This window comes from Dipodomys spectabilis, unplaced genomic scaffold, assembly GCF_019054845.1.
Source record: "Dipodomys spectabilis isolate Male_0828 unplaced genomic scaffold, ASM1905484v1 ptg000179l, whole genome shotgun sequence".
Lineage (NCBI taxonomy): Eukaryota > Metazoa > Chordata > Mammalia > Rodentia > Heteromyidae > Dipodomys > Dipodomys spectabilis.
In genome coordinates, this window is record NW_024870856.1 from 9,787,197 (window position 1) to 9,931,375 (window position 144,179).

At 47.7% G+C, this 144,179-nt stretch overlaps 1 protein-coding gene across 1 annotated transcript; it reads right to left on the reverse strand.

Moving 5' to 3' along the window:
- Positions 1-12,447: 12,447 nt before the first annotated feature.
- Adamts16 (ADAM metallopeptidase with thrombospondin type 1 motif 16) lies at positions 12,448-112,393 on the reverse strand. The gene is made up of 23 exons (XM_042695198.1): positions 112,310-112,393; positions 112,088-112,187; positions 106,208-106,533; positions 85,599-85,875; positions 82,423-82,622; positions 80,857-80,940; positions 78,644-78,803; positions 76,664-76,769; positions 70,415-70,552; positions 63,385-63,538; positions 60,277-60,372; positions 57,380-57,528; positions 56,124-56,296; positions 53,793-53,923; positions 52,107-52,230; positions 51,368-51,612; positions 49,590-49,728; positions 43,889-44,015; positions 19,894-20,095; positions 19,543-19,737; positions 17,741-17,953; positions 14,510-14,657; positions 12,448-13,443 (listed from the first exon to the last, which is right to left on the reverse strand). Exons 1-23 carry the CDS (start codon positions 112,391-112,393, stop codon positions 13,328-13,330), a joined length of 3,687 nt encoding a protein of 1,228 aa, XP_042551132.1. The 3' UTR covers positions 12,448-13,327.
- Between the last annotated feature and the right edge of the window lie 31,786 nt (positions 112,394-144,179).

Below are 144,179 nucleotides of genomic sequence, written 5' to 3' on the forward strand. Positions count from 1 at the left end.
ACGTGTCATTTCTTTAGATTATCTTTTGATGTATAAAACTCGATACTTCTGGTGATGTCTAGTGTCTGTTTTGTCATAGCTTGTGTTTTCAATGTCCTGTCCAAGATGGCTGCCAAACCCAAGCCAACAGAGAGATCCACATCGCAACAGTTTGATGTGTTTGCACTTAGAGTCATAGCCTTATTACATTCTGAGTTGATTTTGAATATTCGGTGAGACACTACTTCCTCTAAGTTGGGATATCTGTTGTGGTGGTCAAATGGCTGAGAAAATGAACTTAAAGGAAGAAAGTCTTATTTTAGGAGGCTCTACTTCTTGTTGATTGGCCCATTGCTTTGGCCAGTAGTGAGGCAGAAGATCATGGAAGAAGCACATAGTAGAGCAAACTGCTCACCTCACAATGGTCCAAAAGCAAAGAGAAAGTGAGAGGGTCCAGCATCGCAGTATCTCCTTCAATATCTCCTACTTATGCCCTGTGACCTAACCTCCTTCCACTAGGTTTCATCTTTTAGTGGGTCACCATCTTCAATCATACCACCGGCTGGAGGCCAAGTCTATAGTGCATGAGGCTCCAGATACTGAATACAGCAGGCTTCTCCTGCAGGTTCATTCTTCTGCATGTGGATATCCACTTATCCAAACCTTCCTTCCCATTTAATTGCCTAATGAAATCTGTTGCCTGGCTTTTTATTCTAATTCATAATTTATTTAGGTTCACTTCATAATTTATTTAGGTTTCTACTGGGCAGTCTCAATATGTTTGTTGATTTGAACTACCCTGTTCAAATGATGTTGACATGGACACAAATGGACAGATGTGGAAAACGTTGAAGTGCAGGCGGTGCAGGCTACCATGTTTTATGACAGCCCCAGGCCTTTGGACAGGCTTCACTGTCCCTGATGTGCTCTGCGCTCCCTTGACCCTGTAAGACTCAACCCCCATCTCGCTTCCTCTGGCCAAGTCTTCCCAAGCTTCTTGCAATGCATATTGGTCCTCTGGGCTTGGTACATTTGTTTTCATTGAATTCACATTATTTCTCTGAGCCTAGTCCCTCTTTTTTCCTTCGAGCAAATAAACATCAGGAACTCAGGCAGAAGAAGAACACTAAGAACTTGGGCCAACACATGCTAGCAATGGGCCTCTCGCTCCGGAAGGAAATCTTATTAACTTTAAGAAAAAAAAAAAAGCTCCAAATTTCATTATATAACTCTTGAGAAGTTATCAGTCATGTCACCAATGTTATCAGTTCATGACCATTAAGATTCCAGAAGAAAAAGACTCAGGTTTATGTTTGGTGTTGTATCATACTCTGTTCCTACTGAGTGAACTGCCCCTCCCATTTCCCTGTCAAGAATTCTTTTCCATTCTATCTCCTGCTTTGTCACCCTGACTCAAGTTCTCAGGCATAAGTTGGTGGCCCATTATCCTATGTCTTATGTGTTCTTTGTTGATGATTTGCTCCTTGTTTCTCCTTCTACAAGTCCATTCTCCTTCTACATGTCCATTCCTTCTTCAGTCCCTGACCACAGCATGGAAGATGGACTTTGTTATATACTGTGTCCAACGGTGGTGCCAGTTTCCTGAGTGGTCCAGTCCTTCCTCCCCTCCAGTCTCTCATGACCAGACTGGCTCTAGCCCCACTACCCAGGCTTGAGTGAGAAGTCAGCCTTTCCAGCCAGCCCTCCCAATCCTCCCTTCCAACACCTGGCATGGATCACACAGTCTGCACGTGCTCCTTTTGCTGCTGTGGTGTTTGCTGCTGTCTCTGTAGAGGCAGCATGTCTCACCACGTATGAGAAGGAGCTGTTCTGCCTTCACGTGTCACCCACAGCTTGCTCTTACTTCACCTCATCCCTTCGCTTTGTCTTCTGTTAGCCAATCCTCAATCCACATAGCAAAATTCATTTCCATGGTAACTGGGCACAGCTCAGGACAGGGACTTCCCTTCGCTGCGCTCACAGCGTTCATAGCAGGTACAGTGGAGGACAAGAAGCTGGCCTTTTGGTTAGAGGCCTTTGGCCATTCTTCCAGGTGCCAATTACTGGAGGACAGAAGTGATGTCTTAAACTGGGTGGCAGTAATGTTTGTGCTCAGTCACTTCAGGTCAACACAGGTGGCACTCTTGTCTCCCAAGTGACTTCCAGTTTATACATCTTCAGTGCCTTCAGGACAGGCCACAGAATCAGAAAACAAGACTTGTCGTTTTCTACATCTTGGACTTACTTGGCTCTAGAACAAGTGAAGTACTGATAGCTCAGCTTCTGAAGCCCCATGTTGAAGTAAGGAGGTTGGGTCTGGCCGGTGCCATATTGGCCACATGGTTGGATGGTAGGGCTGGCATCTTCATGATGGAGAAGGGAAACGGCCCCTGCTCATCACTTGCCTCCCAGGCAATGGGCGTGCCCAGACCCCTGGAGGCAGGAGCAGGCACTTGGCTGATAGGTTACTGAATCTGTCAGTCCAATGCCTGGACTGGGAATTTCCTGAGGATCTGTTCCCCCTCCCCTCCCCCCCTCCCCCCCACCCCTACCCCCGGCCTCGTGCAGACTCATTTAGGCCTGGACAGACCCAGATGCCAGGACTCCATGCCACATGTGTCTCCGTGATCGTGTCCTGTGTCCTGTCTCCTGGCTCATCTCCAGTCATCATGGTGTCCCAATTCAACTCTCCATTGGAGGTGAATTGGTTTGTTGGTATTTTATTCTTTCTTTCTTCTTTAGTATGTTTCCTGGCTGTGTTATGTGTATTTGTGTGCTGCAGGCCTTTGTATCAACGGGCTGCCTGCAGCCTGTTAATAAAGCCTGTATAATAAAGACTCCAAAATTCTATATTTTAAAATGTGGCTTCTGGGATGATTGACCTTACAGCAGTGTCACCATGGTGAGAATGTGAAGAGCAGGTTGGAAAGGCTTTGAGGGTACACCAAAGACCCTTCTACCCTCAGAAGAGACCCCATCTTCCACAAAGCCCCCAAATTGAACCACTGTAGAGATGTCTGCCTTGTGCCGCCTAGAGAATGGAGGTTGAGAGGCCATTGCACCACTGTGCTCAGCCTAACACATATGGTGGCACTGTCCCCAAGTAGCTGCTTCCCCCAACACCCCATGTGCATCTCAACCCTGACCAGTACCAAAACTTCCCCCCAGAGTTTAGAGAGTAGCGAACGTCCAGGAAAGACCGATGTGCAAAATGTGATCTGAAATGGGAGCGTGGAAGGACACCCCTGTGTTCTTGGGTGACAGGAAAGTGGTCAGTGTTAAGGTTAACTGGCCTCACGTGAGAATTCTTTCTATTGTTGGGACTCCAGCTAAGGAAGGAACAGCATGAAGATGTTCCCATACGTTCATGCTCTATGGGTTCATGTTCTCAATCTTGAAAAAACAGCACTGATCACAGGCTATTTTCATTCTTAGTCGAATATTAAAAGGAAACTACTGTGTGTTTGCTTTCAAATTATTATTATTATTATTAATAGTAGTAGTATTAGCAGTCGTGTTTTTGGTGCTGATACTAAGGCTTGAACTTCTTTAGCCTTTTTGTTCAAGGCTGATATTCTTCCATTTGAGTCACAGCTCTACCTTTTTCATTCTGGTAGTTAATCAGAGATATGAGTTTCTTGGACTTTCCCACTCAGGCTGGCTTTGAACCACAATCCTCAGATCTTAGCCTCTTGAGTAGCTAAAATTACAGGTGTGACCCACCAGCATCTAGTTTGCTTACAAATTATTACTTCAGGTTGCTGTATTTGTGTGAAACTTCCAAAAGTGAATGGTTGTGATGAAAACCTTAAGCCTGTTTACATGGAAATCTCTAAACACTGCTGCACAAGCTACTTTTAATTTAAATGTGTCTTCATTTAAAATGTATAAGAGCTGATGGAGGCACTGTTGAACATACAGAATTCATTTTCAAACAAAATGAGAAAAAAGAGTAAGACCATTCTTCCTTGAAAGGAGAGACCCGGTATCTTCCCACCCTGGGAGAGGTGAGCCGCAGGTCCAGGGTCCAGGGCGCTGTTCCCAGGTGAGTGCTGTTTTCTTATCTTTAAGACACTGATCTCTTGCTGGGTCCTTGCAGCTTTTCCTCTCCCTTCAAGGAGCTGTCTGCCTGTTGGATTCAGGCCTCACCTCATGGCCTTGCTCAACCTTGATGACCTCCTTTAAAGTCCTATCTTCAAACACTGCCGTGTAGGTGGTTAGGGTTTCAGAGTATGAATTTTGGAAGACACAATTCAATCTATAACACAGAGCACCAGGAATGCCAAGGGTCTAGAAGTAAAATGAATGGGTACGGAAGTGTGACAAAGTGCAGAACATTCCAAAACGATTGCGCTCACTCCAAAGTGAGGGGGAGAGTTAAAGCTGAGCAGTTGATCCATTTCCTTTCAGGCACTGATTCCCAGAGTGAGGAGGGAGGTTGAGGTGTGCCCTGGCTACTGAAGACAAACAGACCCACGTGACCCCATCTGCACTGAGAGGCACCCCCTCACCCAGAGAGGCCAGCTTGTGACCCTCAAGTGACCTTCAAATGCTTCTCCCCCCATTGCTTTCAACTTGAATGGAAACTGGGAGCTCACAGCAGAGTCACATGGTGAAATGAAGCTGAGAGGAAAGGCTCTTCGAAGGTGCGCCTCCTGTTTATCCTGCTGGCTTTGAGCTTGGCTTTCCTGGGCGATCAGTTTGCCTCCCTCGGCCTTGACCCGATGTGCCAGCCCAGCAGACAGACCCTGCCCACCCCTGCAGACAGCTCTGTCTGGTGGGAGTCTACAGGACACGATTCTTGCTAGATTCTTCGACCACAGACACATGGGTGTTTCTGGCTCTCTTTCCAACCTTCAGATTAGTTCTTATGATTTGCAAACCCACCACAAATCCTTTGTGGTTTTCAGTCTCCAGCTGGGGAGTCAGCTGCCTGGGCAAGTCATCAAAAACAGCAAGATTAGAGGAAGAAGTTTCCAGCCCTGTGAGACATGCCCTCGGTCCTGGCATTGGGTCAGAGCCCTGGGGAGCCACGGAGGGAGCCGATCTGTCAGGTGCGGCTGACAGTTGTACAGAGAGGGGGAAAGCTCTTTTTGAGTGGCTGGCAGGAGGATCTCAAAGCCGCCTCTGGTATCTCCTTATTCTATCTCCTTAGCCTGAACTCTTTGATCTATCCACTTGGTCTCTCTGGGTATTTAAGGTGCTCTATACTCTGTTCTTGACCTGGATTCCAAATGTGGATTCAGAATGCAGGACTATGATTTCAACAGATATCACCCAAATGGTTGTTTTCCCAAACACTGTGTAGCTATCTTCTCAAGCAGACCAGTGCCTCTTCTTTATTAACTATCCCACGAGAGTGGGCCTGCTGTCAAGGTCAGTATATGTCTTGAAAGAATTAATGTAATAGCAGTAAGCAAAGTGGAAAGGCTGGTTTCTTAGAAGTTTTGAGGAGCCAGTGGGATCTTTTGTTTTATAGATTAAAAAAACAAATCCAACAGATAGGAAGTTGGCTGGACTTGCCTGGGTAAGGTAGTTAATGGGACGTAACTGCTACACTCTGTATCTGACGGGAAGAGCCTGGATGATTTTGTTTGGAATCCGCGCATAGTCTATGTACTAGTAGCATTGCTGTTCTGAGTTGTTAACTCCCTTTTGGTCTCTACCATGATATTGACTGTGAAAGGTCTCCCTGCAGGAGTTCACTGCCCAGCCTGTGAGCATTATCCCTTGCTGTGGCCAGCTGGGTGCACATCTGAGCACAGTATGCCCATACTGGACAGACACATGAGACAGCGGGCATTTCCAGTGACTTCTCACATTCCTCTGGGCCAGTGGAGTCCTTTGACCTGATTGGACTTTATTCTTTTGCTCCAATTTGGAACTGGGGGAAACAAACTCATAGACAATGTACAGCCAACATGCAATGTGATAAGAGATCAACCTTTACTGTCATGTGACATGAAGACCTGGAGGTTGTACTTCAACAATCAGGAATGGTATTCAGTGCCTGCAAGTGGAATCAGTAGCAGAGCATCCGGGGATGGATCTCGTCTTCTTTTGGTGCCCTCTAAATACTGTGGTATTCATCTGCACTGAAATGGTGGGGGGCTGAATGAGGACTCTGGACCTGAACGGGAAACAGGCGATGAGCAGCATTCTTGAGAATGCAGCTGAGGAGGTGCAGGCCGTGCAGGCTGGTGCAGCTGTGTAGAAGGTTAGCCTGGCACTACTGTGCAGATAAGCAGCTCAGCCCTCAGCCACCACCCCTGGGAATGTGCGGACGCATGCTGGGGATGATGCATGGAGAGGTTATCTTATCTGATGCACTCTGAAGGCTGCTGCAGCCACTGTGATGTGTCACCTGCTTACTGTCCTGAACGAGCTCACATGGTCGGCCTGTAGATGGCCCAGACCTGAATGTAACCATAGTTAATCCAGAAATGCTGAAATGGACCTAGCTGAAAAAAGTAAGCAAAAAGCCTTTTATAACCTTATGGATAATCAAATGAACTAGTATAATAATTGATTTGAATATACCTCTATAATTTAAATACTGAATTTATACATGTAAATGTATGTGTAGATATAAAGCAGGATTATGGATTCATGGACTTGTGTTTTCAGTCTCTCCTCTTGATACCCATTTGCGGCGAACGCCTTCTCGGCCAGCGAGGAAGAACGACCACCACACCAGGAGTCTTCTCAGATCACACTTTACTGGAGAGCCTTTTAGTTGAAGGGAAAGCTTGAGCGCAAGAGAGCGAGCAAGGAAATACAGCCGCTTATATAGGGTTTGGAACACGGGTCGCTTCAGGATTGGCTGTCCGCCTTCTACCGTCACCAGGTGCCACGGGATTGGCTCAGGATTTACAATGATGGCGCATGCGCAAAGCTAGGGACCTGCAGCCCCGCCAAGCACTTGCCTAATATGGAGTCGTTTACCTCTAAGCTGAAAGGAAGTGGGCGCCATCTTGTAATGGCGTTTGTCCCGGCTCCCTGCAGTTCCCCCTTTTTGTTTTGGTAACAGGTAAGAGTAGAGGTCGGGCCTCTGCCTCAAAAATAGGACCTTGCACTGGCCTTCGCCTGGGGGGCGCCTTCCCCAGTGACGACCAGGCCCGTCCGATGCCTTTTTTGCAGAGGTGGGATCTTGGGCATCAACCCACTTGCAGCCCAACGTGCTCTTCTTGGGCTTACGCCAGGAAGTGATTCCCATGTGCAGTGCGTTTGCCCAAGTGCAGTGCGTTTGCCTTACACCCTGTTCCAAATTATCAGTCACATACCCGTCCCGGTGCAATGGGATCCCCAGATCCCTCGGGGTGCTAGGGCTATGTGAAATGATAAGGCTTAATGACCTCTCAGGGCCGACAGCCAAATTTGGGGTGAGGATCCACTCTCCAAGGCGGCTAATGCTTGCGAAATAACAACTTTGTCCCTACTGGTTTGAGCTCGAAGGCGACAGACCAACCATAGGCAGACCACGCATCCGCCCAAGCAGCAGGCTAAAAACATTCCAACTCCCACCCACTCCTTAAACCAGGAAACAGCGGAGGAAATCCAGGACTGGAGCCCCTCCACAAATCCGGGATCCATTCGCGTTGAATTAACAATCACAATGGCAATCCGCAGCTGCTCCAGCATCTCATCAAACTCGCCAGTCCAATTACCTAAAAGATAACTTGACAATTGTTTAGACAAATTTGCAGCTCGGGTAAAATTATCATATTGAATGCTTGTTGTCTGTATTGAGCTTGAGCCTTGTCATGAACAATAGATCGAAAATCAAGAAATTGCCCGTGGTTAAGGCAGGTGCGGGCCACCTCGAACCAGTCCGTAGGCGTCATAGCATTAACAGTCAGCCTTCGGAGTAAGGCTATGGTATAATTAGCCGTCACTCCATAAGTCCGGACTGCCTCAACTAAATCCTTAAGCTGGGAGTAGGAAACCGGCTCAAAATTTCTTTCATTAGTAATTGGATTTTCAAAAACTGGAAAGGCGGCCGCCAGCCGCGACCAGGTGCTCCCTTTTATAAAGTGACTCCGCCCCGCCGGCGGGTACGGCGGGGGAGGGGGGGGGCCGACGGGTGAGGGCCAGCTCCTTTCCTCCTTTCTGGCTGCTGCGGTACTCTTATCGTTTGGGGACGCTGCCCCCCATATCTGTCTGCCTCATACTCAGCCGCAGCCTCTTCTAAGTCTTCATTATCAGCTGGATCGAGCTGCTCTCCCTCCTCCTCTAACATTTCTTCCTCTGAGTCACTCACAGGATCACTGCGTTTTTGGTCCTGCCCTTCCACATGTAGGGCTGAGAACCGGTTTGAAAATTCCTTCAAAGAAGGGTACAGGGGTCTCCTTGAGACCCCCTCTTTGTGGTCATCCCCACAACACAGACAGGCACAGAGAACCACCAGAAAGACAAACCACAAAGGAAGCAGCAATGCAAACAACCAATAGTCCATAGTAAAAAACAGCATACCTAGGGATACTTACCGACGTCTCCTCTCCGTGTGTTGAGTTCTGGCTCCTGTTCGACCTCTTGCGCAGGTCCCGGGTTTCGGCACCACTTGCGGCGAACGCCTTCTCGGCCAGCGAGGAAGAACGACCACCACACCAGGAGTCTTCTCAGATCACACTTTACTGGAGAGCCTTTTAGTTGAAGGGAAAGCTTGAGCGCAAGAGAGCGAGCAAGGAAATACAGCCGCTTATATAGGGTTTGGAACACGGGTCGCTTCAGGATTGGCTGTCCGCCTTCTACCGTCACCAGGTGCCACGGGATTGGCTCAGGATTTACAATGATGGCGCATGCGCAAAGCTAGGGACCTGCAGCCCCGCCAAGCACTTGCCTAATATGGAGTCGTTTACCTCTAAGCTGAAAGGAAGTGGGCGCCATCTTGTAATGGCGTTTGTCCCGGCTCCCTGCACCCATTCTCTATTTCTATGTGATCATGTAAAAGTAAACTTGGCTCTAAGAGCAATGGGAATTCTCATATGACCTCTGCTCTGTCCTGTGACTGCTTATCTGAGAGACACTCCATAGTGGCTGGGTTAGCACAGATTTTCCCTACTAAACCACAGGCTCCTTTAAGTAGCTGCCATGATATGAGGGCAGGGTGGATCACTGAGCCACAGAGAAAAAGCAGCACTCCCAGGATGACCGAAGACACGTGCACAAGTCACAAACCTCTGGAGGAAGAGAGCCATGGGATAGATGGATGGATGGATGAATAGGCAGATAGATAGATAGATAGATAGATAGATAGATAGATAGATAGATAGATAGATAGATAGATAGATAGATAGATAGATAGACTAGATGATATTGATAAGTAAAATAGAGATAGGTTATAGATAGATGATAGAGATATAGATAGATCAGTGGCAGTTATACAGAAACATAGATGATAAGAACAGGATGGATACCTAGGTAAGTGATGGAAAATGGCAGATGATAGATGGATAGAAAATGATAGAAGATAATAGATAGCTAATAAATTAGACCAATAGATAGAAGGTAGACAATCAACGTGGCATTTCCTGTGGGAATGGAATGAAGCGGTTGCTAGCCTGGGAAGCCCTGTGCAATCCTGCGAGCTGGAGAAGCAGGAAAGCTTTTGGGGTAATTTAGTTGAAGGCTGAGGATGCAGAGCTCGGATGCTATTAGTGAAGGTCTCTGAAGGCCTGAGACCCCGAGGCGCTCTGGCATCTGAGCGGAAAGCAGCGTGTTCCAGCTGAAGAGGAGAGACATAATTTGGCTTTTCCTCTGCCTTCTTCCCCCATGCAGGTCTTCAATAGCTTGGGGGAAGCCCACCCATCAGGTAAGGACAGGTCTTTACTAAGTTTCCTGATTTCCTTTGCCAGCCTCTTCCAGATACAGTCTAACACACATACCCACAAGTGGTATTTTACCAGCTATCTGGGCATCAGTAGCCCAGTCAAGTTGACACATATGATTAACCACCACAAGAAGTGACTGATGTATGTTAGATGCTGGCCGTGTTTGAGAAGGAGATGGTTTAAAGGATGAGGTGAATTTCCCAGAGGAGCTGGAAATAAATCTGGTGGTGGGGATTCACCCCTCTCTGGGGTGAAGTTTCTGGTGAAGTCTGTTACATCGCGTGGGTAGGTAGGCAGGGCCTGCAGCCCAGCAGGAAGTCAGCGCCTGCCACGACAGAGGACTGAGCCATCTGGCAGGTCTTTCAGGTGGAAGCCAAGCCAAGGAAGAAGAGCTTCATGCAAAGGACAGTGTCCAGGGCGGCGTCTGCTCAGCACAGGCCATGTGAGAAGTGATAAACAGGGGCTCGTGGTGTGGCAACCAGGAGGCTGTGAATGGCTTTAGCTCTTCCTTCAGCACCAGGACAGAGGCGAGAGATGAAGGGGTGGTCCTTCACAGCAATGGGACGTGAAGACCCAGAGCCAACAGTGGCGGTATGTGCTGTGCTCAGTGCTCTCTCCAGACAGTGTGGAGACAGGACCAAGTAGCTTTCACCCTCCCACCCTCCGAGAAGTTCTGCACCCCGAGGCCACGGGGCTGGGCTGGACAGCACATCTGGCGTTCTGTGCCCCACGTAGCCCTTGTGGGGTGTGTGGGAACATTCTGCCCGCTCCCTCTGGGGCAGAAGGGACAGCCCTCCTGGACGGGCTCCTTGTCACGTCTCCCACACCATGGTTCCGTGGCCTCTGCCTATGGCACCCGCAGACTCTGCCGGTGACCAGCTTCGCGGAGGGTAAGGGATCGGCCTCTTCTTTCATTCCATTTGCAGAAGAGGAACATTGAAGGAGGAAGAGGAGATGCTCCCTAACACTTCTGCCTGTGGACGTGTAGTTCTTTCTTGGGGAGGAGGTAAAGCAAAGCTCAGGAAGCCTGGTCACCGCCACGGGCCGCGGGCCACGGGTACCCCACTGGAGTGAGGCCATGACCTGGGGGGCTGAGATACCCCGAGAAAACAGAAAGGACCGTGATGGAGGCCAGTGAGCATGCCTGCTGGAGGAGGGGAACAAGAAACTGAGAAGAGGTGCGGGCTTGAAGGCGGGGCGGGGGGGGGGGGGAGCCCCAGCAGCCAGCCGGCCTCCCTGTCCCTGTCCCAGGGGGCTCCGGCCTGTGGGGAAGATTGAGCCTGGCGAGAAAAACCCTGGCACTGGGACAAGGGATGCCAGCCTGTCATGGGGAAGGCATAGCGTTCTGGGCTTGGGAGAGTCGACCCCCCCTCCCCCCCCCGCGCCCCGTGCCCCCCGACTTTGAAGCCTCCTGTGGGGGCGGCTTCTCCTGGCTGGAAGCAGACAGGGGGAGGGCAGCGGCTGCAGGGAGCGTTTGTCTGGCTGGTGTGGGTTCCTCCTTCTTCTCACCGCAGCAGCTTTGTTTTGTCTGACTCCCTAGGGCAGCCTGGAATTCCCAGGGGCTCAGCTGAGTCCAGACACTTGTGGTGAGGTGCACGGCAGGGGGTGGGGGCTGCTCGCCTGGCCCCCTGGGTTTCACAGAGCCGCACAGGGCAGGATTCCTGGGAGGCCAGGCCTGTGAAACAGGACCAACAAAGGCTGGCAGCCAGCGGGCCACACCCCACCTCCAACCTCCACAGCCCCAAAGCCCAGGAGCATGCAGGAGCCAGCACAAGCATCAGCCGGCATGCACGTGTGTGCCCCCATTTCCTGCCAGCCAGCCGATCCAGACCTCAGAACTGCCAGGCTCCTTAGCACAAAAGCCCAGCCTGCTCTCTCCATGTCTGCAGCTCTGCTTTGGGGGCGCGGGGTGGGGGGAAGCTCTGACTCCTACAAGCAGGCAGTTAATGGTCCTGAGAGCCTCTTCTGAGCACGGGCACCATCACCAGCCCCAGCCACGGACCCTGCGGTGCCCGCTGCCCCGGCTGGAGCCCTCTCAGCTCCAGAGCTTTCTCCCATATTCCAGAGTCGCCCTTCTTCCTGTCTCTGGGACTCTTTCCCCAGGGTGTGTGGCTGGCCTTCCTCCCACTGAAGGCAGGACTCGCACACAGCTCAGGAGCACGCAGTACAATGTAAGATTTATTACAAACTTCAGCAAATATAAATATCCACGTGCCTTTTAAGAACAGAGCCACACCTTAGGTGGTGTGGACCAGAAATAAGCACCAATGGTGATTGATGATGGAAGAAGAGGAGGAGGAGGGGGAGGAGGAGGAGGGGGAGGAGGAGGAGGAGGAGGAGGAGGAGGAGGAGGCCGAGGCACTGGTTAGGGGTGGAATCTGCTCCGCAGCCACCAGTGTAAAGGTACTTGACCTTTGTTCTCAACTGTGTTATAGAAACCATCTCATTTATCGAAAACATTTTTATTTATTTATTTATTTTTGTTGGTCGCGGGGCTTGAACTCTGGGCTTGGGCGCTGTCCCTGCACTCTTCAACTCAAGGTGAGCACTCTACTGTTTGAGCTACAGCGCCACTTCAGGTTTTCTGGTGGTTTGTTGGAGATAAAGAGTCTCACGGACTTTCCTGCCCGGGCTGGCGTTGAACCGCGATCCTCAGATCTCAGCCTCCTGAGTAGCTAGGATGACAGGCGTGAGTCACAGTCGCGCGGCTTATCTAATACATTTAAAACCCCACAATGTACAAAAACAAAGCCTGGGCTTAAGGCTCCTGCCCCTCCGGGCTCACAGCGGACGTCTGTTCTGGTTGGACCCCGTTCTTCTGAGGATGGCTAGGTTTGGGTGTGACTGGTGCTTCTGATCCACGTGAGCACAGGAAAGCTTGAGGTGTGGGTTTAAGTAGGAGCACTCACTGGAAATAACTGAGCAAGATGAGAGGTAAGTACAGAGCACCTTGGCAGGGGTTTCCTTTTCATCGTTACCCTACTCAGAGTCCAAATCAGATGGCAGAGCCCCTGCAGGCTCGCCCCAGGCAAGACCTGGGCTCCTGTGGCTACTGAAGGGGAGCCGGGCAGGGTCTGGGGGCTTCCAGCACCTGCCCTGCACCCAGACCGCGGGGTCTTCCCTGTGGTTGCAGGGTCTTTTGGATGGTTGAGAGAGATAGTTCCTGTATTTCATGGCCTTTTATTGTTTTCCCCCAACACATCGGGAACGTTCTGCTCTGCCCTTCTGCCTTTTGGATCTGACTTAGCTGAAATCACAATGGTGAGCTCTGTTTCTCCAGCTCTTTAGCACCGGCCCCCACTCTGTCTGACTGTTGAGGGTCAGCCCCCATCACCCCACGCTGCCACCCAGGAGAGCATATACTTGCTTAGACACCCAACACACGCATGTCAAAGAGCCCCACACGGTCCTGGCTCCCGAGGCTGCTCTGGGCCCTTCCCGCACGCATGCTGACGGGTTCTGCGCGGCCCGCTGGGCGGCACCGTGGCGTCCTGGCTGCCGCGGGGCCTGCGCTGCTCTTACAGGTTGGACTCTGCGCAGGTCTTGCAGCACTGCTTGCTGTAGAACCCATGGCTGCACACCCCGTGCTGGGGCGCCAGGGAGCACCAGTGGAAGTAGTCTCTGCAGAAGGTGTCTGAAAGCAAGCGCAACCCGGTCAGGGTCAGGGAGAGCTGCAGGGAAGGCCCAGCTACCCAGCCCCAGCCGCAGACACCCCCACCGCGTATCCGCGTGCCTTAGGGAGGTTGCTCTCACTCAAGCCACCGAGGAAGGGAAGGGCGTCTCTGTAAGTCTAACAGGTGCGCACAGAAGTCACCTGCTGACAACTTTACTTCTGTAGACACTTCACTTCTTATGCTAAGTGCACTGGAGCGCCTCTACCTCGGAAAGAGCCCTCGCTCTGTCTCTCTCTGCTCTTCTCCCTGCACTAAATGTTGAATGCTCAGTTCATTAGCTACAGCAAGCAGCTCCTTGCTGTTTGCAGATGCATTTACTGTAGGAGAAGCCACCAGGGAGGTGGCCACCTCTGTACCCTCGGGGGCACTTAGCACACGCGCACGCGCACACCCACACACACCCACACCCACACACACACACATACACACACAGTGTTTAGGGGTTACCTAATGAATTAGGGGGGCTTTGCATCCTATAGAGGAAATACTGCTATCATTAAAATTGTGTTCCCTAAATATCAAAATAGCATTATCGAAAAGATCAACATAATAATGTCCTCCCCCTCCCAGTACCGAGGTTCAGATTCCTGGACTCGTGCCCGCCTGCTGGCCAGGCAGACGCTCTGTCCACTAGCCTCTGCTCCTGGCCCTTTTCCTCGTATTTATTCTTTCCAGGTAGGGCTTGTCTAGAGATTTTGCCTGAGGCCCGCCTCAGACCTTGGTCCTCTTAGCTAACTCTCCCACACAGTGTGGATCAAAGGCCCAGCGTCCTTTATTTTGATTTGTGTCCCCAGTGCCTCTGCTTTTTCTGAGGTGGCCCGAAGATGAGTAGCCTCTGTCTGTGACCATTTGGTTGTAAAACTGGAGGAGAAGGGAAGAGAGAGAGAGAAGGATAGAGCAGACACAAGGCCTCCACACTGGACTCTTAGGGCACACCTGCTTCCTCAGGTCTTCTAAGGAACGGCTCCAAAATCCTGACGGCCCCCGCCTCAGAGGCCAGGGCCGGCGAGGGGCTGGGGTGCGTACCTTGCTGCTCCACCACGGGGCAGAAGTGGGTGTTACAGGCCAGTGAGGCCTCAGGCCTGTGTTCCGGGGAGCAGCTGGAGGCTGGCCGGCCCCCTGACAGACAGTGCACGGTCCTTCTCTTCACACCACCTCCACAGCTGGCTGTGCACTGCGGGAGGAAAACCACAGGTCTCCAGGTCAGGATCTCAGCAAGAGCCTCGCCGTCTGCCAGCCAGCCCCTCACCACAGAGCTGCAGACCAAGACGGGACCCTCCACACTGCCCGGCCGCACCACAGCCCGCTCCCCTCTCCCCAGAAATCTCCTCTTCTCCTCTTCTGTCCTCTCTTAGTTCCTAGACTTCATATGAGAATGTGGGATACTTGTTTTCTGAGTTTCACTTATCTAACACAATAATTTCTAGTTTCAGCTTGCAAACAATGCGATTTCATTATTAATGGCTGAATAGTACTCCACCAGGTATATATGCCGAATTTTCTTCATCTTTTCGTCTACTGATGGGCTTCTACCCTGACTCTAATTTGGCTACTCTGCGAATGCTACAGTGATCGTGGCTTCCTCCTTGTGACTTGTTGGTTGGTCTGTGTGGAGCACAGCGGTTGCTAGTCTAGGTGGTGACAGCTGCACTGATTGTCCTATTCCACCATGATCACAGGGGCTCCCTGCATGCCCCTGATATGTTGCGGGCATCAGAGAACAGTCCGTACATAGGCACAGGCTTGTTCTTGGAGGCCAAGGCCTCACACTTTTATTTTCTGCGGCTAAGCCTTGATTGGGAGTCTTCATTAAGTTCCTTTACTTTACCATTGTCCTGCTGGCCTTAGTTTATGCTAAATCTGGACCTTCTACTCATTGTAATTCTTCCCACTCTCCCAGAGACCCAATGCCAGCACAATTCAGAGATGGAGTTGCACAAACTTCAATGGCCTTAAACCTGAGTGGGGCTGTGAGCTGATGGAACGCCCACTGGTTATTGGATCTCCTGCATGCAGAAGGTGAGCATGGCAGCCTCATCTGTCAGTGCCGAGGGCAGGCGCGCTCATTACCGGCGGGTGACGGCAGGGAAGGGTCCAGGGTCGTACCGGGCCTGCATCTGTCAATCACCTATGCATTGCAGGTGCATGTGTGCACCGGGCTCAGGACTGCAGTCTTAAGGGCCAGGGTGGGAAATCACATGTGTCGTCTGTAACATGGGAACTTGTCCTTCATACCCTCGGGTCTCCAGGTCCATCTGCCCACCGTCCTACTAAGAAGCTGGAGGGTGAGACAGGCAGGTGCACCTCTGCCGTGTGGACAGGCACAGGTTGCAGCACGTGGCCATCCTAAGCTGTTCCCAGACCAGAGCGTAGGAGCCACCTGCTGCTCAGCTAGGAGATAGCTGTGATCTGAGCCAGTTCTCCATGGTGACATGTGGTGCACTCACATCAACAGAGATCCTGCAGCGCCAACCCCAGGAATGACAACCTGTAACTGCTGTAGAGTAAACCCGTCTGCTGGCCGAGGTCAGCAGACACTGACCATCCATTGCTGCTGACCACCTCCCACATGGGGAGGGCCTAGCTTGGGCTATGAAGCACTCACACCAAATAAAACCCTGTGGCTTTTTCACCCTGTTTAAAAAAGCTGTGGCCTCAGAATCTGATGAGCCACAGTCTCTGATAAAAATTATGTATCACCCAGACTGCGTATTTCAGTGGCACAAGCTACTGAAAACAGGTAGATTTTTTAAGCTGGCATTAAAATTAAATATTGCTACATCTTGTTTTCCTCATTCTAAATGTGACTGAAGTTTTTGCATTTGAACAGTCAGGTGAGTGCTAGTTCGGTAGCTAGATGCTGGGACGAGAATCACTTTAGAAGCCTCAGATTCTCCTCCTTGTGTCTGACTTACATTTCTCATGGGAGAGAAGAAGTTGCCTTTGCTCCTCAGAAAGCTCTTAGCTCATGTGGCTGGAAGACAGTGTAGTAAGAAGAAAAGAAAGGGAGGTCTCCTAGAAAAGATGTGTGGGTCGGGGCTGGGAAGATGGCTCAGTGGTAGAGCACTTGCCTTGCATGCCTGAGGCCCTGGGTTCGATTCCCCAGCACCAAGTAAAAAGTAAAAAGCCGGAAGTGGCACTGTGGCTCAAGTGGTAGAGCGCTAGCCTTGAGCTGAAGAGCTGAGGGACAGCGCCCAGGCCCAGAGTTCAGACCCCACCACCAGACCCCCCCCCAAAAAAAAGAAGTGTGGGGTTGGCGCTTTTCTGTCCATTGACAAAAGGAAATATTTGCAAGGGGCATGTGTTAGATACCTCCTGCTCCAATAATTTAAATAATTTCTGTCTTAAATACCTTTGGGAGAATGTGTTATCATGTTCTTTCACTCTGACAACACACCTGAGAAAATGACTTTAAAAAGAAGTAGGGTTTACTTGGGTTCGTGTTCGCTGAGGTTCCCTGAGGCCCCCTGTCCAGGGGTGGCTGGCTTCTACCTCAGTGACAGGTGGAACAGCGCTGGAGAGGCGAAGGTGCTCGCCTCATGGTGAGAAAGGGGAAAAGAGAATGGAGCTGGAAGACGGCTTCAGGGGCGTGTCCTCAGCACCCCGCTTCTACCAACCCAGCCCCGACTCCTCAGGCTTCCATTGACTCTCAATCTGCCAAGCTGTGAACGCACCTGTGAGTTCGTGCACTGCTGAGGTCAGAACCCTCAGCTCTGAGCACTGCTGCACTGGGACGGGTCTGTAGCTCAGGTGGTAGAGCACTTGCTTACTGGAAGGTCCCCAATTCAATCCCTCGAATTTCCAAACAAACACGAACACATACATACATGCATACACAAATAACTAAGTCTACTCCATCTCAGTTTCCCAACTGGGCTGGGGTTTAAATCAATAGCACTGATCATTACTTTGGGTCCATGGTAGGTGGGGTGTGTGCAGAGTTGAAGTTCCCCAGGGAATGGGGAGGGCCAGAGGAAAGAGCTGTGCTCAGCCTACAGACAGCCGTAGATTTATTCTAGATCCTCTACTTTTAGGAGAATTTGCCCAGATTTTGTCAAGAACACGTCATCTCCTTCCACGGAGGCTTCAGCGGACGTGGGCTCCGTCCGTGCTGGGCGTGTGGTGCCCACAGCAGGCGTGGGGCCTGGTGGGCTTTGGGGACCACACCCCTGCTGGGACCCCACACACACACCAGCTCTTGGCTTCCAGGCAGCAAGCAGTGCCCACCCCGGTCCTCAAATATCCACAGCCTCTTACCTGGGACCAGGGCGAGGCAAACCAGCTGCCCCGTGCCGCATGGGGGTGGGGCTGGCTGCAGGGCCGTAGGGCGCAGGTGCGCTCCAGCTCCAGGCCGGGCTGCGGCAGAAGGGAGCACTTCTTCCAGGGAAGCTCCCGGTACTTGCCAGAAATGTACTTTTCGGCACACTTTAGGAATCTTTTCTGGGTTCCTCTTTCACATGTCACAGAGCACTGAAGATAAAGGACAAAGAGATTCTTAGATTTTTTTTTTTGTTTTTGCAAAACCAGTGATCAAAATCTCCCCTGATGATATCAGATGAACATGTAATACACACATCACTGATGATATTAGATGAACAGGTAATACACACATTGCTGATGATACCAGATGAACAGGTAATACACACATTGCTGATGATATCAGATGAACAGGTAATACACACATCGCTGATGGTATCAGATGAACACGTAATACACACATTGCTGATGATATCAGATGAACACGTAATACACACATTGCTGATGATATCAGATGAACACGTAATACACACATCGCCATTTGAGGAAAAGGTGTCACCACATCTTTTTTTTTTTTTTAAAGAAAAGGAAGATTAAGCCAGGTGCTGGTGGCTCACACCTGTCATCCTAGCTACTCAGGAGGCTGAGAGATCTGAGGATCGAAGTTCAAAGCCGGCCCGGGCAGGAAAGTCCATGAGACTCTTATCTCCAATAAACCATTAGAAAACTAGAAATGGCGCTGTGGCTTAAGTAGTAGAGCGCTTGCCTTGAGCTGAAAAGCTGAGGGACAGCGGTCAGGACCAGAGTTCAAGCCCCACGACCAACAAAAGAAAGAAAAGAAAGCTTGTAGGCCAGGCCTGGCAGCACACAATTATAAGGCTAGACTTAAGAAGCCAAGACTGGAGAATCTGGAGTTCAAGGCCAGCCCGGGCTACATAGAACTCTCCTATCTGAGGAAGCAAGCAGAAGAGAAGGAAGGGATGATTCTGAGGTTCAAGTGGGATGCACACGTGGCCGGGCCCCACGGTCACTGTGGTGCCCTTTGGGCTCACTTGCTGAAGCGGGGCAGGGAGCGCTCAGGGCTCCAAACCCTCCCGCTGTTGTCTGGCCACGTGAGGCTGCCGCCCTGGGTGGAGCAGATGGAAAGCCTTGTCCTTCGTCAGGAGGATGGGCAGCGCATGCTCACAGGGGAGGCAGATGCAGAGGCCGGTGTGGAAACTCCCGCAGCACACGCACCCGACTCTGCACCATCGCCCAGCGCTGCTCTGGGCATCACGGAAGTAACTACAACCATCCTAGAGACAGTTGAGTCCTCTGGACCCCTTGTGCCCACCCTCTACCCCTCCGCTGGACAGGACTGACAGGGCAGCACAGACAGTGGTGGGGAGGTGCTCGGAGGTCGGGATTCGGAGGCCAGCGTCCAAGAGGGAACGCCAGACACTCGGACCACGTGAGGAGACCCAGATGAGAAGAGGAGACTGAGCCTGGACAGTGGAGAAGGACGAAATATGGGGGGGTGCTCACTCTGAAGCCCAGCCCTGACCTGGGACCAGGGAGACACGATACAGCCCAGCCCTGACCTGGGACCAGGGAGACACGATACAGCCCAGCCCTGACCTGGGACCAGGGAGACACGATACAGCCCAGCCCTGACCTGGGACCAGGGAGACACGATACAGCTCAGCCCTGACCTGGGACCAGGCGGACACGATACAGTCCAGCCCTGACCTGAGACCAGGCGGACACGATACAGTCCAGCCCTGACCTGAGACCAGGCGGACACGATACAGCCCAGCCCTGACCTGGGACCAGGCGGACACGAGCCACTGCAGCTTCCGGGGCTTGTGGCAGCGCCTGGGCAGACAGGCCTCCTGCGTCTTGGGCTTGAGCTCCGGGTCACAGGCGGTGCTGGGCAGCAGCTGTGCTCTGGCAGCAGGGTTGGTGCTCTTGCACACCACAGTCCTCTTCCTCCACCCCTTCCCGCAGGTCCGAGAGCACTGCCAGAGGAAACAAGGTCAACTGGAGACGGCTTCCACAGTCCATGGTGGGGGGTGGAGGAGGCAGACCCCACCAGCGTCCACACAGTCCAGTCACCTTCGTGGCCAGTGCCTACCTACACCCTGACCCCACCCCTGTCAACCCTGCCTGCTTACCTCCGCCCAGGGCCCCGTGCTCCACGCGGGTGGGCAGCTCTGAGAGTTGCAGGCCTGGTGGCTGGAGGGCGCAGGCTGGGGACACCGGCTGGCGGGGACGGGCTCCACGTGGTAGCGCGCTCGCTGTGTGCACCGCACGGGCCGGCTCTGTGTGCCACCGCCGCACGTCCGGCTGCAGGCGCTCCAGTTCCCCACAGACCAGCTGGAAGGGGACAGAGGAACCCACGTGAGGAGAAGCTGGGTGTGCTGGCTGCCGTCTGTGGAGGGAGGGCTGAGGTTCCAGCCATTGCTTCCCATTCCGCCCAGAAGTCTCTCCCAGGCCCTGATGGCTTCCACGTCCTTGATGAATCTGCCATATTCTTCCTCCTGCCAGCTTCTAGGCTCACCTCTCCTGGGAAATAACCCAACTGAGAGCAGTAGGTTTGTTCCCTCTCAAACTCTTGAAGAATAGAAACTTCAAACACAGACAGAATAAATACACCCAGCATCAACAACCATCCTCTGTTGATTAGTAACTCTAACCAAGGAGCACGATCAACTGACATTTTAAAGTCAAGTCTGGATATAAACATCTCAATATACACCTACAAAAGATAAAACTGGTTTTTCTTAAGCAAAACATAACCGTAATACCATTATGACACCAGAATATAAGAATAATTTTTAAAATACCATTAAACATTCGGTTTCAGGGGGCTATAGAGCCAATGGGAGCTGTAAGTGGGTGTGGGAAGTACGACTGGATGATGTGCATTGAGAAAACTTGATGCCAGTGCAAAACTGCTGGTGTGTGTTTGCCTGTTTTGGAGCAGAGACAGCAAAGCCACAGGATCCTGAGTGTGTGACATTACACACACATCCTGTCTCTAGACAGGATGAGGCTCTGTTCTTTTGTGTGACTAATCTCAACCCCATCCTGCGATCTGGCTATCCACCTCCTGGAATGCACCCTTTGATGTGTCGATGGAAACCTCCTCAGCTAACACGACACTTTCCCAACTGAAAGCTGAGGACCAAGGACGCTCAGGAGCTCACTCAGCCTGTCCCCAGCTCACTCTCTCTCTCTGGACCATCTGGATAGCTAGAACAATCCTTTTCTCACTATTGAAGGGAAATGTTGATTGACTGATAGAAGCAGCGCTTGGTGTGTGAATGACCAATGATGTTTGTAAGTGCCTCAACTGATCTCCTTGCTAAGCCAGAATCCAAGTGAAGCCCATGCTTCACGCATGTCCACGGAGCCCTGTCTTTCATTGACAGATTCTTCCTTCTAAGGCTGAATTGTCTGTTCGATTCACTTGTGGTAGAAGCTAGCTCGTGATCGCATGGAGTTTCCCTAAGAAGCTTTCCAACGCTCTTCTGTCCATCTCTGTGGTGTCCTTCCATACCTCCCTCTGTTCTCTACCAATCCTACTAAGTAGTAGATGGATTCAACTTAGGTTCAATGTGATTTTGTGTGACCACTGATAAAGGTATTATAATGTATTCTCTCCCAAAAAGAGTCACCTTCCTTTTTGGATTTTTAAAAATTAATTAATTAATTTACTTATTTATTGCTGGGCCTGTGGCTTGAACTCTCGGCCTGGATGCTATTCCTGAACTTCTTTTGCTCAAGGCTAGTGCTCTACCACTTGAGCCACAGAGCCACTTCTGGCTTCTTCTGAGTACTGAAAATAAGAATCTCATGGACTTTCTTGCCTGAGCTGGCTTTAACTCACGATCCTCAGATCTCAGCCTCCTGAATAGCCAGGATTAGAGGATTACACCAGCACCAGGCTTCTGATCATCTTTCCTTCCTTCTTTTTTCTTTGGGGGGGGTCTGGTCGTGGGGCTTGAACTCTGGGCCTGGGCGCTGTCCCTCAGCTCATCAGCTCAAGCGAGCACTCTACCACTTGAGCCACAGTGCCACTTCCAGTTTTCTGGTGGTTTATTGGAGATAAAAGTCTCACAGACATTCCTGTCCGGGCTGGCTTTGAACCATGATCCTCAGATCTCAGCCTCCTGAGTAGCCAGGATGACAGGTGTGAGCCACCAGCACCCAGCTTTCCTTCCATGCTTTAGAAGTTGTTGATGCTTGATAAGTGTTTTCTCTGACAGACACGTTTTGGTTTTCTTTTGTGAGTATGAAAACGTCTCTGTGCACAGTGACACTGGCAGGGGGTAGATGGTGGGAAGGAAGGGCAGCCAAGTCCAGAGAAGTTCAATCATGTCTGCATCTGCTGCTTTGCAGCAGCCCATCCATAGGAAGGTTTTGTGCGGGAGGGAGGGTCTCCGCCTGGGAGATCTACATGACCAAATAAATAGAACACAGCTGGCTGGAGGTCTTGGGTTCCAGGTAGTGTCAGTCATGGGTGCTCTGAGAGGACCTGATTTTCAGTCTCCACTTACTTCTCTTCTAGTTCTCTCCTAGTTCAGTTATGTTGGAATGGATACAGTTCATTATCTCCAGACTAGAACTCTTCAAAACTTCTGGGCTTCCTCACACCTTGTGGGAACCCAGCATGGAATCAGGCAGGATGCATAGATGTCCTACAGGCCACATTTCCAGTGCAGGTGTGGTGGGGAGAAAAAGGGGCTGGCTGGGAGCCTCTGATTTTCATCAACTGTGGTGGTGTGGTGTCCTCTGTCCCACGGCATTTCAGAGTAAGAGTCAAGGCAAAAATGGGCTCGTCTATGTTCTGAAGTTAAACCGAGGTCTGGAAGAGGCTCTGGGTTTGTCCTTCGGCTTCATGATCTCCCAGGCAATGTGACTCTGATGGTCACATTGGGGTTGCGAAGCAAAAAGAACAGAGAAGAGAATACAGCATGAAGGTCCTGAGGTCTCAGAGAAGCTCCTATGAGGCTTGGAGACGTGTGTGAGGCTGAAGCAGGGAGTCCCAGCTTGCACAGACTTCGAGTCAAGAAGGAAACAGACGTACAGTTTCTACCTATGATAAACAATGGCCATCTACATCACAGCACGCTGTGAAAACCTTTAAGTTGTACTTGTACAGCATATTGAAGAGCTGCAAAGGCAGTATGTCTAAAGACATCCTTCACCTGAGTTCGCACTTGAGGGTTTCACTGTCACGACTCCAGTGAGTGTGCGACATTTCTTGATCACCATCATCCTCTTCCATTCTCCTTCCTCTTCCTCTCCAGCTCCAAACCACCTCATCAAGTTGCTTAGTGCAAATGTAAGAATGACTGAGGGCAGATAGCATAGGCAGTTTTTTCTTCGCATTAAGATTTAGTATCTAAATCAAGCACAGAGCCTGTGTAAACACTTTTTCAGTGTCTCTTACCATTTACAAGATGGACCAAAGTATAAGAAAATAAGTATCTAAAGGCAAAAAGAAGGTGACCCTGCTTGGGAGGTCCTAGGCACCCTAAGTTGTCCCAGGGCGGCCTGTGTCCTGTCTGGTAGGATTTCTGAGCCCAAATATTCACTGTCTTCCCAAGGGATCCCACAGGGCCATTAACATCAGCAACGTTAGAGCCAACTTTTAACTCCCCAGTTGTGAATCTGGACAGAGGGGGACACAGAGGTCATCTCAATAGAAGTCATCTCCCCCCAGACTGCCGGCAGGGCCTCCTTAGCCCTGTGACCTCAAGCTCACCTGCACCACAATAGTTGTACTTAGGTTTGTCTGGAGAAGCCTTGAGCTGCTTTATACCAAGTATATTTCCCGAAAAGATACTATGGTGCTATGAAGAAAAAAAATTGTGAAAATATTGTAAAGCAAATTTTATACCCATAAAAAGCAATATAAAGGTGACAGGACTCAGCCCACATCAACTGGAAACACGGTTCTGGTTTTCCGTGTGGACACAATGAGTGTTCTTTATTGCCCGTCACAGGACACAGCCTCACTGGGGAGCGTGGCTGGAACGGCTCTGGCCCACGGAGCCTCTGGGCTGCGCTCCTGCCACCTCTCTGGGCCTTTGGGTCTGGTGTACATCTCCTCCCACACCTTACATTTACAGACTTATAAATTACACTCAGGGTGTCCACACATCTGGCTGCTCTCCACCTTTCCACGGTGCCTCCCTGAGTCGTCTATTTTAGGCTGCTCCTACCGGGCTGGTCCATTCTCTAGCCTCTCCCAACTCTGGGACATTAAGAAAACCTCTAGAACAAAGACCAGATCATTCTGTCTGAGGAAGGGCCTCGTATCTGTCCTACTCTGAAGGAAACATCTACATTCTGGCTCAGGCCAAGTCCAAGCTCAGGCCAGCTTCCGTGATGATGTCTGAGGGTCCTGTGCCTCACTGTGCTCAACACCTAACCAGGAGCCCCAGCGGTAACTGCTTCAACTTTGTCTTCCCATTTCTACCAGTTAGAACCAAACAAGAGGCTAGTATTCCCCAAGTAAGTCTGGTTCCAAGACAACTCAGAGGACTCAGTCTCCTGCTGGTGGTGGCTGCCCTTGAACTTGGAGGAGCACAGCCCTGTCCGTCACAACGCACACCTGTAAGCAGCCGCCATACCTCAGCACTCAGCCCTGATCGAGCTCCAGAGAGGGGACGCAGGGAGCAGGAGAGAGGTGAACAGCCAGCCAGCTCTCCCGTTTACTCCCGGGTGCCTCTTGAGCAACCCCATGAGGCGTGTGTGCCCTTGGCTCTCAGACATTGGTGCCTCTGCCCCGGTTCTCTGAGAAGCTGCTCCTCGTCAATCAAGCCGTCCTTGTGACCCTTCCAGTGAGCTCCACTGACCCCCTGAGACAGTCCCCCAGACGCTCTCCCACTCACCCAGGGATCGGAGGCCTGTCACTCTGCCGCACCCTGACTGGAAGGGTTCTGGCAGACAGCACCTTCACACGTGTGAGTCCTCTGGGACACCCCACACTTGTAAATGAAAAGTTTCCAACCTAACGGTTCACGTTTCACCATAGACACGTGCATCTGTCAGTGTACGTTAACACGTTAATTTAAGAGGGTGAACCAGGCCAGAGGCCGAAAGCCCCACAGCCAGGCTCAGCAGAACTCGTGGGAAGGGGACAGAGAGGGGAGGATTTCCTACACTCACGCACCAGGTGGTCCACAGCTTGAGACTCCCCTTTCCCAGGGGCGGCCTGGGGATGTGCTACCGGTCTGTGTCACTCCCCTTCCCCAGGGGCGGCCTGGGGGATGTGCTACCGGCCTGTGTCAATAGGTATTTAGTCAGTCTCCTATGGTCCCAGCAAGTTCAGTGTTAGAAATGAAGCTGGGGGAGCGGGGACCTCAGGCACCACACGAGCTGCAGACAGCCAGGGGTGGCAGATGGGGTTTGGCCTACGTATCCTAACTGCAGGTGCAATGCCTGCCGAGACCCCAAACCTTCCAACCAAAGCAGCACCACAGAGATGACATCACGACAGCCGTGTTCTCCCAGCGCCCCTACCTCCTTCTCCAGCGGGCTCACAGATCAGCACCTCGGCCCTCTCTCCTGGGAGAAAGGCTCATGTGCCCTCCAGCCCTGGGCTCCCCATCAGAACAGAAAGCTCACGGCTGACAACCGGCGGGAGAGGAGCCGAGGCCCACAGACCAGGCCTCCGTGTACAACCCGACTCTTCATTTTCTTGAACCTCGGAACGTTACACCGCTTTCTTTGCCTTGTGAAAGTGAGGGAGCACTTTACAATGAACCAGAGGCAGAATTGTTTTCCTCTCTAAATGCAAGATTTCTTCACAGAAGAAAGCAAAGCCAAACGGCAAGGTCTCAAAGGCTGCCTCCAAACAAGCCGCCGTGAGTGTCCGTTTTATGACCTGTGAGAGGCAAAGCCTATGCAGAGGCTACTTCTATCAGCAACTGTCCGTCTCACTGCCCCGTGGTCGATCCTATCCTGATGAAAGATCCACAGAGCTTCATACACAGGCAGACAGGGAAGACGGAGGTGTGGGAGAGACACAGCCCTATTTCAACAGAAACCCTTCATCTGAAGCTTTCTTTCTCTAGAACAGAGGTGTTGTCGTCTGTTCACTTAAACAAGAAACTCCGCCTTGTAAATTTAGGGAAACCACAAGGTCCCAAATGAAGCTGCAGCTACCGTGGGGGTTCTCTGTAAGGCCATGCAGTTTCCATGGAAGACTGGTGAGCGATGCTGAGGGTTGAACTGGGCGGAACAAGCAGCCGTGATAAACCTGGCACCGTGGAGGGAGTCTGCCCTTAGTCACTACTTGGTTTCTTGCTCAGTACTCCGTGTTAGTTGCCTTTTGGCTCAGATGGCATTGTCTCCACCCAGGCCTGGAGATCTCTCCAGCCTTGCCAGCCATGGGCACTCACTCTGCCTGAAGCCGTGGCTCCCCGTGCTCCTCCCTGCCTCTGGAGAGCACTCAGTGGTGATGCCTACCACATACAGACATGGGAGGACGCGAGGCTCAGGCTCCTCGTCCCTGGATACCAACTGCCTTTTGCTTACACCAGCAACTTTCAGGCTCCCTCATACCCTGCTGAGTCTGCTTTCAAATCTGTTTATGCCAACTGAACGTGTCATTGGAATTATGTAATATAATTAGATTTGGTGTAGCTCTGTGAAACATGAGCATGCAAACAGAGAAGCTTGTTTCTAAGAAAATGAAGTTGTGTCTTGGGACTGACTCAGAGGAGAGCAGTCATTAGGCCGAGTGCGGTTGAATTAGGTGTGGCCGAGACAGAAGTTTAATATGGTGGAAAAAATAAAAACTTGCAGTGAGTTTTCCCTGGGACAAACGGCGTAAGTTTCACTCTTCTTTAAAGAAACACACATTGAAAATCATGTGCTTTGAATAGATTCAAAAGAAGTTATGATTAAGCGATTCAAAAAACCAAAACCAGCCAAACAAAAAACCCAAAAGTGAAAAACAAAAAAAAGTGAAAAACAAAACAATCCAGGCTGCTAATTGAAAAGAATTAGTAAACGGAGGCACACTGATGTTTTAAGCAGAAATGAATGTTCAGGCTCTGGCTACATTCTGTAAATGGCTTTCTCTGTCTGCTTTTTCTGCAGTGAGTGGAGAGCAGCTGGCCTCCCACACCTGGCAGCCACTGCTCAGAGCCTGGAGCCATCGGACTCACCGCCAGCCCCCCCCCCCCCCCCACCGCCTGCACCTGTCCCAGAAGCAGGCTACCATTTCTGTCCCAGAAGATCGTACGGCTGTTTCCCCATTGCCCAGCAAAGGTGCTCTCTCCTTTTGCATGCACACGCACGTGCACGCGCGCGTGCACACACACACTCACACACAGTCACAGACACAAAGGTGTTCTTTGGTAAAATATCAAATCCCTAATATTTTCTTTTTTGATTCACCAAGTGTCAACAGAGCTACACTCAAATCAGGGGTTTTTGCTGTTGTTGTTATTGTTGTTTTTAAGTCAACTCTGGCCTGTGACCCTGGCTGCAAGGCTTCCCACAGATGACTTTCTGGGGTCTGACAAAGGGAAAATTCCCAGTTGTATGGAATGGGAGGAGAATGGCTGATATGGTGAATGAGGCTCAAGTGCTACAACCAGGGTCAGGGAAAGCATGCTGCATCTTAGAGACAGGACAGGAATGAAAAGAAAGCCACAGCAAGTGAATACCTCTGCAGCACATAGAAAATGCCAGAGAGAGCTCTAAACAACTTTAACCCACCCAACACCCTGGGGGTGGGGCCACTGAGTTCCTAATGAATGAAGGATCAGATGCAGAGATGCTGAGATCCCTGGCTGGACACCCGGGCCTCGGTGGTCTGGTGCACACAGCCGGAAGTGTCCCAGAGAAGAGACCCAGTCGGCTGATGTCCTCACTCAGCTGCATTTATTCCTGCCACAAAAACATGACTTCTGAAGGCTGGGCGGTGGGCTGGAGAGCATCTAAATGAGGATGAGACAGAAATTTACCTTGCTTAGCGAAAAGTGCACACGGGCAGACATTCTGTGGACGTACATATCTTAATTGGACAGTTGCATGTTTTGTCAGGCTTGCGTGTATATCATGCACAGAGAAGCTCAGCATCCACTATTCTAGGTAAAAGTTATGTGGCTTTCAATTATGGCTCGTTAGTCACATGGAGCAATGCTTTGAAAATTTATTGATGATTCCATCATCAAGTCAGTGAGAAAACATTGTGCCATACTTTTTACAAGTGATTCCCCCCTAGCCATCACAAGGTCTGGACTTTTTCTAACCTGTGAGATTTCTTCCTGCCTCTCAGGGGGCCTGTTAGGTGTCATTCTTCGTTGTTTGAAATGTATAAACGTCCCACAAGAGACAACTTAATTCATCTCTCAAGTCACTATAAACCTGGGAGGATTTGCCAACAAATAATTCCCATATCCCTTCTTCAGACCTTCTTTTCTTTGGGAAGGAATTGTTTCCCATTCTGTGGTAGAAGCTGAGCTCCCAGTGTGGTTCTTCCTTTAATGACAAAAATTTAAACATGATGATGGCCTTACTCTTCCCGTTTCAGGCTGACCTTCCTGCACCAGGTTCTTAGGCATGTCTCCTGAGTTTGCTTTTCTGGGGTCTGTGCCCTGAGGTACAACCAGCTGGTTCCTTAGGACTGTGAACTCCTCCAGGGTGAGCACGTTAGGGGATCTGTCACTGAAAGCCAAGCACAAGTTTTATGCAACTGACTGTGGTGGCAAGCAAGCAAGGAATGGGCCTGATTCCGTAGATCTGAGGAGAGAATCAAAGAGCAGACTGGATCCATGTCTTCACAGACCCCAATGCAAGCAGGCAGTGTGCACAATCGCTGTATCCTGCCCTGCGTCTCGGGTATGTTGTCCAGTCAGGTGATAACAGCGAGGAGGAGGCTCAGCACCGAGTCAGAGCTGTGGCCCATGAACTCTGAGCGTCACTTTATGCCAGTTAGCTTGCTGACATTATAGCTGAGGAGTTCACTGCCTTTTTATTTAAAAAATTATAAAAGCGATTGATGATGACTGAATGTTGGTATACACTATACGGACCGCCACAGATGGGTATGGGTGAAGAACTCAAAAGGGGAAGGCAGGGAAGCAAACAGACCCAGGAACACTTAGCGTGCTTCCTACAACATGCCAACGAGACTTGGGATTTTGTAATTATTTTTGAGAACCTGTAGTCTTATCTTCAAAGCTTTCAAAGAGCTGCTAAGCTGAGGTCCAGGTGTGAAGACACCGCCTGCTGTGGACAGATTTTCTGGCCAATAGAAGCTGTCAGGCCAGACCTCTTGCCAAGAATATATAGTTAATGTTTGATGTCACAGTTCTCTCTCTCGCCATAAGGCTGGAACAATTCCGCTCTCTGCAGGAAGGAATTCTCACTGCGGTTCTTTGAGGAGATTAATGGCCTCCAGGCAAGGAACTGACAGAGTTTGTAGGACGATATTTATGTGACCTCAGGGCTTCCATCCCTGCGAAAGTATCTTTTCAGATGCTTCACACTGCTTCAAGACACCTGGAGATTACTTTTTTGCTGTGTGTTGAAGTTTTGCCCATCAAGCATGTCTTATATGTTTCAGATATTGAAGGGTTACAAAAACTTATACTTTAGGTGTTCACTTAGATAAATAATGAATTGCAGTTTCCGTTTCATTCTTTGGAGTCAAAAATTTTTCTATGGAAAGCTCCAGGCATTAAATCATAAATGCTATTGAATGGATTGTGCTGTGGATGTCACAATTATCTACTGCTCTTAAAGAACCAGGTGCAGGAATGGGAAGTGACAGGTATCTCATTAATGCCATTAACTGAGTTAGAATTGAGAGAGTTTAGTAGTGCAAAGAGTCTGATGATTCAATGGTATTTATATATAGGACACCAAAAAATGAGCTGTTTTGTGTTTAATTTATTCCACAGATGCTTGTCATTCTACCAATGAGTAGGCTAGTGAAGCCCCATGTTTAAAGATGTCATTATCAGGTTCAGCTGGTTTCAGTGACTCAAAACGGGACAGCAGCCAACCAGTATAGTGGCGATGATAATTCATTCCGAAGAATCATCTGCAGAATATAGAAACAGCATCCGGATGGCCCAGACAGCACTGTGATGTCTCTCTTTAGCTGCCAGCATGACATAAGGTCTGCACATGCACAAGTGGCCCTCAGGGACTACATTAGTAGTCACAGACAGGGGACGTAACCTGGGAAACCTGCAGTAACTAAAAGATTCTGCAGTAACTAAAAGATTCTCCTGAACAAGAAGAGGAAGGAGGCCATGGGAATGCTAGGCCTGGTTCGGGGATGGCTACAAGTATGCACTGTGACTCTTCACACACTATCATCTACCAGACAGTAAATGACATCCAACAGGATGCAAAGACCTAATTGTCCTCAAGAAATAAATGTATTTTAAGTAGAAAACCAATACATTAAGACTCTGAACAAACTGTCAACAGTCTGTGTTGTTCCATCCAACACCCTAATCTCTCTAGGTTATTGAGCTCCAATGATGCCTGTAATGTTACCTGATGTACAAGGCTCACAACAAAATTATTGTATCCACTGTAGAGATAATGGAACTGAGGTTCAAAGATGCTTCCTAATGTGCCCAAAAGTATAGAGAAGCAGGTGACAGAGTCTGGCTCCTGTCCATAGCCTGAGGCCAGAGGCCAGCACCTGTTCTCTGGACCATCATGAGACCCACAACCAGAGGAACAAATGGGGTCACAGTCTGTAACCCCTGGGGGAATGCAGTTAGCTGTTAGTTCTCGAGAACCCTTCCCTAGCATGCTTCACCCCAGGAAGAAAGGCAGTATCATCTTCACAGATGATAATGCTCCTGGAATTCCAAGTGCATGTCTTGGTAACTATAACACTGCATGATTTGATGAATGTACACCATGCTGATGACTAACATCTGTCTAAAAATTTTCTCCTCCTTTCTTCTTCCTCCTCCTCTTCTCCTTTCTTTTCTTTTTCCTTCTTCTCTACTTCCTCTTCCTTCTCCTCTTCCCTTTCCTTCTCCCTCTTCCCCTCCTTCTCCTTTGTCTTAAAGCTTTTCATCTTCTCCTTCTTCTTCTTGGCGATTTTTGGGAAAGTAGTGCCAGAGAAGCAGTACAGATTCCTTTCCTCAAAAAGCCAGACGAGTAGTTGAACAGATCTGAATAATACAAATGAAATTTTTACTCATGTTGCAGACCATCATGTATGGTCCATAGTGCCGTTGGAGAGGCACAGCCAAGGATAGAACCAGCACTGGGAGTCTACCCTACATGTCTTGTCTACATGATTTGGACAGACATCTCTATACTTTCTACAAAATACCATACAAAAATATATGCAACACTCAGAAACTGAGGGGAGACTGATTTCAGCAAACATGATTCACAAAATAGACTGTTAAGAAATGTAAGTGAAATGGACACTTCTGTGAGCATATCACTAAGAAAGACAGAATATGACAGGGCAAACGTGACATCAGGTGGGTGAAGGAGTAGAACATCTCGTGTATACCTAGGAAACCAATCATCCTTTAAGAAACAAAACCCAACCTCAGCCAAACCAAAAGAAGCAACAACAAAAACTCCCTGAGATGCATATCCTCCAGCTGGGAGAAGCTTTGTCTTTCAAACTGAGGAATGAGAAAGCCTCAGTGTCAGAAGTTTGGCTCAGCCTCTTGAATCATTTGAACAGACCACCAAACCTACACAGCCATAGTCAAGATTATGAAACAAATTCACAAGTTATAATTATGGAAGAACACAGTTATACAAAAGAAAATAATATTGAAACTGAACTGAACTGAAAAGCTCGTGAACAGCTGTCAGAAAGGCTGGGATCTTCACTGAGGTGAAGAGAGCAGAGCAGGACGGAGACAGACAGGAGCTCCTTGCTTCAAGTGGCCTCACGTGCTCTCTATGGACTTAGTTTCATTTGTGAAGATAGAAAATATATGCTGATGTCTAATTTTAAATTGTAGAGATAAGTATAGCAATGTTAGCAATATATATTTTCTAAATAACCAGAGGAGAAAGGAGAAAAAAGACAAAAGCACGAAAAGAAAGTAACGTTGGAAAAACATGAAGTACTTAAAAACAAAATACTTAAATAGGAATACAGGTTGACCCACTATAATAATGAGATATATGAGACACTATATTGAAAACGAACTTTACAATTTTGGCGGAGGAGCGGCGGGAGTTGTGGTGGGAGGGAAGGGATGGTAGGGGAAAAAGGAAGGAAGAGGCAACAATGCTCAATAGGAAATGTACTCATTAACTTGCTCATGCAACAGTCATCCTTCTGTGCAGTATTTTCACAATAAAAAATGTACGAAAAAAAGTCAGGAAGAAGCTAGATGAAAGAATTAATGTAAGACATATTGAAAAACAGCACACAAATGATTCACACTCTAATCTTATTAAACATACGCCAAACTATAATGGAAGTACCATCACATTAAAGCTACCTGTACATTAAAGAATACACAACAATCCACTAGGATTGCTAGGATTGCTCACAGGAATGCAAAGATGGTTTGATGCATTACAGACCACATACAATTTGGCTCAGAATGAGGATATGCTTTACTTGAATTCACAAATTTAAATCATGGAGCTTACTCTTTTGAGCAGTGGCTATGCAGAGAGGTGCCTCCTTCAGTGACTTGCACTGACATAGGTTCACACAAACACACAGGGATTCAGTAGACAGCAATTTTCTTTCAATCTTTGGCTCTAGTGAGATCTCATCCTTTGCCTCCAGAGCCCAGGTCTCTGGTGATGGAGGAGGCTGATCAAGGACAACTCACAGAGGCTCTTCAGCCCCAGAGCCTGAGGCTACAATGTCCTGGGGTTCCTGGAGTAGGTGTGGGGTTTCTCTACTCTGTACCCAATGTAGAACATCATAATCTCTTGAAATATTCCAAATTCACAATAAAAGTAATTAGTTAAATGAAGGCATTTTTGAGGAGGTAGAAATAAGCAGATGTTTGCCTATTATGAAAAACAAATACAAATGCAGTGGGCAACACTATTAAATGAATGGCCACACTTCATAAAATGTAGACAACATTCTAATTCTGCTAAGGGACAAAAAGAGATGTATTTTCCTGTTTCTGTCGAAAAACTTTCCATTGCAGTTGAATATGATTCAGGGGTAGGAGAAAGGGATAGACTCTAGAGGAGACCAAAATGATCATTAATAGAATATAAAATTAAAAACAGAGCGTACTGATAGAAAATAATATTTTAGTGCTTGAAGCTCATGTTTTATATTTCAAAAGATAAAACTAAAATATTGTGATACAAAATTTTTGTTCATGTTACTAAAATAAAAATATTCAGAAAAATATGTACATACTCATATTCATTTAGGTGAGTAAGTCTATGAACAATAGCCAATCAAGAACCAAATAGAGTATTAAAGAAAAAAATGGGTTCTGATAGATTCTAGGCTTTCAAGATTCAATTTTGCCTAAATCAATCTAAATGCAATAAGATTTTCATTGCTGAATTTTAGCAAACTTTTGGAGAATGTCAATTACAAGATTATAAAGTCTATACATGAGAAACTCACGCCCAACCTACTGGTGAAAAGCTGAAAGCATTTCTTCTAAAATCAGGAGCAAGGCAAGAGTGTCTCCTCTTCCCATTCTCATGAATATAACATTCATCTGGAAAAACACATTCAAGAAGAGGATCTGGGAAATTCTGGGACAACATTGGTGGAAGGTGAACTTTCCCTGCCAGGGAACAAACATGCCAAAATGCTGCTGAATAGCATTGCTGATGAATAGCAAGTGTGAACAGAGTGAGTCAGTGAACAAGAGAGGAGCCCAGAGCAGGCAGCCAGGCCTTCCCACAGATGTATTTAAACTGTGGTAAAGCTGGCTTCCCATGTCAAGGCAGAGAAATTTTAGGAAATGGTGTTGGGACAGACTGTTAGGCATTATTAGAAAAATTGAAGAAACCTACATAGGATTCTTTAAATTATTTCCTAATCCCACCATACCAATTCAGTAAAATTAGGAGTGTGAAACACACTTCCTTATGGATTCATTCCAAAGGTACATGGCCATCTGATGTGGTTCTTAGGTACTTTTCTCCTTATACACTTTCAGTGCCCACCTGCCTCAGTTTCCTCATCTGTATTACATGTATAATAGTAGCATCTACTTAATGAGACTATTGTAATGACTAAAAGAGTTACCCTCTCATTTGTATATGAAGTAGATTAATATGAGACTATATTTTTGTATAATTTTTCACCTTTATTTGAATAGGTTCAGGTTTTGTGGGCTTAGAGACTGTATAATTGATGATTAATTCCTGTGATAATACCCCTATCACTATTAGGCCCTCTGGAGCCCAAAGGATGCCCTTAATGTTAATTTATGTACACTGACATATGTATATGTCACTGACATATGTATATATACATATATATGTATATATATAGTATACACATACACACACACACACACACACACACACACACACCCTGGACTATTTCTTTTCTCAAAGATTCACCATTCTTTAGGATCTGAAATGATTATCACTGACTATAAGAGAAACAGCCAGATGGGCACTTTCTACTATAATTGGTATCTCTCAATGTCAGTCATGGACAAGGAGGACTCCCGGTCCACTTGAGACTGAGGTCTCTCTCCAGTTTTTTTTTTTTTTTTGGTCTGTCATGGGGCTTGAACTCTGGCCTGGGCGCTGTCCCTCAGCTGTTCAGCTCAAGGCTAGTGCTCTACCACTTGAGCCACAGCGCCACTTCCGGCTTTTCCTGCATATTGGTGCTGAGGAATTGAACCCAAGCCTCATGCATGCTAGGCAAGCACTCTACCACTAAGCCACCGCCCACTCCCTCTCTCCAGTTTTATAAGTCTTCCAGTTTTAAAACCAGAGATGCTCCAGACAGTCTGGGATGATGTAGTCGCTGCAGGATAGTTAATGCATTTAATCACTAACGTTCTGAAGATTCCAGTCTTTGTCTCTCCTGTTTCCATCGCCCCAGCTCTCATCACCACTAGTTATTCCCCTGGGTGCTCCATGATGCTCACCTTCTCTGGCCCTCCTGACCCTTGTCTGGCTGCTGTAAGTGACGATACCAGACAGAAGTGTTATGCTTACACCTGGAAGACTTGATACGTTCCCTCCATTTCTTTCTCAAATTCCAATGCATGCTGGCAGAGCGTGACCTCCGTGGGATGTGCGTGACAGGTGTTGGGGTGAGCAGTACGAGACCTGAGGGCTTCCTCTCTTCTCTCCAGAGGTCCGGGTGCACCCTGGCCACCCAAACGCCCACATCGCCAATGCATCATCTCAATTCTATCTCATTATATCCTCAAGGACAGAGCAGAAACTAAAGCTGCCTCCTGCCCAACCTTATTCTTATTCTGGTCCCAGGGACAGCTTACTTTAGCAGGGGACAACCAACATCTCAGAGATTCAGTGTAACAAATCTGTAGGCTAATGATTAAGAGATGTCTGAATTAAGGCATAAGAGACAGTGCAGTGCAACCTACCATCCAACCACTAGACACCTTTGACAGGAAGGGAATCTACAAGTAGGGAAAGAAGGAGGAAGGAAGGAAGGAAGGTAGGAAGGAAGGAGGGAGGGAGGGAGGGAGGGAGGAGAGAGACTATAATAACTAACTACAGTGTCTTTAAAAAAGAAGAGAATGGTTGGGAGGTATGCAAGTGTATACAAATGTATTAACTGAAATATGGTAGATTCAAGGGAGAACTTAAATAGTGTAATTCCTTAGAAAGACAAAGTCAAGGTGCAACAAAAGTAAACGACAAGGAGCAGATACTCAAAATAGGCCAGGTGGCAACAAGAGGAAAGAAGCAGACAAATAAAGAGAATAGAGGGAGAATGTAGTCGATAATCCAAAGTACGTTCTATAAAATTAAGAAGAGTGAGGGAATGGGTGGTTGAGAGGGGTGGATGAGAATGCTAAAAGGGGTAGCATTGGTCAACATGTGCCATATCTATAAACTGCTTTGTTAAATGCCAACTGTTTAAAGATAATAAAAAGAAGAGTGTGGTCTTAAAAGAGAAGAAATAAATGTAAAAATGAGCATTTGAAAAGATATAGAAGAACAGTCAGCTATAAAACAAACAGGTAGCTAACCACAAAACAAACAAACAAACACAACAGGAAATCTAGAAGACAAAATCAAATCTGGAACAAAAAGACAAGGAGATAAACACCTAAAAGAAAAGTAAGCCAGATACAGAATGCAAATTGCAAATTCCACATAATGGTCCTCATTTGTCAGTCTCATAGGAGCGGGGGAGGGAGAGTGGTCAGCAGAGGCTGGACAGGCAGGCGCAAGGGTAGAGAAATCACCTCTTCAGCAGTCAGGTAACTAGTGAATAAAATGACCCATGATGCACTTCAAGCATTAGAAATTTCCAACACATCCAATGATTCGTGCTTGAAGAAACAAATACTTTCTTGTTCTGATTTGATCATTATACATTATATATGCACCAAGTAACCATAATGTACACAACAATACACAAATAATATTATCTCAATAATAAAGAAAATAGAGGAACACTAAAGCATGTCCTATGGACGTACTGAAATAGGAATTTTTTTCACCTTCAAAGGAACCGCTGTAGACTGAGCAAAAGAATGTAAAATCCATTCAAGGATACTAAAGTACATGCAGAACATGAAGATAAATGAAAGGTCACCAAGCTTCCAGAAGCAGGGAGAGATGCACAAGGAGCAGTCCCAGGAAAGGACCCGGCATCAGAAGAGTTGAGCATTCTTCAGTCCTAGTGGGGACGGCAGGCAAGGCTGTCATGTCCACAGAAGGCCCAGGGACAGTGGATCCTCCCCCAGAGTTCTGTCAACCACAAGGCCTCTGAAAATCACTTTTCCTAAAACTGTCCCAGGCAGCTGTGCTGTCTACATCATGCTGTAGAAAGGACAGCTACTGGCCCGGCATTGAAGAAGAGGATGTTAGATCAAATGGAGACAGAAGGTCAATGTCAGGATGACAAATCCTGATTAGAGCAAGAGATGGTGGTGCCTGGAGTGAGCAGTCCAGGGGAAGAGGGAGGAGGCGAGTCTCTGACGTGCTTGAGGATTGCCCAGAGCAGGGGCCACACCCAGCGTTCTCCCCCAAGCCCTCCTCCTGCCCAGGTTGCTTTGGAGCTGCACACCTCAAACTCACCTTCCACACCGCTCTACTCTGCTTGCCTGCCATTGGTTGAACTTTTTACCCACAGCATCTACCACCTTCTAAGACATCCTAACGTTTAAAAATACATTTATAAACAAAATATTCGAAAATACAATTAAGTGGTATGTTTGTTGGCGGTCTTAACGTGGGGAGGGGAGGTTGGGTCACTGCTTGTGCCCATGAGTTGGCGCAGACAGGGCAGATGTTTAGTTTATATTCATTGAACTAGTCAATGAACGCAGCAGGTCTTCTGACATTCTTATAAAGAAGATAAGGAAAAGAAGTCAGCCAACTCTTAACTCTTAGACCACTTTAGATACGAAAGGAGAGAGAAACAGGATGTTCCATTGAGATGAAATGGTGAGTGATAGGAAAGCAGTGTGGACTAATAAGATGCCATCAGCAGATGGGGAAAGGCTGCTGAGAGCAGGAGAGCTGAGCAAGGCCCAGTGTCCACACCCATCGGTAACAACAGGATACGTTTTGAAACCAGTGAGTAGGGCAATGGCAGGCACACTTCTTTAGATACATTGGGATGGTTAGCAGAGGCGGGGCTGCAGGGGGTCTGCGGGATGAGAGAGGGAACTGATTTGTCACTGCGAGCTTTAAAACACGGCATTCAAAACCACGTGGGTGTGCGATCACCAGGTAATACAGAAGGTTAACAGTAATAGATGCAAGACGCAAATCCTACATTCACTTTGCATATGGGATGCTAGATTATTGACATGAGTTCCTCTCCCCCATCCTCTTTGTAAGCTGGAGAAGTACATACTAAACGCATGAGAAAGAGCAACCAAGATGTCCTGATGGTTGGGCTTTCATTGGTGTTACAGTCAGACCCCGAGACACTGTGGGAAGCGGGTGAAGAGAGGGCGTTCCTGTGTGGATTCCCGCCCTGCACGGGATCCAGACAAATCCAAACAGTCTAGGAGACTGCGGTCGCCCTTTGTGAACAGACCACAGTCAGAAGCATATCAACAATCGGTTTTCTGTTTCAAGACTCTTTGCCCTGAGCTGAGAGGAGACCTGCATGGAAACAATTCAAGTTTGCTGTCATGTGGCTCCCATTTTTATTATAATTTCTTTAGGGTGAGGAGAACATTGTAACCCATTAAACACTGACAAAAGAAGTGAGGGGTGGGGTAAAAAGTCCATCACATACATGTATGGCTCTATCACTATCAACCATCTGTACAACTAATATAGATGAATTAAAAATACATTTAAAAATTTTATAAAGTACAGAATTGATGTATTTTCCTTATCAAATCACAACGCTCTTTAAAAATACCACACTAGTCAAAGCTACTTGTTCATTCCTGATAAATGCCAAAAGTAATTTACAGATAAGCTAAACTATAAACACACATAAAGTAACACATCCTAATAAAATCAACTCTTTCAACTGGCGACCAGATTCATGAAGGACCTTAAAGAACCAATACGGGACTGACAAAATGATGCAAAATGTTTGCATGATACTCAGTTCACTTCCTCGACTGCTTCGGTCCTGGGATATTCTTGGTTTGAGACTGCTGACCGGTTTTATGGGTAATACCTCCTCCTTGGTCCTATTTATAAAATCCTTACTTCTAAAATCGTGCTCCTTAGCGTGTGTTGGGTTTAATGCTGACAAAGAGCACTTCCTCTAACACCTGAGCAAATATAATTTCTCCAGGTGGTGACAAGCAGTGAAGGCCCAGCACACTCTTGCTTCTAGGTGCTTCCAATTGGAGTGGGGAGCAGTGACCTAAGTGGCTGATAAGGAAGGGCGCATGTGTCTGCACACCGCACTGCAGGACCGTGTGGCTGCTTCTGTCTCGGAACCACAAATCGTGCACCCTTTTGGGCCCCATAGTTCTACATTTGCAAGAAATCGACCTTTATCTTTCTATTTATTTATTGCCAGTCCTGGGCCTTGAACTCAGGCCCTTGGTGCTGTCCCTGAGCTTCTTTTGCTGAAGGCTAGCCCTCTACTACTTGAGCCACAGTGCCACTTCTGGCTTTTTTTTGTGTATATGGTACTGAGGAATTGAAGTCAGGGCTTCATGCGTGCTAGGTAAGCACTCAACCACTAAGCCACCTTCCCAACTCCTAATTTTTCTTTTTATTATCAAGGTGATGTTCAGAGGGGTTACAGTTACATAAGTAAGGTAATAAGTACATTTCTTGTCAAATTTGTTACCCCTTCCCTCATTTTTCTCCTACTTTCTCTCCCCCACATCCACAAGTTGCACAGATCATTTCCAACATATTTAATAAAGGACTACAAAGAAGCTCAGTTGGAAGAGAGGGGCAGCCCAACCCTGCTGGGGAGCGGGTAGAAGATCGTCTTTCTCTTCCCAAGCTGAGCTGACTTTCCTTTGCTTTCTCAGGAACGGGGCACAGGCCCCGCAGGACGCACACCACACCCGTGTGTGAGTGGGATGTGTGGGCGGCCGCCGCCCGGGAGAACTGCAGGCTGACACCCGCACGCACACCATTTTATTGGCCAGACGCTGACATGAGATGCATTGTAGATAACATGATTAGCTTTTTAAAAATCTGAATTCTAAGTCAAATCCACCCACGACTTTCTCTGGTAGGGAGGCTGGGTACAGGATCTTCAGGTCAACTGGGCCCCAAGGGCTGTTGACTAGAGCTCACAGCTCTGCGCTGGGGTGGGGGCCTGCCCCACCCCAAGTGATGCGACTCCCCCTCAAAGCACCGACTTCTCATCTTCCGTCTCTCTCGAGGAGCGACTGCTTCATTTATAGAAAGGGAAATCAGTGACAAACACCCTCGATTGCCCGTCACTGCCTCTCCTGGCCCTCACTGCTTCCCTCCTGCTTTCACTGGTGTCCACCCACTGTCTGCACTGCCTCCAACAGCGCAAGTCCGTATGCATCTCGCCACCACCTTTATGCATGAAGTACTTGCTCCTAAGAGTCTTGGTACAGTTATGTATGAGTAGTCCTGGATATGTTAAAAGTGGTGTATATTACATATTTACATGTGTGTGGGGGAGGGTGTGTATTGTTGTAGTGGTAGTAGTAGTAACAGTAGTGTTGAAGAAAGAAAGTAGTGTGACTTCTGGCAGTCTCGGGAATTCAAGAGAATAAAGGGATATCTCTAAATGCATCAAGCAGAAAGGGCAGGAAAGCTAGGAAGGCATGGAAAAAGGAGATGACATAAGGAATTGGCAGAACTAAAACCAAACATAAGCATTATCTATGTAAGCATAGTTCACACAAATAGATTACATCGACGCATACAAATCCAGTAGGATGTTGTATACTCAAGAGCACAGAAAAACCTAATAACATATGTATTTAAAGATAAACAAATAGCAGACTGCAAACCAGAAGAAAAAAGTAAATGGGTGGTATGCTTTGTCAATTTCAGACAAAATAAACTGTAGGTTGGAAAATGACATTACAGACAAAGATGATCATTACTTAGGAATAACATAAAATTGATTCAGAAACTATAACTACATCTAACAACATAAAGGATAGTGGCCAATTAGAAAGTGAAATTAACAGGATATACTAAAAAGTTGCCAGTCATAGGGTAAGTTTTCAAGACAGTTTGCTGAGGTACAAAAATCAGAACTTAGCACACTTGTGTTTAATGGCAAAACTCTACTCTCCAAGTGATCCTAAGGTCAGCTCATCTCCTGAATCCCTAAGTAAAAAGCCAGCCACAGAAGAGAGAAAGTGTCCTCCCTGATCCACACCCACCACAGCTGTGTCCTCAGAGAGTTAGAACCTGAGGCTCTGTGGAACAGCTTCCAGACTAGAGAGCAAGGGACACACAACGGAAACAGGAGAAACTCTAGGATGATTCCCAAGAGCCTCCTGCAAACGGTAGAGATAGAAGCAATCAGGGCAGGACCAGCTATGTTCTTTATGGACCCAGGAAAATGTATGAGTCGCCCAGAATCAATTGTGAGAGCTCTCTGCACACAGCCCCAGGGTGCACAGGGCCCCAGGGTGCACAAGGCCCCAGGGTGAAGGAGCAACCAGAGTCTTGAAAAGTTCTTCCCTGCAGGTGGCGCATTCACCAGCTGCTCAGATGACTGAGTGAACCAAGTTGCTGGCTTTGTTGGCATGGCTTTGGTTACACTACAGGGGGTTCTTGTTTGCAGGACTCATATGTAAAAGTGACAATAGATAAAAAGGAAATCACATCCTGCCTTTGCTATTTCTGAGGGTTGCTGTAAGCTTACATTACAGATAACGTTTTTCCGTAGAATCTTATCTCTGATTGCCCTAGGGTGATACCAAGCAGTCAGTTTCTGACCTACAGATCTTCTTGAAAAGGAATGATTCTCTAATGGGTTTGTAACACGTCACAAAGGCACAAGACAAATAATGGGATCGATTATTGGTCAGGTGAAGATTTGACCCCCTTTTTAACACATTCCTCAGGGAAGACTAAAACTCACCCAGCAACAGTATCTATCCATGCTCTCTCTTTTATTTTTTGGGGTGTGTGCCATCTCTCACATCCCTCCCTCTGGCCCCTTGGGCTCGTCTAGAGCTATCATCCTCTCTGTGTCCAAACTCTAACTCTGCATTCCTAGAAGCAAGCGGAGGAGAGATGCACACATTCACGACCATCTGGAAAGCGTTCCACCACGCCCTTTCCTCCCATTGTCAGGCTGTCTTCTGAAAGGTGTGTTTTTAGTGCTCGTGCTTAGAAAGTTAGAGAGTGAAGATAAATGATGGGAGATGAGATGTGCTTAGAAAGTTAAGAGTTCCAATAAATGATGGCAGACAGGCAAAAAGAAAATACATAGCTGTGTGATTTATAATTGCTGTTTCTAAAGCAAGGAATAAAAATGCCTGCTTCACATCCTATCAGAGGCTGGCGCGGGGGAGGCTGGCGGGAGGGGCAGGGCTGGCGCGGGGGAGGCTGGCGAGAGTGAGCAGGCCAGGGTCTGGGCTGGTCCTCCGCACCAGGGAGGAGCCGCCGCTGGAATTGCTGACACATGCAGACCATCCTTCCCGGCAAGGAGTCCCCGGAACCCCCAACACTCCGCCGCCCTCCCGCAGAAATGGATCATTTCGGGGATCCCCTCTGGCTAAGGGCCTGGGGCTTGACAGTCATCCAAGTGTGAGCACAGACGGTGTGGGCTGTCTGTCTGGATGCTGAGCTTTATCACCTAAGTTGCCCAGGAGAAGGCTGTGGATGAAGACGTCCTCCTTCCAGTTGAACCTGACCCAGCGGATCTCACCGCTGCGCTGCCTGTCAGGGTCGGACACCTGGGGCCGAACGTGTCTCCCTGGGGGGGGGCGTGGCTGGGGGGGGTGAACGTGTCTCCCTGTGCGGGGAGGGAGGGGCAAATGTGTGTCCCTGTGCAGGGAGGGGAGAGGGAGGAGCCAGTGTCCACAAGCCCAACAGACAGATCCACGTGGCCTTTCCACGTACTTGCCTTGCGACTTTCTAGTGTTTTCCCTCCCTGTCCCTCCCCCCTTCTCCTCCCCCCGCCCCCCCCGCCTCTGTACTGACCGTACTCTGTTCCTACTGCGCTCGTCCTCACAGAGGATGATGGTTAAAACTTGTCCTGGTCACTGGAGCTGGTGTCCAGCTTTGTGGATGGCTGGGACACGCGGACCCCCTCTGTGGGCTGGAGTGGTCTATTTTCTCCTGCCTTGGCCTGCAGCAGGGTTCTTTCTCTACATACTCTGGGCCTAGAACAAGCCCGCAGTGAGCTTTCAAATGGAGTCTGGCCCTCTGGGGAGCTGGGGCTGGAGGCAGGGCCTAGCATGGCTGTGAAGGTTCGCATGTTCCCGCAGACAGCGTGGGACAACAGGAGGCATCCCGGGCCTCCGTGGCTAAGCGCTAAAATCCTCGTTAACTTCTGACCAGCACCTCTCCTGCGGCATCTGCCTGCAGGCTGAGGCGGCACTGCTGATTCAACGCGGTAGAGGGTCCTGGCCGGCCTGGGGCAGCCGTGCTGACAGGCCCGGGCCTTCCAGCAGAGACCCGCTTACACAGACGGAGACAATGTCCAACACCTCAAATGCTGAGACATGGCCTCTGTGTCCCCACCGAGAGCTCTAAAGAGAAGGGGGGCCGTGCTGGGTATTTCCCTGCCTTGGATGGTCTCAAGGAAGGATTCAGCTTTGTGCTCCTGGTGTATGTTTCTGAAAGTTCTTTAACATCGAGGCGTGCTACATGGTCATGGAGTAAGTGTCTAAGGGCCCGGGCCGTCTGAAAGGTCTTGCTGAAGTTAGAATTTCAACCAAAAGTTGTTGACTGCGGTGACTTTTCCCCACTGTCTGTGGCCTGGGCTCATTCACGGCCGGTCTCCGTGCGCATACAAAGCCAGCGGTGCTGAGAGCTGAAGGCCGGGCACAGCTGTGGCAAGGGGCAGAACAGGGGCGTGCAGGTGCACACTGCCTGCGGGGTCTCCTGACCCACACCCGAGCTTCCACACAGACGTGTGCAGAGGGTGGATGGGGCTGACAGCCCTAGTGCGCACTCTTGCGCTCTCTCTCTGTCACACATTCATGTGTGCAGGGACCAGAATAAACCCCAGTCCCTTCCAACCCTGGCAGACCCCGGAAATGGCTCATCTGGTCTGTCTCATGCACCGAGAATGAAAGGAGCAGATAATAATGGCAACATGTTCTCTCTTGGCTGCTGAAACAGCGCGTGTCACTACTGCCGTAGTGTGCACCAGCCCGGGACTGAGGAGAGGTGGGATAAAGTGAACCGGATGCCGTTGCGGGAGCGTCCACTCGGGGATGGAAGACTTCCCAGGCTGTTTCTTACCCAAACACTGGTGTCAGCTCTGCTGCCCGGGCAGCGCATGTCCGCGGCCTCCTCGCCGCTGTGAGCTACCCGTGCTAGCAGGCGAGTCTCACTCCGAGGCCGGGAGCCGCCGTGACTCCCTGCACACATCCGCCAAGGGTGCCCAGACAGGATGGGCAGCAAGGTGGCTCCTACCTGGGAGGACAAGCCGACACCTTGCAGGACACCAGCCCTGTGACGGGACGCGTCTCGGGGTCGCAGAAGGACGTGTTCACCGGCACCCTCAGGTCTCGGAAGCAGCCTTCCTTCGTGGTCATCTGCCCTGTGGAGAAGCAGAGGCATGCAGTAAAGACTCAGAACCATGCCCTGGGGTCACGCAGACAGAGAGCTGTCAAGGTCTCTTCCCCAAAGCTGAGCTGCACTTGGGGTGGATATCCAAGGTGTCCACTGTTGCGATTCTGCTTTTCTGAACTGCCGTGATGTTTCATGCATGTTTTGTCAATTTCATGACCACCCAGGTTTTCGTGTCTTTAAGTTCAATGTGGTTTCCAATCATAACTCAGAAGGTGTGGAAATGAGATCAATGGAACTGAAGGCTGGTTTGCTTTTCACCATCCCTTAATGCATTCAATAGTTCAGTTCATTCAACTGATCGCCAAGGAAGTGTTCCTGGAGATCTGTGGAATGGCAGCTGCCGGGGTTCAGGCAGGGAGAGTGAGGGGTTACTGCTCATGAGTACGGAGGCGATGTCAGGCAGAAGCTGTGGGAGGAGGACAGGGCTGGCTGTCCAGCCCCAGGAATGTGCACAATGCCCTTCGACTGTACACACCACAACGGTGAACACGGCCGATGGCTTGTTTTCAATGTTTTGCTATGCTATAAAAATGGACTACAACCACACATACATTATGAAGGATGACCGTCAGAAGTCTGTTTAATAGAGAAGAAAAAAAGAAGGAATCAGAACCACACGACTGCTGGTTTAAGATGACTACGACGACATGCATGAAGGTAGAGAAGTGGTTTTTATGGGGGCCGGGCCATTGGTGTGAGTCACCGCTTCCCCCTCTCACCCTTGCAGCCTGACCCTGGCAAGGCCCAGCCTGCCGTCTGCCACGCACCACCCACTGGACAGACCACCGTCACTCCCAGGTCCTCAGAGCTGGGTCAGGAGAGAACTGACCAAAGAGAGAGTTCTGGAGAAGCAAGGGTGCACAGCAATTCCTGACACTATTCCCCGGAAAGTTAAGCCCTTGGTAAAGAAAACTGTCTCTAGAACACACTGTGGAAACAAGTCTAACATGCTGTCATTACTGCGTGTAAAGAACTGAGCCCCTTGAGTGAGGAATAATGCACTCCAGAGACTCAAACTTCGGAGGGGGCAGAGATCAGCGATTCAAAGTCAGGAGCCCTGGGTTTGAGTCCCAAACCACCCATTTATTGGCACTGTTGAAGTGGACTTGTGGCACCTATATTCTTGTAATTTTTTGGAGTTATTCAGCTCTCTGATGGCTAAATAAAACAGTATATAAACTCACTGTCAGAACTGAATTCAATGACTGGGCTCTCAGCTGGTGCCCAGGGTAGAGAACTGCTCGTCAGTACGGAAATCCCTGCACATTTGTTGATGAGAATAGAAGCAGTTGACATCAGGCTAGCTCAGGCTTAAGCTCACTTGTCCTGGAAAAGTGGCAGTAGTGTCATCTTTCCTTCCCAACTGGGAAAACGTGTTACATGGTGGTTCTTATTATAACGTGCATGTGTCATCTGTTGGATTGCATTTCTGGAGGGTGGAGAACAGATGCTACTCATTTCTATAATTTCAGTAGCTTGCAAGGATTAATTTGTTCTCTCATTCATAAGTACTTGGTGAAACAATGGCCAATATATTCTTACATTAGTAAATTCCCACATTCACACAAGTTAGTAAGAATGAATAGCCAGCTAAAACTCATCAAAGTAGAGATATATTCCACCAGTTCACCCATATATCCCTAATGAGGCATAGTGTGAATAGATATTTTTTTCTTGCTTTATATATATGAGACTATTAAATCAGAAAAAGAAACGAATGTCCACTTAAAGGCATTCTTCAGAGAATCATGCCAACTTTTGAGATTAAATAATTGCAATGATCCAAATTAAATGAAGAATGCCTTGAGTAATTTTATAATTTCCTAGAGATAGTTAGAGGTCTTCCTGATACAGACTGAAGGAAAATTGACCTCTTTTTCTCCACTTGTATTTTGAGTTTAAAGTTTAGCTGCTTTTATTTTCTAACTCCCCCCTATATTGCTTTAGGAAGTATGATATTATAAATAATGGCTTCAGTTTGGTTTCCTGTTTTGAAATTAAAAACATGTGAAATTCAAATCTGTTCAAATCTCAACAAAGAATATTTAAATTGCTAGAGCATAAAATGGTTTCCACCATTGAAAGAAATAAATTTTGCACATTTTAGCACCCAAAAGAAAGCTACAGCTCAATAATTCTTAAGAATGTTAATGTGGAAAATACTAAGTATGTCCAGAGAGAGTAGTATCAAGTAGCTCATTATAAAAATACATCATCAGAGGGCAATTCATACTAAGAAAGCAAGAATGACTGAAAAGTAGGAAAATCTGTTAGTGTATTTCACAACTTTAAGAATGAAAGAACAAACATGAATTTCACCATGAATATAATAAAAGTCGTTATGATAAATTCTGCCTCTATTCTTATAAAAAAGTTAATGAGACATGGAATAGATGGGAATTTCCTTATGTCAACATGCTTTAAATTTATATCTAAGTATCTTTGTATCAATGTATTTATCTATCTAAATAAATATTTGTTCATTTATTTAAGCCTAGAATCTACTATTATGGGAAAACTACAAATAATTTCCTTAAGTTCATTGCTTTATAGAATTAGATAAAATAAGTGACATGAAAATTACATAAGAGGAAAATAGATATGATTGACAAGATATGATTACACATCTAGGAAATGGAAGGATAAAAATCTAGGGCTGGGAAGGTGGCTCAGTGGTAGAGTGCTTGCTTTGTATGTATGAAGCTCTGGGTTCGATTCCTCAGCACCACCTAATAGAAAAAGCCAGAAGTGGTGCTGTGGCTCAAGCGCTAGAGCACTAGCCCTGAGCTGAAGCACTGAGGGACAGCGCCCAAGCCCAGAGTTCAGGCCCTATGACTGGCAAAATAACTAACTAACTAAATAAATAAATAAAAATACAAAATAATAAAAAAAATCTATTACGGTGAACCAACCAGCTAACTGACATTTGGAAGAGTGGGGAGCAAAAAGCTAGAGTCAGAGAGAGCTATGCAAATTATACTTTCTTTTTTGAAAGATAATTGTCTTCTTTTCTTGGGTCACTGCTCACAGCATTTCAAAGACTTATTTACTCAACATTTTGGTTTGATTTCTACCTCGATAGTGAGTACTAGCCTTAACCTTGCCATCCAAGCTCCAGAACTGACACGATGCGATGTCATCTCTGACTTCCAACTAAACCTGAATCGTGCCTCAGTTTACCTGGTCCTTGGATTTGTGAACAGCAGATTATGGACTTCAGGATCTCTAGCCCATGTGAGCTAATCTTTCATAATAAACACCACGTAGCCATATAAATTTGTAAGATGTACACGATGACTCATACGTACATGTATTTGTATCTCCTTCTGGGTCAGCTCTGACTAATATGCCTATAAACAAAGTGATATAAAGTTACTAAATTTAAAGGTTCCCTTTTCTGAATGCTTGCAAAGTTCTCAGTTCTTTCAGAAGACTGAACGCCTATGTGGACAGCCCCGTCTGGCGGAGTTTGGTTTTCTGGTCTGGTTTTGCAGCAGGCAGGGGACGGCCCTGCGGTCAGGAGAGGGCCGCGTGACGGAGCGACTGGCTTGCTCTCTGCGGGACTCAGCTTTGCTTCCTCTGACTAAGGGTGCATCCATGCAGTCATTGCTCACCGAGACTTACAGTCATTTCACTTTGTCAGGAAGAAAAATGACACTGTGCACGGGAAGGCCAGCATCACACTGGCCTGCTTTCTAAAGTGATCTACATCAATAGATAAGAGAGGAGAAAGGCATAAAATTCAAAGGCTTAAGTGAAAAAATGCAAAGAAAACCAAGCTTCCACTGTGGACAGAGCACTCCTGGCCATGGGCGGCAGGGAGTTTAAGAGCACTGTGCCTGGGAGCGGTATCTGGTTACAGAAACCAGCTCTGGGCACTCACTTGCATGCACTTAAACATCTTCATATTTTGCCAAACTATCTGGAAGGGGAGTGTTCATTCTTCAGGATGATGTGTTTTTGTTGTTGTTGTTGTTTTTAAATCAAAGAATCTCCAAGCTCTCATGAATTCCAACTAACAGAATGAATTCCAGCTGGAACCAACAACTTTGTCCTTCTTCCATAAAGAAAAAGAAGGACGTCGGACCGATTCCGTTAGCAAAACTACACCGATGCGGGTGGATACTGCATCATACCCAGAGTGCAGTCCTCCCCCATCACCTCCAGAGTGAGGGCTGGACCCCTGGTGTGAGGAGAGTGGACTGAGCCCATGAACTTTCCAGAACCTCAGAATCAGACGAGGAAGACAAAGGAACCCGGAGCGGGGGCCTTCTGAACAATTCCCCGGTATTTGAGGGCAACTCTGAGGGCTTGGAGGGATCAGTCTGAACACGGTGGAAGCCTGTGACATCCCAGGATGCCGACGGCGGTGACGGCAGTGACAGCGCACACCTGTGCACGGTGGTGGCGTTTCACATCTGATCACACACACACACTCCGCGTAACAGAAACCCAGCTCACCCCCCAACCACCACGGAAGCACACACTCATCAAAAGTAGCAGGGATGTTGTATTAATCAGCTTCTTACTGCTATAAAGAAACACCCAAGGCAGGTCACTTGACAGAGAAAAGAGGTTTATCTTTAAAAAAAATCAGACTGGAGGCCTAAGCAAAGTAGTACAGCCTCTGGCAAAGGCCACTCGTCTGCTTCCTCCTGGCAGGAGCACATGCATGTCTGTCTGTCCAGTTTGCTCCCAACTACCAAGATTCAGCCCTGAGGGCTCTACCCTGTAGCTCCAACCTAATCTCGTATCTTCCTAAATGACCCTCTGCAGTGCAATGAGCACCAGTGACCAAGAGTGAGTGGAGCACAGGCCCGCTGGATCTGAGATAGGCACATTTAAACTGTGGCAGAAGTACGTCTCTCCCGTATGTAGGCACTTGTGGCCCATTTGTCAGGTTCCAAGCTATCCCATCTGAAGCCTTGAGTGCCTAAGTCCACACAGCCCAGTGCTGGAAAGCCAGCTGCGACCGTGACAGGAGTGTGGGAGCGGTGGGAGAGGTCAGGGGCCAAGACAGGCACTTGCCTGAACACCCTGACAAGGGGCCATTCGCTGGGGCTGGAGAGGCTCCTCCTTCTCCACTGTTCTTTGGGAGGGGAGGGCTAGGATTGGTGAAGCCCGTAAGTCTTGTCCTCCATCAGGGGACTGGATGAGGAGGGAAGACTCTCGTGTGCCAGGTCTGTTCAAGGGTGAGTGAAGGCAGGGAGGAGGGGGACCCGCACCATTTCCCACGGTCCCGGCATCTCACATTTGGGTGAAACTGGAAAGAGTCAAACTACACACTTCACCCACTGGAACAAAATGCTTTAGGAAAGAAGTAGGGGATGCAGACTGAGTCCATTTTGTGCAGAACTTGTTTCCGGGGGAGAATGATACTTTTGGGTTAGGTGATCTGCAAGCAGGTGGCATCCCCAGAGAGGCCCCGAGCTGGTTGTGAGGATGCAGGGTGCGGTGAGGACACCACCGTGCGGTTCTGACCGCAGCCACGGCGCCCTGACTGCCCTGCGCCACGGCCAGGAGCAGCGTGGGAGCGACTCACCTCCGCCGCAGGAGACGGAGCACTCCGAGCGCAGGATGGCCCACGCGTAGCTGGGCTTGGCGGGGGGCGGCTTCTCCATGCCCGCTCGAGGCAGTGCATATTCCCAGGCCACTCCTGGGTTCCTGCCCTGGAACAGAAGCTGTGGAGGCAGAAAGCCAGCGGTGGTGAAATCAACGGCCACCGGCCAAACACAGGAGTTTGCTTTCAACACCATTACTATCCCCAACCCACAAGTTGGTCCGCATGATATCACGAACACTCTCCATCTGCCAAACTGCGTGTCAGTTTTCTACCTGGGGCGAAGCTCTGAGTGAGGCTCAAGCATGTCTAGGAAAGTCTAGATTCTCAGCCTTGCACGTCATGTTCAATGAGTGCCCCTATTCAAATCCTCAGAAACCTACGCAGCCACAGCCCTACCAAGCCTCAGCGTCAAGTGAATCAGAAAGTGCTAGCTAAAGAGCATCTCCTCACCGTCTCCTGAAGTCCAAGTAAGCAGAGGAGCCTGTAGATCGATGTCACCCAGGCCCAGAGTTAGCCAGAGCACCCCCTTCCGTGAGAGGATACAGGGGTACAGGGGCAAGAGGCGTGAATGGTAGCGAAGGCCCCGTCACGCACACACGGGGAGCAGGGCTGAGCCGGGGCTCAGTGTGGAATTGTGTTTGGACCTGACACTTCCTAGCTTTAGAACAGTGAAAGTCTCTCACAGAATGTGCACAATCTGAGGAGGCTAACTTTGAAACCTTACCATGAAGCCATAGCCACAGATTCCACCCCTTCTGTCGTCCTTGACGTTCAAGACATTCATTCCTACTTACTACCCTAGCAATACTCCAGCCACCTGCAAACACAGCCCAGGAGCCAGCGGTACCGCTGGGCGACAGGCACACGGGGCCGGCAGCAGGGACACGGAGAGGTTCCCAGCTCTCTCTTCCATCAAGAGCCTCAGCCCGAGGAGCCTGGCTCATTTCCAAACACGGCCGATTATTCAAGCTCTCTATGGTAGGCGATTTCAGAAATCGAGGGAATGATTCATGGTAAATTTATGGTGGGTGGGAAGTGAAGTGTTCAGAGTCAGGACCCTCGGAGGGTGAGGTGGATCTGCGAGGTGCAGACAAGCCCGACTAGTGGGCGTATTGGTTGGGATAGCAGTACTCCATGGGGAAAGGTGGGTTGATGGGGCCACGGTTGCCCCCAAAACTTTCCTTGAATTGTGGGATACAGTGGGGAAAGGTAGGGATTCAGCACCCTGACTCCCTGCTGCTGCCACCTGCCCAGGCCTGTGGGGTAACCTGTTTTGCCAACAAGGGGCTTGTACTTCCTGAGCCTGTCCTGCAGTGGGTAGTACACGGGAGGACTGAGATTGCGGTGGCCCAGCTGCTGGGTGATGCAGCTCGGCCAGTGAGAGTCAGTAATGAAATAGAGTGCACCATGTAGTACAGGCTCCAGCTGAGGGCTCTCACTGTTACTACAGAACCTGGCAGCCCAGAAAACGGGCGCCGGAGGCCCTCTCACGAGGAGCCTGCACAGCCCCTGAACTCCTGGAGAGAAACCAGCGGACCCCAGACAGGAACGCAGGTGTGTGTGGAAACAGGAGTTCCTCACAGGGAGCGGGAGGGATGATAAAAGCAAGTCTACTGCCCCCTTCAGTCCGCTGGGTGTATTACTCTCGCTTTCTGTAGCTTCACTTTCTTCTGCATGCTTACAGTGAGGCTAAGAACCTAGAAGAGACATGGGAAGGTCATCAAACCCAGCCCCAGAACTGAGCGACGGGCTTCTACCTCTATGACCAGTGTTTCGTTGGTTGGTCCAGCAGAGGTTAAGGTCTCAGGCTCCTTAAAGGACCGCCTGTAGTCAAAGGTGGTGCCGGAAAACCTGTACCGTCCAGGCCAGTCCACCTTCCAGTGTCCATTCAGGTAATAGGCGTTGAAGGCATTGCGCACAGAAATGTAGGAGGTAGATACATTGGTCTCGTAGATACGGATACTCCGGGCGCCAGGAGGAATGGTGACCACGTGGTAATAGTCTGGATAAAGCAGAGAGGAAAACACATTTCACATACGCAGGCTTCTCTACTACTGGAACGCAGGAACCCAGGGTGGGCACCGGGAGGTCTGTTAGGCCATCAGTAACACTGCAGCTATCAATGCAAGCAGAACTCTTGGAAGTTTTATTCTTCCTAAGAACTATTTTAATTCAAGTAGAGTAGCAACACTTCTGGCCCAAACCAAAGGTTGGAAAAGCAAAGGTCAGTGTGTGTGTGTGTGTGTGTGTGTGTGTGTGTGTGTGTGTGACAGAGAGAGAGAGAGGGAGAGAAAGAGAGGAAGAGAGAGAGAGAGGGAGAGAGGGAGGGAGAGAGGGAGGGAGAGAGACAGACAGACAGAGACAGACAGACAGACAGACAGAGACAGAGGGGCATTCAGAGCTCTGAGCACTTCCACCCCCTCTGGCCCCTCTCTGGGGGAAGCTCCAATCCCCGCCATCCCTGCTGAGGCCTGCAGGGGGTGCCGTGACACTCACGGTTGGCGTGGTGGTGCCTGGAGTAGAGCCCGCGGTGCATGGTGCAGTCTGAGTTATTCCCTTTGCACACTCCACACGAGTCCTCCGTAGCATCAGAGCCCAGGACATTGTCACAGCCAACTCTCTGCGGGACCCACGAAGTCATGTGCCGTTGGAGAAGGGAGGAGCAACAGAAGCGACAACGTCACCGACGCCGGTAAGACGTGCCTCCTTCCCACTAAGCTGAGGAGTGCACCCGCGGGGGTCGTTAACAGATAGTTATTGGATACCCAATATGTGCACAGAGAGACTATGTTGCTGCCCTGAGTGTGAACCACAACCCATCCTCTCCTTCAATGTCCGGTCTGAGCCTAAAGAAAGCCCGTTAGAGACACGGGCGGGCTTCCACTAAGTAAACAGCTTAGCACAAGGACAAGCAAGAGTTCCACTAAAATCAGGGCTCAAAGTGGGGCAGGAGTCCTTTGGTAGGTAGGCATCTAGCCGGCACATTTTGCTACTAAGCAAATTCAGGTCCCATAAAATTTCACAGGAGTTCAGATGCCAGTTTTTCAGCTGCTTACATTTCAGAGTTACACTGTAGGTAATTGATTTGTGATCGCTTTTATATGCATGAAAAGTGATGAAATATTTTTTAAAAATGAGCTAGAAGACCAAACAAATGTTCTGAAGCAGGAAGGGGCCTCACAGAGCCTGGTGTCAGGGGCAGCGTGTGTGTGTGTGAGTGTGTGTGTGAATGTGCATGTGTGTGAGTGTGCGTGTGTGAGTGTGTGTGTGTGAGTGTGTGTGCATGTGTGTGTGTGAATGTGCATGTGTGTGAGTGTGCGTGTGTGAGTGTGTGTGTGTGAGTGTGTGTGCATGTGTGTGTGTGAATGTGCATGTGTGTGAGTGTGCGTGTGTGAGTGTGTGTGTGTGTACAGTTCACTAAGGACCTAAGAGGATAATTCTTCTTCATGGAACAATGTTGCCCATCGCTGTGTGACACGTCTGGTAAGCTTTTCATTGTGTTCACAGGAAAAGTCTTGTCACTTCGTACTTTGCGAATGGTGGCAAGCCAGTCGCTGGCCCCTGTCTGCTCGTTCCCTGCCTTCCCGGCTCCGAGGGGCTCTGGCTCTCGCAGAAACAGCCGTGAGCGCAGCAAGGTGGTACCCAGGGCCCCGTCTGCCTTGCCTCCCCTGACTGCCCACCATCTTCCCTACTGCCCAGAAGCCACTATAACCTGTCGCTCTGTGGCACCCCTGGGACTTTGGCCCCTCAGCCCCATGGCTGAAGGACCTGAGGACTGCATTGGCCTCTCTAAAAGAGGGCAGCACGGCCCTGGAGCATCTCAGCTCTGCCTCAGCTCCTCTAGCAGCCCACGCGCTCGGGTTCCACCACACGCCCCTCCACACCCCTCCTCCACTGCGTCCCTTCAGGTCCAGATCAAGACACTCTCCTGGGTGTCCGCAATGTCGCAACCCCACGTCTAAGGAAGAATCGGCCCTGTCTCCTCTGCTAAGCTCTGGAGTTATTTCCATGGTAACAGAGCAGTGACATAAATACAGGCTCTCTGGCCTGCTCCCCCACAGGGCTGTGATGTGGAGGGAGGGGACTCCTCTTAGAAGTCTGGTCTTTCAGCTCCTACAGCATGCTTGGCACAAAGGAGACTGTCTGGAGATATTTGTTGAATGAATAAGTGATCGTTATTACCTCACACATCCCATCTACACAAACATTACGGCTATCCTCCGAGCATGGAGTCCCATCTTTCACTTTATTTGACAAAGAAAAGAAGAAATCAAATCCTTCTGCGATACAGTAGAGTTTGCATAAGTCCTGATCTTAAAAAGAAATACACACACAAACACAAATAAGAAAGATACTTAAGCTCGGATAATTTTTTCCTCTGAATTTTAGATAGTTTTTTTTTCTATTCTTCCCCCATAAAATAACTCCCACACAAAATTACATCGCAAAGACATTATTTACAGTTGCCTCTTTGGCTTTTTTCCCCCTTTAAATTTGTTATTGCTTTTAATGCTTTACTACGAGCTTTTTCTCCAATGTTGTTTACTGCTCTTGTTCTTCACAGAGAAGCTGGCACATAGTAGGCATTCAATAAGTATTTGTTCACTTGATCACAGCATTTACATTTTACAACATAAATAACAACTGTTTTGTAGAAATGCAAAAAGGCAAAGGTCTTACAAAAATGTAACGAGAATTAATCACAAAATTTCTTAATGCATTAGATAAACTACTTAACATTTGAAAACTGGTAAGATAGTTTGGTGAAAACTAGGTGTGACACTTTCTATAAGGACAGTAGATCCTCAGGGATGAGGGTAGGGAATGAACAGGAGGGAATACCTGGATCTCACTCTTCACTAACCCCCTCTAAGGTCCTATGACACGTATAGTCAAAAGAGTTCTCGTAGGAACCCTTTTCCTTCTGTTCTCCTCTAGGGAAAGAAGGAACTGCTTGATGGTAAAGATAATACCTGCCTGCCTTGGGACTCTCCGCAGACCCTAGACCCACCCCACGGACATTTCCCCCTCGCTCAAGATACAAGGTGCTATGGAATAATCCATAGGATTATTAGGATGGTTAGTCAATCATCTGGAGTGGTACAGAGGCTTCTTTTCTCCAGTGGTTGGAGCTGAATCAACACTAGGCGAACACTCTACAACAAGAGCCACAGACAGCCCTCCCCCTACAGCCTTTGCTTTTCATTTTACTTTTGAGACAGGCTTCTACAACCCAGAACTTCCAATCTTCCTGCCACTGCCTCCCAAGTTGCGGAGAGTACAGGAATGTGCTCCATGCCAGCGACATCTCCATTCTTCATCCAATTTCAAAGGTCATTCTGCCTTTATTTCTGTCTAACGATTGTGTTCCTCTGCACCTCAAGGGCTTTGTTTTTGCAGAGTAAAACAAAACCAAATAAGCTGTCATGAGGTTGCTTGTGTTTTCCCATTTAGCACTTGCTAACTTTGTAATTTTTGCTTTAAAATGGTGGAAGCAAAGATACTGAAATATCTCACTCTAGGAAAACTTTTCTTTTACTATGATATCTGAGTTAATAACATTATTATTATTATAGTTATAACCATATACAAGACTATACTTATTTCTCTCCTACAGATGAATAAAAGTTTTTACTCTCAATATATACAGCCCTTGGAGCATAATTATAGAATAATACTCTCAGAATATAGTATTCTTGGAAATGATTCAATTGTTTGAAAAAAATCTAAACATTTTCTTTTATTCTTGGATAACTTGAATTATATAATGGGTATTTATAAAAAAATCATCATCAACTACTGTAATTTATTTTTTAAGCCAATTAATTCACCATTGATTTTGAATTGCTACCACTTTTTTTGCGGGGGGAGGGGGGGGAGTTGGCCGTGGGGCTTTAACTCAGCCTGGGCATTGTCCCTGTGCTCTTCAGCTCAAGGACAGTGCTCTACCACTTGAGCCACAGCACCACTTCCAATTTTCTGGTGGTTTATTGGAGATAAGAGTCTCATAGACTGCCTGGGCTGGCTTTGAACTGTGATCCTCAGATCTCAGCCTCCTGAGTAGCTAGCATTACAGGGTAGTTACTTTTTTCCAGTCCTGGGGCTTGAACTCAGGGCCTGGGCATTGTCCCTGAGCTTCATTTTTGCTTAAGGTTAGCACTCTACCACTTGACTCACAGCATCACTTTTGGCTTTTTCTGTGTATGTGGTACTGAGGAATCGAACCCAGGGCTTCATGCATGCTAGGCCCGCACTCTACCACTGAGCCACCTTCCCAGCCCCTTGTTATCATCTCTGATGAATTTACCTGTATTCTCTGGCCTGTGGATTTCTGACCACACAGGTGGTTCAGTGTTAATGACAGCACAGGACGGTGGACAGAACAAAACAAACAAATCCCTCAAAAAGAGTGTCACAGTGACGTCTTAGAACTAGGAGATCTACCTGAGCACAGCACTAGCCATCACGCGGCTGGTTAAGAAGTGTCTGTCCCGAGGGTGAGTTGAGACTTACCTTCCACTTGAGTGTAAGGCTTCCATTTGTAGAGCCAGCCTCGGAAGCGCTTGCTGTTATACTCGGCACACTGGGCCGCGCGGAAGTCCACACTGTCCTGGGGACACTGCTGTCTGCTGCAAAGCTTCAGGGTGCGTGCGGCGCCCTCACAAAACTTCCCCCCATGCGATGGTCTGCAACACACAGTTTGCGGTTAGAGCCTTGCACTTCATCCTGGAGATGAGACTTATGAGAAGATGGAGCGATGGTATTGATGTACGCAGAGTGGGGAGGGGCCACACGTTCCTCTGTGGGTGAAGTGTCTGTCTGTCTTTGGGTGAGGTGTATCTGTGAATGAGGTGTCTGTCTGCCTGTCATCTGTCTATAAGTGAGGTGTCTGTCTATGGGTAAGGTATGTGTGTGTGGGGGGATGTCTGTGGGCGAGGTGTCTGTCTGTGTTTCCCTGCTCTCTTGAGAATGCCATCTGCTATGCTGGTGCCATGTCCTCTTTTCCTGCCAGTGTCCTCTGGCCCAGGCAGGGCTGCACTGCTGTGTCCTTGTGGGAGCGGCTGCTTTCCCAGGTATAGAGATGACCAAGATGGTCCAAGGGCAGAACCCAGACTGAAATTCAGTAATGTTGCTTTCCATACAGCAACTTCTTTCTGGGTCCAACCTCTGCCTGACAGAGCAGAGCAGAAAGGCTGAGTCAGAGCATCACCGGGCTGACAGCCCCCCACACCCCACTCTCTTGTGGGATTCCTGTGCACGCCGCATGAGTGGGCCTCATTGCGGACAGGAGTGACATGCTAGGTCCTAAGCCTGAAGCAGACCTAGGAGCAGACGGCGGCTGTGAAGGCCTCACTTCCCCATGTGAGCTGTGGCTCCGAGTCCTGCCTCTCACACAGGCTCACACTTCAACCACTTGTTAGAAAATGAATACTAAGGGCAAGCTAAAAGAACAGTTCTTCATGAAAGAACTGCTTTCACTGATTTATTCATTTGTCTTCTAATGTTTGCCTTTTTTAGCAAAGTCTTTGCTATTTACGCAGATGGTTTGTATTTCAAATAAAATTAGCTAAAATCCAGTTCCTAAGCATCACTTTTGGGTGTCACTGCTTTTGTTGCGGCTCAGAAAGTCATGGGCGTCATACAATGAAGAATGATGGCGGAAGAGCCCTCCCTGCTCTGTGATTCCTGAGGATTGTGCAGAGCGCAGAGCGGAGGTGCTGGGCGTGGGCGCCGGTGGGGGCTGGCTCATGGACAGAGCTGGGCTGTACCTGGGGTTCGTGCAGAGTCGGTCTCTGTGGGATACTCCTCCTCCACAGGTCCTAGAGCAAGGCGACCACGGAGACCAGTCTGACCAATGGCCGTGAGTGGGCCTAGGGCCCTCGTCACCGTATTTCACACACTGTCCTCCACGGCACCACTAAACATTTCAAAAATAAATACACAAAGGGTCCATGTGAGTCGCAGAGTTAGGAAGGCTCATTTCATGACTATCAAAACAGCGATTACCGGGGAGTTTTGTGAACTGTGCAAATATTAACATCACGATGCTCAGTGAGTACCGGTCAAAGACAAACAGCGCTATGCTCCTTTGTCTACCAAATCTAGCAGGACACTTGCAAATCCACAAACGTGGAAGTGGACAGACCGATTGCTTTGGAGAACTGTGCTCCTGGAACTTAATTAAGAAGTGTTACATGACGGTTGAGTCTGATCCTTCCGTTCCTGAGTCAGTGAACTCTGACCTCGCGTGGAAGCAGGTGCCTTTCTCGGCTCCTGCTGGGGGGAGACTGGGTATGGGGCGAGGCCCGGCACAGCCGGGCGCAAGGCAGGACTCAGCACCCTGGGATTTCAGCCGACATCTGCCTCTCACTGCAGCACACCTGGGCTCGGGGCCCTGTGCTCAGCCACAGGGCAGGTGAGAGGTCACTCAGCTCTCCAGAATCCCCTCAACATGCAGGCTGGGGCTTCAATTCACCCCGAGCTCCACTGGTATCTCCACCTCCACAACTCGCCAGTCCTGCGTGTTATCTGACCCTGTGTTCCATGGAGCCATGGTGTTGACCTCAAGGAATGGGCTATCTGAGAGAGGAGGGGAGGGAAGATGCCAATCATGCTAGCGCCCGGTGATGCCAGCAGAGCCCGGCTGAGATCAGAGATGCCACGAGCTCCATGCTGTCCCCGAGACCACAGCCCTCAGCATGGGATTGTGAGAAACACTGGACACTTCCACGAGAGAGGAATGCACCATCTCAGTGACCAATGACACAGAGGTTAGGACACAACATGCCACGGACCTCTCTCTCTCTCTCTCTCTCTCTCTCTCTCTCTCTCTCACACACACACACACACACACACACATACACGTGCACACAATTGTCAATGTTTCACTTCATATGTAATGAAGTTGAAATTTTCAACTAAAGCAACTTTGAAAACCTCATCCAAGCAATTCTTTGAGTCTTCTCTATGACTGCTCCCCTCTCCAGAGCAAAATACCGTCACCACCTGCCTTCACCCCAGGTGGCAGAGCAAGTCATCCGAGGACTGGGCAGCGGGGGGGTGGAGTGTCTGATCATCCCAAGAGTGAAAGACAAGATGGAGACAGAAAAGAGTGAAGTTAGCTGTGGCGGCAGTGCTGGGCTCTGGAGGGAGGAGGGGGAGGCCAGGGGTGTGTGTGTGTGTGTGTGTGTGTGTGTGTGTGTGTGTGTGTGTGTTGTCAATTTAAAATTTTTGTTCTGCTTTAAAAACCATTGAGTCACCGCAGCTTTCCAACGCAGGAAGGAACAAATATAAAAGCACAAATCACCAAGGCGAATAGCTTAGAAAATACTCCCAGGAAAATCTGTCTTGGTGGGAAGCTGCAGGTGGGATTTGGATCCGCTCCTGAATCAGGCAGGCAGGTGGGAGACGGTGGCATGGCTTGAAAGCAACGGTGGGAGAAGAGTGGCAGTCCCACTTTGCGTCACACCACTGATGCTGCCGTGCTACTGCTTCTCAGGAGAGCGGCAGATGCAAAACAGAGAGCGGCTATCCTTCCTCCAAAAACCATGCTGAATTGGAAACTTCCTACATGAAAACAGGCAGACTACAGAGCACGGAGATCCCCGGAAACCCGGGCCCGCGCTCCACACTCCCCACGTGCGTCCAGCTGTGTCTCACCTGTATTCCGTCTACCTTTTCTCTTCTTAATACTGAGTCCCAGACATTTTTTATCTTTAAAACTTCACTATTCCTCCCCAAAATTAACACTTCAAGAACAAAAATAGCTGTCTAGAAGCTTAGAGAAACTTCTAGTATTATCAACGATTTGGTGAGTGTCCAAAATCTTGTTTGTTCCTTCCCACTGGCGTGGTAAATCCCGGCTGGAGTGAGAAGCAGGTGCTGTGCTTGGCAGACTGCTTCTCGACTCTGCCACTGTCTGTGATCTCTCTCTGTCTGTGTCTGTCTGTCTCTCTCCCTTCCATGTACTGGTCTGTCTGTGAGTCTTATATTCTGTCTGTGTTTCCTCTAAACATTCTCCTGTGTGACTTGGGCCTGCTGTGTTCAGGAGGCTGGGGGGAGTGGCCTGCTCAGGTCAAGCTGGGTCTCAGCGAGCCTGGCTGTAGTAGTGTCGTGGATGCACACACAGAATGCCTCCCAGTGCACATGTCTTTGGTGTTCGACGCTTCAGTAGATATGGAACTGTCAGACAGACTTGCTGACTGTACAGGTTCAACATGCCATTCTCCACTGCTTGCTAATACACTTGCCTTTTTGTACTTTGCTTTTTTCTCTCCTGTGGCTCTGTCTTTTCTGCACAAGAGCAGCAATAGGTCAGCATGGTCACTCAGGGTCTTCCAATTGAGGCCCAGAGGTGGAAAGTCCCTAATGCTGATCCATCGTTGGTTAAAATGAATGGTTTACTCTTTCCCTTGTTAACTGCATTCAGTCATCACATCTAAGAATCCTAATAGCTATCCATTATATTTTCTCAAAGTGAAGAGGTGTCCTGTTCACAGGTTCAATATCAAATGAACGCAGCCTTTCAGCATGGCTGGAGGAATGGACAGGTACAGGTACGTGATAATTGCTCATGTGAAAATGAGGACAGCTGATGGGTTAGGAGACACCTGCGTGCCGCACTGCCTCCCACAGACAGCCAAGTCGCAGGGCCTCGGTGCCTTACCATGTCCTGCCCGCATACCGTGCCCTCCGCCGCTGGCATGAATTTGGTCTCACATTTCCTTCCGATGCGGTGGCACCACAGGGCTTTACAGATGTCCTGGAGGGGGAAAGGTCATTAGTGTTACCTCTGTGTTGTATCTGTGGCAGTGTCACTGAGGAAAGTCAGAGGAAAGCACCTGATGGAAATCTGAAGTGAAGATTACTCAGTAAAAACGACAGAGGGTAAAGAAGCAGCCAGCTAAGGAACCAGAAAACCCACATTGTATCTGAATTATATCCTTGCAGTTGTATTCGTTTTTTATTTACTTATAAATTTAACAAATTATACATTCTAACACTGCTCACTCTAAACATTGTAGTCAACTACCAAAAGCTACCACTAAGAAAACCTGGCTAACATTTGGTGGTTGTTTTTCTCAGTTCCACCTTTCACGAACGTCTCTGTCTCTGAATCTTAAATTTTTTTTTTAGTTAATTATTTATTTTGAGAAAGGATCTTGCTATGTGGCTCAACCTGGTCTAGAACTCCTGGGTTCAAGTGATCCTCAGGCCTCAGCCTCCCAAGTAGCTGGGATGACAGATTTTATCAATGTGCCCATCTCTATAATCGATGAGTTAAGAACAGTTAGGACACTGTTAGCCCATCAGTCCAACCATTCATTTGTCCCTCCACCCCACCCTGCATCTGTCTGTACGCCCACCATCCCCAACACTTTGATGAAAACTCAAGTTATGAAGAGCCTTTCAGTAGGCAAGACATTTCATAATGGAGGTGACCCGCAGCTTGAGCTTGGCCAGGGAGGAGCAGGAAGGGAACTTACAAACCACCACTGAGGGCCCATGGGAGGAAGAGCATGTGGGTGAGCCTGCCAGAGGGGAAGGGCTTTGCCTGAGGAGTGAGGGACGCAGTCAGACAGCGCATGATGGCTGACACCAGAGCTGAACGGGCTCATCAGGAGGAAGGGGTGGCACCCGGCGGGACGAGCATGTGTGAATGAAAGACTCAGGAATGAAGAGAGGGTGGTCAGGAAAGAAGACTCGGGACTGCTCTAGGGTTGACTGGACCCAGGCCTGGGACACGACAAAAGGCTCTGCAAGCGAAAGGGTTGTGTTGATCTTCAAAGCCTTTGAGTCCAAAGGAACTGCCTAGAAACATGCGAGAGCAGGACCTATCAGATGTCAGAACCTTCTAGAATACTGGTATCTTTAGGTATCATGGGAATGTCTCTAAAACTTCCTGTACAGTCATTCTGAGTATTTTAATAAGTTCTGTATTACGTTTCCAGAAATGTAATGGCTGAGTGCCCTGAATGACTGGGATTGCAAACAAAATGCAACACAGCGAGAGAAACTTCACTGAAAGACGGTGCTGTGTCTCCCTGCGTTTCCACTGCCTCGCCAGGCGACTCCTGACTTGTGTGAGCTGTCTCAGAAAGACTTTAATTTTTAGTGATCCGTTTTAATTTCACCTGCATGAAACTAGTTCTTAATATTCTAATCACATCATATATCTAGAAATTGAAGTATTATTAAAGATTCAACTCACATTCTTCCTGCGGCTCCTCCCTTACTAATCAATCATAGACAGCTTTTCTTCAAAAATACAAATGAATAGAATGTAAAATAAAATGACATTATGCCTTTTTACTGCTTATATGTCCTTTTCCCCTCCCTTCCTCCCTCTCTCCTTCTCTTCTTCCCTCCCTCCCTTTGGAAGTGCCAGGTTTGAACCCAGGGCCTCACACTGGCTGGGCGAGGTCTGCATCACCTTTTCAATACCTCCAGACATTTCTGTTTCAGCTAAGTGCTGAGTAGGGCCTCGTGTGGCGAGGCTTGCTGTAAACACCCTACACACATCTCCTGTAGAGCTGGGAACTTAGTTAGTTGCATATCACCATACCCAACTTGTTAGTCGAGATAGAGTCTTGTTTGGGATAGCCTGGAAATCACAATCCTGTCCACCTTTGCTTCCCAAGCAAGTAGGAGCAGAGGTGTGAGGGCTTATACCCTGGCCTGTCCTAGCTCTGTCTCTCCACGGTATTCAGGAACCAGGAATGACACGGTCCATGGTCAGAGCAAAGGTGGAGGCCATTCTCAGAGCTGGAAAGCCTTGTCTTTGAGACAAAATGTTGGTCAGCCCCTCATTTCCCTCACAGACACAAAAGCAGTACTTAGCAAAACATTTTATAAGAGACTCAGATGTTCTGCTCACACGAAGGGGCAGCACGGGGACCCGTGGTGCTGCCGGAGGTTTACTCTCCTGGTGGCAGCTGGAACCGCTGGAACCCCGCTCAGGCACAGATCTGTAGCTGTTCTTTAGGGGAGCCCCACCTGACCTTAGAGGAGAGAGGGCTCTCACGCGGGATGTCAGCTGATGTATTCCCAGCACATCCTGAGATGTGAGGGGACGTGCAGGGGACTGTATTTCTTGTCTGTTTTATTATTGATTTCGAGATGAACTGGGAATAAAAGAAACCTCAACAACAGTTACTTTCATTTACTTTATGAGGCGCTTTCCTTGTGGTTCAGAAGAGCAAGTTCCTAAAGCTTGCTTTTTCCCTGTCGAGGAAGAGCATCTGTCTCTGAGTTACGTGAGGAATTTGTATAGGAAGTCACCCTGTGACAGCCTTAGGAGCAGGGAGATATCACCTCCTATGAGAAATTACTCTATAAACACTTTCTTTAGGGAATGCAATAGTCAGAACCCTAGCTAGGCAGCTGTTTTCTAATAAATTATGCTTCTATGGGGATAGGATGAGGGACATTGTTTTCTTAATACTATTTGTAAAAAAAAAAAGGCAGAGTATTAATTTGCCAACTCACACTGACTAAAAGTTATTGCTGAACTTCCACATGATAAATCAGAAAGAAAGATCTGACCTAACGTGCCAGCTCCATCCTCCAATGAAAGCTGATACCCACAGCAGCGTCCACAGCCACCCGCTCCACCAGGAAAACATGTGTTTCCTGTTACACAGGCCCGGCCCTAACATAGAGGATTTGACATTTGGTAGGTACCCAATAAATGCAGAATGCATCACTGTCAGCTACACAAAACAGAGCGAGCTTAGCATCATACTGCACCGAGCACCGGCCAAGAGTCACTTGCCTTTCTGAAGTCTAGAAGACAGAGCTTGGCTTTCTCTCCAAACTGCCACTTGCACTGTGTGTTTGCGTCGTACAACTCTCCCGGCAGCTTCTCAGGGTACTTGTATTCTTTCACGGGTTTTGGCTGGTCAGCAAGGCACACGGCTTGGGCAGTGCTGAGACAAAGAGAAGATGGCAGCTACTGATGGCCGAAGAGTTACCGACTGATTTGATAACAAACTGGGGCTTTTTTTCTTGTGTGATTAATGTCATATTTTGTATAGAAAGAAGGGAAAGTTTTCTCCTGAGATCCACTGTAACATTTATCTTTATTATATTTAAATACAGATGCCACATTGTCTGAAGTTGTTCATAAGATATTATATATTTTCCAAGAAGACAAATTGCTCTTCATTAAATATCTCAAACTTTTCATGGGGGAAAAGTGAAAATAATTACAACCAAATGTTTAATGTGAGAATTTCCTATGACACAGAAATTTTATGCATACTGCTTGCCAGAAACAACCAAAAGATGGAGTTGAGCACATTGTAAAAATAAAAAATAATAAAGCTATGTCAAATAATCACCCTCCCTCCCTCCCTCTCTCCTTTCCTTCCTTCCTTCCTTCCTTCCTTCCTTCCTTCCTTCCTTCCTTCCTTCCTTCCTTCCTTCCTTCCCTCCCGCCTTCCTTCTTCCTTCCTTTCTTTTCCTTTCCTTTCCTTCTACCTTCCCTCCCTCTTTCCTTTTCTCTTCTCTCCTCTTCCTTTTCCTTGTTTTCCTTTCTCTTCTCTTCCCTTTCCTTCTCCTCACTCCCCAAGTAGTCAATTTTGTAGTGAAATCTTTGAAACTATAAAGCAAAATAAATCTTTCTCTCAGTTGTTCCTCTCAGATATTTTATCATAATGACCTAAGGCTGACTAACATAACCTCCTTAGTTAGCTAAGATTTTTGGCATAATTTATAGATCTGGGAGGCATATAATGTTTTAAATAGCAATGTTTGCAAGCAGCAATTACATCTTTCTTATATGTTTCAGTGGCTACAATTTAGCCCTAAAACCAAGATCTTATAACCACCATGAATTGAGTAATGTAAAACATCATCCCTGAGTTTGTATCCAGTGATTATTCAAACCAATTGGAAGATGTTTGGCTCCAATTTCTAGGACTCCAGTCTCATATTCAACACAATGTCATTCAAGAATCTGGGCATAAAAAGCAGCAAAGACCCAAATGGGCTCACTGAAACAAACTTCTAGGGAAAATTAAGTATGTCAATTCTCTACAATCTCTTCATTTGGATGGGGACAGAGTTAGCTCTCCCTGTGAAGGGCAGTGTTATCACAATGCCAAAACAAGAGAAAGTATGAGAAAACTACATACTTATATCTCTTACAATGGTAGGTGCCAAAGTCTTCAGCAACACGTTAGCAAATTGAATCCAACAACTTATAAAGTAGATTAAGTACAATAATCAGATGAAATAATCCCAGTGTACAAAACCAAACTGGCACTCAAAAGTCAATTGATACAATCCATTTCATCAACTGGGTAGAGAAGAAAATCTCACAAATCTGCATCAGTAAATGGGGAAAATCCAATACTCATTCCTAACAAAGTAGGAATGAAAGAGAGCCCCATCTCTGACCAAAAAATTCTACATAAAGTCCATAGCTAAAATCATAATTAAACCTGGGAAACTTGTACCTTTCCTACTGAGATCATGAGCAAAGCAAGTATATCTTTCTTTTCTCTCTGTTTCTTTTATTTTTCTTCTTTATATTTTGGAGATGACCGAGTGTGAATTCAGGGCCTTGCTCATGCTAGGCAGATTAATAATCAAACCACACACAACAACCTATGACCACTTCTTTTCAACACAGTTCTGGAAATCCTAAGAAGTAAGATAATAAAAAGGAAATAATGCCACGTACAAAGAGGAATAATATATTATCATTTTTGTGGATGACATGGTTGTTCAAAAGAAACTTTGAAAGAAAATGGCAAACACTCTTAGAACTAAATAATAATCATAACAAGATTGTAGGATTAAATTTTAATACTCAAAAGTTGATCGCTTTTTAATATATAAGCAATGACAAAGTGGAAATTATTTCAAATTATAAACAAATGCCATTTATATTAGCATCCTCAAAGTGAAGAATACTGGTATTAAGAGTTTATGTACAAGATATAGCTGAGTAAAACACACAAAACTCTGATGAAAAGAATCAAAAAAGAAATAAATGGGGAGATCTGCAATGTCTACAAATAGAAAGCCTTCATCCCACTTTGATTTATGGCTTCAGTATGATCTGGCCCAGATTTCAAGCATGATAGTTTGTGGATTATGAGCACTGATTCTGAAGTTTACACAGCCAGGAAAAAGATCCAGAAATTTCACACAAAATTTAAAGACAAGAACACAGGTGAAGGACTCATGTGATGTAACTTCAAGACTTTCAAAGTAGATGGAAGATTAGTCCATATCACCAATCCGATACCACTAACAGCCAAAACACTGACAATATGAATGAGGATAGAGAGAATCAAGGAATCTCATTCATTGTTGTCCATTAAAGGTATGGATGCCAAAAGAAATTCATCACAACCATTTTACAAAACATCTACAAGATCATATGGAAAAAATTAAATTTAACCTTTATGTACCTCATACACAAAATTCAGGCAGGTTACAAGTAATAAACAGCAATAAAGCTTATAGGACAGTAACTCCTTTGTACAACTACTTAAAGATAATAATTTTAAAGAAGAATGAATAAACTTACAAAAAAAAACCTTGCAGGCAATTATTTGAAAGAATATTTTTCTTTGGCATGGGGAGCAGAGGGGGTGGAGATGGGAAGGGATGGGAAGGGAAAACAAAGGAGGAGGCAACTATGCTTGATAAGAAATGTACTCATTACCTTGCCCATGTACCTGTAACCCCTCTGTACAGTATTTTCACAATTAAAAAAAAACTTAAGTGAAAAAAAGAATATCTTTATGTTGGGATTAGCTTTTGCCTCCTCTCTGTAGACTCAGAGAATAGCCATCCTAATGCCCGTCATGCTAGCCAAGCCTTGACAACCCAAATTTCTACCAACAACAGAATAATTAGTTTAATTTGGGCACGTGGTAATCGGGTCAACCCATGTGACACTCCTGTGCAGCAGCAAGAATGACTCCCATATTCACAAAGCAGTGCAGAACTCCCAATCCCCTTCACCCAAAGTTCTACAGCAGAAAAGCACTTATTTGCAATGCTCCGTGTTCTGACCCTGGTCCTGTCCCAGAGCGGGAGGTAGTGAGTGGGGAGGGGCGGGAAGGAGGAGCTGGAGTGGAGGGGGAGGGGGGAGGGGCAGGAGGGAGGAGCTGGAGTCCGGGGAGGGAGGGGCGGGAAGGAGGAGCTGGAGTCCAGGGGGGGAGTGGGGGGAGGGGCGGGAAGGAGGAGCTGGAGTGGGGAGGGGGGGGAGGTGCGGGAGGGAGGAGCTGGAGTGGGGGGGAGGGGCGGGAGGGAGGAGCTGGAGTGGGGGGGGAGTGGGGGGAGGGGTGGGAGGGAGGAGCTGGAGTCCGGGGAGGGAGGGAGGGGCGGGAGGGAGGAGCTGGAGTGGGGGGGGGAGGGGGGGAGGTGCGGGAGGGAGGAGCTGGAGTGGGGGGGAGGGAGGGGAGGGAGAGAGGAGCTGGAGTGGGGGGGGAGGGGGGGAGGTGCGGGAGGGAGGAGCTGGAGTGGGGGGGAGGGAGGGGAGGGAGAGAGGAGCTGGAGTGGGGGGGGGAGGGGCGGGAGGGAGGAGCTGGAGTGGGGGGGAGGGGGGAGGGGTGGGAGGGAGGAGCTGGAGTGGGGGGGAGGGGCGGGAGGGAGGAGCTGGAGTGGGGGGGAGTGGGGGGAGGGGCGGGAAGGAGGAGCTGGAGTGGGGGGGGAGGGGGGGAGGTGCCGGAGGGAGGAGCTGGAGTGGGGGGGAGGGGGGGGAGGTGCGGGAGGGAGGAGCTGGAGTGGGGGGGGGGAGGTGCTGGCAAGGCTGGATATCCTGACCTGAAAAGGAAAGGACACTTCCACAGTCACTGCACCTTCCTGCTCTTATGCTGCACCAAGACAGAAATAAGGCTAAGGTAAGTAAGGGACAGGGTCAGCAATTCCACACCTCAAAGGCCCTTTTCTCACCCTATTTAATGCACCATGAACGTTACAGAGCTTGTGAGATGATGTACTCGTATCCCATCATTTCCATGTAATGAAATGGGGTCGCCGGAAAGGTCTGATTGTTTGCTGAAATGAAATCCTTCCTAGATTATGAGTCAGGACCAAGCAACACGTACATTGCCATCCCTCCGCGGTCCTTCTGGTGGGTGGTCTTGCCCCGTCTCTACTCTACTCTTCAGTCAAACAGGCTCTGTGGGACTACACTCAGCCATGGCTTGCTTGTTTTCCTTTTAAGAACATAATAGAGCCCAGAAAGATGAGAAGTGACATGGATTGTGTCCATTATAAGAAAAAAACCTGCGTGTGGAACTTTGGGGTGTGGCCTGCTTTCTTGTGCACAGCGGTGGCACGGAAGGTAGCAAGAGGCCCACGAACTCCTCAAACTTCCCGTCTCCCACGGGCCCACCCTCCTGTGAACTGACACCCACCCCACCCCCCACGCAACCAGAGGTGCGGCGTGTTTTCTAGTCGGTAGGACATGACTCAAATTGCACAAAAAACAGACTGAAAGTGAGCCCAGGTTGTCATGAAATGTAAAACGAAGGGCTCTAGTTCGCCTAAGTCACAGACCTGCCAGGGCCGACGTGAGTAACTGCAATGAGGTTTGTGTTTTTCAGTAGAAAAATGACACACAGCTTCATTGAACTGACTGATGCATTTCTCCAAATAGCTGGCCCTCATGACTCTACCAAGAAGGAAGAAAAGTGTTGACAAGTTCGGGCCAATTAACTTCTCTTATTATATATATTTTCCATCTACCACATGCGAGGCTGCTAATAGCAGAGGCCGAGTCATCTTTAAGAGCTGGCTACTCATTCTTACTCACTGCTGGGCCTGGGTCCCAGCAAGCAGCTCACCGGTGGAGGCTCTCAGGCTATTTTGATTACTTGGAAATCAGAAAGTCAGAAAACATGGGAAATAAGGCAGGCAGCCCTGCGTGCAGCAAGTGAGCAAATCAGCTATATTTCACGAGCTACAGGAATGCCCACCATGCAACTGGTTTTAGAGTAGAATAAACCTTGATATTGAATTGACAATGAGAAAGTTCCTTTGGGGAATTTAATGTTTAAAAATCCTGAACAAATATAAGAGGCCAGAAAACCTTGCATATTTGCATATGATTATGAAGAGCAAGGAAATTAGCCAACCCCTCATAAACAAAGTTAGACCAATGAATTGCTGAAGTGTTTTAGTGGTGGAAATAAAAACAAGCCAGAACACCTCAGTATTTAGCTAGCTTCAGTAGCATAGGTCAAAGAGGGCTTTTAATTCTGGAAATGTTAATCATAATTCTGAAAACTCCATTCTTATTTGAAGATTACACACCACTCTGAATGTCCTCAAACAATTCTTCTCTGACTATGTAAGTTATTTCCCCATGAATCTTCCCTTATATTTTCTGGCAATGTCAAACTTTTTTTGGATACTCATGATGCTGGCTCACACTGCACACCCAAATTTGCATCTCCTCATTTTCCAGGCTGTAGGAACATGATTCAAAATACAAAAATATTGATATACTATTCTTACAACCTTTGACTTGCAAGAAACATTTTCAAGTTTCTGAGAAAAGGACTTAGAAAGTGATAGAAAAAAAATATGGATAACAAAAATTCCAGATTTTCTTTGTTAATACAATTAGAGCCATATGAGCTTAAAGATATATAGATTTCTTTCCTCACACTAAAAACAATGCACATAGCTTCAACAAGCATCTAAAACACTTCCTTCCCACTCAGGAGACTTGGTAATACTACATGCAAATAACAATATTATATATGTACACCAACATGTCATGTCAGTTGTAGGACAGTGTTAACACTGTCTTTCCAGAAGAGAAATAAAGCAAGGTGTAATCCAGTGTGCATTCCTAGAATACAAGTTTATATTATCCAAAAAATTTCCACTCATGTGCAGCATCACAGCTGGAAGTAGTCAGCTGAGGAAAGACCAAGCTGAAGGCTTAGAGGCCTAGAAGGTATTGGACCAGAAGGCTGGGATGGACAGGTGAGGTAGCAAGGCGGGCAGCCCAGCCATGGGCGTGAGTGTCCACCGGAATCTCCCCTGCATCACACGCAGGGAAAGTCCTACAGAAGCGCTTGCCGGTCCTGCTCAAGTTGTGTGCTGGAAACTGAATGGCCTGATTTGTACAAGAGGAAAAAAGAATGAAAAGTAATTCTGCTAAATAAATATAAGAAGAAAAGAAAATAACAAAAGAAGAAATGGAGAGGGGAGAGAGAGGAAGGGAAGAAGGAATGGAAAGACAAGGAGAGGAATGGAGAAAGGGAGGAAGGAAAGATGGAAGGGAGGAGGGAGAGAGAAGGAGGAGAGACAGGTAGGCAGGAAGAAACGGAGGAAGAGAAGAAGTGACAAAGTAAGAAATACACTGACTACTTCCTATAGCTTCCCAAAGTTCTCTACAAGTGAACTGGTTCTACAATAAAAATTTTCTGAAAACTTTTCCTGTAGAAAGTTAAGGGACAAGATAAGGCTCATATACTCAAGATTTCCTGCCTAAGGAGGAATGTATCTTGGCCAAATAGTTATGCATTGTCATTGTGGACACAGAAATACACTGGCTAGAGCTTGTGTTCTTATTCTGTCCAGATCCCTCGTCATAAACATGAGGATTGTTTCTCAATATTAAATGTGAGTGCTGTGCCTTTGATCTGGTAAGTGATGCATGGGGCTCCTCTCTCCGGCTGGGAGGTCAGGCTGGTGTATTGGGCCGGAAGGCAGTGTCTGGAAAAGTCCTGAGAGTCTGGGACGGACCATTCTGGGATGCAAGTCTTAGACGCCTGACATCAAAGGCACCGAGAGATGGCAAAACAACCGCGGGAGATTCATACCTTAAAAATCTGTGCAGGTACTGGCGACTGCAGGGCGACCAGGAGAAGACCCCGTTCCGTCCAGCCAATGTGGGGGACATGATGTTGCCCTCGGACTTTTTACACATGTTCCCTTCCCCATCGTGCACCATGCCAAAGCTACAGAAGGGGAGAGAGAGAGAGAGAAGGGTCACTCAGCACCAAGAACAGCCGCCGTACGCACGGAGCCAGGCTGCCTCAAGTACCACTCGAGACTATGAAGATGCTTCCAAAGCTGCACAATCAACAGGTGAAAATCAAAGTGCTAACATCCGGACTGTTAGTCCTTGGGCACTCAGGGGCCTTTCCTGGGGAATGACCCGTCAGTGGTCCCCTCCTCAGGCAGCATCATCCGCCCTCTTCTCCCAGACAGCACCGCGCACTGCCTGAGGAGGGAAGCAGCAGGCGTGGGAGGTCTACGTGGCTCTGCAGACCTCCACAAAGGTCAGTCCTTCCTGGAGAGCAGTCCTTGTTGGCCTGCACTGTCCACTTTTCAGTCACAGGATGGACTACTTGGGTACAAAGATCTAAAGGAGATATATTCAGGGAATGAGCCACAGAGAAAGGCAGGGGGAGAGAAAGCCAAGAGGAAGGTGGTTACCGGGCCTGAGGTGCTCTATGCAGACCCCATGATGAATAGAGGGTAGGTGGCAGGGACAGGAAGTCGCCAGGTAGAGGAAAGAAACTAGAGGATCTACTTGTTGCTGAGGCTGGTCTCCTTCAACTGAATGTTTGCCTCAGAACCGCGTAATGGTGCAGTTCAACTTTACGGGCATGAGGTTCAGCATCTGAGCTCCGTGTTCTAAGGTACACCTCGACAGCCCCGTAAGGGGGGCACGGTGTCGTAGAAGGAGCTCTGAGTCTCCGTCAGGACCAGGCGGACCCAGGCAAGGGTGTAAGCCCAGCTGACTGGAAGCTGTATCCATGGAGATCTGGCAGGCCCATGTTGTCAAATGTCTGCAGGATTCCTGACTGGTACCAAGGGTGATGTGGATGTGGTCATCTGAGCCTCCACCCATCCTCTGATGTTCTGTGGAAGGCAATTGATCAAGGCCAAGGCAGCCATATGGCCGGGGGCGGGTGCCACTGCCCTGAGAAGGACGGGGGCAGGGGAGGGGAATGCAGTGGAAACCAGTCGCCCCCCACGCGCCTCTCCCCACCCCCCCCAGTTCCTCAGTGAAGCAGACGCTTCAAGGTCCAGCAGAGGGACTAGATACATTTGCTGCCATCACGACCTATGTTTCTAAATAATTCCAAGCAACCATGCCTCAACTCTGGGGCTATCTTGCTTTTCAAGTTTTTCACTTAAGGTATTTTCCATGATTTTATCTAGCATGAAGTTTCCAACTCTGCTAGCCGTTAAGACATCTGAGAAATGCACTAAACCATCTGGTGCCCCAGAGGTGCCGCGGGAGGTTTTCTGGTGGAGTCACAGGTTGGGGGTTTGGATCTGGCTGTCTTCGATGCCATGCGACGGGCGGTGAACAGCCTGTCAGCACCCACGTCACCGCTGTAGATGGAGTGATTCCCTCAGTACCCCATGCACAGATCGTGACATGATTAAAAAAATTGTCCATTGGCACAAAACTGCCACACGGAGATCGCACTTGATGTTAACATTGACAAAGCACAGAAGGAAGAGTAGGACACATCTTGAAGACCAGGTTGGTATCGGAAGCCAACAAATAAAAATTCCCGTTCCTGTTATACATGCCAGATATATTTTGTGCCTGCATACTGTAGTACTCTAATGAATACAGCTTGCACTTCATCCACTAATCAATGTGTCTTCTCTCCTTATGCTTAATCATAAGAGCTGAGTCTCACCCATGCCATAGCCCCACGGCCAGCAAACTCAACAGGGTCAGCAGTTTCCACAGTGATGTTTGTTCACTGCATTAAGCACAACCTTCCATTTACAACACAGACCCAAGGGCAAACCGAACTTCAGATTGAATGCTATCTGTGAGAGAGAGTCAATGCCAGATGCTTTCAGTGACAGCCACAATAAGATCAGAAAGAGGTAATTAACCTCCAGAGAACATTTTTTTAACTCATCACTAGTGACATACCAGGTCAGGAACTGGCAAGCGGTTTAAGAATACACATGGATTATTTCAGGCTGTTCTCTGTGGTGAAGGAAATTAGATTCCCTTTCAAGGAGCAATGGACCGATGTCACCTGGGTACCTGGGGTAATGTTGGCAACCTCAGGTAGGAAGATGCCCAGAGCCTGCGGCAGGCTTCCTGGGAGCCATGGCTAAACGTCCACCACAGGTGGATGCTAAGATGGAGTCACGGGTGAGGCAGGAGTCAGGGGGCCGCCAGGAGAAGTCGGTGGGAGACAGCAGGGGCTGCGGAGATGGCTGTGGCACTCAAGAGCTGTTTGACCTTGGCTTAGCTGTTCAAGCTGCTCAGCCTCAGTGTCCTCATGAAAAAAGGGAGATGAATAATAAAATAAAAGCCTCTCAAGAAACTACAAAAAATAACGCAACTTGGCTACGTAAGTTCATAAAGGAAAATTCAGAGTATCTCTTTCCTTGATGGAAATACGATCATGATCACATCAGCCAGCAAGCAGAACTCATTCACACATGGGTGTGCTTGTGTGTGGCTGGCATAGGGGAAGGGCTGGCCGGAAGCAAGCTCTAATACTTTTCAGCATGGAAACAAACACTCTTGAGAGGAAGGATAATAGATACAAATGGGGATCTGATGGTGTGAGCCCAGGATCCCTGGAGGACAGTGACGGAAGCAGCCCGGACAGAGGTCCAGAGAGCTTGCTCTCATAGTCTAAGGTCCCTGAGTGCCTTCTCCCCCTGGTGGAAGCATCCAGGCTGAGGACAGAGCAAAGCCTGCGCTGGGGGACTGCAAACACGGGGTCAGCATCCCACGTCATCTGGAAATCCACGTGAGTGAAGTGGAGCTGTCACCTAGCAGGCTGAGGTGTCCACCTGCTTCTTTGAAAACCTCCCTAGTCCCTGGGCAGTGTCTTACAATGCCCCACCTGCTTTACCTGACCCTTTGCATGGCAAATCTCTTTCTGAAGAGCATGGATCTTTTTATAAAACCCTACAGAGCCCCTGGCAGGCATATTGTGCTGGTGAATAAGTCAACCAACTCAGGGGAAGAGTCGTAAGGGTAAGTCATGAATAGCTCAAGCACAGGCAGATGTTTGGACAGAGACTTACTGTTCTGAAATGATAACCTTCGTACCTGCACATAGTGCTGGCTGTGCCCTGTGGCTCGAGAGAAGAGGAACCCGGGTGATAGCCGGTAAGTGATGCTCCCTGCTGGCTGTAAGGCACAGGAATGCTGGGTTGTGTCTGCTGTCTGAGCCCCAGGGCTCTGCCTAGCGCAAGGCCTGGCTTCCCAGAGCAGATCAGAACTTTCCACTGACTTCTCACCCAATGACATAGTCTCCAAAAGGTGCAGCTCAGTAGAACACTGGTGGCTCACCCTATAATCCTAGTTACTCATATCTGAGGATCCTGGCTCAAAGCCAGCCTGGCAGGAAGGTCTGTGAGGTTCTTATTTCCAACTGGAAGTAGAGCTACAGCTCAAGTGGTAGGGCATCAGCCTTGAGCACAAAAGTCCAGGCCCTGAGTTCAAGCCTTGGAAGTGGTACACACACACACACACACACACACACACACACACACACACACACACACACACACACACACACAGAGTGTGTGCATCTCAGTCCTTGGTGTATCTGTATCAATTCTTCAAATCCTATATCTAGCAAATGCATTCTGTGTATGGGGATTTCACAAAACCAGCAGGCTCCTTGGATGGCTGGTGCAGTAGCAGCCTACCTGTGCCTGTACATCATGGAGAATACACATCTGAATTCTAGCTCCAGCCCCATCTCCATTCCAACACCCATCCCAGCCCTGTCCTTGACACTGTCTTCTGCTTTTCAGCCAGATTACCCAGCATAAAATACAAGATGTTTAAAATGAAAATAGTTAAATGTAGTTGAAGGAGCTGAAATGTCCTTGAGTTGAAGGTCAGGAGTCTGTACTTCCCGGTGTGGCAGATGCTCCTCTGTCCAAGCCACGGCCTCCGGATGGGGCCAGGAGTAACAATCTGCCTTTGAAGCAGGATCTCTAGTGATTTTCATAATAAAAGTCCTAACAGATGGGAGCTTAAAGGACTTTTTCATTCCTAAGAATCAGAACTCGAAAATTTTAGTTTGCTTGCTGCTCATTGCTCCGGCTGCTCATTCTCATACACTGGCAGTGCACACGGCCTGTCGCTCAGGAAAAGCACCCTAAGGGCTCGGGCTAGGTGTAGGCTTCTCCGAGTTTGAGTTCCAGAAACTTTTCTAAAAGTAGTTTGTAACAAACAAGTACAGCTGTGGTCATTGGTGCTGTTACTCGGACTGCTCCTCCGGGAACCCGGTGGCATGTGCAGACGCGCCCTGTGCTCCCGTGTGACCTGGGCTACCACGCGGACGTGGTCTCCTCAGTGCCTCAGCTCTCTGTCTCTTGCACAGCACCCTCTACACATGGGGTTCAGGAAGGACCCTGTAATATCTAGAGGTCAAATCTGCTAACAAAGGGCACGCACTGTCGGGACAGGCAGCTCCTGGATTAACTTCATATACATTCCCACTTTCAAATGCAAGTACTTCCCCCTTGTTTGGAGGAAATTCTTTTACAACAAGCCCAGTGTGAATGAGGAAAGGCAATATTAGTAACTGGCTTCTGAATAAATGCAAAGCTAGTTTGGGCTATCTGGAGTTTGTCTTTGGTTGTGTTTCCTGCCTGCAAAGGCTAGCATGACAGCCATATCTCAATGGCTTATCAAATGCTGACAGGGGCATTTGGTGCCTTAAACAGTTCTTGACTTGATTGTTTAATTAAATTCAGGTATGGTTCAGAGGACACCAAGAGCTTCGTATTATTACAATAATGAAAGTTTTTGAAGTTTAAATGTAGCACACTATTAAGAATACAATTTTGATTTAGTTGAAAGCCTTGTAAAGTGTATGTACAATTTTCTGAGCAATGAAGTAGTCAATCATTATCTACAAGGATCAGTAGTGGGTTCACAGCCCATTACCGGGAGGCCCAAGCCTCCCGGGCCTCCATGAGACTCTTCAGAGTAAAGGCTCACGCAGGCACACATCTGCATGCACACAGACTCGCGGTGCATGCATGTGTTTGTACACACACACACACATACACACATGGAGAGCAATGCCTGGAAACGGACAAGGTGACTTCAGTCTGTGACCACTATCCCTTTTCCCATGAAGGACGGTGAAACTGGTTTTTCAAAACAAATCATTTAAAGGAATTTTAAATTCCTATTGCCAGCTAAACTGTATTGAGAGTAAAACAGTGACAGAAAGAATTGGATTTCAAGTCCAGGATCAACAGACCGGAAATCACTTTCATCACGACCGCTGGCCTCTGTGGTCATCTGGACTCCTGCAGAGAGGCTAGGCCTGCTGGGACAGCAGCAAGACCTTCGTGTTTATTTTAATAGTCAATGACTCCAGGCAAGGTGGAACAGGGATCCACTGGCCTATGAGCTCTTATCTAATGACAAGTATGAATGCAGACATTGTCTTATACGGAGAGGATGCCAGTGACTTCGCCTCCTTGCTGGGACCTGGGTTCCTGGGGGATGGGACGTTCCAGTGGAACGTGCAGGCTGGGGCCTAGCACTTGCCCCTCCACGTCTCCACGTGAGCCTTTGGGCTTGAGGCTCAGCTTGATGCTGCCTCCTTTGACGATCAGCCACAATGAAATCAGAGGCGGAAGATGGAAAAGCCCTATGAGGCCATCTTCAGTCAGTACACACGTTCCCTAACTACGCTCTCCTACCTGTCAAGAGCAGTTCCTCTATAAATCACACACACACACACACACGGACACAGACACAGACACGGACACACACACACACACACACACACACACACACACACGGACACGCACATGGACATAAAATCAATTCCCATAACCACTCATACCCGATGGCTGGCTACTGTCTGTCCTCAACCTTTTGGAAAATGAGAATGACCAATGGGTCAGTCACATGACAGAGGAGCAGAAACAGAAAGAACCGTTCCCCGCCGTAGATGTGAAGAGCAATGGGAGGGAAGCTTGGAGGGAGGGAAGGGTAAGTCTGCACCCCGGGATGGCTTTGGAATGTGCTCCAAAAGACAAGAGCCCCAGGCTCCACCTGTCCCGCCCCCACCTGGGGATGGACTTACTTATGGCCAGATTCGTGGGCGATGGTGAAGGCCAGTCCCAGCCCCGTGTCTTCGTTAATGGTACAGCTGCGGTATTTACTACACATCCCACTGATAGGTGCAAATCCTGTGCGACATTAACATTAAAAGAATATAGAACAATATAACAAAATAAATCATGGCAAGTTTGTTTTCTGTCCTGGAAAATAAAAACAAAATATGAGCTATGCCGTGGTAGGAGAACCACGTAACAGACACCGGATGGTGTGGGAGGGGGACCCGTGTAGGAAGGGGATTCATGATTCTGGGCGAGGGTCCTGACCCAACAGGACACGCACTGAACATGATGGGTAACATCTTCCTTCTGTGATCATGTCCTCTCTGCCCCAGAGGAAGAGTCTGTAGAGAATGGGTGGGTGGAGAGTTCCCCAAGACTGCCTCGATTCACACTTGTCATGATGAGGATTTGTCATGTTCACAGATATGATTTACTGTGCTGAAAGGGCACAGAGCAAAGCCAGCCACGCATAAAGGCACATGGAGTCTGGAGAGACCAGATGTGAGCGGCGCTGGCATGCCCACAGCTCAGAAACGGGATAGGAGAGCACATGAATTGTCTCCCTGGGGCGTCTGGAACTTGGGGTGCAGGGATTTTGAGGTCTGGTCCACCACACACACCCGTCCACATTCCAGAAGGAAGTCAGGTGCGAAGCGAGAGCCATTTTAGTTGAGCAGTGTAGGCACAGGTGCCACTGTGATCAGTTAAAGTCCCGAGAACTACCCTTAAATCCCAGTCTCCTTAGGCCAGCGGAAGTCTGATCTAGTCCCCAGTCCTCCTTAAGGACAGCAATGAGGCCGCTATGCAATCTCGGTCCTGAAAAACAGAACCAACCTCTATGAGATTAGGTATTATCGAAAAGTGTTTGTAATAAGACGTCTTCCTCTCAGATAATTTGCAGAAAAAAATAGAGAAAAAATAGAGTGTCCTGTGAGGTCCCAGTGAGAAGCACAATATTACAATAGCCATTTGGAAGAATATCGAAGTGCTTCCCTGAAACACTAAAATATGGCTTCACGATGAATACTGAGAAAGTTATAGAGAAATGGGGAATATATATATATATATTTTTTTTTTGGTCAATCGTGGGGCTTGAACTCTGGGCTTGGGCGCTGTCCCTGTGCTTTTCAGCTCAAGGCGAGCGCTCTACTGCTTGAGCCACAGCACCACTTCCGGTTTTTGAGGGGTTTATTGGAGATAAGAGTCTCACAGACTTTCCTGCCCAGGCTGGCTTTGAACTGGGATCCTCAGATCTCAGCCTCCTGAGTAGCTAGGATTACAGGCATGAGCCACCAGTGCCCAGCAGGAATATAATATTATTGCAGTATATCTACCAATATCTGTAAATGGAGTATTTGTGTCACATTGTGTGGCATCTGACAAATGGTAAGAGAAATGAATGGAAATATTTCCTATTGCCAATGAGAAAGAAAATCTTGACTCTATGAGGAACTTTTTGTTCCATAGCTATTCTTTTTTTTTTTTTTTGTCTGTCATGGGGCTTGAACTCAGGGCCGGGGCACTGTCCCTGTACCCTTTTTCTCAAGGCTAGCACACTACCACTTTGAACCACAGCACCACTTCTGGTTGTCTGGTGCTTAATTGGAGATAGGAACTATCAATCCTGCCTTCTAAGTAGCTAAGACCACAGACATGAGCCACCAGTGCCTAGCTCCATAAATATTCCCAATGAATAAAAGCATACTTTTATATTTAGATAAAGTTTGTGTAGAAAGCGAGACTATTTCTTACAAATGTACTTCGTAGGAACTACTGGTTAGGGATATGGAACAGAACAAAATACTCAGTATACTATACTATCATGCCACTCCCCAAGAACACACACATGCACACTTGCATGCACGCACATGCACGCGTGCCCCATGCACACACCTGCAAACCTTGTGCACCATCCATCACACCACACCACTAGAGAACCTTACCCAATGTGTCACAGGGCTCATTCTTCCACGAACATATATCCAAACCGGTCAGTAAGATGGCGTGATCGTGGCGAGTTCCATCTTTTCCCATGAGTCCAGATTGCCACTGGCAGAAACTACTTAAAGTGCGGTCTGCGTGGTGACTTATCACCAGTCCTGGCTGTATGGGAGAGGCAAAGCCCAAAGAATGTGGAGAGAAAGCATGTTGTAAGGTTGTGCGTCATAAACTTTGATTTCAAGTACATAGGTGCATCTGTACCTAGACAGGCGCATAAACTAATACATGGGTTTCATGGAGTAAAATTCAAAGGTGGGTGTGGTACATAAACCTGTGCTTATGATAATAAACATGCATACGTGAAAATGGAACTAGGTAGGTGGAGAGGGCGGGCGGGCGTGGGAGGGCTGGGGGATGATGAAAGGGCTGGCACTGATCAAGATGCAGGTACTCAAAAGCTGACAGGTTGAATGGAAGCCTCTCTGTACAATTACTTAAGGATAATTTTTAAAAATAAGGGAAATAAATAAACCTGTCCGGGTTCAATTTAGTTTGTGAACTTTTCTGTACAGAGTCAATCAGAATGTATCCAACTACTATTGTGAGTGCATACTTAATGACTCATGAAGTAGAAGATAAACACATGAATTATTTGCATTCAGTAGCGTGCAACAGACCTTACTCAAGGATACAAAGTGACAAAGCAATTTCTGTGTGGCTTTGTGCATGCACACACATAACACACCTAGCCAGTGATCCCTTCACATGAGAACCGAACTGAGCAAGGGCCCAAGTGATCCCTCTTCTAATATTTCTTAATGCAGCATTAGTAACTTTCTTGTAGCTGCAGCGTGTTCCTGTGAAGCAATAGGTGGATTTGTAATGCTGCATTTCTGGAAGAGGAACTTCAACGAAGAGGAGCAATACTGAGGGTATTCACTGAGTGAAGAGTGAACCATCAGAGTGAAGACCATGTGAACTCATGGGAATGGAGAAGTTGGAGGGTAGCAAAAATTCCCATTTATAAGTCCATTATAGTTTCCAGAGCGTGGCCAGAGATCATTAAGTTAAACACCTCAATTTCAGCATAGCATCTTATCAAAAAAATTTCACTGCTGTGTCTTTCAGTCCCCAAATGTATTTTCTCTTTAAACTTTATTTTGTTTTCCCACAGTCAAATGCTCTAACCAGGCACATGCCGATGCCCTCAGCAGGCCATTTCCAGAGCAACTGCATTAATTAAAGTTAACACAGGTGTATGATCAAACGATAACCTCGCTGGTTCTTTGCTGCTTGGATGAATTCCCAGGTGAAAACGTTTTAATACAAAGAATAATTAACCTGTCACCTGAGAAGCCCTGTGCGGTCAGCTGCTCCCTGCAGCTCCGACCTCACAGACACACAAAAGACAATGGGGCTGGGGCCGAATCCTCCCTGACCAGTCAGGCTGGATTCAGCCCGGTGTGCACCCTGCTGCCTGCACCCCACCCTGCACAGCAAAGAGGGGCAGCCTCTACATCTCCGGAGTCACGTCCAGGTGCCTCTGAAAGAATTCGTGCCTGATGAGCAAGGAAACCGGGACCCATAGGGAATTCTGAAGGCATCATCACAGGCGAGAGAACAAGGGGTTGCCTAACTTGGGTCCAGTACCCACTCTTCTTGAAGAGTCAGTGAGCAGCTTAAGGAGAACAGAAACCAGACCCTTGTATGGCTAAGAACGCTGCCCAGTGCTCGCTGTGAACCGAGCTGCACCTGTGTAGGCCCAGGTGTGGGACGTCACCTGCAAGCTCTAATCGGCAGTTAGAAAGCAGGAAGAGAGCTCTGCTTAGCCTCCCAGGGTGGCTACCAGAATGCAAATCCAACACTGAAGGGAGAGAGTGCTATTGTGTCCAACTCTGGAGTCAGAGGCAGCCGAGAGAAGCAAGGCAGGGCCACGCAACCCACGGGCTAAAGTGGCTGTTCTATTTTTCCCCCTAGCGGGTGAAGTATATTCCTTACTATCCATGCACAAAGAATGACAAGAAAAAACACACATGAAAGAGATGGAAAGAAGCTTCTTCTAGGTACAGAATATTGAACACTTCCTACTCTACAGGAAGGAGAAAACACAATAATGATCTAAATACACAGAGGGAGCATATAAAGCCAAAAGAATTACTTTGCACGTATTCTTCCTGGGAACAAACAAGACCAACTGATTCCAAAAATGGAATACCTGTTCGTCTTCTAGAAGAATGAGCCCTACAATGGCTATGTTGATGTTTCCTCCTATGGTCCCATCCTTGAACAAGGCAGACACCTGAAACAGACAGAAAAGCAACATCAGCTCCAGACAGATCAGCCCTGTGGTAGCCAGAGTCACACCAAGGCTCCAAGCCCTCGACTTGCAGTGACAGCGGTGTTAATTGTCTTATATATCTAGGCAGTCACAAAGACCTGACTCCCAATTGTTGAAGCCTTATTTTGGCTACTTGGAAGTAAAAGCTGAAGTCTGAGGTAAGTGTGGGGAGGATTCCCCTGACATCAAACACTAATGAGACAATTGATTACAGAACCTGATTATTCAGTGTCCTGGTGGGAGTTTAAGGAAATGGGGTCATCTATCTATCTATCCATCCATCCACCCACCCATCCATCCATCCATCCATCCACTTACCTACCTATCATGTATCTATTTATCCAAGCAGGGTTTCTCTATTTAACTTGGTCTGGCCTTGAACTCATGATCCTCCTGTTCCTGTTTCTGAAGTGCTGGGATTTTAAGGCTGAGTAACCAGGCCAGACTGGGAGCATTCTTTAACTCATAATGGTGATATGCACCTAGGGAGCATGCTCAAGCTCTCCTGGCAAGGATTCCCACAAGCACACGAGGACGGTCTAGAATAAGACCATGTGAACACAAGAAAGAAAGAAGAGAGAATGCGATAGGAAGAAAACACAAGGAAAGCGAGATCGAGAGGCCGGGCGGGTGCAGCCATGGGACTGTTGACCAGAGTGAGCAGGGTGAGGACCTGAGACACTGCAACTGCCACCAATGCGACATTTGGCCCAGAAATAGAGACAGGACAAAACCCCAGAGTCAAGGCGGGCACAGCCGCAGACCTGAGGCACAAAGCCTCACCCCAGGGCCGCTCCACGTCCCCACTCCCCGGGGACCCTGGGGGTCAGTCCATCAAAAGCAATTTTGGCATTGATCATATAGCAGCTTCAGGAAAAGATACATCTGGGGCACCATGCCTACGGAGGTGGAACTTAGAACGTGCGAGCAAATACAGTCATTCCTCTACCCTGACTCGTACGTCTCTCTCTTACTCGGACGACGCTGGGTTTGATCTGCAGGGCTCTGGACTGCAGCCCCAGGCCGTGGGGTCTCATCTGTCCTTTCATTTCCCCAGTAATCACCACAGCTGCAGCCAAAGACAGCCTTCATCCGGGAGGATGTTTCTCAGTTTCAACACTCCTCGAGGGAGGGGTGGATGTGTCGGTGTGGTCCTCCCAATCACTTACGCTGACAAAGGTGCAGATGTACCGCACTCCATCTCAACCTTCTCCTAGCACACACAGTATCTAGGAGCTCAAAACACCCGACAGGACAGATTGCAGAGACCCATTATGTCCCCCCTTTGTTATTCCAAAGTTCTGAGTACATCTTTGGATTGGACCACAGTAAAACTAAGAGTTGAGACAGGAAATGTTTCTTCCATGAGAGACACAGGTGCACCAGGACGGAGTGCAGGCGGGGCGCAGCCTGGCGTGTGTGTGGGGTGGGGGGCCCGCCTACCATGTTGAGCACGGTGAGGACGTAGGTGGTGATGTTCCCATGGCCATGGTTCCGCATCATCCTGTTGTCCACCACCACCAGCGTCTCCACGTTCAGCTCGTCCTTTTGAGGGGACTTGAGGGGAGAGCGCTTGTGCCTCAGGCCCGGCTGGTACTCGTCAGGTAAGATGAACAGGTCTTCTGAGGGAGGCTGGGGCATGTCTGTGAGGGGACGAATTAAAGAGAATATCGTCACTCCAAAACCAAGGTGGTGGCACGTGCCTGCAATCTGAAACCCAGCTCCAGGGCAGCAGAAGCAAGGGGACCATGCCGGCTTGGGCTGCACAGTGACGGTCTATCTGCATCTCTCTCTGTAGATAGGTACCTCTGCGTATCTACATCTATACTTATAAATAGATACCGCTACAGAGAGACAATGAATATAAACCTAGAGGGCAGTAAACAGATACACAGACACGTGGACAGCTACACAGATAGATGTACAGATAGATGATTTATACCAGATAAATACATAGCTGATAGATAAATAGATACAAAGATAGATGATTAAAAAGTTTGGAAATGAGGGAGTGGGTAATACAGTTCAAAGAGAAATGTACTTATTACCATAAATGTGTAACTGTATATCACCTTTGCAATAAAATGTTTTTAAAAAGTTTGTCATGCAAAACATTAAATACAGCTGTATAATGCAGGTATCAGGGTAACCAGTGCTGCAATTTTCTGTAATATTATTTTGTTGTGATTTAGAACAAGATAGGAACCTCTTTGGTGGTAAGTCCTAATAATTGGAAATACAATATCCAAATATAGAAACACGGGATTTGTGGAACAGGGTTCTTCAATAGAATAGCGAAAAGCAATATGACTAAAAGTTAAATGGAAAGGTGCTGTCTTGCATTTTTCCCTTCTAAAGACTTTTGGTGATTCTTTTTAAAGTTGATGCCATGCATGGACACAAAGCTGGTTTGCCAATATTGTTTTCAGTGTGTTACAAACTTCTTGCAGCATCTGCACTCAGTGAGGATTTCATTTCTCAGAAAGTACCATGCATACTTACCTAGAAAACAGCACATTCTGCCCTTGTGAGGTAATTCCTTTGTAAAATTTTTTTTGTATTTAAACCCATTTATATCACATTAAAGCAACCAGACTTAGTGGATACCAGAGAAAATGAGTTTAGAGTTGTTGCATGGGAAAGCAAGAATTCTACACAACCCCACACTGCCAATCACCTATGAGTCACACTGAGCAGATGCTATTTGTCTGACTGACAGTCACAGCCAGGGTATTTTATTTCTCATACAGCTGGGATATCTCTAATCCAAACATCTAAATTCCAAACCTATCCAGAATCCAATCACTTTGAGTGCTGACTTGAAGTCCTGAGTGAAAAATTCCACGCTTTCTCTCTTACAAGAAACCCTAGTTGAAACACATGTACCCTGAAAACATTATATAAAACTGCCCTTGGGCAATGCCTGTAATGTCTGTAGGAAGTATATGATTTTGAGCTTAACTTTGAATCCTGTTCCCAATATATCACACTAGGTTCATATTAAAAAAAATTTAAATTCCTACTCAATAGAATCCTTGAAAACGATTAGAACTGGTGACAATTCAAATATGAAGCAGTTCAGGTCGGAAGTATGTCACCTAAGGAATACCCAACCTGCACCTTTGACTTGGGTGAACCTGTGGGAGAGCCACAATGGCACTGGCCATCTGCACTCTCTGTCCATAAACACAAAATCCTCACTGCCACAACCTGTCTTTGTGTCCATCACGGGGCGACCACCAGCCCCTTGGGGGGGGGGGGGCGTCAAGCAGGCAGAGAGAACAGATGTAGCCTGCTCTTTATCCCTCCTCAGAAAACATGGGCAAGGGTTCTGAAGTCTGGGTGGAGTGATCTGAGCGTCCCTGGACTTCCTTTCTGCAGATGGAGAAACGTGAGTTGAGTACAGGACACGGAAGAAGGAAGGACAGCACCAGGTCCTAGTGATAGCACAGGAGCTCTCCGCTCTCACTACCCAGGGCTCTCACAAGCCCTCCAGAGCAGATGCTCACCGTCAGGATGGGACTCAGAGCACAAAAGCATGTCAGTACCAGCTTATGCCACCATTGGCTGATGCCAGCAGCTGAGGGGCAGAAGAAGCCTTCATCAGCCTGGGACTCAGTCAACCAACTTTAACAAATCTACCTGCTCCCTGTGGAGCTTTTCCATAGACCGCTACTTCAGTGAGCACTGAGGACACACTTTTTGCCGGAGTGTCTGATAGAAAGGAGTGTTCTGCGAACAAACTTCTCCAAGGCAGGACCAGCACCACCAAGAAGGTCAAAGCAAGTGGGACTGAGTTTTCTGTATTCATTTGAATGTAGCACAGGACCTCTGTTTTATTTACAGGATGAATTGGGTTCTGATGCCCTGCAGGCACTGAGAATCTGAGAGTCCTTATCTGCTGAGGTGCCAAGTCATTCTCATCCATCCCTCTTTTTGGCCAAGGTTTACAGAGCAGCAGCCATAGCTTCAGGTCTGCTTCGGGAGGTGAGTCAAGAGACTTCAGCCTTTGAGGATGGGCATGGGGAAGCTCCAAGGGCCCATGTGAGGATGTAGGAAGGTGAGAGGATTCCAGAAAGCTGTGGTTTCTGGAAGGTGAAGAGTTTCCACATAAAACGCAAACGACCGAGCCCCTCCTGCTCATGACAAAGAACAAGATTTCTAGAAATCTGGGTGACAAATGTCAGGTAAAGTATACCCTGCATCGTCTGGCCTTTTGATGTTTTGATGTGGTGGAGTGAAGCATGTAAATATGTATATAGATAAATTACCTCAGCAGGAAAACTATAGGGGTTTTTAATAACTCTAAAACCTCAAAAATATAGAATTACTCAGTAAAAATACCAGAATTCTTCTGACAATATCTGGCAGACTCTATCTTTCTGAGCCATGTGTCATTTAATCTGCCCAGGGAACAGTTCCTTTTTGAAAAAAATCTGAGCACTGTGTAGTCATCTTCTGTGAGGAGCTGTCTACAGGAGACCGTCAGATAATGCCTCTCTGAATCACTGCTTGAGAGCAGTAGTGACAGGCAGACATGTTTTCAAGAAAATTAAAGTTTTCCTTGGTCACACAAAGACACAAATCGCTAAGCAGACAAAGGAATCGCCCTTACATACATTTCTTGCGTCTTCCGCAGAAGTGCTGCTTTTGTGGGGGCCTGAGAGCATGCCTGTCCTCACGGAGGCTCTGGCTTGCCACCTCTCTCTTCCTGGCGACCATCAGGATCTCGTTGGCCTGGGGAGCCTGGGGCGCCCGGGGCTCGGTGGATCTCTTGTACAGCACGTGGGAGGGAGAGCAGGGGCCAGCGGGAGGACATCCACTGTGTGTCTCTGCGAGACTCGCAGGAAGTGGCTTCAGGAGATAGTCGGCTTCCTCTGTCCTTATCATGCCTGACTGGAAAAGCAGAGAGTCAGAGGAAACAAAAGACACAGTCACACTCCAGCTGAGACCTGGCCAGTCCTCCGCTCCCATCTCATACACATGCTGCTCAGGCCAGCCCGAGCATGTGCGGGAAGGACTCACACACCTGGGCTGAGACACGGGAAGGTTCCTATGCAGAGCTTCTGCCCTCTCCCCCGTGTCCCTGTGGACAACACTGCAGAGCAGAGCGTTGACTCGGACACAGCTGGCAATACCCCAAACTGTGGGTGAGTCAAGGAAATGTGCACAAACTTAGATGTTGGTTTTGGTAGAAAGTGCCAGAGAGAGAAAATTAGTATCCTAATGGCTCATTTTGCAAATTCCTATTGAAATGAATACAAAAACATTCAGAGAATGTGGTACTTTCCAGAAAAGTAAACTTAATAAAAATTATTCTAGAAGAAACCATTAAAGGACTTAGAGCATCAGAGGGAACTTTCTAAGTAAAGCGTTGGGGGATAGGGGAAATAAGTGCTTTTATAAAACACTAAAACATTCGTATTTTATAAATCATTTATACTGCATGGAGAAAAGTCGAAAGCTTTCTCTCTAAGATCTGGAATAAACTAGGGCTGTCCCCTATCACCACCATTATCAACATAGTACTGGATCATTTGGTGAGAAATCAGCAAAGAGAAAATCAAATGCCTGTATGGAAAAGCAGTATGAAAACAGACCTTTTAAAATTCCTTAAGGACACTGGGCACAGGTGGCTCATGGTGATAAACCTAGCTATTCAGGAGGCTGAGATCTGGGGATCACAGTTTGAAGCCAGCCCAGGCAGAAGTCAGTGAAACTCTTAGCTCCTGTTAACCACTAAAAAGCCAGAAGTGAAGCTGTGGCTCAATTGGTAGACTGGTGGCTTTGAACACAAAACTCAGGTTTTGAACACAAACTCAGGGTTTGAGTTCAAGCACCAGGACTGGCACGTGCATGCGTGCACACATGTGCACACACACATACACACACACACAATTCCTCAAGGATACAAATTTGAGTGACAACCTTTTTACTTTTTAGAATGATAAACATTTAAAGCCTGATAATGCAATTGTTAGTGAGAAGAGGACAAACAGGCAAAGGTGGAAACTGAGGTCCTACCAGGAGGCTAGCTAGCATTAGAGCTATCCAACCCATTCATCAACATTGACAGCATACCATTCAGTTCTGGGATTTAAATCCTGAAAATCCTTGCCAAATAGTTCTTCTAATTATTTTTGTCTACATTTGAAAAATATGGCACACACATAAAAAGATTAATCAGGGCTGGGAAGGTGGCTCAGTGGTAGAGCACTTGCCTTGCATGCCTGAGGCCCTGGGTTCGATTCCTCAGCACCACATAAGCAGAAAAAAAAGCCAGAAGTGGCGCTGTGGCTCAAGTGGTAGAGCACTAGCCTTGAGCTGAAGAGCTGAGGGACAGTGCCCAGGCCCAGAGTCAGGCCCCACGATCGGACCCCCCCCCCCCCTCAAAAAAAAAAAAGATTCATCACCAGATATACAAGGATGGTTCAATCACACAAATCAGTAAGCATGAAACAATAAACATCAACAGAATGAAACACAAACATCACTTAGGTATCTCAATAGCTGCACAAAAGGTATCTGATGAAAATTAACATTCTTTTATGATAAAACACTGAACAACTTACTGTAGAAGGAATGTATTTCAACATAATAAAGGCCATACATGGCAAGCTCCCAGCCAACCCCACACTCAACAAGGAAAAGCCAAAGCTTTCTCTCTAAGATCTGGAATTTGACAAGGCTACCCTCTCTTACCAGATATTGGAAAATAACTCAAATGGTCATATTTGCATTTGACCTGATCTTATATACAGAAAACCCCAAAGATTCAACCAAAAGCACTACAGATGTTATCAAGGCTGCAGAATACAAAATAGCATTGTCATGCAACAAGGGTGAATTCTCTGATAATTCAAGAAAGCAGTATCACTAAAGCAGCTACAAAATAGTAGACATGTGTTTATCCAGTGTTTCCCAGTGAAAATTACAAAACACCAATGAAAAAAGCTGAGGAGGAGATGAGGGATGTCTTCATTGGATTATATAATAGCAGAATGAATTTACTAAAGTTTGAAACTGTTACTAAATGTTGGATAATTTTATGTCACTTACAGCTCTCTAATATAATTACCTATATTATTATTTTATTATTTTTATACGTTTCGACATTTTTTGATGAATTGTTCCACAGAGGAAGACAAGCAAGTGTCTGCTCTGCTTGTTGTTTCCAGAGCTCATGTCTGATTCTCCCTGGGATGCTGGGGGTGGGAAGTCTTGTATCATCTCAGTGCTCACCACAGGAAGCACCGTGTGGGTCTGGGCAGTTCTGGGGGATTCTGAGCACACTGGAGGGTGGGGCAGGCAAGCGAAGTATTCCTGAGGTCTTGCCATCTAGGAAAGGCTGAGGTGAGGCGTGGGGGGGAGGTGACTTAGAGGAGGAGAGCCCAGGTTGATTAGACATGCAGAGAGTAAGCACTGGCCACAGCATTCCTGCTGTCCAGGGAGAGAAGGCAGAGGAAAACTTGGTCAACTATCAGTGAAGCCATCAGCGCTGTGGGGGGTAGACCTCCTGGGGACCAGACATCACTCAGCACTGAAAGGGAGAAATGCTTGGAATTCAAGCCCTGCATCAAGGAGGAGGAGGAGGAAGCTGAGGAGGAGGAGGAGGCAGCCAGCTTCCATGTAGGACTGAACTGGTATTCCAGAATATTACTGACTAAAGGAGGAAGTGCTCCTTTGAGGTTGGTGGTTTCACCTAGGAATGGCCAAGTCTGGAATTTCACACTGGATAAAGCAGTTGTCAGTTCTCTGAAGTGGACCATAAGCCACTACCAGGCAGTGCCCTGTGCACGACCCAGGCCCAGGTTCCACATCGCTGAAGGTGGCTGGCGAAGTATTAAACTAAAAACGAAGACATCCTGCCTTACTAAAACATTTTGTGATAGGCAAGCGATCCTTTGCTTTCCCAGCCACCCTGCATTTCCTTCGGAGCCAGAAGAAGTGTGACCCATCATCTCTTGGAATCGACGTGGGGAGTCAGAAGCCCCAGAACTGACAAGCCATGCAGCTATGAGACCTATTAGCTGTGTGGCTTTGGAAGAATTTGGCAGCTTCTCTGTGCTATTTTGTCATCTAATAGATAGATATGAGGATAGCTAGTCACCTGAATTTTTCGGACTTAACAATATTGTAAGGAGGGGGGGTTTGGTGGGGGGACAGGGGGAGGCCGGGAAGGGATGTGAAGGGTAAACAAAGGAGGAGGCTGCAATGCTTGATAAGAAATGTACTCATTATCTTGCCCATGTAATTGTAACCCCTCTATACAGTATGTTCACAAAAAATAAAAATTAAAATTAAAAAAAAAACAAAACAATAATGTATTTAAAACATATGATGTATAGTAAAAATTGGCTAATTACCAAATTAATAAAGCAAAGGACAAAAAATATCAGTCTTCACCGGGTGATTGCTGATTGTCTTGTGGTGATTTGGGGTCATGGAATTTTGGGGTCGCTCTGCAGCTCTGATGAGAGTGCACCCAACACAACACACATCCCAAATGCATCTTTGCTCTGAGTTTGCTGACTTGACGTTCTGCACTATTACAGGCTCCTGGTCTACCACCTGTGTATTCTGTGAAGAGGGATTTAAAACCATGCTCTGCTTCCAAGGCTCAAGTATCTTCAACGACCCGGTGGAGAGAAGTTGATAATTATTTTTTGTTGTTGTTGTTGGTCATGGGGCTTGAACTCTGGGCCTGGGTGCTGTCCCTCAGCTCTTCAGCTCAAGGTGAGCACTCTACCACTTGAGCCACAGTGCCACTTCCGGTTTTCTGGTGGTTTATGAGAGATGGGAGTCTCACAGAATTTCTGGCCCCGGTCTGGCTTTGAACCATGATCCTCAGAACTCAGCCTCTTGAATAGCTAGGATTACAGGCGTGAGCCACCGGCGCCTGGCTGCATTGATAACCCGTGTTGCATCTTATGTTCAAATGACTTCTAATTTCCTTAAATGTAGTAACTGATAAGCATGGTACTTTGTAACCCTTGATGAGCAAGGGACAGTGGAAACTATGCTTCGTTTTCACATCCGCTTGGGGCATCCTTGCCAGGTTATTTAAAACAGTAGGGGCAAATCATGGAAGATGCATATTTCCTTCTTAGCTAAATGTTTCTGAACCAAGAGCACTTGCTTGAAATGCAGAAAATGTGTAGCACACAGTCAACATCAGGATGCCAGAGCACAGATCATTAACCAGGTTTTCTCAGGGGTCAGGGACCCCGGAGCCTCCCAGGCTACGGCTCACAGGCAGAGCTGTAAATCATTGTCCGTGGGAAGCTCACCAGTCACTGGGTAGGTGGAAGGGGCTAGCGTTCCAACGCTGAGACAGGGTGGGAAAGGGAAGGAGGCCTGCATGCTACTGCCAAGACAGATGGGCTGCTCCGAAGCATGGGTCTACTACACTGTATTGATTACTCGCAGCATTCACAGGTCTACTACATTGTATTTATTACTCGCAGCATCGATTGATTTTTATTGTTTGGGTCTCTATCTATCCACCATCTATCTACGATCTCTTTCCATAGGCAATATAAAGAAAGAAAGTGAAGTAAACTGAGAAAGGCTTCTCCTCGAGGCTAGTTCTCCTGTACTGTGGCCCCTTGCTTAGCTCAGGTGCTCACGAGCAGCCTGTGCAAGGGAGCTGGCCGTGGACAGACTCGGGGGGAAATGGTAGGAGAGACAGGCATTTGGACTTCAATATAGTTTTACTGTAACTCTCCTCCTTTATCTTTTCAATAGCATGGTAAGAGGCATCAGTATTCTACTCAATCTAGATCTCCTAAGAGATGTTTCAGAAACACTAGACAATTGCAGCTTTCATGAAGGCCAAACTCTGCTTTGGATCCTCTTGGATCTTCAGAATCACACACAAAGCAAACCAAGACAGATCCATCACTTTCCGGCCATATCTGCTCCAAACCACAGTCAGCCTGTTGCATGACTGTGCGTGATGTTTTGAAAATCAGATCCAGCCAAAGGCAAAGAAGTTAAATAAGCCAAAACACTCCTCCTTCCCCAGGGGATCTTGGATCTGATTCTCTTCCCTCCTTTTACACCTGGCAAACACACGGGGCCTTTACAACCCTTCAAGACGACAGGACTGATGTTCCTGTCACAAGAAACCCTACTGTCCTAAACCCCAACAAACCCAAGGTTCTTGGTTTCCACGATTTGCTCAGCACTGCACTCAGTTTCTGGACACTTTCCAATTACTGATCTATGCACTCAAGGCCTACCATTTGACCCTTGACACCGGACAATCTCTCATAAACTGTATCTTGTTCGTTAGGGTATTATTCACATCACCAAAATATAGCCAAGACTTGGTTTTTCACAAACCCTCAGTTCCTACCACAGAGACACTGAGCCACATCTGCAGCACCCAAGGACCAAGAAGGGGAAACAGAGCAGTCTGGGAGAAGAAGAGCCAGCATGAGCAGAGTCAGCGTGGGCTGACTGGCAGCGGGAACGAGCAGACCGCACGCTCTGGGTCCCGAGATGTCCAACGAGCCTGGCTTCGAGCATCACTCAAACAAATCCCTTTCAGTTGTTGAGCTTTATCAGGCCAAACGCAGCCAGTGTAACCAAGTTTCATGTTTCATGGACACCCAGTGACGTCCCTGAGAAGAGCGTGCTACACAGCGGGCCCTGGCTCCGCTTCCCAGAGCCTGTTCCCCGCTCCCCGCTCGCCCCTCCACCCCTCCCACGACTCCATCTTCCTGCCCCAGACACACACTCTCCCCAGTCTTCCTTATCTTTCACGTTGGATGGCACCGTAAGAACTCGCTTGTTGCCATGAGGATGTTAGTGGTGAGCAAATGTGAGACCCAGGCCTGTGGCAAATGGAGAGATCATGTGCTGGGCCCCAAGGCAAAGATGGCTCCAGTCTTGACTCTGCCTTTCTTTGGTGGGGAGATCTTTCTTGTGTGTGTGTGTGTGTGTGTGTTTGCAATTCTGTGCATATGCCCTTGTCCTCAGACCCAATTACTTTATGTTTGTATAGACAAATCTACAATCATTTTACTAGGCAACTTTCCACATTCAGCTTGCATGCTTGAAATGCCTCAAAGATAATGAGAAGAGGAAAAGGTAAAGACCAAAGGGCAGAGAGGAAGGTCATGCATGCAGCCTACAAGAAGAGAGAGGCCACAGCCCTTGCTGTGGGTTGGGAAATGAGCGAGAGACCCAGGGTGGATGTCAGAGTCACAGAAGACAGAACAGCTGTGGCCTGTGACGTCCCGGCGGCTGCCGGCTGCTGGACAAGGCTGGCCGTGGCCTGTGACGTCCCAGCAGCTGCTGCCAGCCACTGGACAAGGCTGGCCGTGGCCTGTGACGTCCCGGCGGCTGCCGGCCGCTGGACAAGGCTGGCTCTGGAGGACACTGCAAGGCAGGTGCTTCCCATCAGAGGCCACGGGTTCCGGTGCCGTCACCGCCACCTACAGGATAGGGCTGGAATCACACATACTTCCCTGCAGGCATCTGCTCCGTCCAGTGTGCATCTCCTCTGGCTGAGACTCACTTCCTGCTTGAGGCGGCTCTGGTGGTGAGCTCACGGAGCTGCTGCCTGGCTCACCTGTCAGCTGTTTGCTCTGTGAACTCTGTCCCTGGACACCACTGTGGTGTCTGCATCTCTCTCGAGCCAGGTCTGGGATGGGCATCTCACTTTTCTGTAGATCTCGCTAAGCCTGACTTGCTGGTCACCTCTGCCACTGTCTCTGCCCCATGTCATCATCTGATCTTGCTGATCGCCCCTGTCCCATGTTGTCAACTCAGCCCGTGACACAGATGAGCACCTGTTTTCTGGTGACGTATTGGTGACCATGAAAAGCAATGCCAAACATGACTACTGCCTGTTATGTTCATGGACAGAGACTAAGACCGTGGATCCCCAAACACAGAGCAGCTCAGAGCCGAACCCGGCATTTTATAGGAATTGTGTTGCACATGTAAACTTCTAGGTGGTTACTTTACACCATGGTTACTACGGATACCAAATTTGACCATTTGTAAATTCTAGGCTCAGGTATACATATGACTACATATGCTCTCAGACACATCAGACTCCCGAGGGGCTTACAAAAGCTATGGCAGATTCTATTTCCAGGTGATAGACTCACACTGTAATCTTCCAACAAGGTGGCAAAGCATATTCAAAATGTTCTCTGGTAGGCTGTCCCACCACAAGTTTCAATGCAAAACTTACTACGTAGAGATTATCTTTCCTCTAGAAATAAAATATTGATGAACTTTCAGAAGTTTAGAGACTATGCTTGATTCATTTTGTATCAAAACTCTTCTTATAACATCAATACAATTAAACGTAGTAGTAACTATGTAATAAACTTTCCAGAAAAAAAATGAAAAATGTATCCAGCTGGTGGTGGCTCATGCCTATAATCCTAGCAACTCAGGAGACTGAGATTTGAAGATTACAGTTTGAAACCAGCCAGGGCAAGAAACTCATCACAGAAAAAGCCAGAAGTGGCTCTGCTGCTCAAGTGGTGGAGTGCTGACCCTGAACAAAAAGGAGCTCAGAGACAGCACCCAAGCCCAGAGTTTGAGTCACAGGACCAGCAAATACATAAATTAAAATAAATAAATAAATAAATATGCCATATGAGCACACACATACATATATATGTATGTGTGTATATGTATGTAGGTATATATTGTGTGTATATATACATATACTATATATATACCCACATACACACATATACTCAGTGGTGTCTCTACTTATAAACCGTGCATGTTCCAGTCTGGAGCTACTCGCATTGTACCACTGACCCCGACTTCAGTGGCCATGGTCCTTCATACAGTAATGCAGGAGGAAGTACAGTTACTCCACGACCACGAAGCATGGGAGCTGGGCCTTTTCCAACTGATGAGACATTATTACTGGGGCAGACAGATTTCAAAAATTATGGTAAAGATTTTTCTTTAATCAAACTGATTTGGGAGTTGGAGAAATGGATGGGCAGGTCGAAGGGAAAGGCAAGGGGAAAAATGCCTTTGGTACGGCTGGTTCTCTGTCTTCTCTGGGTAGTCACGAGGCCCAGATGAGCCACCAGTCCGGATTCAAGTCAAAGCCTGAAGATACCTGTGATAGAAACCTCAGAAGCTGTGCATCAGAGGCCGCCCTTCTGAGCAAGGCATGGACTTTGAGACCTATCCATGTGAACACAAGAGTGCAAAGAATGTGGAAGTAAAGGTGAATTCAGACTCGGGATTTAGGTTTAGACTTTTAACCCATCACAAAAGAAAGTCTCCAACCAGGATCCAACTAAACACAATGGCAGTGGAGCAGATTCCTCAGACACAACTCTGTCTCCATCCCTATTTTGCTGAATACAAGAACGAGGTCACGGTTGCAGGAAGGGCTCTGTGAATTCATCCCATGTGCACCACCTAGAATGGAGCGGCCACGCTTTTGACAGGGCTGAATTTGAAATCGAGATCAAACAAAAATAACCTCTAGGAATTTTCCAAATTGAGTCAAATTTAGAGTACGTGAGAAAAAGGTGAAATCTGAACTGTGAATAATCACCAGAGAAGAGGTTTGATCCAAGAACCGTACAATGTAATACAAGGTCAGAAGGTATTTGACACGCTTGTCCGTGACGTTGACACGCTTGTCTATGACGTTGGATAGAATACTTGTTCCCTTCTGATTTTATTGCAGTGTATTAATTCCATGTCTGTGCACATTGCAATATAGATAGTTAACTTGTGGATGTTGGGCTACCACCCAATAATGCAATTGTTAAGACATAGGCTTTTGAGATGGTTTCCCATGTGAGATTAGCGAATGGTTCTCAATGTTTTACACTTGGGATTGGAGTCACATCTGTGACCAAATGGTCACAAAGTCATGCTCCCTGTCACACGAAGGTACATGGCCATCATAGCACATGCTGTCCATGGTGTGACCAGAGCTGGATTCCCCGGTTCTCAGCTACTGCAGACATCCGTGAGACACCCATTCATGGAAGGGAGGCTAGAGGACTTTTTCTTTGTTGGATTATAAGTTTTCAGTCAATGCAAGGAATACTTACACTCATTTAAACAAATGTAAACTTTTTAGTGTTCTAGAAAGCACATTAGACTCAAAACGCAGAGAAAATGATTGTCGTCTTAAGCTCTGCACCTTGGTCTCCGCTATGCTTGGACTTAAGATACACATCTATTTCAAATCCATGAGCACGAGCATCGTAAAATTGTTCATGAACTGCAGGGCTCCTGTGCTGCCTCCGGGAGAAGATATCACACGTGGGCCTAGGTTTTGTGTTTCCCCCTCATGGAAGGGTTGATAGCAGGAAACTTCAAAGCATGGGGGTGGGGGGTGAGAGGGCTTCATTAAGTCCACAGGTGATTTCCCAATGGCCAATGGACAGGGGAAAGAAGACGTGACGGAGACAGGGGTAGGAAGCATTATTGGCAAATGATCTAAAAAAGTTCTAATTGGCAAACATCAGATTATATTATATTATTATGTTATAAATTGAGAATCATGACACTGAGTGGTATAAAAAAGGCTGTATAATTGGCTTTTTTATGGACTAGATATTGACTTGCTTCCTCACATGACAAACTGACTTGACAGAGTCCTTACATGTTTAAACATTTCAAGTTCCGAGTGCCAAGTCCTCCGCACACGCTTGTGTACTGAAACTAGAAATAGGACTGTGCTGCAGCGTATGTGAGCTTCTCTTTTGGCTATTGCTCCACAATCCATCACTCTTTATTTTATTACCCAGTGATGGCCTGCACAGGGAATAGTCCAAACTCCCCTGCTTCAGCTAGATAATCTCTGCAAATAAAAACAGAGTTTATGGCTCCTTTGGCAGCTGCAGTGGGAATACAGAGCCCAAATGTGAGCTGTTCTGGGCACTCTCCTCATTTATGACTCCTTGTTAAGTGCAAAACGATCTCCCAGGTGTTCAAAATAGACAACTTTCTTCCAAAAGCACGGACAAAGCAATGGTTCTATAATTTGCACAAACAATGGCTTATGTTTTAAGTAGCTGGATTGAATGATATGCCTTTCTATCATGTTATTTGTTTCCAATAAATCCCTACAATGCGCCTGGTGCAAATAAAATATATTCTAATCTTACTCTGTCTCATCTGCGCGCTTTCTCTGAAGGTCAGGAAAATGTCGCCTCTGGTCTAACTCCAAACCCACTTGTGGTACAAAGCACGTGCTGACTTTCCAAGTTGGTTTTATCTGTATTATAGGGTTTAGAAATGCGTGAGGGAGAGTTAGGAGAACAAACTGTTACACAGCTCCTACTGTGCACAGAACCTCGTGCTATGGGCTTTCATATGTGCAGTCTAACACAATCCTCCTGCAATGCGCCAAGGTCCAAGTGCATCACAAACTGTGGAAACAAAAGCTCAGAGTGCTGGGCCAAGGGGCTGCTCAGAGACATCAGCACTAATCCAGACCTACGGGACCAGGGTCTCCCAAGCTCCTTCCCACTTTGTGTCACAGGAAGCTCTTCCCTTCTGCTTCCTGCCTGAGGGTTGGCCAATGCGCTCTCCTTCACTTGCCCAGAGCTCACTGGGTTCAGTTCATTTTTTTTTTTCTCAGAATAAGTCAAGCAGTCCTTAAATTATAGGTGCTATAAACTTCTTATGTCTTTCGGTGGTTGTTGAGGTAATTTTTTTTTGGGGGGGGGTCCAGTTGTGGGGCCTGAACTCTGGGCCTGGGCGCTGTCCCTCAGCTCTTCAGCTCAAGGCTGGCACTCTACCACTTGAGCCACAGCGCCACTTCCAACTTTTTCTGCTTATGTGGTGCTAAGGAATCGAACCCAGGGCCTCAGGCATGCAAGGCAAGCGCTCTACCACTGAGCCACCTTCCCAGCCCAATTTTTATTGATTAAAGTAAATCACTAATTTATTTTATAAATAAATGTGTTAAGAATAAAATAATTCACTAATTTCTTACTCTAATTTTACCTGTTTTGGTCCACATTTCTACTGTGTTAAGGGTGGACAAGTAACAATTCAGAGAGAAAAAAAACTGGAGTAACTGAAAATACCGTGTCATGACCTAGTGAAATGTCACACAATCTCGATGTCATCTTAAACTTCAGGTGACCAACTATTTTATCATCCATATAACATTCACAAGTAAACAGCATGGCATTTTTAGTTCTGCCACAGATGAGCTGAATATTTGTTTCAAACTTGTTCAAATTTGATATAATGACTGCCATGACTTACTTTATTTTATTTTTTGCCAGGCCTGGGGCTTGAACTCAGGGTCCAGGCACTGTCCTGGAGTTCTCTATGCTCAAGGCTAGCACTCTACCATTGAGCAACAGTACCACTTCTGGATTTTTCTGAATAGTTTATTGGAGATAATAGTCTCATGGATTTTTCTGCTCAGGCTGGCTTTGAACCACAATCCTCAGATCTCAGCCTCCCAAGTAATTATGATTACAGGTATGAGTCATTGGTACCCGGCTAGCTATGCCTTATTATACCTCCTTGTTGCACATTAATTATTGAGGTAAAAATATAAATTCAAACTATTCAGTGTTGCATTTAAAACTTTTTCCACTTACAATTTCCTGAAATAATCTAAAATAAAATAAAACCATAGTACCCAATTGCTACTGATTTAAAATGCTGTGATTAAAAAAAAAATAATGTTTTTAAAACACATGCCATTTTTCCTAAAAAAATATTTAAAACAAACTCTTGAGTAGTAAAATTTATGTACAAAAAGTGGCAAAGGATGATAGGTATTACTATACAATGGAATCAAATTCAAAAAACAAAGCACATGCCTACAAACACCAGAGACACAACAGAAAACTAACCCCAGCCATTAGTTTTGAGTTCACTTTTGGGGTCAAGGCACTTGAGATCTGTCCCATGGGGGAGACCCGCTCTGTCTGCAATACTGAGGACTGGGCCTCCCAAAGCATAGTCATTCACTTTGATTCGGAGTCTGGCCTGGGACCAGTAGATAAGGATGTCCTAATTTTGCTGCAGCAATAGCTTAGAGGGTCTGGCCACACAGACAGAGTGAACACACACACACACACACACACACACACACACACACAGAGTTTGTAAGCCAAGTCCCCAAGCTCCAATTTATTTCTATATGTGGTTTAAAAACAACAACAACAAAACAGAACATTTAGGCCTACTGAGGAAGCTGCACTCCTTCTAAGAAAACTATGCAGGAGGCTTAATTTACACCAGATGAATGGAAGAGTAGGAAAAACACCCTGCCGTGGAGAATTTTACTGAGGTCTTTGCTGTATGTCAGAAATAATTGCAAGAGTGTGAACTAGAAATAAAGGAAGAAAAGTTCAGACATACCTGCTCTACTCTATTTACATAGTAGGTAATTAGGTGATGTAATGATTAAAACAATACCATCAACAACGAAATCTCACCAACTCAGAACTCCAAACAGTCCACCTACATTATACTTTATGGACCTGGTATTGATCTAACCAATCCATTTCTGCTTTTTTACCTGCTTTCCATTCACCCCTTCCATCAGTCCACAAAGTAGGAGCCAAAGATCAGATCTAAGAAGGTAGAAGAGTCACTCCTTCCTGTGTATTCCCTGTGGGCTTCCTGTAGTTCCTTACTTCCTATCTGCTTCTTCATTTCCTGTCTTTCACTAGGGACTTCCTGTCAGGACCAGACTTGGCAGCGGTGATGTGTTCTGGGATCAGCAGCTGATTCTGGCCTCCTAAGTTCCAATATACCATGTCTCCTTAGTGCCCTGCAGCAAGATTCACTACTTCCATCTCCCATTCTTTTAAGCCTGAGTTGGATAATACTGTCCTCTTTGGTAATTACCTGAGTAAATAACATAAATAACAGAGAATCCTGTCGTCTTTGACAAGTATGTTAATAATCACAACTGGAGGAGACAGATTCCAAAATGTCAGTGTGAGGAGTGGGCAGCACCTCTCCCCAGAAAGACAACGGCTTGACTGCTACAAAAGTCTCACTCACGCACATACGCGTGCACGAGCACACACACACGCACACACTCACACACACACTCACACACATGCACACACTCACACGCACGCACACACACGCACACACTCACTCACACGCACGCACACACTCTCACACACACGCACACACATGCACACACTCACGCACGCACACACTCACACGCACACACACATACACACACGCGCACACACACATGCACGCACGCACACACTCACACACGTGCACACACACACACTCACATGCACACACACACACGCGCACACATGCACACACACATACACACACGCACACACACACGCACACACACGCACACACTCACACATACACACACATGCACACACTCACACAGCAAGCATCTTTGTCCCTTAGGACAGTCTGGGATACAGATCTTTCCCCAGAGCCACTGACTACAGAGACCACATTTTCTCAAGGATTCCTTTCTCTGCAGGTAGAGCCTGGGGATGAAGAACCTTCTGGCTATCCTGGGTTTGGACCTGAATACCATCCAAGAGCAAATGAGACTGGTCTGGCAACAGTCCATAAGACTTCTGTCCTTGGGGGCAGCATCTGCCTGCTGACACGTGGGTGTCAGGAGCATCTATGCTAATGAGAAGGGAGCTTGCCTCCTGTGTGCTCACCTTCGCTATCCCGGGACAGAGCTGCTGCACTTCATAATCTCCACACATATTCCAACATTAAACCCTTCCAGCGGGCTCTCCTTTACAATGTGAAACCATACAGGGCATGTCAGGGAAAACTTGGCTACACAGGAGTTTGAAAACTTTCACCTGATGATTGTCTAAACCTCACCTGGCTTTAGAAGGTAGGTCAAGTCACCCCTCACCTTTAGGTTTCAAGTAGAATAAAACCGCCACATAGTTTGCAGTTCAATGTGTCTAATCAACCAATGCTCTTCGTGATGAATGTTAAACTAATAGGAAAAGCCACAGTCAAGCTCATCTCATAAAACAATAGTTGGATGGACTTCTAGAGATACAATATGTATGTTGCTGTCAATTAAAAACTTTTAACCTTATATTTATTCATAAGTAATTAATAGAAGTTTGCGAGATTATCTATTACCACCACCAGGTAGTTCCCCACAACTGTCTTACACACTACCTAACCACAACCAGCCTTGAGAATAGGCGACCTTGTCAACACCACATTGCATCTGGCTATACCACCACTAGGCCTTCAGGGAGTGAGAGGTTCTTACAGCGCTCCAGTCTCCCTAATTTTCTTATGACGCTCCTCTCTCTCTCCTCCCCATTCTCAATGCTGATTCTTACTTTGCTAATACTGCTCTATTTTTCTGGCTCAAAAACGTTTTGCAGAGTCAGTTGAAAATCTGGCAGTATTTCAGGCAGCTTTCTAGGATTTATTGGGTGCTTCAGACAAGTCTCTCAATGACTGCAGTCTCCAGAGAGTCCTTGGGTCTGGAGATAAACTCAGTGCAATTCAAACCAGTTCCCTGAGCAAACCTCCAACCACGTAGGGGAATTCATAAACAGAATGAAAAATCACAATATTTACCAAATTTTTACATCTTTGAAAATAAGAGAATCATTTGATTTTAAAAAGTAGTATCATATGCATTATCTGAATAAACAGTATACTTAATTCTAGAGGTGTTAAATCTCATGTAAATTTAATGTCAAGAGCAGTTAAACCATTTACTTATTTAGCAAAAATGTTATGAAAAATGAAATGTTTTAGGTAATTCTGTTTTATCCTATGTGATGAAAAAGCATATTATTTTGTTGTATTCTTGTTGTCTTTAAGCAGTTTATAACATGTCAATTATGAGTACAATGCATCTTAATCAGTGTTATCCCTTTCGGCATTTTTTTATTTTAAGCAAACACCATTTGGCAGTATTGACTCGTGGAGTTTCCACAAACAGCTTTATCAAAAGTCCTAGTGATCAAACCATTTTTAGATAAACTACACTAAAAATTAGAGTATTTATCATTTTCCATACAAAATAATTTTTATTTATGTTTTTCCCCAAACAGGTTGAGAAATGCCGATATTACTTATTGTATGTACATTTGAAGTAAATCACTCATTGCAAAAAGAAAAATGGCTCACACCTGTAATCCTAGCTACTCAGGAAGCTGAGATCTAAGGATCACGGTTCAAAGCCAGCCCAGGCAGGAAAGTCTGTGAGACTTTATCTCCAATTAACCACCAGAAAACTGGAAGTGGTACAATGGCACAAGTGGTAGAGCGCTAGCCTTGAGCTGAAGAGCTGAGGGACAGTGGGACAATACCCAGGCCCAGAATTCAAGCCCTAAGGCTGACAAAAAATAAATAAATAAAAGGTCAGTGTGGAACAAAAACCTGTGGATAAAAAAGCAGGCATTGTAAGTAGAGAAACAGATCATCCTGGAAATCCCAGCTGTAGTTCAATGTTAGAAGCTCCTCCGTGGAGATTGGTTGTGGAAACAAAAAACTCAACTACCATGGATGACTTTAAGTGGAACAGAAAGTTGAAAAGTTCACACCCAAGGTCATTGTCAAAAACAGCGAACATCCTGGTTGTGAATAATTTAGAGGTGGAGAAACTCACATTTGTAACACTCGAGCGAGAGCATTATTCTAATTGAAATTAGTCAGACATTGACAAACACTGCATGATCTCTTTCAAGGGCGGACTCTTAAAAATAAATGCATGGAAACCGAATTAGAACACTGACCCTAGAGAGAGGGAAGACTTAAGCAGGCAGGAGTGTGTTAAAGCACCCACACCTAGACTTATATAAGATAAATGAATCTGGATAACTAACAGAGAGCGTGGTGATGACAGTTCATGATCCTGTAGTGTGTACTGGTCGTCTGCTAAGAGGCTATAGTTTAGGGGGTTTTCTCCCTCCTCCCCAACAAACACACAGAGAGAGATACGGTTAGGAAGATGAACAGCATATCTCATTCCCACAGTAACCATTTACTCTGTGTGTCCAAACATGTTACATACTTCATTGTACACTAAAAATTGATTTGAATAGGAAGAAAGAAATTAGACCTTGATGAGAATATCTAATAAGAGCACAATGAAAGAGAAATGATATGAAAGGGTAGAAAAAGTAAGATCTCTAAAGTGAGTATTCTGCCTCAATAGCTTGGTAACAAACTTCAATTGTTACCTGAGAAGTCATTAAGCTCGATTACAAGTTAACAAATAGCATGCCATCTGAGGAGCAAAATAATATAACATGCACAGAGACTCAGAGAAACGTGGACATTGTTAACAACATAAGCAAGGGAGAAAGGAAGAGAAAAGATTAGTGAAGAAATAATGGCTGAATATTTTTTTTCTCAACTGATGAAACATTAAACTGCACTCTCAGAATATTCAATAAAAGAATAAGCATGAACACACCCACCCTGTATCCACCATACTGAAAAAGTTCAAAGAAGAAACTAAGGAGAAAACTGCCCCTTGACCCAGTAATCTCTTGAAATTATCAAGAGAATAATGATATTTTTAAGATGTACAAACCCTAGTGGACTAAACAGTTGTTATCACCAGAAACAATGGAAGCCAGAAGGTTGTAGAATGATATAGTCAAAGAGCTGAGGGGTAAAATAACAAACACACTTTCAACCAATGCAGAAAATCCTCACAGTGATCTCAGATCAAATTAATTATCCTCCCTTCATTGCGGTTACAAAGACTACTTGTAGAATGTCCTGAGAACACCACGTCCAGGGGTAGGAGGAAACTGGTGGGAGCATCACAGGCTGCCCCAGGTCCACCTTGAAACAGTGCGTGATGGTCCCTGAGTGCAACGCTCCTGGTGGACTTCTACCTTGTCACTCATTGGTGGCACCAGCCTTGTATATGCAGTCAAGATGCTCGGCCCTGCCTCCCCCCCCACCCCCACGCAAGGTGGGTAGAGGTATCAGGGTGGAGCCAGGGCTTCCCGGTGCCCACACTGGTCTTGTTTTGCTAGGCTGTAGTAAGACCCCTCTCTTTCTCTCCAGTGCCTCCTTAGGCCCAGATTCAGAAGGATCCAGGGGTACACCGTTCCAAAGATCATTCACTGGGGATATCATTATGGAGAATGTAAAATCTAAAACACAATTCTTATGTCCCCTTTTCTTCTCTTCTTTCTGAATATGTACTACAAATAGATCAATACCATCAACAAACTTCATAGCATGCCACAACCAACTGTTCAGAGGGCTATTAGGAAAATATACCCAAATTCAAAATCTGTGGGTGAGGAGAACAAACCCATACTATTTCTCTGGGAATAGGGTTGTCCAGTTAAACTATATCAGATATTCTATTCATAAAACATACATTTTTGAAGTCGTGTTTTCATCATGTAGAACAGGGAGACAAAGGAGTATTTCTTACAAGGCAGGATCTTTCTCTACAATGTGTTCTCCATTCCACTCCGCCAAAGCGGGTGCATGAGAACAGAATCACTGAGGCCTCACACACCCGACATAAACTCCACAAGTAACCCAGTCTCCACTTGTTTTCAGAGAAAGCTTCTGGAATCCATTCAAGGACGGTTAGGAACTGACTTTTCAAGAATGGACATGAGTAGATGAAGCCAGCTCACCTAAGCAAAGGCATTTTGCTGGCATAGCTGAATGTCTTCTGGGCAGGACATGATGATTTGGCCTGAACAAAAACAGGACACACACTCTGGAAAGGCACGGTGAGCATCCATTCTGCACAAACAAAGCCTAAAACCATCACTGTCCATCAGCAAACAGCTTCTTCCTCATAGGATTCTTGAACATTGTGCGAGCACTATCTCTTAGGTAGGAAGGAACTAGTGGAAACAGCAGAGTTTAGCCCCAGATTTATGATTTACCTCAATCTGCCTCTCTGATCTTGTTTTTTCTGGTTTCTTGCTGGCTGACCACAGGAGGTCTTTTTTCCTACAAAAATCTGATGTCCTAGTATTAGTTTATCTGTGTGTTGGGCAGTTTCCTTGTTAGACATCAAGAGCAGAGCAGAAAGTTCTAGCAAATCCCAACTCCTATCAGGGAGCCAGGTCAATAAAAATGCAACTAGAAACCCTATAAAAATGCTCATCTAAGGGCTGCTGGGTGTGACTCCCGGGAGACACATGTGTTGAGCCTGAAGACCCAGGCCAAGGCTCTGGGTTTGGTCCTTTGCAGCAAAACAAAACAAAAACTCCCACTTGAGAACGGAGATCTACCTAACACTTCAGTCAGAATCTGAATGGGCCCCAAATGACAATGGGCCCAGGAAGGAGCTTTCTTTTAGGGATAACAGATTAACCACAAGTGGAGGGGTAGATAATCGCAAAGAATAACAGACCTTATAGCTGTGGAAGATCCCATTCCTGTTTTTTATCTTTATCACTTTTATGGGTCTGCCTAAAATAGGGACCATTTTATCCTCTCTCAAATGCATTTGATTTGCATGTCTGTATGACAAATTACTCCACTCTCTTACTCTTAAGGCTAGTTGAGGTCAAGCGCCTAATGACGCTCTATAGAGGAAATACCAGGGGAGTTGGAATTTATGTCCTTGGAAGTTTCATGATGAAGGCATAAGAATTTCTATTCCCATGACCATAATATCAGATTCCATTGTTCACTGCCAAGGAAGAGCCCTTTTATGACATCCTTTTTCATTTCTTTGTCTTTCATGTAATTCTACACTCACAACTTTTGCTGTTAACTCCCATCAAGTTCAGACAGAGACAAGCAATCTGGACTTACTGCCAGCCAACTTGGTTGATGGGACAGGTCCCAGGGCAAGCTTCAGCTACCATAGAGTGCCGGGCCTCAGAGTCTCAGAGCTACCACTGTGCCTGGATCATTAAGGTGAATGGGAGAAGCACCTTGCTAAATCTCTGCAGACAAATTCAAGGTTACCAGAGTGGGATGGGATGGGAAAGGCACACCTTCGGCCATCTAGATGACTTGTGTTCCTGTTTTAAGGCATTGCAGAGGAAACCCAAGGAAGAGAGTCTGAAACTTTTGCATGATGGAAATGGAAAGACCTATTTTTTTCCTTGGGAGCACTAAAGAGAAATCAGCCCTATGTCTTCATGCTCACTAAGAGTGCCAAGTAAGCACCACCCTCTGTCTGGTAACTCCTGGTTATGTCCATTCTCAAAGCAAAGCCCCAAAGCCTTGCAGACATGAAAGTAGAAATGAGATCACCTCGTATCAAATTCCTTTAAAAGGCAGAATGTTGCTAACTTAGAGATATTTTATAGGAGTTAGCACATGCATATGCTTAGTTATTTCAGAGAACTGGCTAACCATTTTTCAGCATCTCACACTGCCGCATAACACATGGATTTCTGAGCTGTGGGGATGGGGCACTCTTCCGTCATGAAGAAAGCTATTGTTAGGCAGACTACACAATTTCAAGAGATGAAAATCAGAGTCTAAAAACCTATTTGCTAAACCCTTCACATTTTCAAGACCTGGAAGTGTTTTGACCACATATTTTCGTTCTGCCAAATTGTCTTTTAGTTGTCTGAGATTCGTTTGTTTGAAACAATCTATCTCCTAAGACATTTCCATTACAACATGGAAATCTTTTAAGAAGCACAAAAGGTAATACATTCAGCTTCAGAATTGAGGGAAACAGTCAGAGTCTTAACAGGGCCCCAATGCATCGAAGCCTCAGGCACTGTTTAAATCAGATGTTCAGAAAGCAAGTAGGCACCAATACAGGCAAAGAGCGACAAGGCCAGGATGGCACCAGCACAGGCATAGACCCACAAGGCCAGCATCCCCTTCCCTCTAATCTGTAATCTGTCACCATTATCAGAGCAAGTGACATAAAGTACTCAGAAATCTACAAATAATCCACACGGCCAAGCCACTGACATTTTTCCAGTTCTGATCATGTAAAATAAATTACAAAATCCCCTTATGAAGTGAATCCATTCAGACTGGGCCACAGATTTCAACATACATTTCTCTATCAGCAGTGTTCTTCCACAGTTATTGCAGAACAACAGCTGGCCACATGAGTAGGGCTGGTGAGTGTGGACATTATTTCCAAATGGGCCCGGGGTGGCTGCAGAGCATATTTTTTAAAGTATCACTTGACATTTTTTTTTCCACTTGTTTTTTACGGATCAAAGAAGTGCCCAGCACAGTAACAGAAACACAACTGATAGGATTTAGAGGGCGCTCTCTGCTTTGCTTCTTTCCCCATTGCCACCCATACCTCACCCCGGTGAGGGCTGCCTGTACTCACCAAACCTTGGCAGGTGGAAAGAGCCACCGAGGAATTCCTCTGGTGGCGCAAGGAGCCTTGGTAGAAGCAGAGGTCCTCGGCCCGGAACGCGTGCACGGACGTGGTGCCCTGCCTGCCCAGTGTCTGCACCAGAAATCCAGGAGCCACCAGGCTGCTGGCAGCCTTCAGGTCCAGGTGGAAGTCGTGCCTGGTGCCCTTCAGCCGGAGGTGCAGAGTGTCCCCTCCGTGCCGGTCTGCTGCGCGTCGGCGCCGCTGGTGGTGTGTGATTTCGTGGGACACAAACTCTCCCCTGTGGTCAACCTCGTAAGCAGACACCAGGTCGTACTCTGAAAATGGAGAGCAGGGAGCGTCTGAGTCACCACAGGTCCGGACTCAGGGGTTCTTACATCACAGGGCATGCCTGTCACGCACTCACCGCGGAGTGAGGTAGGCAAAGGCAACACACACCCACTCTGAAAAGGACCATGAGGGTCACAGGGGACTCTTAAACGTGTCCTTTAGGTTTAAGCCACTGCTTTCTACTACCACATTACCAGTCTAGAAAATTCCATGCAACTAAAAGAGAAAATTGATTCCCAACCAAATAAAATGCAAAGCTGAAGTTTTGTGATTAAATTTCACAACGTTCCCCGGAGTCATTGTTACATATAATTATTTTCATAGTTCTGAAATTATAATTCTATCATATGCTTGTTTCTTACACTATGATTTCTCAGAAAACAGGTGAAAAGAATAAAAAGGTGACAGACACTCTTTGTTGTTTGTTTTGTTATTAAATCATTAAGTGGGATGCCCAGGAGACCACGGCAGAATGGCGATAAGGGACAGACATTGGTGTTATGGGAGGAGTGAAATAGTTTCCTTCACCACTAACACTGAAGCTCTTCACAGATACTGGTCTCTATGTGCCTGTCCAGTCCCGGTCAGGAGCGGTGTGGGGGACCAGGAACAGGCCACGGGGTGCTCAGGAGACTGTCAGCAAAGGCATTCATTAGATTTGGGACTGGGTGCGTTGCCTGGAGGCCCCAGTGCTCTTGGTGAAGGGGCCTCAGCAGCACAGGGGTTATGAGCCAGGCAGACAGTCCTACAGAGCAGGCGGAGGTCAGAGGGCACGGATATGGAGTCAGGTGGGCATGACAATGGAGCAGGTGACCAGGTAGCAGGTAGGTGTCAGAGGGTGGGACTATGGGGTCAGAGGGCAGGACCACAGGGCAGGTAGGGGTCACAGGGCCTGACCAGCGCTCTGTCACTAATGCTTCCCTATTCCTCAGAAGCTTTGATGCATATCAAACCTGTGTCAGAGCAGGCTGCCTCACAGGTGTGGACGGTGTGAGCAGGGTGAGGGGAACACCTGTGCCACGAAGCAGGCCTGGCGTCCGCAGGCCGAAACTGAGGCAGCAGGCTCTGTTAGACAAGGCATCAAAGCCGGGGCCGCGCGTCTGAACGGGGAGGGCAAACTCACGTGGCTTAAAGTGTTACTCAGGAACTTGAGAAAGTGTGACAGATGTGCTCAAACTGCACTCTGTGGTAAAGGCAGGTGGATGTAGGAGGCCCGGCAGGCCTGGGGCAGGTGGGAGGGAGGCCCGGCAGGCCTGGGGCAGGTGGGAGGGAGGCCGGGCAGGCCTGGGGCAGTTGGGAGGGAGGCCCGGCAGGCCTGGGGCAGGTGGGAGGGGCTCGGCCTGTCTCCAAGCCGCTCACCAGGAAGAAACGGCCAGTGCGCACCTATCCAGTCTGCGTTCCTTCTCCAAAGCGTGTTCCTTACCATGCGCCCTCTCCTGTCCCCTCTCCTCCCTGCTTTCCGGGCTCTTCTCCTGTCCCCCAAATCTCTCATGCACCAGGGGGATTTCTCCATGCTGCGCCTGTCCCTTACCACCCTTTCTCAGCAGTCGAGCAATGGGAGTCGTTCATGGACTTGTTTCAAACTGTGGCGAATTAGCAAAATTTATTGCACATAAAAAGGGATTACTATCTTTAAAAAGCAAATTGTTTCCCCATGACCTAAGCCACATTCTCATGACCTTTGTTTTGGAAGGACAAATCGTACTTATTCTTTATTTGGGGAGGAGAGCATATAATATTTATCCTGCAAAATCACTACCAATGAATGTCTTTCATACAAACACACAATGTGCTGTTCTATTAAACAATGCGCAGCAAGTTAGCTAGAGAAAATGGCCTGGTTCACTCATGTTTCTGGTGCAAACCTCATCCAAGGCCAGAGTTGTGAGCAATGTGATACTGTGGGGCACAGAGTGGAGAAGAGCCTTGCAGCGCCTGTGGCCGAGGCCACGCTGCCCGCGCAGGACCCTGCAGGCCGGGGGCTTGAGAATGAACGCTGGGCGTGGTGGCGTACAGTAGACTCTGGGTGATGGGTTTGGATATTTTAACCATTTATATCTCGCTCCACTTTAATTCCTAACCCTCAGCTGGTAAAACATCTGGGAAGGTCACCACCGGTTCTCAAGAGACAGCAGGCGCTGCCTGTGCAGCTCACTGTACCCTCCCAGAGAACGAGCGGGGAGGGACCCACAGAGGAACCACCTGCCGCTGGCTCTCAATGGCTCTCAGCTGAGGACGACTTCCTGACCCCCCACACCCACCCCAGGGCATTGGCACTCTCTGCAGACACAAAGAGAAAAGGCAGAATGGTGCTCCGAGACACTGGAGGAATCCCGGACTGCTATTACACATTTGGCCAGGACAACCCCCAGAAGAAAACACCACCATGGTCAAGGGCTAGAACCCTTGAGTCTTTCAAGAAATTCCTCCTAAAGACCAAATATGTGTGGACGCACGTGGAAAGGTCATGGTTAAAGAATGAAACACACAACGTAAGTGAAGCATCTACACCCGCACTCCCTATCCGGAGAGAAGTCAAAGGACAGCCACCGTAAACTGAAGCAATTAGCCTAATTTCATGCTCATGTTCCAAGATAATCTCCAAAGTCAACGGTTGGGATTTCAAAAAAGAAAGGAAGGAGAGAGAAAGAGAGAAGTGGGAGGGAGGGGAAGGAAGAAGGGAATGAGGAAGGAAGGAAGGAAGGAAAGAAGGAAGGAAAGAAGGAAGGCAGAAAGGAAGGAAAGAAGGGAGGAAGGAAGGAAGGCAGGGAGGGAGGAAGGAAGGAAGGAAAGAGGGAGGGAGGAAGGGAGGGAGGGAGGAAGGAAGGAAGGAAAGAGGGAGGAAGGGAGGGAAGGAGGGAGGAAGGAAGGAGGGACGGAGGAAGAGAGGAAGGGAAGAAGGGCGAAAAGGAAGGAAGGGGAGTAACTGTCACTGGTTGAGAAGTCTTGACTAAGACTTTTTAAGAATTCATTTTTAAGAATTCATTTCTTAAAAATTCAGAGATGGTTGCCAAACTCAGTACCTCAACTGCTTGATTTCAAGTTTTCTTGACCGTAGCATCAAATACAGGAAGAGGTTGGTTGAGGAGCAAGTGCGCTGGGCTGACAGGGGGGAGTGTCCCAGGGCTGACCTCGTGTGCTGCTGCTTGCTCTGTGTTCTGTAAGATCATGGTGATGGGAATACTGATGCTAGCAGAAGCAGTGAATGCTACAAATGGGAGCCCAACAGCTCTGCCCGGAACCCCAAAGGCTGCAACCAAGCACTTACAAATGGTTCTCAGTTTGGTTTCACAATAGATAATAGATGTCTGAGTATAAAACATACAAACTGGGAATACACGTGCACCTACACATCACACATTTTTATGTCCAGTTTAAGACCATCCTAAAGACTTTCAAACCTTGCCCTAAACACCAAATTTACTTTGGAATTTCAAAGGCTGATAATCTGTGATATGTCCATGGACTTGTGCTAAGCACCATTTCCATTACACAGGTGAATCTTTGCAGAAGGCATGTGAGTCTCTCTGTTACTTTTTACAGAATAAACAGTAATACCTGGGTACCGGTGACTCACACCTGCCATTAGCTATTCAGGAGGCGGAGATTCGAGAATTGTGGTTCGAAGCCATCCTGGACAGGAAAGTCTGTGAGACTCTTACCTCCAATAAACTGCTCAGAAAAAGCTGGGAGTGGCGCTGTGGCTCAAGTGGCAGAGTGCTAGTCTTGAGCAAAAGAAGCTCAGGGACAGCGCCCAGACCTACTGTTCAAACCCCAAACTGGCAAAAAAAACAAAAAGAATAAAAGTAATGCCAAATCAGCAAAAGGAAATCTATATATTCATATCTGAAAAATAGAGCTCAACTCTACTCAGTGTTGTCTCAGGAATCCCTGGCATCCTCTTTTCTAGTGCACAGTAACTGCAGACACTCAGAAAATTTACAACAGCACTTGGAGGTCTTGCTTTTGTCCGCATACATGGAGCAACAGAGTTATTTCCCAGCCAGCTTGTGCGTGGGTAGGGCAGCAAGCTGACACAAGGCCGACAAAGAGGGCTCGCCAATTCCCGTCCTCCGGCTCTAGCAAAGAACATGGCCACACAACCTCCAGCTCTAGCAAGGAACATGGCCACACAACCTCTGATGTGCAGGGAACACTTTCTCCTGTCTCCCCTGGTAGACCTTTGATACTGAGGCTTGATGTGGCCCAGGCGCTGGGGGGAGGCATGCACACTGAGCTAGAACTTCCCTCTGACTTCCAGTGTGAGCAAATGGGTGGGGACCCCCGCTAAGATGCCAGGCAGAGAGAGAAAGCAGCTCGCTGCACAGGCTCACCCGAGTCAGGGAAGGAAGCCCTCCGCCTCAGGCAGGAAGCTGTGCCATGTTTTTTTAAGATCATGTTATTTTAATGAAGATTGAAAAATTCTATGAAGTACACACACACACACACATACACACACACACACACTCACACACACGCAGAATCCCGAATCCCTAAGACTTAAGAAAAATCTCAAATGATAAACGCAAAGGTCAAGTTATTTGTGGTAAAGTGAGTCATAAGAGGAGCACTGACGTTCACTGGAACAACCTTCAGAAGTGGGGGTGGGGAGGGGTGTGTCAAACATCCAGGTAATTAGCTCTGTCTTCCCAACCCGGGTGACTGGATCTGAAGTCCCTGCTGCTTTCCCCTGGCTCCCTCTGCTGGACCTCGGAAGACCTTGATCTTCTGACATGGAACCCAGTCCCACAGAAGGCAGACTTGAGACTGAGCAGGGAGAAGAGCAACGTTGAACACCTCCATGAAGCCTCAGGTAGGTCGATCAAGACGGAGTTAGCAGGCGTGCAATCCGGTGAGTTCTCTGAGAACACGCGGCGGTCGTCACACCCACTGCGCCAGGACCCCTCCATGTGGACGCTGGAGCTGGAGCTGGGCGTGGGAATCCACGGGGCTCGGCTTCCAGGGGAGCTGATGTTTGCCTTCGCCTTTCCATCCCCCGCGGGGCCGCGGCGGGCTGGGCACCAGGGCAGAGGTGAAGGGCAGAGGGCAGAGGGACCCTGGACCCCAACTCACATGGCCACGCGCACGCTGCCCACGGCGGCACCGGCGCCAGGCAGCCGTTTAAGGAGTGGCGAGGTTCAGCGAGGCCAGAGCCCCGCGCCGGCCAGGCGCCGAGGCTAAGAAGCCGAACTCCCTGGAAGAGCGGCCGCTGTCTCCTGTGTGACAGGCGGAGGCGAGGAGACAGCGGACAGGGAGGAGGACGGAGGGGGCACTGCTTCTCTACTCACTCAGATACGGTCACGACAAAGTGCAGGCATCACTCAAGATTTTTCCTGAACAAGTGTGTGTGTGCATGCGTGTGTGAGCGTGTATGTGCGTGTGTGTGCGTGCGCGCAATGTCCCGGCTAGGGCGCAGCTCCTGCTTTCCAGGAATGGAAGCGCCAGTGCCATGCGCTCCCGCGCGCTCCGCGGGGAGCGGGGACGAAGCTGTCCCGCGAGCAGCGGGCGCGGGCATCACAGCCTCCACCCGCCCCGACTTACCGCCTCGCTCCGCTCCGTCGGGCCGCTCCACGGCAGGGGGGCTCGGGGCGCCGGGGCGCCCGGCCGCGATCGCTGCGGGTCCCAGGGCGCACGCGGGTGCCTGCGGGGAAACGGCCGCGACGGGGGGTTCGTGAGGTGGCCGGGACAGGGGGGAGGCTGCGGGGACGCGGGGAGGGAAGGGGACACCGGGCGGGCCAGGGCGCGCGGCGGGCGCGGACTCACCTGCAGAAGGACGCCGGCCAGCAGCAGCCCTCGGAGCCCCAGGCCGGCCCCGACGCCGCGCTCCGCGGTCCTCGCTGCGCCCATGGCTCAGTCTCCCGGGCCTCGCCCAGGAGCGCCCGGCCGGCGGGAGTCGGCGGGCCGCGGCGGGACCAGGCCGGGAGCCAGCGTGCGGAGGCGCCGAGCCGGGCTGCAGCCCGCGGTGCCCACTGTGGCTCCGCCACCGCGTCGGCCGCGGTTATTACTGCAGCGCGGCCCGGTGCGGCGCGGGGGGCGGAGTGGCGGGGGGGGGGGGCGGCGGCGGGGCGGCGGGGCCCCCTCCCGGGCGCGGGGGAGGGCAGGGCGAGGGGGCGGGAGGACAGAAGTGGGCGGGCAGGGAGGAGGGGAGCAGGTAGGGGGGAGGAGTCTGGAGATCCGACAGGCCCTACCGGACAGTGGGGTCCGCACTCACCCCTCGGTGCCCTGCGGACGAGACCGCGCAGGGGCGCGGGGCGCGGCCGGCGGCCGGCTGCCTGGTACCGTCCGGCCAGCTATTGGGGTGCGAGATCCCGAGCACAGTCTGCGCCTCGGGCTGAGCGCCGCTGCGCCCGGCCCTCACGCCCGCAGCAAGGGAAGCTGCGCCTGCTGCGCGAGCCCGGCGTGGGGCACTGGGGACTCCGCGAGAGCGAGCGTCCCCCTGGGGGTTGAGGCTCTGGGGACGGGGACGCAGGAGCAGGCGCGTCGTCCGCCGCCAGCCCCGGCCAGATCGCGGGGCGCGAGGCATGGTGCCGGCCGCGGGGCGCGAGGCGCGCAGCCGATGCGGGTAGAGCGGCCCAGGGCCGTGCGCGCTGCGCAGCCCGATCGCCCAGCGGACGCCCGCTGCCTGGGCGCCTCCTGCCGCCCGGGGTTTTTAATGTGAGCGGGGCACGTGGACACCAGTGCCCGGTCGCTTAGCGAGTGCTCGCGTGTAAGTGTTGCACGCGTGTGGAAGTGCGCGTGGCTGCTCTGGCCCGCACTCAGCGGGAGGGCTGCGCGGCTGGGCCTCGCTGTGCAGGGGCTGGGCCGGGGCTGGGCAGGCCTGGAGCTGTCCAGGATGCCCCGGGGGCGGGGACCGCACACCTTCTCCCAATCTCAAAACGTCGCGTGTTTCCTAAGTGTGGTTTTGAAGGACCTCAGAGGGCATCGATTTAACAGGAAAGGGAATCGGGCTTCCCTGGTGGAGAGGTCCTGTGTAGAGGGGTCCCGGGCTCCTCCGGGCTTGCTTTGATTAATCCAGGCTGACACCGGGGAAAGGGAAGGGCTGACATGGAAGGAAGGATTCGCTCTCAGGCTTTTCTTCCCCCTTCTTTTGCAAGTCCTTAATGTGTGTCTTTCCATGGTGATGGGAAGTTTGCATTTCCTTTGTGCCCAGAACTCAGGCATCAGTCATCTTGCACAAACGACCCTTCCTGGGAGAGCGCAGCAGGGCCAGCTAGTGAGCGAAAGCTCATGGCACCGTCTGGATGTCAGGACAGAGCAACAGGAGTCGGTGGAGACTGACTAGAGGAAAGCAGAACACACCTAGCTCTTCTCTTGAAGAGATGGCTGGCCCCGGATCGGATCTAATCTGGAAAAAGAAGATAGAAATCCAAATTTGGAAATTTTCTCCATTAGAAAAACGCGCCACTGAAACAGTTCTGAGGGTAAACATAAGGATGCAAGTGGACTCAAACTGAAGTTTGCCTTTGGAGATCTTAGTGCGCTAAACATTTAGGAAAATTATTAAAGTTTAAGCAATATTTTTTTTTAAGTACAACTGGGTTAAAGTAGGAAGACAAGGGAAAAAGGGAGAAACATCTTCTGCTTCCCACACCGGAAGTAGTTGGCCCCGGGTCCTGTGGCTAGCATGCAGGCTTTTTAATCTGGGCGAGTACAGGTGGTCATGTCCTGTAGCAGCCCCAATCCTTAGACAGTGGTCTGGAGGCCCAACCCACATGCAGGTGGCTGTCACAACTTCCTTTTGCCCAAACTGCATTTCATTCTTCCTATCTTTACCCAGTTAGGAGTAGTTCCCAGAGTTCCACTAGGTTCTCTTTTCCTTAGAGTTATGTAGAAACACTGCACCCTAGATCCAATCTGTCTTGCTGCCTGAGTTTTTAAGTAAAGTTTTATTGAAACACAGCCCATTGGTTGAGATGTTGCCTGTGACTTCTTCCATAAAGGCTGGGTTGAGCTGTTGTAACCTGTATTGTATGGTCTGCACAACCAAAACAGTTTACACGCTGGCTCCTTAGAGAAGAAATGTGCCCGGAGCACTGCTCACTCCAGTTACAGCACTGCTCACTCCAGTCACGCGCAGCACTTGTCTTCTTGCTGACCGCAGGCTCTCATTTAAGAACTTGTCATAGACAAATAAAACCAAAGGATCTTAGATAGAGCATGAGATGTGTTCTTCTTGATCAACGGAGCTTGTAAAATCAAAGAAGCCGGAGCCAGCTCTCTCAAGGGAACAGTGTTTCTCTCCAGGGAACAGCACTTCAGATCAGAAAGAGGAAGTAGGGTCATAGTCTTTTTCTAGACTGTGTGAACTCTAAACCAAAGCAGTGCAAACAGGCATACTATTTTGAACAAAACCCACCCTGTGCACAGCTGGCCTAGTGGAGGACTTTGGAGGACCAGCTCCCTGAGCTCTGCCTTTTGTGCCATTCCACTCACAGCTGCAGGCAGACAGGCAGGCTGGCACGGCAGCTGGACTTTCATTGGCCATGGGCAGATCAGGGAGAAACCATCACTAGCCTGCAGTTCCTGTCCTCTTCTGAAAGATTAAAGTCCCCATGTGTCACTTTATATGGACTAGAAGACATGTCACAACTCCATTGACCCAAACCAATATTGCTAAGTTACTTCTCAGGCTGGAGATTCCACCCCTCCTTGGGGGTCCCAGAGGAGAAGCCAAGCCCCAGAGAGGTCGGGCAAGCCGGCTGACACCACCGGTTCCCATGGGGCCTCCCTAGCCCTGTGGCAGGAAGGGACACACTGGAGCAGGCTCCCGACCCTTATTCTACTCTAGCCTTTTACTTCCTTCCCCCAAAGGGTGGTTTAGAGGCTTAAAGCCCAGAGACATTCCCTAAAATGGAAACAAAAATATAAGATAGGAAGAAACAAGCAAAGTACATTTTCACATAAGAATTTTGAATTCTCAATCTGAGCTTGAAATAAGGGTGGGACCCTGGGTCCTGGGGATCTCATGCACCCACCCTGAAGGCTGACCAGGACTAACTGGAAGTTGGAAGACACTGGGAGCAACACACTCGGCCAGCTGACAAGCACCGGCCTGTCCAGGTCTGATCAGATCCCCATGTGAGTCCTGCGTGAGCGTGGTCCCTGGAGTGCTCAGCAGGACTGCAGGATTACCCACACTGGGTCCAGTGGCCACCCCGATGCTACCCTCTTGTACCCCAGAGGTGTGTGAGAGTCCAGGAAAATGATGATGACTGCGTCGCTGAGCACGCCCCTGAATTTGCAGTCCTCCTCTTAGAGACTTTGCTCTTCTCAGATAAAAGAAGAAAGGAGAATTGGATCTGTGGCCCAGGCAACACTTGGGGCCTGGATTCAAAATAAGGTGTGTGTGACAGCCTCTCCCTTTCTATCTAAATGTAGGAATGGAGATTCCACCATCCTCAACACCACCATCCCATTATTATATAACGCAAGTAGTTATTTAATGCACATCTGAATAACACATTATAACTGAGAGCTACCCAATAATCCATCAATTCCACTCCTGGGCACTTACCTAAAAGTGCACAGACCAGGATCAGTAAAAGCAGCCCTACACCCACGTTCATCGCATCCCTATTCACCGTAGCCTAGATATGCAATCAGCCCAGATGCCCCCAATGGATGAATGGATCAAGAAAATGTGGTATGTATACACAATGGAATTTTGCTCATCCATTCAAAGAGTGATACTGTACCATTAATTAAAAAGTGGAAAGGCCTGGAAAAATGTCTATGAAGTAAGTCAGGCCCAGAGAGAAAAAGAATGCATGTTTTCCCTTATACATGGAAGCTAGAGTTAACTTATAGACTTACAAGTAAATGAATTAGATGGAATGCATACAGATGTCTTCAGTGAAACGTGGTGGATTTGAGGGAGAACTCAGTGCAGTCCCTTAGAAAGGCACAGTCAAATTTCAACGAAATGAACACCAAGGAGTGGGTCCTTGAAAGAGATGGGGTGGGGTCAAGAGGAAAGGGCTAGGTGAATGAAGACAAGAATAGGAGAGAATGGAGTCAAGAATTCAACGTAGATCCTACCAAATGAGGAAGTGTGAGGGGAGAGAAGGGGAGGGGAGGGATGGGGGAGAATGTGGAAAGGGGTGACTGATTAAGATGCATGGTTGTCATGGAATGATTTGGTGAATGGCTTGTACAACTACTTAAAGATAATTAAAAACATGACATACTGCATACGGACTTTATAATTTATTCACCTTGAAATGAGCGTCAGGATCTGGCAAGCCCTTTCCTGCAGTGCTGATGCTTCCCACATCTGGAAGGGACCTGGCAGCCTGCCGTGTAGGCCTGCGGTCCAGGAGAGGGGCTCAGGTAGGTACAGCCTGCACATCTGATTTGGAGGAGCTCCCCGGACATTCCTTGAGCCCCCTGACAGGGACAGAAGCCTGGACAGTCTCACGGCCGTGGAGGGTGGGAGCGACACCGTGAGGATCCTGTGTCCTGCGGCTCCTGGGAGGGGAGCAGCACAGAGCCAGGCCTCAGAGCCTGCCCTGCGGCCGCTCCTAGCCTCTGAACAGAACTGGGCCAGCTCAGAATCATGCATGCTCTTGTGTGCATGCGTGCATTCACATGAGTGCTTATTTCACAGTTTGAGTGTGTATATCAAGTGTTCATGTATACATGTACATTTATCCATAAAGTGAGGTAAATTTGTTGGAGATATTTTTGACTACTTATTTAATGTGTATATTGTTATATTGTGTTTTTTCTCTTATGCTTGATTTCCCTCCCTCCCTTCCCCCATCCCATTCTCTTCTCTCCCTCCCTTCCTTCCCTCCCTCCTTCCTTCCTACTTTCCTCACTTTCCTCCTTCCTTCCTTCCTCCCTCCCTCCCTCTTTCCTTCCTCCCTCACTTCCTTCTTTCCTTCCCTCCTTCCTTCCTATCTTCCTCCCTCCCTCCCTCACTTCCCTCCTTCCCTCCTAACTTCCTTCTTTCCTTCCTTCCTTCCTTCCCTCCTTCTTTCCTTCCTCCCTCCCTCCGCTTCCCTCCTTCCTTCCTTCCTCCCTCTTTCCTTCCTTCTCTCCTTCCATCACTTCCCTCCCTCCCTCCTCCCTCCTTCCTCCCTCCCTCCCTCCCTCCTCCCTCCCTCCTCCCTCCTTCCCTCCCTCATTCCTTCCTTCCTTCCTTCCTTCCTTCCTTCCTTCCTTCCTTCCTTCCTTCCTTCCTTCCTTCCTTCCTTCCCTTCTTTCTTCCTTCCTTCCAGCATGGTTTCACTATGTAGTCTAGACTGGCCTCAAAGTCATGATCATCTACCCCAGCCTCCTGATGCTGGGATTGCAGGTGTGGTTAACTGTACCTGATTTCCTCCTTCTTGAAGCAAATCTTCAGGTTTTATTTCCTTGAAAGGAATTTCTCTTATAAAGATGTGCAGTCACGTTGGTTTCCATTGCATCTCAATCTCATTTGTCATGATTAATTATGAACAGTTGCTACTTATTAAATATCTACTATGGCAGGCCTTCCTCAGAAAGCCTGCAGTGCAGTGAGAAGACAAACACTGAATAATTGCTTTTGGTATTTTGGTAGTTATAACTTTTAAATACGGGGCTCTGTGCAGGTTGTTATTTCATTATTCTTGGGTTTTGTATTTTCTAAAAGTAAGCCCTGTTAAGATGAAGTTCTTTAGAATGAATTTGTCACCATAGTGACTTTTTCATGGGAATAGACAGATTGTTCCTGTCTGATTTGCCCCTAGTTTGCCCCAAGCATTTGTTCTGGTCTCCATTTCCTTTCCTGTCAAATTCTTTTTCTCCCTTCCTCCCTTTCTCTTCTTCCCACCTCAAGCCAGCCCCGCTATTCCGCGTGGGTCTGACTGGGCAGTATCCCCGGCACAGCTGTCAGCTGCCCAGGTCTGGACACAGCTTCCCAGGAGCGGAACGAAGGACTTACGTGCTGTTCAGCACCCTCCATTCTCCACAACCACCCCTTCCAGCCTCACCTTCACCTTGTCCCACACGTTTGTTTCCTATATTTACTTAACCTCCACTAAATACTATTTTCTGGGTGGCTCATGCCTGTAATCCTAGCTACTCAGGAGGGAGCTGAGATCTGAGGATCATGGCTCAAAACCCACTCAGGCGGGAAAATCCATGAGACTCCTATCTCCAATAAACTACTCCAAAAAAGCCGGAAGTGACTCTGTGGCTCAAGTGGTGGTAGAATGCTGGCCTTGAGCAGGAAGAGGCTCAGGGATGGCGCCCAGGCCTTGAGTTCAAGCCCCAGTACTGGCAAATAAATAAATCAACACTATTTTCTGAATAATCAGAGCATTAATCTTCACTTTAAACTTACTTACTCAATGCTGCTTGTATGGCTTTTTTCCCATGCCTATTTAATTTTATGACCAGTATGTATTTTTTAAATGTGTAAATCTGAGTTTTCACTTCTGTTTTAATCTCATACTTCTTTATGACTCTGAGGGCTTTTTTCTAAAACTTTTCTTCCGCTGTGCCTCCTCCCTATCTCCCTCTCTGATCATAAGTAATGGAGGGAAAGGTCCAGAAGGGACCGCTGAGCACAGCTCCAGCTGTCCTGGGGGCAGTCACCAGAACAACTGAGCAGGGGTGATTTATCTCTGGGCTCTGCTTTACCAAAAAGTCAACTCCAACTGCGAATAGAATTGGCATTCTTCTCTCTGAAATGCCACTGTTCAGAGCTGGCATTTGCTTTGGCAAGAAGTCTGGAGACCAGTTAGGCTTTGTTTTATTGGCAAATCATTTTGCTCATCATACAGGATCCTAAGATTTCTGCATGCTTTGACCTTGTGTTTCTAGGATGTGGCTGGCTGTGTGTTCATTTTGTCATTAATTTTGTCCAGAACATCATGAACTCTTTTAAACCTTATGTTCACTTTTTCTTTTTCTTCCTCCTAGCTTTGGAAAGGTTTATATATTTATTCATCTATTGTTGGGGGAGATATATTAAACAAATCATGTTTAACATTAAAACAGATAAACTGGGAGTTGAGATAAACCGCTGAAACTCTAAAATCATGAGGGCAAACGTTGAAAAAATAAATGCTCATACATATGTAACTGAGTAAGGTTAATAAAAATAGTGTGTTTCATATTTTCCAAAACGTTTTCAGGGCTCGTAGGAGAAGAGAGCAAAAGGTAAAGGCAAGTCCTGTAAAAAAAATTCTGTGTTACAAATGAGATAAGCTATACAAACTGCTGCATTTATATCTTTGAGGGTCATAGAAATTGGCTGAGATCCTCTGAAGAGTCAGAAAGTCCAAAAAGTGAAAGTGAGCAGAATCCACGTGAAGCACAAAGTAAAAAGGCTTTGACTGGGTAAAACAAAACAAGGTAACAACAAAACGATGAAAGTCAGGAAGCATAGGTGAGAGGAGGAAGTGTATAAATTACCATTAAACCAACTACATGCAATTGAGTAAATGAAGTTCTTACAAAATAACATCTTAGATTTTCTTTAAAAAGTAAGACATAATAATAAACTCAAAATGTGCATCTACTGCTAAGCATTGCTCAAATATTAAGTTAATCTTTCAATGAATATTAAGTTGGCTATTTGGTAGGTAAGTATAGTAAGACAGAGGAGAGGTTATGACCCCCGGGAATCTTTCCAAACCTCCAGAAATCTTTGCTCTCCCATGACAGAAGGGACCTGAGGAAGGCAGCATGCGTTGTATGGATTGTCATGAGGAGGGCTTACTTTATTTATTTACATACATATTTATTTATTGTAAAAATACGGTACTGAGGGGTTACAGTTACATGATTGGGTACATTTCCTGTGGAGCATTGTTACCTCTTCCTTTGTTTTTCCCTTACCATCCCTTCCCTCCCCACCTCCCCAACTCCTCCCTCCCGCCCCCCCCAACATTGTAAAGTTAGTTTTCAACATATGTCTTATACATCTCATTGTTACAATGGGTCAGCCTGCATCCCCATTTAAATATTCCACTATATTCCTTCCTCTCCCCAGATTACAAAAATGCATATACAAGATGCAAAACACCAGAATCAGTTATACCATGGGGGAAGAACATACAATAGAAACAAAAGAATTACATAGTACATTAAAAAAACTATAGCAAGAAAGAAAAAAAATCCACTTGTATCTCTGTCTTGGGGTACATTTTGCTTAACATCATCTTATATGGTCATGTGTACGTAGCCTTTGACCTTCTCTGCTTGTCCTGGACATGTACTTTCCCTTGCAAACAAGGGAAACCATGATACCTGTTTCTTTGTGCCTGACTTACCTCACTTAATATAATTTTACCAAGTCTTTCCATTTCCTAAAAAATGGGATGATGTCATTCTTTCTGATGAAGGCATAGAATTCCATTATACATATATATGTATCTATATGTGTATATATATATCACATTTTATTGATCCATTCATCTACTGAGGGGCATCTGGGTTGGTTCCATATCTTAGCTATGGTGAATAATGCTGCGATAAACATGGTTGTGCTGTTAGCTTTGATATGAACTAGTTTGTGACCATTTAGCAGAAAGAACAGTGTTGGAGGAATATCAATTCCAAATTTCAAACTCTACTACAAAGCCAAAGTAATAAAAACAGCTTTGTACTGGCACAAGAACAGACCTGAGGACCAATGGAATAGGACTGAAGACTCAGAAATGAAGCCACAAACCTATAGCCACATCTTTGACAAGGAAGCTAAAAAAATAGAATGGAAGAAAGACAGCTTTTTCAGTAAATGGTGCTGGCAAAACTGGTTGAATACCTGTGGAAAGCTAGATCTGTATATCACCCTGCAACCGAAATGGATCAAAGACCTTGAAATAAAGGGCTTACTTTAATGTTTGTCAAGGACTCGCTCAGGGCACAGAACCTGCAGTCTGAGTTTGAAACAGTTTCAATAAAATGTAATGCATTTAAATTAAACTCTTACTGTCGCTTAAAAAGAATCTAAATGAATGGGAAAATGGTTGGCCAACTAATATATACTCTGCACAAACACGCTTGCTTCCTTTGCTCTAAACATTGCTTCCAAGTCCAGTTGATTTACATGGGAAACAGTTCCAACGATCTTCCCAAAGTGAAGATTGCATCTCCTGAACACAGCCCAGCAGCGCTGCTGCAGCCAAAGACCAAACACTGCACAATGGCCGACTCCTTGCAAATCACATCTCACGCACAGATAACACGAACACGTGGTATCTATGCCCTTCAGATTCACAGGGATTAGGGCAGAGGAGAAACCACTCTTGTTCTCTTCAAAGGCTTCTGGAGAAATCTGGATAGCTCTCAGAGCAGAGGACTGTCAGCTGTGGGGCTCACACACCAGTGGTGCGGGACCCCAGTGCTTTGCTCAGTGACCTGGGATGGAGTCATGTGTGAATCAATGGCAGACACAGCATAACGAGCATCAAGCTGCCATTTCTGAGAAGTGTAATCCAGCTGTCTCATTCTGCTTCCCAGAGAGGAAGGCATTCATCTCATTCACCTCAAATTGTGAAAAAAAACTCTCAAAGTATGAAATTCCAAATTAATAACCAGATGCTGCTGCTTCACAGATGAAGGCTAGACTATGTCTCATCTCCTAACTCATGTTTCTTTTATGAACAAAGTTGTCTATATATCACTGGAACACAGAAGTTCTCATGACTCCTGACAATGGAGCCACAACTGCTTGTGAGGAGTTCGAATCCCAGCCCAATTTTCACATTTTCCTTACTGAAATAAAACCTCTTTGATTCTCTAGCTTCCTGTGTTGCAGAAGAACTTTTTAAACATGTCAAGTCTAGAAGTAAAAGTCCATATATGCTAAGGACATCTCTAAACATGCTAAGGACTTGTAATGCAACTTTGGAATTTGAAAATGAACCGAATATGTAATAGCTAAAAACAAGTAAATAATAGAAATGTAAATTATGTTTTTTTTAAAAAAAAATACTCTCTCTTGCAAATGTGTGGCATAGCCCTCCTAGCAAGGCCAGACACATTGACTTTGTCATTAGTTCAGACTTTCAAAAACTCACATACTCACAAATGAGAGGAAAACATGCACCTCTGTCCTTGTGAACCTGGCTTACTTAACATCCATCCCTTTGCAAACAACATAATTCTATTCTTCATTATTGTTGAATAATACTCCATTAGGTTAATGTACCATGTCTTCTCAATCCATTTACCAGTTGTGAAGTGTTTAGACTGTATCTATAGCTAGGTTCAAAGATGAACATGTTTGTAAACACACAAGAGCATGCAAACACATGCATTTGTATGTATTTATAACATATTTCAGAACATGTTTGTAATTGTGGAACTGAGAGAGGGTAGGAGAAGAGATTGTTAGAAGGTGAACAATATTGAAGTGTATGACATCTGTAAATGAAGATAACAAAACAAAACTTATCGAAGGTTGTCAAATTTAAATGAGAAGTATTATATGTTACTTAAATTGCATTAAATAGCAAAAATGGTGGACCATGGTGATTTAAGTTTAAGTAATTAATGTACTTATAGTGCAGGCCTAGCATTAGTTGATGATTTTGTTTTCTTTTTTTATTGGAGTTAGGGAAAAGAAGGCATATTTAGAATTCAAGTACAGAGAACAAATAAAAACACATCAGTCCTTCCCCTGGTATTCTGGGAATTGCTGTTTCAAGTCGGCTAAGCACAGGCTAGTTGATAGATGGAATAGGCAAATGCTAATGACTGGCAGGTGGGTTGGTGGTTAGTGATTGACAGGTAGGTGGAGCCAGGGCTCTGTACACCTGTAGAGCAGACTCACGGCTACAGGAGTCCTTTCTCAAGGGCAGGTGTGGATGTGCACCTGCACACAGGGAAAGAGAGGTTTTCTGCTTTAACTGGCAAGGGCCTCAGGGATGGTAATGACATTCTGCTCTCCCCCCTGTTTTCTTGCATAGTCATTAAGTCATTGTTCCTAGTATGTTCTTTCCTTTGGCTTTAAAGACATGGGGGCTTACAGCCAGGCCCAGAGAAACATAGGTCACATGCTTTCCCTCTTTTGTGGTAGCTAGAAGGTGCCTAGAATCTACAAATAAACACGCTGGTGGTAAGCAAGGAGTTACAAATGAATTAACTGAATTGTAATAGACAATGAAGAGTACAAATAGTATAATTCTTTAAAAAGGCGGCGTCAAAGCCCAACACAATAAGTACCAGGAAATGGGTACTTGCAAGCGGGGAGGTGGGGCAAAAAGGAGAGAGGTAGAAGAATGCAGGGGGAAGGGAGGAGAGTGCAGGGAAAAATTCAGTGTGTAAACCACAGACTTGAGACATATAAGGGAAAGGGTGGATCCAAGAGAGCGGAAGGGATGACCAAGATCAAGATACACTGCACACATAAACTGCAAGCTATCCAATACATAAACCGTAAGACAAGTACGAGAAGGGGTGTGGTGGAGGGATGGGTGAGACTGTGGAAAGGGGCACTGTGTTCATAAACTGCTTTGGTGAATGGTAACTCCTCTGTGCAACTACTCAAAGACAGTAAGAAAAGCATGGGGGTAGTGTATACAATTTTCCTGCTCACTGAATATTTTCTCTTAAGTATTCCTTCTCCCCTACTGATTTCCCACATCATATATCTGAGACACACACAGGGGCATTCCTTACTTTCTCAGTGGACATGGCGGGGATTCTCGGAATGTGGGAAGGGTTTTATTCCTGGGTCTGGCTCTGGGGACAGGGTTCTTCCGCACTAACCCCCTTCAGTCACTCTCACATATCCTTAACCTTGCAGCACACTGTGCTGCACCCGCACCCATCCTGACTAGATTCTTGCTAGTGTGGATGCTGGTGTATTTCAACAGGTCTTTCTACTGCAATATCAGTAGTTTGGCATGGAAGTTAAATATAAAATGTATCTGTCCCCCAAACTTGGTACGATTTTTAAATGAACCTTCATCTCAGAGTCCTCTGCCTTTCTCATCCTGCGCTGTTTGATAAAATCCTTACTATAAATCATATCTTCTGAGTTGAATGTTTTTTCACCCTTCGTCACTACCTGAGATTTGTTTGTTTCATGCAGGTACTAGGGCTTGAACTCAGGACCTAGGTGCTGTCCTTGAGCTTTTTGTTCAAGGTTAGCACTCTACCACTTAAGTCATAGCACTACTTCTGATTTTTTGGTGACTGACTGAAAAGTAAGAATCTCTCAGATTTTCCTGTCTGGGCTGGCTTCAAGCCATGATCCCCATGTGTTACCCTCCTGAGGAGCTAGGATGACAGGCATGACTCACAAGTTCCGAGATACAGCCTGGTAAAAACAACAGCTTCGAAAGTCAGATGAGCAGCACACTGCTCTGGGTAAACGAAACCATTCTTCATCTTAGGCTGACCTATGTGGTGGTGGAGCCTTTGTGCTTTGGTGTAGTTCTACTTTTGGCTTGAGCCAGTAAATCTCATTTTCAAATTTCAAATCATTAAAAAAATTAAATAATTTCATTAAAATTCTGGAATTCGATGTTTTCTTCACATGAAGTATTGCAGGCAACAGTAGGCTTAGAATGCTGAATATCCGAAGAAAAGATCCTCATTTTTTTAAAAGAAATCTGGGATTCACGTGAAGCAGAGATTAAGGTGTTCCCCACACTCAGATGCTCAAGCCCCCATGGGAGACTTGCTTGGTCCTTGGAGTTGGCTGGTCATACTCTTGGTGCAACTGAGGCTGTGAGGAGTGTACACAGTCAGCCACTAGTGCACAGGCCTGGGCTCTGGACGGAAGAGCCCTGCCTTTACCTCCAAGGATGGATGGCATTTGTGAGAGGGTCTGGATCTCATCTTCTGGACATCTTCTTGTCTGTCTGTTCTCAAGTTCCACCTAGGTCAGTGGAGGTGTGATCACTGGCCCTGACTGAGGCCCAGCTCCCTGGAGTCTGGATGATAGATAATAGAAGATTTTGTGTCTTTCCATTTTGTTGGGTTAAAAGGAAAAGTTTAAGCTGGACACCGGTGGCTCACACCTATAATCGTACCTAATCAGATGAGGTTCAAAGCCGGCCCAGGCAGGAAACTCCGTGACTCTTATCTCCAATAAACTACTAAAAAAAAGCCCAAAGTGGTGCTGTGGCTCAAGTGGTAGAGCTCTAGCCTTGAGCAAATGAAGCTCAGGGACAGTGCCCAGGAATGGCAGAAAAAGAAGGAGGAGGAGGAGGAGGAAGAGGAGGAGGAGAAAGGAGGAGGAGGAGGAGGAGGAGGAGAAGGAGAAGGAGAAGGAGAAGGAGAAGAACAACTTGAAGAACAACTTGAAGAAGAATAGTTTGATCTTCAAGTTTACAAAAAAAAGGGAAAGAAAATATTATTCCTAGAAAGAAACTTGAACAGATGTCCAGGTGGACCCCCAAGTCTGGGCCCTGGTATGTGTGGTAAGAGGTCCCTGCTTAGAGGATGGAGTGTGGACAGAACAAAGCAGCTTCTCTTGAGCTTTTAGATGGAGGGAGTTTCCTTACAGGTGTGGACCTGCAGGGGACCTGAGCTGCCGTCCCTGTGACTCCTCCCTCCTCAGTGGAATGTGTCAGTTGCACCTGTCCTGCTGAGTGTCCAGGAAGCCCATGCACAGAGCTTCTCTGGGTTCCCAGGCTCGCAGATGGACAGGCATCTCCTTCAGGATGACTTGCACCTTGGATGTCACCCACCTCTCATTTAGATTATACTTACATGAGCTGCTGCACTTTAGACTTTAGAGTTGAGGCTAGTCTGAGTTAAGTTGGGGGTGATGGGTAGATGGATATAAATAAAATAGATTTAGTTTGCATTTTGGTGGGATCAGGGGTTGAATACTGTGGGATAAATGTTTATACACTTTGTTGTTAATGCCTTGATCCCCTAATGTATGTGGAGACAGAGCCTGGAAGGTGATGCAAGTTAAATGAGATAGATAAGAACAGGAAGACAAATCAGATTTATCTCTCTTTCTTGCTCTCATGATGTGCAACTTGGACATGCCAGGAGAATACCCTTACCAGACGCGGACCCCTCAGGGGCCTTGGTCTGGGACTTCCAGCTCCACCACACAAAGTACTTCTGTTGTTTGAGTTGTCAGTCTCTGTGTGGTGTTTCTTACACACCTGGAGAACACTAACGTAGACCCAGGGAACTTGGTGGTTGGGAGATTCCAGGCAAATTCAGAAATGCAATCCAGAAAACTTGGCTTCATTGCTTACTTGATCTCTCCATGTATGTGTCATCACTGTCTCTGATTAAAAAGAAGCCTCGCGATTGTGATTCAGGTGTGGCGAGATCAACAGAAGAGAAGAGCATTGCCATTGGTAATCCAGTTGTCCCTGACAGGTATGGGAGGAGCCACGTGGCACGGTGATGGAAGACCACACAGGGAAACTCACTGTTCCTCAGGAGACAAGGTCGTGAGAGGACCCATTAGTACAGCTCTTTATAGAATCGAACAGGCCGAGAAAGAGAACAAGATTTAGGACGGGCGAGTTTTAATCCTTTCAGCAAGCTCTGGGGTATGAGACCTGTCCTGGCTGTCTGCAGCTTGGCTCTGGAAGATTACAGCAGGGACATCGCAGCCCTGGTGTAAGGACCCCAAGGCGGTCACGTGCATGGTCAGTGTCCCCTGGGGTTCACCTGAGCAGAATCTCTTGTAATTAAGCTCACGGAGTGAGTTATGCGTGGAAGGCTGTTCTAGTGAAAGCCTGCCCTATGTTGATGTCTGGAAACAGGAAAATTTAAAGGTATTTCTGTGTATCGTATTCCAAGCCAGAACAGACACTAGCAGTTTCCAAACGCCCTCCTTTTTCTCTTTTGGTGAGGATTTAGTATTAAAATGGCCTGGTCAGCTGTGTGCCTCACATGTAAGTACTAACGAAGGTCTTGTGTTTGTGCTGCTTTGAAGTTGTTAAACTGAGACAGATCATTAGATTAACACGTACCGTTCAAGCATCCCATTAGCCTCCAGCCTCCCCGCCGGGCGAAGGCGGCCTCAGGGACGCTAATTGGAAGCTGAGTTGGAAGCAAAGCTGTGGCAAGTTTCCCAGTCTTATGGTTCCCTGAGTCCTCGACTCCCTCTGTGTGTCTCCCGAAATCACCTCACCTCGGCAGCAGCTACACAGTGCCCCCCAGCCCAGGCCACAGAGAAGCAGAGAGGCAGCTCACGGCACCCCTCAATGACCCTAAACAAACTTTATAATTACATTCATACTCGCAGTCATACCTGTGATTAAAAACATTCTGTGTTTCTGAGGTCCTTCTCCTTGTAGCCTTCTACCCAATCAGAGGAATGTCCGTTTGCCACTGGGTCCTTCTACCCAATCAGAAGCATGCCTGTGCGCCACGGGGTCCGCCTCCTTGCAGTCCTCTACCCAATCAGAGGAATGTCCGCTTGCCAAAGGGTCCTCCTCACTTCTTCTCCTCGCAGCTTTCCACCCAATCAGAAGCATGTCTGTGTGCTACAGGGTCCTCCTACTTGTAGCCTTCTACCCAATCAGAAGAATGTCCGTTTTCTAGAGGAGTCATTGTCGTCGTCCTCCTCCTTCTCCTCGCAGCCTTCTACCCAATCAGAAGAAGGTCTGTGTGCCACCGGTTCCTTCTCTTTGCAGTCTTCTACCCAATCAGAAGAAGGTCTGTGTGTCACAGGGTCCTCCTCCTTTCAGTCTTCCACCCAATCAGAAGAATGTCCATGTGCCACAGGGTCCTTCTCCTTGCAGTCTTCTATCCAATCAGAGAAATGTCTGTGTGCCACGGGGGGGGGGGGGGGGGTCTCCTCCTAGCAACCTTCCACCCAATCAGAACAATGTCCGTTTGCCACAGGGTCCTCTTCCTCCTCTCAGCCTTCTACCCAATCAGTGGAATGTCCATGTACCACCGGTCCCGCCTTCTTGCAGTCTTCTATCCAATCAGAAGAATGTCTGGTGCCACAAGGCCCTCCTCCTTGCAGTCTTCTACCCAATCAGAGGAATGTCCATGTGCCACAGGGCCCTCCTCCTTGCAGTCTTCTATTAATCCCTAAGCGTCTCAGCAGGTATCTTACGTGTTACTGTTCGGGTCTTGTGTGTTCCCCAGAGGCCTGTGTGCTGAGTTGGGCTTCTAGCCTGAGGCCCTCTCAGGAACCTGAGAGGCGGGCTTTGTGGAAGGAAGTGAGGTCACTGGGGGCGTGCCCTCAGAAGGAGCTTTTGGCCTATGAACGCAAGTCTATTGGCTTCTTGGTTTTCTTTCACCTTCCATGGCTTCTGAGCCCCCCTGCCGGCCTGCCTTCCACCCTGCCTCATCACAGGGCCCCCCCGCCTTCCCCCCAGCCTTCCACCCTGTTCCTCCTCCTCACAGGCCCCAAGTCTCCACTGGAACCTCGGAGAGAACAGAAGTACAGCTTGTCTCTTTTTAAATTGATTAATTGCAGCTATTTGACACAGTGACAGAAAAAAGAGACACAATCTGACTAATCTAGTGTCTGAATCAAGAGTAACAAAGTCACAGGTCGCACTGGAGCACAGCAACACAGTCTAGATCTTTAAATGGGACTGAAGTAGAGATCTAGTCAAGGGTTCAGAGGACGGTGTTTCTCATCTCCTCCCTTACCTTTTGTAAAAGTAAACTTAGGAATCAACTTCAGGAAGCACCATGAGAATCTTCCAGAAACCAGACTTGGCTAACATTTGTAGACCATTGCCCCAGCTGGTGATTTCATGTAAGTTGTACAGTGATTCTTTAGGCAGACAGTATTGGTTGTGCTTGAAGAAGGAGCATGGAAACCCACGCCAGAGAGCAACAATCCTGTGACTGAAACGTGGTTTGGGAATCTAATTTCCTTTGATGACAATTCACCAGCAGAAAGAATTTGGTCATCCTAGTGATACGGAAAGAGGAAATAAGCTCAGTGCATGGCTGAGTTTCCTGAAGACACTGGTGATTTTGCCCTGACTGCCCCTGTCAGGTCAGCATGCCAGCATGACCCACAGCGGGCAGGCCCCCTTTCCTTCCCAGCCCCATCCTGCTCGGAAGGGCATTTGGGAGGTAGACATGCTGACAATCACACTCGAGCAAGCGAAGGGTGTGTGAGGCACTATCTCAGCCCTTACCCTTCCTAGGGGCACGCTCTGAGGCTGGGGCTCCCCTCTCAACTGCAGACTAATGAAGCTTCAGTCACAGCTGGTGACTTGCTGACAAACACCTCCCTTTCATAGCCTTGCTTTCTCTCTTCCATTCTTGTCCACTGATCCTTCCTCTGATATGAACATGAACTCACTGCACTGGAATTCTTGTCTTGAGGTTTGGTTTCTGAGGAACCCAACACAAAGCACTGGTGTATGTGTCAGGGGGAGTTTAGGAATAGGTTTTCCACAAGGATAAGGGGGTGAAGAATTTTCAGGTCTGCTTTGGAGACTGAGCAAGAGGGAGCCAACAGCTCATGGGATAGTTAAATGCTAAAATCGGTGATCCCGAGTACTGTTTACTCTTCTCCAAATTGGTCACTCAAGGTGGTGTCAATTATGTAAATATATGAATCTCAGGTAGAGGAAATGGAAACAACTTTCATTTTTACAAGTGGAGAGACACAAGAAAGCCATTGGCCTTGACATTGAGTTATTTGTCTTAAGGAGAATGTCAATGCTTGCTTTCCCAAAGGGAGTTCCAGTAGTAGAGAAGGCTTACAAAGCATGATCTTTTGTGTTTTAATTCCCTCACAAGTAGACTGGAGTTATTAAATGAAGAGATTCCTTTTGGAAAATGTGTGTGTGTGTGTGCGTGCATGTGTGTGTTTGGAGAATAAATGGTTAAAAATCTCCCTGAGGAACAGAGTTGGGCAAGCCGTCTGTGGGTTAGTTTGCTGAGGGATTGCTTGCATTGCTCTAGGAAATCAAGGCACGTTCGGTTCATGCTGGCTCAGGGCTCCTTGATAGAGCTCCTTCCAAGCTTTCTTCCCCCCTGTGATGTTTCAATTTCAACATCAAGTCTGGCGAATTTGTAACATAGAAAGGCATATAAAACACACAAGATACAAAGTAATGAAAGTAAAATAATTAAATTTGGCTTGAAACATAGACATTAAGAATTTCTGATATATGTCAGTAGATTTTATGGAGAACTTATTGGAAAAGGGGACTGGATGTACACAAAGCCTCAAAGCCACTCTAAAAGCAGAAGCTGAATGAAAGCACACATACACATGCTCTGGCTAAAGGGAGGCCAGAGCTCAAGCCTATTGCTATATTTGCATGGGTGTTGCATTTGGATGTCGCAGTTGCAAAAGGAATCCATTGTAAGAAATTCATGTTGGAAGGAATCAAAGTGAGTCTCTGGCTGCCTACAGAACACTCACGGACATACAAAGTTCCTCCTGTAGGACACGAATCTAGAAGCTACCAGGATCAATGTACCCAGGATCAATGTCTCTCAGGGCTCCTTGGCACTCAGGGAGGACTCTCTGTGAAGGAACATGGACACACAGTGGAGTCACACCTTGGGTGTGTTAGCATGGGTGCCGGGTGTTGTCAGAGGCCAGGCCTGAGAGTGTGTCTGCCACATTGTGGCTGTGTGAGGAGATCATGGGGTCGGTTTTACTAGGCAGATCATGACAATTGCAAGCTGTCTTGGTCCCCCAGCGCAAGCATCGATAGGTCACTCTAAAACCAAGAACATCATTTGTAGGAGTATGGCATCTGTCTCTTTTGTCTGAAAACCTTGTGAGTCTTTTGACTGCCAATTAGCTATATGGGGTATTACAGGACTGAGGACTGAGCTGCCCAGAATGGTCACCATATTGTCAGCTGTCCCTGGCAATTTATTTTGAGGCCCATCATCCTTTGAATCCCAGCATTTTATTATTAGGTCAATCCATGGGAATACTTACAGGTGCAGTTGATTCCCTTCATTGGCTACACAGTTCCCTGCCACATGGAAATCAGTTATGCACTGATACACTTTCTATGACTACGCAATGGCCTTGTGACCTGTTTGGGGAATTACCAGCTTTCCTTGAGAGACTGCTCAACCCCAGTGCCCGGCTTCTCGTCCTCCAGATGTGGCAGGAAGCACCACCGCAGCCTTCCCTCACCCACGCTGCTATTCATCCCTTCTGCAGTAGAATTACTCCTAAAAACATTAAGAATTCAAGACTCGTTGCATGATTGCAATACTACCAACAGCACCTGGGGAAATATTTCTACTTTTTCTGTAAGTCCCACAGAATAACTGGCTGATAATGGAGGAGTTCCTGGGCTGAGCCTCTGTGCTGGGTACGCACACAACCGTAGTAAGGATGCTGTTGGTTTGGTAGGCACAGGAACTTGGGTACATCCCGTTACTGGTTTGAACCACTGTCCTGCTCTGTACTGAGAAAACTCCCTTTCTTAACCATTCCATGCTGATAACCACGGGAATCACAGGAGGTAGTGAGGGACAGACGGGGGAATATCATACACTGTTCGGGGATTTCGTGAGGCTCTCTGTAACTCCAGCCGTTCCTACACCAGCCGTGGAGTTTTATATCACTATTTGCCTAGAAATGTAGGTAAGACCTTACCAGTACCTGAAAATAAAGAAGAAAGGACCAGAAAAGAGATGGCACAGATGCAAAGGAAGGAGAGAAGAGGAGAGACAGGAAATTTCTTTCCCCATTCTGTTGGTTCTCCTCCACTGGCTGTCTTTACCACAAAGCAGATTAGGGGAGAAAATTTTACATAAACAAGGCAAATGTAAGCAGGAAGGGCCATGCTGTCCTTGGGTGGCCCCCAGACGGGTGTCTTGGGACCATAAATAAGAAACAAACAGGTATCAATACCAGTAAAAGTTCTTCGTACAGTGTTAAAGCTGCCATAAAAAGTCCATCTCTGGGGAGAAGCCAGCTGAGCAGCTGAGTGTATAATAGTCATGCCAGCAAACCCAGCATCAACTTTAAATACAGCAACAGCAAGAAAAGTGGAGAGTGGTTAGGTTGGAGCCATGGTTACTTGGTGTGACCAGGATTTCAGGGATCTAGGCCAAGCCAGGTCTCCAGCATCTTGGTGCTGGCTACTCTAAAACTGTACTGTACTGTACTCTAAAAGGACAGAGTATAGTACAATTCTACCAGGCCTGAGCAACCCTACACAGGACAGAGCCTACAGCTGAGGCTCCCAGGTCACCTTGCCCAGCTTGGATGACCACTTCTCCCCAACCTTATGATCAGTGCTTACAGCGAAGAACCTGTTGGGATTCCCTAGAGAAGAAATGGAGTGGAGTGGCCATCTTGTTTCTTGGTAAGTAAGCAGCCTGTGGAGCCCGCTACCCCTGGGGTCTGCATAGGTGAACAAGCAATGGGATCCAGGGGCCTGAGCCGTGCAGGGGCTGGGCTGTGGTTTCAGTGTTACCTGCGGGTTCAAGGGAGGTCTCTTCCCAATGGGCTGCTACACAAGTTTTTCAGGTGAAGTCAAAGATGGAATGGTGACGTCCCTTTAGTCAAAAGTAATCAGAAGAAAGGAAGATGTCGTTGCAGGCTACAGGGTGGTATTTTTTACAAGTAGTTCAGATACAAAAAAAAACCAGAGAAACAAGTATCCAGCATGTAAAAAGACATGTAAAAACAATTTGCTTTGTGGGACAATGTCACCGCAGCTACCATTTGGATAATTTTCTCATGTTATTAGAAGAACAAATAAAACTGAGCAAGAATTCTGTCTTCCCTGAACAGACCTGAGTGGTCAGACCCTGGATTTTTATTCTCCTTTGGATATATTACCACCTTGTGTAAGACTACTGTATCTCTTGATTTTCCCGGAAGTGGTCAAGGTCAGGAAGCTAGTTCTAGCTGGTAGAATGTAGGCACAAGCGGCTTTCTGTAAGCACAAGTGGCCTTCCAAGATATGTCCTTTAAGGAAGGACATACTCACTTTTTCCCTTCTCCTTCCTTCTGGCTGGAGAATGGACATGAGGCTGGTCATGACCTTGGGCATGACCTTGGGCAATGGGGGCCTATGGGGTGCTGACGATACTGCCACAGGGAGAGGCTGGAGCCCCTGGAAGTCACGTCCTCCGGCTCCCGCCACGATGCCTCTTCCCGAGAGAGAAGCACACGCCTGCCGTTTTAACTCAGGGACAGAGATATCAAATTGCTTTTATCTCTGCTTTCTTGTTTTTTATTATCTTAAAGTACTGGTGCAGGGGAAGTGCCTCTTCACAAAGTAGCTTACGTGTGCAGTGCACCTTGACCTGTGCCACCCCTTCAACACCCCTTCCTTACTCTCCCTAATTTTGTGGTGTATGCAATGAATTTTCCCCCTTCTCCCTTTCATTCATCTACCCCTTTCCCCCTGGCCCCAAACCCCATCTTGCATGTACCCCTTTTCTGGTGCTTATTTAGTTGGGCTTTGACCTAGTTTTTCTAAAATAATGTACTGTTTGAGCAATGCCAACCCTGGACTAGGAAATGAAGCCTTGAGTCCAGAGGGAGCTGCAGATATCTGCAAAGAAAGAGCGGTGACTTAGGAACGCGGGGGACCTCAGTCAGAATGGCAAAGAATGCATTTCCTCACCTTTTGAGCCCCGCTTGAAGGTGGAAGTACTCCTCTTCACGTCCATCCGTCATGAGTAACCACGTGAGGTCTGAAGCAGGGGTGTCTGCTCCTCCCCATGGCTGCCCTGGGGCCGCTCCAGCCAACGCCGCGCTTCGCTAGCACCATTCCAGCCGTCACCTGGGCTTGCCCGGAGGCCGCGAGCACAGGCAGGAGTTTGTCTCCTTTGAGAGTCAAGCGTGTTCTCTTCTGTCTGCACGTGCAGGTTTCAAAGATGCCTCGATGTGTGTGGCCCGGGAAGGAAGGTGAGATGAGGTGTGAGTGAGAAAAGCGTGTGTCGGCGCACACGGGTGACGGATCGCCCGACAGAGCTCCCCCCAGCCCGTGGCAGGGCAGGGAGGCGGAGGCCACGCCACTCAAAGCTGGGGTCATGGTTCACCTTCACACAGGGCATTTCCGACCCCGGTGCTCTGGGGTCACCGTTCACTTTCATACAAGGCATGTCTGACCCCAGGTGTCTCCCGGTGTCCTGGGGCCCGTCCTCACCTCTGGGTGGCCACAGAGCAGTAGAGCACACTCCCAGTCTCCCCGGCCTCCCTGCTGAGGATTACCCCGGGACCCACTTCCCTCCAGGTGGGAGAGGCAGGCTGATCCCAGAAGAGCGAATGCTCCCTCCTCCCCAGCTTCTCTTCTGCCGGGAGTGGCCGGGCAAGGGCTGCTCTTCAGTGGGTCTCGGTTGTTTGTCTGGAGAGGTGCAGCCATCCGCGCTCACACAAATCCATGCAAACCTCTGCAAAAGGGAGAGAGATGGAGATGGAGGCAGATGGCCAAACAGAGGGAGATACAGAGAGAAAATGCTTCCTCTACCCCCCCTCCTCACCATCATCGCCATCAGCACCATCACCATCATCATTACTATCACTGTCATCATCATCATCATCACCATCACCATCACCATCATCATTACCATCACTGTCATCACCATCACCATCATCACCATCACCATCACCATCAGCACCATCATCATCATCATCACCATCACCATCATCACCATCATCATCATCATCATCATCACCATCATCACCGTCATCACCTTCACCATCATCATTACTATCACTGTCATCATCATCATTATCATCATCATCATCATCACCATCATCACCATCACCATCAGCACCATCATCATCATCATCATCACCATCACCATCATCACCATCATCACCATCATCATCATTATCATCACCATCATCACCATCACCATCATCATTACTATCACTGTCATCATCATCATCACCATCATCACCATCACCACCATCATCATCACCATGGCAACATGCCAGGTCAGGGGTGTTCTCTTACTTGGGCTTCTGAACATAATGTTTTGAACACAAGTTGTTTCAAAGATGGAAACACTAAAGCAGCTAGCAAACATCCTCCTTCTACATCAATCTGAAAGCTAGTGATGGTGGGGCCCTGCCCGGGTGAGCCCAGCTGGTGACTATGGTTCACGGCCCTGCGTCCTTCACATGGCTCCCGGCTGTGTGGACAGAAATCAGTGCCTGTCCTAGGCTGTGGCTCCACTGCAGCAGCCAGGCCACTTGCCTTTAGATGGCAGCCCCTCTGCGTTTGAAACCGAGGCTCACTCAGCCCTCAGAGAAAGACTCGGGGACTCGGCCAGAGCTGGGAGCTGGGAGGTCTCGCAGGGGAAGCTCACCCCTCCAGGTGAAGGCAGACCTGCTGTGTTCTTCCGGCCCCACCAGGCTGCTGTGGCAGCGGAAAAGAAACCTAGGAACAGTGAGAATGACCACGCCACTCCACAGGGGAAACCACACTAGGGTGATGCCGCCGCCCTCCACAGGAGCCGGAGGACGGTCACCCGCTGTGCCCAGAGACACAGAATGGTGCGTTTGCATTCGCAGCTGGGGAGCGTCACCAGACGGGGCTCCCTGGTCTCCTGGCGGCACAGAGCCCTGCCCCCTCCAGCTGTCCCCTGGAGGGCTGACTTCGCTGGGATCCATTTGGGACGTGCTGGGCCACAGCCCATCGCTGCACTGGTTTGGTTGGTCCACGCTGTGCAGGCTCCCCTTGCCATGGTGCCCAGAGGCCCATGTGCATCAGAGAGGAGCTGCCTTACGGACAGGGTTTAAGGCCCTGTGAGAGGTACCGGTGGCTCGCTAGCATGTCATCCTGGGCACTCAGGAGACCGAGAGCTAAGGATCACACTTTGAAGCCAGCCTGGGCGTGCAAAGCCGTTACCCGTGAAAGGCAGAAGTAAAGACATAGCTCAGGTGGTCAAAGGCCAGCTTTGTGTGAAAAAGCCTGCCACCAGGTCCCGAGCTCAAGGTTTAGCATGCAGGCGCGTGCACACACTTACACCCTGCCCCTCCCTCCCTCATCTGCCCCCTCACCCACTCTTCCCCACTCTCCCTCCTCCTCCCCCCTTACCGCCTTCTCACCCTACCTCACCCTTACCCTCCGTCCCTGGAATCAGTGACTTTGAGCACAGGCTTTGGGTATTAAGTTGGTCCCTGGCATTAAAAGGTTATGCGAAAACAACCATACATGGCTGGCACTTTTTCTTTTTTTTCTACTAAGAAATGAGAAAATACAAGGGCATCGCACATTGACAGTCTGGCTGGCTGTCAGTGCATTAAGGAATGCGATTTAGGTTGCCAATCAAAACATTACCAGCCACCACATGTTTTCTTTTTCAATTTGCACATTTCTCGTAGGCATGACCCCCGGTTGTCCTCCATCATTGCTGGAGGAGGCTCACCGCTGTCTGGGAGTGACTTGAACATGAGCATTGGTAACTTGCTGCAGGCTACCAGAGCTGTGCCGTGGTGCACGATATGTATCTTGGTTTTGTCCCAGGGCTGCCTTGTGCTTAGCCCTTCCTGCCAGCAAATGACACATTCTGTGTGCAGTTGGTATGCCTCGTTTTGTCTGTGTACCTTAGATTTTTACAAAAGTTCCTATGGTATTTTTAATTATTACCCAAGCTCTCCTCTGCACAAGGGATTACCCAGCCAAAATCTCCCCAAGCTGCTCCCTTGGTAGTTGTTCCTTTATCCTATCTATCTACCTATTCATCTATCTATCTATCTATCTATCTATCTATCTATCTATCTATCTATCTATCTATCTATCTACATATTTACGTATGTATGCATGTATGTATGTATCTATCTACCTTATATCTTTCTATCTGTCATCTATCTATCTATCTATCTATCTATCTATCTATCTATCTTACAGGAATCCTTGACAGACCATGCCAGGCTGTCCCTGGTTCTAGTTTCTTGGTCTTTTCCCTTTGTAGTGGTCTGGACATCACTGTAAGGCAGGACCAGCAGTGGGGACCTGGACAGGACACACCTGTTAATTTGTCACTGAAGAAATGATCTAGTACTTAAGATTGTAAAGGTAAATGACAATAGCTTCGGCTTCCAAAGCTTTGTGTAATCTGGTTAGAGATAGAAGGCAACATGAAAAGAAATTAAGTGATTGGATGACATCATGTGTTTACAGAAGGAAATTTCAAACACAGGGAGACTCATTCCTGAGACAAGCACCTGGCACCCACCCAGCTCGTTACTTTAGTGAACCTTTTCATGTCACCCACGCGAGCAAGGATTCTGTTTTCTTTTTGCAACCCAGAGTTCCATGTGCCTGAGTGTTGGGTAAAAGTTTTGCAAGCAGCCTGTCAAATCTGGCAAGTGGCTTTGGTGTTCATCAAAATAGATGGCCTACTGGCCTGGAGAGAATGCATCGGGTTTCCGATGCTACTGAGACATAAAGACTACTTTATAGAAATTAGAGACTAGCCAAATCCTGTACTAACATTAGTTTTGGCCCCTAGTTTAATTCTGTCTTATATCCTTCCCATATGCACCATGAATTGTAATCCGCTACGCCTCCTCTCTGAACCCCTTGTTTTCTAGTGGCAAGGAGGCTCTGGAGCTCCTGGCTGTCTTATTCCTCACCGTTGTAAGCAGAGGCCCCTGGGTAGCTGAGAGCAGCCACAGTTTTCTGTGACACTGGCCAGCCAGCATGGGAAAGCCCAGGCCTGAGAGTGACCTTCACATCCTCATAATCTGGGAAGGGCTTCTGGGCTGGCCCTGGTCTTTGCCTGCATCTCACAGAGCGGAAAGTGTGGGGTGAGGTGGGGAGCGTGGGTCTTATTGGGTGTAGGGGATGGAGGAGAAGGGGAGGAGAGGCGAGGGGCTCATGGAGCATAATTGATGGCTTGTGCTCTGCGGGGTCTGGCTTTACACCAAGGCCGGGGCGTCTGGCCCGAGACTATAGACATCTTGGCAGGTGTCCCTCCAGCCCCTGAGATATGTCCAAGGGTGTGTGTGGGGGGACGTAGCTCAGACAGCTCCAGGGAGGGACCGTGCGGTGCTTTCCTTGCTCTCTTTACCTCCCATTGCCCCAGAAGAATGCCTTCTCCTGCCCTTTCAGGAAACCTTCCGGCTCCTGAAGGCAAGAAGTCAGGCTCACACCTGGATCTGAAACTGCATCTGCTGAATCAGGAAGGAAGCGCGACTGGCACAGACAGAGCCAGAGCCGGGGAGAGAAGGGCGGAGAGGAAGGGGTTGGAGGGGTCATGTGGTTTGCATGTCACGGTGGCCCCTTTACGTGCTCAACTTTACTCCCTGACATTTTAGAAAGTGGTCGTGAGGGTCTGAGGAGGCCAGGCTCAGTCGAGGGCTCAGGCTGTCAGACCGTGCCCACCTATTTTCCTGGATGAGGAGAGCAAGGCAATGCATGATGTCTGGCATTGGGTTGATAACTTTAAGGGGCACTGGGCACAGGCCTTCCATATGTGGTAAGAGTTGTAAAGAGCAGGTTGGACAGCGAGGGATGGTGGGGAGAAACAGCCGGGAGATAGGGCTCAGGGAAGGGGCTGGGGGGGCTCGGGGGATGTGGAGTTTGCCCTTTCTGTCCTGGTAGCCTTTGTTTGGGGGGACTGAGGGTGTGTGGAGCACCATTGGTTGAGAGACCCAAATGCCTGATCGAGGAAGCAGGATGTTTCTGTTTAATGCCGTGGTCACATCTTTCTGGTGGCATTATTTATTTCCCTTGAGCTAGTTTTGAAGGAGGGCTCATGGTTTGGTCCAACAGCGAATCAGGACCAGACAGACAGCAGAGTGAGGAGGGCCCTCCAGGTGGAGTGAACAGCCCACTACTCTGTGCTTCCCTATGGCTTCGTAGATCTGAACGTTAGGCCAATATTCAACTAGCAACGTTGAAGTCAAGCAGAAGGTGACTTCCACTTCCTACCTTGCTGGTGAAGGTGAAGAAGGAGACTGGGGAGAACCTTCATTTTGACTGACAGCATGGAGCTGGAACTGGGAGGCGAGAATGAGAAATGACCCGCTGCACACAGACACACTCAGGAACTGGAAACAGAAGGCCACACTGTTACAGCGGAAAGCAGACTGGTAAGTGTTCTGATACTGAGAGAAATACCTTCCAAGAAAATGTAAAAAAAACACACACAAAAAACACAAAGCCTCTGGGCGTACCGAGTACCAGCCAGCAACGTGATGCCTGGAGAACAATGTGTCTGAGACCCAGGGACTACAATATGAGCCATTGTGTCCTCTGCCAGGGCTCCACGTCCGCTTCCAGAGACCCAGGAGGTGCTGAGCTCTGGGTTCACCCTTGGTGACTTCCCTGCCTCTAGTAGAATTCCTTTCCTTCTGAAAGGTCGCTCTTCTCAAGGACAATTTGCTTCTCCCCTGTTTCTTGTCTGGGTAAGTCTTTAGGGCTGACAAGCAATCTTGGACACACTGAATAGCACTAAGAACAGACAACAGACAACGGCCACCCCATCTGGTAACATCGTCCGTCCTTGGACGGCACCGGCTAACTTGGGACAGGCTGGGCATCTTGGAATTTCTCTCCCTCCAGGCCTGGACATTGCCTGCACATTTCGTTCACATTCTGGAAATACTTGGAGCTGCTCCTTAAGTATTTTAATGGCATTTCACCCCTTTGAAGGCTTCTCAGCTTGACTTTCCGACTTCCTGCTCAGGGGCATGGAACTGCCATCTGTCCATTCCATGCTCTCCCCCCCCTTTCTGTGCAGTCCTGGGGATGGAACTCAGGGCCCTCCGCATGCTAGGCAGGGTCTGTACTCATGGGGCCACACCCCCAGCTCTTTTTCCATTGGTTATTTTTGAGCGAGGTCTCACTTTATGTCTGGGCCAGCCTGCACTGTCATCCTGCTATTTGTGCTTTCCTGTGTCCCACTGTGATCGCAGGAATCGATGCCAGACATTGGCTGGGGTGGAGTCTGTGAATTTCTTTTCACTTGGACAGAAAGGGCCATGCTCTCTTCCCTGGTCGCCAGCAGAATGGGCTGAACCCCTGGGCGGGCTGGAATTCCTTTCTACTTTTTCTTTTAGCTTCATTATTTAAGCGTATTGCTAATTCCTCCAGTTGGTATCCTGGATGTTTCTAGCTGGTTCTCATGATAGGTTGACTTAAAGAGTTTGCTTTCTAATACCAGCTCTCCAGAATTTTCTGCCAGAGAACAAACTCTGTCCTTTGTTTTGAATCCTACAACAAACAATCTGTGGTTGCAGGGTGACTCTGAGGGTCGCACATGGGGCCCAGGGGGGCCTGCGAGGGAGAGGTTTCTAAGACCGCCCACCTCCAGGGGTCCATTGTATGGCAGGCTGGGCACAGGAGCTCCATCCTGGATGAGAACGGGCTGAGACCCCGGAGCCCCTGGTGGTGCATCTGGGAACTGCACAGTCAAGTGAGCACTATGGACTCTGCGGCAAACCTAAATCCTGTTTCCAGCGTATTAGCGTTTTTATTTCTGACATATCGGTAGCCTTTCAAAATTATTTCTCAGGACCCTAGGTGAACAGACAGAAAATGCACTCCATCAATATACCATCCAATTCTACTGTGGCTGTCTATTTCTTTAAATGAATTCCTGTGCAATTTTCACTACTGATTGGGCTGTATATATTAAATCATTGGCTGAAGTTTTTCTGTTTAGTTGTCTCTAATATGACCCGTGGAAGTGTGTGTGTGTGTGTGTGTGTGTGTGTGTGTGTGTATGCATGTGTTTGTGTGTATGGGTGTGGGTGTGTATGTGTGTGTATGTGTGTGTGTGTGTGTGCGCGTGTGTATGGGTGTTGGGTGTGTGTGCGTGCGTGTGCTCTATTGGAGAACTCTGAACCACACTGCTTGAGACTGTAATACTGTAATACTCTGGGCTAGGCCGGCTATACCACACTTGGAGAGAGCTCGGCATCCTCTGTAAGTCTTGTGGCCAGGTATGTCTTCATTACGACCTGTCTCAACCTTTTCCTAGGTCTCGTTACTTGCCATCTACTTTCTAAGGCGTGCTTCTGAAGTCTTATCCACAGTTTAGTTGTGTCCCTACAGCTGGGCCTTTCCCCACTCCACTACTCAAAAACCTTCTGGTGTGTGGCCAGACCCTGAGTTGTAAGGTGCTCTCCTGGGGCTGTCGCTGAAGTCCAGGAACTACTAACCACGCGTCAAATCTCCTCTCTCGGAGGGCCATTTAACTCGTGTCCAGCTTCCTTCCACGAGTTCCAGGGGCCCGCTCAGTCCCTGCAGCACCTGGGTTTCTGTCCGACAGCAGATCTCCGCAGACTCCTCCCCTCGGCCTCAGACCTGACTCTGGAAGTGCAGGCTCAGCAGAGCCTTTCCCCTGGCTGTGCCGCTGACGGCCTCCGGGCAGTTGCGCCCCACGCTTACCACTCACAGCTCCCCTCTCCTACTGACTGTCCCCAGCCTGTGCAGCTAGCCCTATCTGTGGTCAGCGATCACACAGCTGGGGGGAGGGTTGTCTTCTTCTTTGGATTTTCTCTCTCCTTTGTGATCAGCTGCTAAGAAAAGATCCAGTAAATTTGTATAATGTGTCTGTGCTGACTCTGGGGCTTAAACTCAAGGCTTGAGTGTTATCCCTGATCTTTTTTGCTCAAGGCTAGTGCTCTACCACATAAGCCATACCTCCATTTCTGGCCTTTTGGTGATTTATTGGAGGTAAGAGTCACATGGACTTTCCTACCCCAGCTGGCTTTGAACCGTGATCCTCAGATGTCAGCCTCCTGAGTTGGTAGGATTATAGTTTAAGTCACCAATGCCCAGCTCAGGAACTGTTACTTTATAACCAGAATTGTCACAGAACATGCAAGGCCTAGCGTTTTCAAAGTTGGGCTATAGAACTGCAACTCATCTTCAGCTATTTCCATCAGATACAAGAATGTCAAGCTACAATCATCAGCTTGCAAGCTTGGGATAGAAAATTTGTGTTCCTTTGTTTTGGTACTGGGCTTGGACTCCAGGCCTCATACTCACACAACTTACTTGCTCATGGCTGGTGTTCTACCAGTTGAGCCATGCCTCCAGCCCTGCTGGTCTATGAGGTCTTTTTGAGGACCCTAATATACCACTTCTGTTGGACAATGTGCTTCTACATACCATACAATATTACTCAAAATTGAGGAATGCTACCATGGCATAGTACTTTTATCAAACCCGTGGTTCATATGCATATTTTGCCAATTTTCCCAGCAAGGTCTGTGAGCCAAATTTCTCATTGACTACATCAGGATCCAGTTCAGAGTTTGACCTTGAATTTCATTGACATGCCAAGTGAGTCCCCTTTAATCCAGAAATTTCGCTCAGCCTTCATCTTTGGTTATTTTTCACTTTGAAAATCCAGTCCAATTATTTTGTAGAATGGCCCTTAATTTGGGTTTGTTGCATGCTTCCTCATGATTGAATTCAGGTTGTAATTTTTATTTTTTGGCAGAAGTACTAAAGAATTAATGTGTTCTTCGCAGGGCATCACATCTCTCAGGGCATGATGTCAGCTGGTCCGTTGTTAGGGACCTCAACTCAAATTACTTGTTAAGGTTGTGCTAAATTAACCATAATAAAGTTTTTATTCCCTTTGTAATTAAAAAATTAGTTTGTGTCTCTGTAAATACGTATTGTTTCATGGATGTGTTAGGTTTGTGCTGAAGATCAGCCTGAGTGAACCTTCATCTTGGGTGGCTATGTTGTCTCCGCCATGCTGAAGGCTGCTGAAAGCCACAGGTTGCACAGATAAATCAGTTCCATAGAGTTTCTCAGCATTAAAGACACTCAGAGTGTGTATCCACAGACCAAAATGCCAATGCCCTCAGGATCCAGGCTCTCAAGACGCAGCAGGGTGCTCCTGTGGGCGCCCATGGGTGGGGTGCAGTCAGGGCGTACCGACTGAACATGGTCAGGGCGATGTGTCCTCCACTCACCTTGGAGGACTCCTCAAGCATCTACTCAGATGCTCCAGTCTCTAAACAGAGCTTCATTCAGGATCCTTCAATGCAACCATGGGTTTGGGACAAAGGTCCCAGGCTTGCACTCCAGCTGGGGGGAAGCCTGGAAATAAGGTTTGGATTACTTGTGAGGGTAAGGTATAAGCTAAGATGAAGAATTCACCCAACTGGAAATGAGCTTCCCTCCCTCCCTCCCTTCCTTCCTTCCTTCCTTCCTTCCTTCCTTCCTTCCTTCCTTCCTTCCTTCCTTCCTTCCTTCCTTCCTTCCTTCCTTCCTTCCTCCCTCCCTCTCTCCCTCCCTCCCTTCCTTCCTTCCTCCCTTCCTTCCTTCCTTCCTTCTTTCCTCCTTTTCTCCTTTTCTTCCTCCCTCCCTCTCTCCCTCCCTTCCCTCCTTCCCTCCCTCCCTCCCTTCCTTCCTTCCTCCCTCCTTTTCTTCCTTCCTTCTTTCCTTCTTTCCTTTCTTTCTCCCCTTACCTTCCTTCCTTCTTTACCTAGTCCCTTCCTTTCTCTATTTGTTCTTTTCCTTTTCCCGCCTTTTTTGGGCTGTTGAACATGTGCTAACTGTATGGTGCTAGCTGTTAGTAGTCTTCAGAGCAGTGGGCTGAAGCCTTCTAGGATGCTGAACTCCCCACGTAGCAGAGTTAGGGCCAGATTCTGATGACAGCTCAGTATTCCTCCTTGGAAGGAGTGAGCTGAAACACATCTTACAAATCAAAATTGAAATCATCCGAGAAACTCTACCGGAGTTGATGATAGATTTATTTCATCAAAAAGCAGCCAGGTGTCGGTGGCTCATGCCTATAATCCTAGCTACTCAGGAAGCTGAGATCTGAGGATCACGGTTCAAAGCCAACCCGGGCAGGAAAGTCCATGAGACTCTTATCT

Excerpts from the sequence above, each read along its gene's own strand:
- Adamts16 (XM_042695198.1), bottom strand. The coding sequence starts at position 112,393 with ATGGGCGCAGCGAGGACCGCGGAGCGCGGCGTCGGGGCCGGCCTGGGG. Across the intron at positions 78,804-80,856 it reads TTCTTCTAGAAGACGAACAG|CCAGGACTGGTGATAAGTCA; the intron begins GTATTCCATTTT and ends TCTCCCATACAG. Across the intron at positions 20,096-43,888 it reads GTGTCGGCTTGTCCTCCCAG|CTGGTCTGTGGGGAACTGGA; the intron begins GTAGGAGCCACC and ends GTCCCCTTCCAG.